This window comes from Chelonoidis abingdonii, chromosome 5 (assembly GCF_003597395.2).
Source record: "Chelonoidis abingdonii isolate Lonesome George chromosome 5, CheloAbing_2.0, whole genome shotgun sequence".
NCBI lineage: Eukaryota > Metazoa > Chordata > Testudines > Testudinidae > Chelonoidis > Chelonoidis abingdonii.
In genome coordinates, this window is record NC_133773.1 from 123,847,980 (window position 1) to 123,992,158 (window position 144,179).

The 144,179-nt window shown below is 42.1% G+C and overlaps 2 protein-coding genes across 2 annotated transcripts; both read left to right on the forward strand.

The window, feature by feature from the left end:
- The first annotated feature begins 11,513 nt into the window (after nucleotides 1-11,513).
- On the forward strand, nucleotides 11,514-20,480 carry GPR78 (G protein-coupled receptor 78). Its single transcript, XM_032767240.2, has 3 exons — nucleotides 11,514-12,615; nucleotides 13,123-13,236; nucleotides 17,977-20,480. The coding sequence occupies exons 1-3, from the start codon at nucleotides 11,948-11,950 to the stop codon at nucleotides 18,212-18,214; spliced, it is 1,020 nt and encodes a 339-aa protein (XP_032623131.1). The 5' UTR covers nucleotides 11,514-11,947; the 3' UTR covers nucleotides 18,215-20,480.
- Nucleotides 20,481-43,803: 23,323 nt separating this feature from the next.
- CPZ (carboxypeptidase Z) lies at nucleotides 43,804-104,868 on the forward strand. Its single transcript, XM_032767229.2, has 11 exons — nucleotides 43,804-44,167; nucleotides 72,754-72,777; nucleotides 73,834-74,208; nucleotides 74,821-75,036; nucleotides 76,469-76,665; nucleotides 77,328-77,489; nucleotides 86,710-86,868; nucleotides 94,757-94,892; nucleotides 96,483-96,622; nucleotides 100,864-100,963; nucleotides 103,797-104,868. Exons 1-11 carry the CDS (start codon nucleotides 44,080-44,082, stop codon nucleotides 104,159-104,161), a joined length of 1,962 nt encoding a protein of 653 aa, XP_032623120.1. The 5' UTR covers nucleotides 43,804-44,079; the 3' UTR covers nucleotides 104,162-104,868.
- Nucleotides 104,869-144,179: the final 39,311 nt, after the last annotated feature.

Here is a 144,179-nt window from a genome sequence, read left to right on the forward strand (position 1 = left end):
TCATGTACAATATCTTATACAAAATAGCTTACAGAACTGGCTGTTATATTCTCTACTAGGCTTAGCTAAGCGTATGCAAAGAGAATATTTCCTGTAAATTTTCTGGTTTAAGGGCCTAAAGATGTGACAGGTCGATATATTACCAGTATATTATCAATATATTACCAGTATATTATCAATATATTATCCAAAAAATGTAAGTTTTTGGGGGCAGGGACTATAAACTCTTCTGTGTTGGTTCAGTACCAATCATATTTTGGAGCTACTGGAATAATAATAGCAACGGCAATAATAATTCATTATCTATACCACAGCAGTGCCTGCACTTCAATCCGAATCAGGGCCTCATTGTAGTAGGTGTAGGTTCGGATAGATTTAGATTGAAAGATAGTCTCTGCCCAAAGATTTTACAATTTAAATATAAGACAAGACACGAGTTACTTAAACTAACAAAAGGAGGGACGGGGAACCGTTTGAGATTAACAGTGACAAAATAATGCAGCACCAGAGAGTAGACAGGTCAGGCTGATTGTTTCTGAAAAGAGCTGGCTGGCAAACAATTTCATTTTTCAAAGCATGTTGAGGTTTTGAAATGTGTTTTTGTTCCCACTGGAATGAAAATGAGACCTTTCAAAAATTTTGTGAAAATCTGGCAGGGGGAAAGATGAGCCGGTTGAAGTCCCTATAGTCTGGTGGTTAGGGCCCTAGCCTAGAAAGTGCAAGACCATGGTCAAATCCCTGCTCTGACTGAGTCAGAGCAGAGTTTATATGCAAGATCACTCTGAAGCAGGCCCTCAAACCTCTCTCCTCTCATATCTGAACCCAAGTACCTTAACCACTGGACTCAAAAGAATCTCACTCTCCAGCTACAGATACCTTCCCAACATTTTTTTTATTTGTTTTGTTTTACACAGTGTCATAAACAGAAAGCTAAGGGTTATTGTTTCTTTTACCTGTAATGGGTTAACAAAGGGAACCAAACACCTGACAAGAGGACCAATCAGGAAACCGGATTTTTTCAAAGCGTAAGGGAGGGAATTTGTGGGTTTTTTCTGGTCTTGGTCTTTGTCTGTTCTGTGCTCTCTCAGTAATGAGAGGGTCTATTTCCAGTCCTTCTAATCTTCTGTTCCCAGTGTAAGTACAAGGTAGCAAAGTATAGTCTTTTAATTGTTTGTGTATTTGCATCTGTGTATCTGGCTGGTGGAGTCTTATGTGTATTTGGCAATAAGTCCTGAATTGGATATCTTTTGAATAAGCTTTTTATTCATATTTTTCTTTAAGCAATAGCCCTGTATTGTCACTTTAATACAGAGATTATATTTTTGTCTTTTCTTTCTTTTATATAAGCTTGCTTTTTAAAAATCTGTGACTTTTCTTTTCTAGTTATGGCAAGTGGATAGGAATCCTCTGTGCCACGGATACTGTCTCTCTCAGGGAAGACTGAGAGGGGGAAAAAGAGGGGGGAAAGGTAAATTGTCCTCTCGGTTTTGTGTGTTCAAGGGATTGAAGCAAGGGAAATTCTCCAGTAACCAGGGCGGAAACTGGGAGGAAGTAAAGAGCAGGAAGGGAATGGTTTATTTCTCTGTGTTTAAGAATCCAAGGGATTTGGGTTCTTGGGGTCCCCAGGGAAGGTTTTGGGGGGACCAGAGTGTACCAGGCACTGGAATTTCTGGTTGGTGGCAGGCTATCAGATCTAAGCTGGTAATTAAGCTTAGAGGAGTTTATGCTAGCTTCTCAGGTTATGAACGCTAAGGTTCAAATCGGAGTAAGAAGCTATGACACACAGGATGAATTCTGCAAAGCATTTCAGTTTTAAGGATACTTTTTTCCACCAAAAACTTTTTGAAGAGCTCTATTTCTGAATCAGTTACATTTTCTCTTTCTTTTTGATAGCCATAGGAACAAAAATCTAGCTGAAGTTTCAATATTCTTCTGAATACAGACGGTAGAGCTAAACAGTCCTAGAAGACCTTTTTCTGGTGTTGTCTCACATAAGAAAATGGGAACAGTGATTTTTCACTTTCCTGTCTTGCCACATAGAATTTCCATTACCCTTTTTGATAAGATAAACGTGTGCACTGGCTGCTGCTGCTAGATATGTGGTTACAGAAATCCAGATCCAGAGCTGGTGCTGTGTTAATGAAAATGACTGTGCAGTCCAGACACAGGGGCTAAATGTGACCTGCAAAGGGGCAAAAATGAATTTCACGATTCATAATCAGTCAATAATTTACCAGTTTGTTTCAATATAAATTACAAAAGTTGCTCAATGAGACAGCTCAGACAAAAGACCTCTTCATGAGTCAGATCAGTATAAAGTTAGGTAAGTGAAGAAACTCCTTGCTGAAAATAAACTAAATCATATTGAGTTTCTCAACAAAGTAAGGTCAAATAAGCCACACAGTATTTTTTCTGGGGCTGTGATTGGTTAGTGGAAGCCATTTTGACTCAGTAGCTCAGAGGAAGTGACTCTATTTTATGTGATCTCCCTAAGCTGGTTCAAACAAAATGTTGGTGATTGCAGGAGAGAAGATCCATGTGGTGGTTCTTCTTTTAGTGTGTATGAGAGGGTCATTATTGACCCCGATGACCAAGAATTGAAGAGGTGATCCCACATACACATCAAATGGGAAAGAAGCTGGTGGGGGACACAAGGTTAACTGTTCACCTAGTCCTTCCCCTCAATAAAACAGTATTAGCTATGTGTGGAGGGGCTCAAAGGGGTGAGAGATCTGTTCCAGGAGCTTATATCTGGATAGATTGTTATAAGTAAACTTGTTGAATAGGAACTGTATGAGAACAGAGGATCATGTGACCTCCATGAGGGGCTCTGCACAAAAGCTTACAAGCAGCATTACCTTTTGGGTGATTCATGGCACAGCTGGTGCAGGAGTCCACCCACTCTCCACAAATAGAGCCCTAGACCAAAGCTGGGACGTTAGCAGAATCCGAGGGAAGGAACAATGCTGCTGTGAAAGACATGCTCCCTGCTTCCATGCTTCCTGGCAAGGGTTTCAGTTTCTCCTTCTGCAGTAATGGAGGGGATGACTTGGGACTGTATTGTTGTTAGCACTATTATTGTTCCTAGGCAACATCACACAATGTGTTGGAACCCCTGCTATACCGAGGCACAGTAGCTTGTTACAGAATGTCAGCCTTAACCTGGCACTTCCTCGCTTTTCTTTCTTTACTGTAATGGATGGAGTTTTTGTAAAAAAAAAACTGTCTCAGTGAAACATACTGGGAAAGGTGCATGAAAATAGTGATTGCTGAAACAGCTGTGTGTACACAATAGCCGCTATTTAAATTTAAATGCCTCGGCCACTTAGAGCATTTTTATGAGAGTAGCAAATTATAGACTGATTTATTGCTTGCCAATCACTTTTTTTTAAACTGACGCCATTTCTGAGTTAGAATCTTCCCATGAGAATGTGTTCGTGTATGTGTGAGAGCGAGTCAGTGGGTGGGGCTGGAGGAGGATGATGGGAGGAATATACTTAGGTATCACAAGAAAGATTTAGGTTGAAAATAGCTCACTATTTCTCGCATGAAGCAGATAATGCCTGTTGCTTACCTTCACCAACAGAGGCTGCACCCTTTAGCGGGTATGTGAAAAAACCAGTCTACAGTGATTAGTGAGAGAAAGGCAAGCCAGGGGCAATAGATTTTCCTGATAGGAGGAAGGAGGGGATGATGCCCCACACCACCCCTCCTCTTGCCCTCATGGCCCCGCCCCCTGGTCAAGCTTGAATCTGGAGTCATGCCAGGGATCCCAGGCTCCTCCACCTACTGGGGCGGGGGGGCTATGAGCATCTCCAGCCCATGTCCTTACCCCTGGGGCCCCTGCCCAGGGAAAGTAGAGGGTCTGCAGTTCCCCACAGCAGCCAGCGTGGGCTGGGTCTTACCCAAACCCAGCTCCAGCTTCCTGCCTGGCCTGGGGGACGGGCCTCAGGGGCCTTGGGAGCTGAATAGCTGCAGTCAAGCCGTGGTAAGAGAGCCATCTGTGCAGGGCCACCCAGAGAGGGGGGGCAAGTGGGACAATTTGCCCCAGGCCCTGAGCCCCACAGGGGCCCCCACAAGAATATAGTATTCTATAATATTGCAACATTTTTTATGGAAGGGGCCCCCAAAATTGCTTTGCCCCAGGCCCCCTGAATCCTCTGGGTGGCCCTGCACCTGTGCAGCTGTGGGGAACCACAGACTTTTCACCTGCCCTGGGCAAGGGGACCCAGGGGCAGGGACACGGGCCAGGGGCTGCTTTTGGGCACTCCCACATCCAGCAGGTGGAGGGTCTGCAGCTCCCCACAGCTTCCTGGACTCCTTGGGCTGCTCTTACTTGGGCCGGGCTCCAGCTTCCAGCCTGGCCAGGGGGCAGGGCCTCAGGGGAGAAGAGGAGTGGCAGGGGGCTGAGTTGTTCACTTTCAAAAGTGGGAGGCCCATGGCCTCCTGGCCCCCACATTCCAGCACCTCTGAGGCAAACTGTAGCTTAGAAGGCTCAAGCAAATGCTTTCCTGGACATACCTCTGCAAGACTAAAACATGAGGGTTAAAGGAGGGGGAAAAAGCAACTGGTTAATTCTGTGTATTGAGGGATAGTGATTTCATTGGCCTGAATATGCTCTAGGAATTATTTGGGGGAATTTCTGTGGCCTGTATTATACAAGGAGGCCAAACTTGATGATCACAGAGGTCCCTTCTGGCCTTGGAATCTATGAAATCTATGACTTAATAGGGCTAGATGACAACACTTATGTCACTGCCCAGCATAGGGGGTTGTACAGAGCTGCCCTGGCCCGGGATGGCAAAAGAGAAATTGTGCCATCAGCTCTACCCAAGAGGCCTATGTCCCTGGTGTGCTGGCCTCAGTCTAATACCCAGGGCCGCTCCAGGCACAGCTCAGCAAGCAGGTGCTTGGGGCAGCCAATGGAAAGGGGTGGCACGTCCAGGTCTTCGGCAGCAATTGGTGGCAGGTCCCTCAGTCCCTCTGAAAAGGAAGGACCTGCCACTGAAGTGCCGCCAATCATGTCTTTTTTTTCCCCCACCACTTGGGGCAGCAAAAACACTGGAGCTGGCCCTGCTAATACCTCTTCTTCTTCCCACCCCAATTTGCTCCTGTTCAGAAATACTAATATTATGAACAGCCCTTGAATGGTTGTGCAGCGAGGGATGGTGCAAAGGCCTCTGCCAACATGCCCCTTAGAACTGAAAATCCAGGGGGTGGATCTTTCTCTGTGCTTTGTCCAGTGCATGCTCCGAACTGTTTACAGGTGCGTTCTTTACAACACAGCCTTATACTACGAGTCTGTTTCTACTTTCATTTACACTGGTTTGGTTTTCTACAGTGTAATCCCATTGACTTGAATGCAGTTACTCCTGATTTACACTAGCACTATGAAAGCAGAATGGTGTGGTTTATGCTGAGAATTTAGGGGTTCTGTAATAAGAGAAGATCAGAAATGTGGATATTTGAAGTCAAACTCAGACACTGACTCCATTAGTAACAGTTCTGTTTTAGTGATTTTCTTAGCATGGACATGTTATAAAAATGGAAGACCAACAAATTCCAAAGTGCGTGTACCAAGGAATGCAGCTAGACAGCTATCAATTATGTGGTTGTCAAAAGCTTTGGTTGCATGATAAGACTACCAGTGATAGAATAAACTGAATATACAATCAGACCACCTTAAGCACCTGACCAGAGATTATTGTGTGAGGCAGCCCATTTACAAGGAAGCCATGTCCCTTTCAGATTTGCCATGATGATGATGTAGTCAGATAGGAGTCTTCATATTCCAGCTCCTGGAACACTCTACAGTAAATAAATTGTCTCAGCAGTTTCAGAAAATGCACTTAATGTTTGCTGGCTCCTGGGAGTGCTAACCATTGTCACATTCACTGAAAAATACAAATAAGTAAATAAATAAATAAATAGACCCCCGGGAATTTCATCAGCATGCCTGCAGTCACAATAGTTTTATTACAAGCTGGGACAATACAAAGCTGTTAGCATGAACTATTGTATTTCTGGGATGCAATGGCAGAAAAATGGTATGAAAGAGGGATATTAATATATTCCTATCTGATTTAAACAAAACAATATGAGGCACCTAGGAACTACAGAATTGACACAATTGAGAGCCAGAAAAAGGGAAGGAAAGCTACATACTCTTTACTTTCTGTTTATAATACCTATTGAATCTCAGGGAAATTCCTTGATCATTCTAGTTTTTTTTCACTGTTACAGTATCACTTAACTTTGTAAAGTAATGACCTCAAGTTAAAGAACTAATTCTGCTGCCTTGGACGCTATTGTAAACCAGGGGTAAGGACAGCATAAAGCTGGCATGAGATAAAATTCAGGCCCTCTATATCAAATAGTACACATTTTACTTGGATTTTTCTTTATTTTAGCTTTTCTGCCAATTCAACGAAATGGACACTCTTTCGCAAATAGCAAGATGTTGTTGAATGATTTAAGCACCAAAATTAGTTCAGTTTGTCTATGTTAAAAAATCTAGTAATTCATTATTTTTATATTTTGTCTCCGTAGAGCACATTAGTATAATATCTAAGCGTTTCCCAGGTAAATTCAGTCTGCATGGCAAGTTGCTTAGTGGACTTCATGAATTTTCTGTTCTTCTCCTTTCCCTATTAGAGAAGACTGTTTCTTAGAATATATGTATATGTTCTTCTGCTTCTCTTCTTCCTGTGGTGGGGTTTGGAAGAGGGACAGTACAGAAGTCATATACTGTTTACACAACATGAGGAATAGCTTTACACTGAGGCTATTCCCCAGATACTAAATCTGCTGTTTGTGGGGTGGAGTGCAAGGTAAAGGAATTGCATTAGACTGATGATAAGGCTTATGGATTTTCTATGCAGTTGCTGGTGTGTTAATTAGCATACCATTATCATTATGTATTGTATTGCTATTTATTTTATTATTTCATATTTCTATATAGCATTATAGGTATGCATATTGCTTTACCTAGCAAATAAGGACACATTGCTCGCCCCAAACAGCCTACAATCCAAATCAGTCACGATGAAACAGGACACTGGAATAGAGAAAGTAGTATACAGAACAAGGCCTTGCTGCTGCTTGGGTGGGATTGTGCAAATTAAGCTAGCAATACTAATGCTGTAGCACTAATTAAAGCCAGTGATTCAATGCCAACATGCCTTGTTATAATGGCAGTGATGAGGATTACATGATATTCACATCTGTCTATGGTAAGTGCACTGAGACCAGTACATCATTCTATATTTGAAAACCAGTCACATGGTTACTTTTGCTCACTCCTGATCTGGGCCATATTTAAACCAGTGACCTATAGGTTAAAGATACTGTTTTCACTAACAGTCTCCTGAGTCGTTCCATTCCATGATACAGTTCATTTAATTTAACTTTGCCAATGAAGGAAAGAAAGAAAAAGAATTTGTAAGGAAGTGAAAAGTTTCCTCTCCGTCCTCGTCCCTGCCTTTATGTGCACATAATTTGATGCAATTTGTCTGAGGTCTTCTGCCTGTTTCACTCTCCTTCATTAAAAATAGAAGCAAATTGAATGCATTCCTAGCTATTGCAAACGCACGGATTACAGCTACATTATGTTCAGCTGTGATCTATATTGGAATTCTGCATGACACATCTCTCCTGGTGTGAAACTCAAAGGGAATTTCAATCATCCCTTATTCCTTTCCAATTAATGCAGTCCATTAATACTAAATCGAATAAAATGTAGTCAATATTTAGAATGGACTAGTGTGAAGATTTAAGAATGTATGCATCCATTAAAAGAAAAAGAACAAAGTAATTATCTGATTTGTGTCTACTGGATGGTTTCTACTTTTAAGGAATACTTAATTATAAACAACTTGTTCTTATTTATGATTTGCATTACAGTATTCTCCACAGACCCCAGTGAAGACTGGGGCTCATTGTGCTCAGTGCTGAACAAACATACAGTAAGGGCCTGATCCTGCTAACACTTGTTTTACTTAACTCACATGAGTAGTTCTGTCAATTTTAAATGCGACTGTTTACATGGATAAATTGAAGCATGTGCTTAAGTCTTTGCAGTCTTAGGGCCTAATGACTTGTCTACACTTACCAGGGGACTGACACTGTGGCAATAGATGGACCTGGGGTCGATTTAGTGGGTCTAGTAAAGAACCACTAAATCAACCTCAGATCACTCTCCCGTCAACTCCAGTACTCCACCGGAACTAGAAGAGTAAGGGAAGTAGATGGGAGAGCATCTCCCATTGATGCAGCGTGGTGTAGACACTGCAGAAAGTCGACCTAAGCTATGTCAACTCCAGCTACTTTATTCACGTAGCTGGAGTTGTGTAAATTCAGTCGACTTACTCCCCATAGATAAGGCCTAAGAGACCATCCTTATCCCAAACAGCCTCCAGTCTCTTTCCAGTTATATTCATGTGAGTTAACAATTGGCATTGATAAAAATTGTTTAAGTATAATCTTCTGGGTTTAGTTTTGTGTTTGTGTCTGAGTATCTGTATGTAAGGAAGCTGTAACAAAACTAGGAAGCCCATTATAAAACTGCAATAAATACCTTTAGGAAATTATGTGAACAGATGTTTTCAGAGTAGGGGAAATTTTTGTAAAGTAGGGAAAATGAGCAACAGCCTCAGGCCTTTCAGAGGGGGTCACACAGAGAGGTGTGGGTTCAAAGAAGACAAACGCTGAAATATTGCAGGCTGGGTCAGGGAAAAGACATTCTGAATAGTGTATGGGTTAGTTTAGTGTGACCCTTGTATTACGTTACATGTGTGCATGAATCAGAAGTGAAGTGGAATGAATATTTTAGTGACTGGTGTGAATGGATTAATATAGATAGTCCAATATAAGGCGCTGATCCTGCAGAAATGTAGACACTTGCTTAACTTTACACACTGTGAGTAATCCCACAAAAGTCAAAGAGTGAAATCCTAGCTCACTGACAAAACTTGCATTGATCTCTATGGGGCCAGAATTTCACCCAAAGGGACTACTTGGGGTTCATAAAGTTAAGTACATGAATAAGTCTTTGCAAGGTGGAGACATATGTATTTAACAAGAACTTGGATTTCTTTGTTTTACTTCCTGCTACTGTTTCCATTTTTTCCAGCTTGTTTTAATTTATTCATCTCATCATCAGTAAATAGAAACAATCCATTCTTCCTCTGAAAAGCTTGTTTTAGAGCAGTGATATTCAGACTGAGGCTCAGGAACCACCAGGGGCTCTTTGCAGCACATGATATTAAACCACTGTGTGATTTAATTATTAACCAATCTAAGTCATTAACCAAAAAGGAAGCTTTTACTATGTTATTAACCAACTGTAGTTGATAAAGTAATAATACTTGGTTCAGTCCTTTTGCTGTGAGAATATTTTCCTGACATACTGTTTAAATATGAGAATATAGTACCATATTAAATGCAACAATGAATTCACACTACTGTGGTTCTTTTGGGTAATGTTGATCATTAATTTGGGTCCTGAACCACTGAGGTCTGAGTATCACTGCTTTAGACAAAAGGTTTTAGGGGGAAAGCTTCAAAAACTGTATAGACACATGATTATATATCTATAGCTGTCCTTCCAGCTTCTCAACTTCTCCATTTGGAACTGACAGAAAAGGGCTGCTCTTGAAGATGTTGTAGGAGAGTGTTATACATATAAATAGTTGACCTTGTCATAATTAAAAGCTAGAGCTGCTTCACTTCACACTACTAAACAGGAGGTCACTAACATCAGGTGTTAGACATTTACAAGCACTCTACCCTTCCAATATTATTAGATGGGATGTGGGTCATGGCTAACCCCAGTTAGATGGGAGTGGAGTCCTGGAGAGATGTTGGTGTGGAAAAAGGGATCATGATATGTAATAAATTGAGAATCACTGCTCTTTGTGGATACACAAGGCTCTTTAAATGATGGTTCTTTCCCTGCAGGCCCTCTACTAGCTATGGCTTTGAGTGGCTCCCTGAAGCTACAGATTTAGCAGCCCAATTCACAGCAGCAAAGGTGTTCATATTATCTCTCTTTCATAGAATTTTTTGAAACATTGATATGATTTTACAATTATATTGATAGATTTATTCACCATTTTGTGACTTGGGAAGTGACGCCTTACTAATGAGAGAAAACATTCATCCTACTTCAGTGTTGTTGTCCTCAGGTATAACACAGCACACATTTCCAGATAACACACTTCATGCTACCCTGCTCTGTGTTTTCATTAAAACATAAAACCTTACCATGGCAACCCTTTCAATTAGGACCTGTTCCAAACAAACCCCACAGAAATCAATGGAAAGATTCCTGTTGACTTCCATGGGCTTTAGATCAGGCCCTTAAAGAGCATTTTAAAAATAACATTATTCCTACTGTGGGAACATGTACTTTACAAGTCTACATTGTCTAATTGCATATGTATTGCACCATCTTAGGATCATAATGCTCATTTTTGGTGGCAAGCAAGCTCTCTCTCTTCTTTCTTCCTTTCAGCACTGGAGAGCAACTGAAAAATGTGACAGTGGTTAGACCTGGCAATTGTGACAGTGGTTAGACTTGGCAATTTATTTCTGTGCCACTGTTTTGATGAAACAAAATACATGCATTTCTTTCTTATGTAAGGACAAGGCTTGTGGTGTCTCTGTGTAATCAACCTTCTGTGAGGCATGTAGGGACAGTTTCTGTCCACATGTCACTTCTGCCAATAACCTCCAAACTTTCCCTAAAGTACTGTGGCTCCTCCTTAAGTGTGCCTTTTAAAATCTTGTTTGGCTCTCCCCTGTGACTATTAAATGAAAGAAAAAGAACGGAGTCGTCTAGCTATGGAAATATTTCCCCTATCGACTAACAGGTTGATTTGAAAGTGGTTTCAGAGAGACCTTAGGTGTCTCCTGAAAGTGCTATCACAGCCTTGGGCCTGTCACTTCTTTGGCCAACAGGGTCTACAGGTTTAACAGAAGGGTTAGTCCAGGAATAGCAGGGCTCAGGCTGTGCGGTACGTTAACACTCCCCGCTGCTGGATTTCTTTGCTCTGGTGATGATCCCTGGGAGATGTTCCCCGTCCCTGAATGCTGACTGCATCTGTGGGCTCTTTGAGGAGGTAGTAGGGGAAATGGTGCCAGAGAAGACATCACTCAAAACGAGCAAGGGAAACCTGCTATGGGACGTGAGGGCCAAGCTGCCTGCAGCCACATCCCCCCTCCCAAATAATAATAAATGAAATAACCCCCTCCCCCACACAGTCATCATAACTGCTATGGTACTGGCGCGCCTTGCCAAACAGCAGGCACCTTGCCGGTGATGAATGAGCATTATTAATCGCTAAAGGATTAATAACTAATTGGCAGCTGGCTGCACGGCTCCCCCCTCTGCCGCGCGCTAGCGGGAAGTTTGTCCTGCCCTCGCCTGCCTGCGGCTCTCCCAGCTGATCGGTGCCCAGCGAAGAGGGGAGGCAAAGCTGCTCCGCGCACCCTGGGTGAGGCTGTGGCTCGCCGCTCCCCGTCTGCGCATGAGTCACCCCGGGAGGCTGGGGAGGTTTGGCTATTTCAGGGGCTGAGCAGCGGAGTTGCCGAGCGGCCGAAGAGAAGCCGGAGGGACTCGCTAGGAGAGGAGCAGGTGCCTCCCCCCGGTGCCCGGGTCGGTCGGTCGGGCATTGGGAAGGGAGGAACTTCTGCGGGCGGTTTGAAGCGGGGAAGTCGGGCGCGACCTGGGGAAAAGGTGGGATCGTGTCAGGACCCTGGACAGCGCCGGCTGGCCGGTCGCCTGCGCTTTCCGGCAGCCTGAGCTTCAGATCCACCCAGAGCCTCCACCAACATGCCTGGGAATCCCTGGAAGTCCCCCCGAGAGGCACCTGCCATGTCCCCTTGCCGCTCCATCTCTGAAGTCTACCCTCTGCTCACCAAGGGGCGCATGGCTACCTGGTAAGAAATGGACTTGGCAGGAGTTCTCTTGGCTTTTATCCTGGTGCTGGTGCTCGTTATTTCTCTGTTGTCCAACCTGCTGGTGCTGCTATGCTTCATCTACAGTACCGAGCTCCGCAAGCAAGTCCCCGGGGTCTTCCTGGTCAACTTGTCCTTCTGCAACCTGCTCCTGACAGTCTTAAACATGCCCTTCACTTTGCTGGGGATCCTGAGAAACCAGCCGCCCGTCGGTGACTGCATCTGCAAAGCAGTGGGCTTCCTAGAAACTTTCCTGACCTCCAACACCATGCTGAGCATGGCAGCCCTCAGCATAGACAAGTGGATTGCCGTGGTGTTCCCCCTGAGTTACACCAGCAAGATGCGGTACAAAGACGCCCTGCTTCTGATGAGCTATTCCTGGATTCATTCCTTGACCTTCCCTTTGGTCTCCTTGTTTTTCTCTTGGGTAGATTATAGCAACGTGTATGCCTCTTGCACCTTGCACCTGGTAGAAGAGACAGAGAGGAGGAGGTTTACTGTGTTCACCATCGTGTTTCACGCCACCAGTTTCATGCTGTCCCTGGTGATACTGTGTTTCACTTACTTAAAGGTGTTCAAAGTGGCCAGGTTCCACTGTAAAAGGATAGACATTATTACAATGCAAACGCTGGTTTTGCTGGTAGATATCCATCCCAGGTAATGTGTGTGTGCGTGTGTGTGTGTTAATTCCGATATGTTCACAGTGTTTGAAATCACCCTCTCCCTTAAGGACCCAAAAGCCATGTCTTGCTTTCCTTTTGGCGTCTTCATTCATGTCCTACGGACATAATGGCCCCTTCTCGTGCAGCTTTTCTTTTCTAACTTCAAAGGCTGTTTAATTAATTCATCTGTTCATTTAGTGTTATAGGAAAGCTATGACAGGAGCCTGTGGCGATATATGCATAGGCAGCTTTGTTTTAAACGGAAAGCGAAGGTTCCCGGAAAAGCCAGGACACTGGATGGCTGAGTCCCTCATGGGTGTTTCTATCGCTAACAGTATCCAGAGGGTTGGTGGGTTCGGGGCTTTTGTTCGGCACGTTTGCATATCCTTCATTTGACAAGTTCCCGCACCTGGAACCGAGTCTCGGTGGCAGACTTTACTGTTGTCTCAAGAGTCTCCTCGCGTCTTGTCTTAACGCAGTGATTGTTATTTTCCCTTTTCAGCGTCAAACAGCGTTGTCTTAATGAGCAGAAAAGGAGGCGGCAGCGGGCTACTAAGAAAATCAGTATTTTTATAGGGTCTTTCGTGATCTGCTTTGCTCCTTACATTATCACCAGGTTAGTACTCCCTGCCTCTTCCGAAAGCCTTTGGGAGCAATATGCCATCAAGAATAAGCTACCCCAAGATTCCTGGGACAGCAAAAAGACATTGAGATGATAACAATAAACAAACAAACCTTAAAAGTCATTGGGGATACTGGATTGGAGGAAGGGTGATAGATTTGGGGAAATATAAACATAGGGAGCCAAATCATGCTAAACCAGATTAATTGGTAAACTGATAAAGTAATATGAGACCGTGCAGTTTTATAAGATCTTTTGGTTTGTTTTTTTACAACAAGGTATAGATGCCTCTTTCAGAAAGAGTGGGCTTTTAGGACTGAAACCAGGAGTTCATCACATCCCACTGGGGGTTTTTAGCAATCTGGCTTATCAGCAGCACCTCCATTACTTAGTCCAAAGATGGACTCAGGCACTGAAGGATAAAATAAACAGTAAAGCAGTGACAGTTTTTCCAGTCTATATATGTGTGTGTGTGTGTGTATGCTTTTTAGAGGCATATGACTAGATTCTCAACTGGTTGAAGCTCATTGACTTAAGTGGAGCCACAAAGATTTGCACCAGCTGATGATCTGGCCCATAGTTGCTGTGCCGGGAAATAGTATCGATGAAATAATCTAGGATTTAATCCTGTGCTCATGGAAGTCAGTGGCAAAACCCCCACTAACTTCAGTGGTGCAGGATAGTTTTCCAGGAAGTGTCAGCTCCTAAATACTAAAAAATATCCAGTTTAAATCAGAGGTTAGTTAAAATGTCAGCAGACTAGAACTTCAGCTGGTGTAAATCAGCAGAGTAGAAACCAATGGAGCTACAGTGATTTACACTACTGAGAATCCAGCCCATTATTTTTAACGTGGATTAAACTTAGTCATGATTTTCAAAAGTGACTTGTTTTTTGTGGGAGCCTGAATTTTTTGAGTGACCAATTTATGATACCTTGAAGGGACCTGATTTTCAGAAAGTGTTGAGCATCTGTCTTCTTAAAATCAGGCTCTTTGAAGACACATCAGGCTGGAGACCCAAACACTGAGGCACCGAAAACACTACTAACTTTTGAAAATCTTGAGTTTAGTACGCTGATTTTGCATAATTAGGGCCATATTCTATCATCTTCACTCATCCTGTTCCTACCACACTTGGCTTCAATGGGACAGCTGGACCAAAGAAAGCTTTGAAGGACGGACCATATAAATTGTTCTCAATTTTTCTAGCCTTAGCTTATGTATGTTTTAACTTTTGAGATGACATTTTTTATTATTTCACTTTTTTATTAGTTGAAAGGTTCTTGCTTGATTGGCTAGGCAGCTGCATTTCCCCTCTTCTGGAAGAATTGTCACAAATATTAACTTGACACCAGAAAGTTAAAAGGTTAATTGATTAATGTTCAGTACCTTATGAGTCATTTTCTGTTCGTTATTGTGACCATCAAGCTAAAACTCTATACCAGGCAAAGGATGGATTCTGCCGTCTTCATTCAGGCTGTATTATACCCTGTTCAGCAAATTCCGGCCTCCAGACACTTTTTAATTATGAAATATTTCCCATAAACAATTGAAACAGAAAGCCACTCCATTCCCCAGACAAGGTGTTATGTAAATGTCAGCTAATAATGCATTTTCTTAATGCACTAAGTGACACTGCATATGTCAGTAGCAAGAAAATTAAAATGCACTTATCGAGGGGTGAATTCTGTCCCTGCTCCCACGGCCTCAGAGGGTAGCAGAATGGAAAGGATTTGAGGAGGGCTACATAGGCATCTATGAGGGCTTCCTTGCAGGGTTAGACCAGGGAGAAGGTTGGGGTAGGGCTGGAATATTTGTTGCCATGTAGACCTTCCGTTCTTTCCCCGCTTGATGGGCTGTGTCGGGTCCACAGAGACCACACCAGCCTTTGAGTTAGAATAGTCTTCATGGATGCTCTGGATAGAGGATTCCCCAGCACATTGCCTGGCTACTCAGGCTATGCTCTGAGATCAGGATTTGCCCCTAACTTCAGAAATGTTAATGAGATTTTGGAAATCAACAATAAATTTTGTCTGTTGGGACTAAACCCAGTGGATGAAGTTCATCCTTGCTATAACAGCATTGCTATCATCACTTCCCTTTAGCTCACTGAGGTCAATGGGAGTTTTTCCATTTACTTTAGATTAGGATTGGGACCATAATCTATTATATAGTACACAGACATACTCAAGTATATCTATATATATATTTCTTCTGTTTGACATATTCATTTTGTACAGATCAAGCATAAATACCATATGTGGAGGTGATATCCAATACAGGATAAACTGAGGAACCACGTACCACGTGATAAATTGCAGATCCACATGATACACTTATTTATAATGCACTTTTTGACCTCCTTGCCTGCTTTATGTCGTTAATCCATCTCCCTGAGACTTGTTCTAACATTCCAAGCCCTGGAGAAGCTACAGATATCAGCTACTTTCTTTAAATGCACTTGGCAGAGAAGTGTTCTCCTCTCCCTACCCTATGCACACACACACAGCTGTGGAATTTGCTGCAGTATTTCACCTATCTGAGGCCCAGGATGGGCAAGATTCAGTCCTGAATGTGTGCCAGGTTTTATAGGCATATAACTTTAAAATCCAATATTCTCCAGCCCTGAAAAATGAGAGCTTTGTACTACAAGAAAAAGGAAATTCCAAGCTTCCTAAAGAGACCAAGACTTCATTCCTCGCTCTGGGAATGCCTGGGAGATGATACTTCAAAATCATTACATTTTAATGTATAGAAAAGCTAGATTAGGTCAATCTGAAAGGTATTTATGGTGTCTTCTGAGCTCTGTGCAGCCTGCCCCATGGTAATTAAGGCTTTGTGGGTGAATAGATATGAAAAATTATACAAATAATTTTGTAAAGAAACTTCTCCACTTTATTAAAAGAGTTTTTCAGTAGCAGATGTGACATAGGCAGAATACATGATGTTATAGTATGGTGTTCTGTATGCTGTTTATTGTCACTCATTTGAGATGACCTGCTTAACTCAGTTACAGTTTCACCACTCATGATTAAGGCTACATTTTAGTCACAGGTATTTTTAGTAAAAGTCATGGGCAGGTCATGGCCCTAAACAAAAATTCACCACCTGTGACCTATCCATGAATTGTACTATATACCACTGACTAAAACTTGGGAGGCCCAGAGGTACTGCGGGTGCTCTTGGGGGTGGCCTGGGGGCACTGTGGGTGCTCTGGGGGACAGGCCTGGGACCCCCGCTGCTGCTGAGGGGGAGGTGAGGGCCGGCAGCGTGGCCAAAGGTAGCTGCAGGGGGAAGTGCTGCAGGTGGAGGCAGTGCACAGAGCCATCAGGCCACACCTCCACCTAGGAGCCAAGGGAGGGACATGTTGCTGCTTCTGGGGAGCCCCTCACCCCTGAACCCTCTCTCCCTCCCGCACCCAAAGCCCAACCCTCTGCCTCAGCCCTGAGCCCCATCACACATCAAAACTCCTGCTGATGCTGTGTGTGTGTGTGTGGGGGGGGGTGCTGTGGCCTGAGACTGCCCCAGCAGCAGTCAGTGCAGTTGGCCCAGGGGCAGGCCGAGTTGCTCAGGTGGCCCCTGGGTCAGCCGCACCGGCTACTGCAGAAGTCACAGAGATCCCAGAAAATCACAGAATACGTGACTTCCATGACCTCCATGACCGACTCACTGCCTTACTCGTGATTAATGCACCCATCCCAAAGTCATGCTGACAAAGTCTTTATGCCTAAGATTCTAAACCTGTGGTTCAGTGACTAATGGTGATTCACAGAGCACATGGTGGTGGCGTAAAGACAGGTAGCTAGTCACATAGCAATGCCATCTCTTCCCTGTTTCCATCTGCTAAATAATATTAACAGACAGTTAAAAATGCATAGATACTTTCCTAATTTCACTTTTCCAAGTAAGCAATTGCTTGTTTTCACATGGATATCTTGTGATTGCAAAAGAGAGGGGAAGTAGTCTGAATGATCGAAAATGAGAGCAAATGTCCATGAGACAATGTGTATTATCTTGAGGTTCTTTATATCACACCAGTGCATCATGTATTCTCTTTTCATACACCTCTACCCCGATATAACGCTGTCCTCAGGATCAAAAAATCTTCCCACGTTATAGGTGAAACTGCGTTATATTGAACTTGCTTTGATCCACCAGAGTGAGCAGCCCTGCCCCCTCCCCGGGAATGCTGCTTTACCGCGTTATATCCGAATTCGTGTTATATCGGGTCGCGTTATATCAGGGTAGAGGTGTACATAACATTTCACAATATCATTACATAAGGATATATTAATATATAACTCCATATTCTATAGTATATCTTACACGTCTTGCTACAGCTTGCCTAGGGAGAGGGAAGCAGTCAGGAAGGCAAAACTTTGTCAGACAGCACAGAGATCTTGAATATATTGCCAGTTGCTAGGACAGCTCACCAAGTAGAATTAGGCAGAAGGTTTTGCAATAAGTTGCTACACTTCTTTGTATACAAGACATGGGAGTATGTGACCTCAGTGTTTAAATATATCATTAATACACTTTTTCCTCCTCATGGCTGTCTTTACTCAGGAAAATCTCCCATAAATTTACCTGTGTAATGACTGCAGGATCATCCCCTCGGGTGCTGCATAGTATAAAAATTAATTCTTAAGATGATATTATGCCTGAAAATGTGAGTTGAATGGTTTGCTAGTGTGGATGTAACATTCAGCTTTTCCTCTTTGTTAATGTTTAACAGGTTGATAGAACTTCTTCCTTTTGTTACCATAAACTACTACTGGGGGATTGTAAGCAAGTGCCTCACCTACAGTAAGGCTGCATCAGATCCATTTGTTTATTCTCTTTTACGTCAACAGTATAAGAAAGTCATGATCAACATTGTCAATAGGATACTTAAAAGGGACCTGTATCCTTCATCTGGCTACAACAGCTCTCTAGACACTGAAAATGATTATTGCTTACACAGAACATGCTAACATCCTGACAGTCATTACTCTTCAAGTTAGATCTGACTTTTGCCACCAGAATGATATAACCTGATCTATCACGTTGACTGGACAATGGTGAAGCATACCTTTTGGATACGAAAGCTGGATTCCTGCAGTGCATTTCATTGTGGGCTTTCAAAACAGGCTCTTCCATTGTCTGCATTTAGTACAGAATGTAGCTGCAGAGAGACTGTCAAGGATGGGCAGAGGTGATTCTGCCTAGCCACTGCTTTGCCTTCTGCACTGACTGCTTCTTGGCAAGTGGAGTAAGTTCAAGGTTTGGGTTTAACTTTTAAACCCTATAACATTCCAGATGTCTGGAATTTTACTGAGGATCTAGCATCCTACTCTCTTAAAGCAAAGATTATGGGACCATTGGAGCCTAGGGCATGAACAGATAGTTGGAGCACCATTTGTACAATATATTTGCATCTGCAATCCTGGATTTGTCTTAGTTTTAGAACATTTTAAAAGAGTATTTTAACTGATGGCTTGTTGTACTGATGCCTAGAATGGGTATTATGGATGAGCACTTTGAAAATGAGATTATTATTATTTATTATAAGGCAACATGTTTGTAACATAAACTTTAAAAGTGGTATGTGTATTCAGTATGCCAGTATTTTATCAAGCATAACCAAAGTTATCTTGTTACCATGTATCTGATTTACTAATATTTAGCACTTTTATGATACCACATAATTACAATAATCGCAGTGACAGCAACAAAGACATAATCAGAGTTTAGTTAACTAGCATCCTCCCTGATTGAACTAACCTCATTATCTCTAGCCTGCTTCTTGCTTGCATATATATACCTGCCCCTGGAAATTTCCACTACGTGCATCCGACAAAGTGGGTATTCACCCACGAAAGCTCATGCTCCAAAATGTCTGTTTGTCTATAAGGTGCCACATGACTCTTTGCTGCTCTTACAGATCCAGACTAACACGGCTACCCCTTTGATATTTAACTAGCATTGTAAATTATGTCACTGAGCCAGGTCCACTCAACACACCTTTTATTAGGAGGAAATCAGGTCAATTAGTTTGTAGAAGTGACACTATATTTAAGATATTTTTTGTTCAAGAGCTATTTGATAACATATACCAGGATAAAATAGAGTAATTATTTTTAAAGAAAATATAATGGGAAAAAATCTTTCATACATCAGGTAAATTTGGTGAAAAGCAGCAATATGGTATGAACTTTTGCCTATGATATACCTATTTAATTACTTTATTATTTATTACTTATTATTAATTATTATTATTATTATTCATCTAAAAAGTCTTTTGGAAAATACTGGAACAAATTATGAACAGTAGTCCATCCATTATATGCTATAATGGATACAAATGAGCAGTGTTCTGTGGAGCTCAATAAACTGATGCTTTGTAACCAAACAAAATCAATTTTAAAATGTATTTTTAAGAAGAAGAATACCTATAAGATAAAGTACAGAGGGTTTTTTGTTTTTTTTTTAGGCTAAAGTAGCATTAAAATTAGGGACAGACTATTGGCCTTGATCCTGCAAAAAGCTGAGAATTCTGATCTTGATTCAGCAAAGTACTTAAGCATGTGATTTACTTTAAGCACTTAGGTAAGTCATATTGAAGTCAATGAGACGATGCACATGATTAAAGTTAAGTATATGTTTAAGCACTTTGCAGGACCAGGGTCAAGCGTTCAGCAGTTTAAGGACTGAGCCCATTATCTTCAATCTGAGAGGATTAGAGGGCCTTATTAAAATCTTACTGAAGTCAGTGAAAAGACTCATACTGCATAACAAATACAGTTTCATCATGTTATCTTCTGCTTTCAAAAGCTGAGGTCTTTCTAATGCTCTGTTGCCACGCAAGTAAATTAGGCCTCCATGTTCTGCACCTATAGCTGGCTAGTGTTAAAGCTGAATGTGCTCTATCATGATTTTGCCTACTAAGTAAAATATTTGTACTCTCTCCAATTTTGTGTAAATACAATATTTCAGAAAAAATCTTTTATAGCAACTGCATCAGCAGTGTAACAATTAGACATCTCTCCTGGAGGAATGCTAATTTGTTTTAGAGTCAAGCATTTTTGTGCCAAAAAGTTTTGATGTGCTCTGACATCTGTCACTATGACATTGATCTGTAAACTTCAGTGAGTTTAATGATAACTGCAATGTTTAGCTGAGCTATAGTTTTTTAAAGAAAATGCTGCTCCCTTTGAGTATTACATTTCATACTTAGCTGAATGTACTGCAAAATGTGACCTCCAAAACAATATGGAAATGAATAAAAATATTATTTGTGTTTACATTTTCTAGTGTTAAATAAATATGAGAGGAGAAACATAAGATATTATGACAATATCTGAAGTCAGGACAGCACTCTTTTAAAAATCAAGAGCCAGAACCCGGTGAAGCCTGGTGCACCTCTTTTGAAGTCAAATGAACCATGCTGATTCATACCAGCTGAGGATAGAGTGTCAGGCATATATTCTGTAATATAAATTCAATGCGGCAAGAGGCTTAGTGCCCTCAGTTCCCGTGATCTTCAATTCCAGAAGTTACTAAGCACCTTTCAGGATGGAGCCTTAAGAGCAGATAATTCCGATGTATAAATTAGCACTTGATGTACCTTTGTGAATAATCATCATCACAGAATGATTACTGAATATGGAATTATCCCACCCTAGTCTGACTAACACAGAGAGATTTTTAACTTCACTTTGACAGACGTATGGAGCATTCTTCTGTTTCAGGCTGTCTATATGAAAACTATAGTGGAATCAGAATTCTTTCAGCATCATTTTAACCCACGTGTTACAGTGCATTTAGAAAGTGATCTTAAGTTCAGTGAGTGGAGGTTAAACTTAAGGTTGCTTGGAAAAAATAGCAGCTTTGAATCTTAATGTGTTAAAATTCTCCTTAGAAACGCAGTTCATCATTTTGTGAGATACTTAATACTCAAATAGACAAAGCCCTTGAAAAGATACTGTAGAGAAAAAAGCCTGTACTAGCAGGGAGTTGGGGATTAGATGACACAATGAGCATGATTTTTTTTCCCAAAAAAGTTACATATGCAGTTGTGCATACAGAAATGCCTGTACAGTTATGTGTACAATTTCATGGGCACAGCATGATTCAGGTATTTGTATCTGCGAGTGTCCTGGTGTGTTTGTAATTAATGTGTATAGCCAGTGTGTGTATCTTATCATGGTAACTACACGAGCAGGTTAGGTGCACAGTTGTGCATCTGATTTTTTGAAAGGCAGGTCTAAGTAAATCTCTCCACTCTATGGGTCGGATTCTGTTCTGTACATTGACAAAGCACAGGAGGCTGAGGCAAGGATTTAAACCACCTTTGTGGCTTCCCAATGTTGGCAAAATGGCAACGGACATAATTTATGCAGCCGAGGGGATGCTCTAAGTTACAGCAGCCTCTCCCCACTACCTACGGCAGCAACACAATCCAGAATAGCAATAGTGGAGAGCACTACGATTTGTCCCACTCCCATCTTTCCCAGTCCTCCTCCCACCATTGGTATTCCCCTTTTCTCCAGACATGCAGGGAGGTCAGCATGATAGCAGGTTCAGAGTGGGGGCTGAATAATTTCTGGTGACTTTTATGAGTATGCAATCAACTTCAATGGCTCTTAACCAGAAACGTGTTCATTCATTGTAAATAAAGTAGTTAGGATTTTTGGTGTGTATAAATGCGAACAAAAACACATTTGAACAGAGAGAACCATCAATCATTTTAGTACACTTCTGCCTTCTCCCTTTTAAGCAGGTGTAAAATGTTAGAAATGTAATTGATTACTGAAAAAGTCCTCATCCTAGATTTCAGTCCATTACCACTAATGGCCCCTGTTAGGTTGCTAGGAGTCCTATTGTGTATGTTAAAAACCCTCTGGGCGAAAATGTCATTTCTGCTATCCAGCCTAAACTTTTCTTTCTGCATCCTGTGTCCATTCCCCTTGTTGCCTGTTTTTTTGGGGTTAACATGGGCTACACTCTGAATCTTGCCCTTTTCACATCATGTGAACAGATTCTTATTCGAGCCTTTGTAGCATCATGTCAGGTGTTTGTAAACCTTAATTAGCTATGCAACTAAGCTTCCTTTCTCTTTCTAGGATAAATGTGTTCGATTCATGAAATCTTTACTAAGAAGACATTCCCCCCATACCCTAAATTAGCTTTGCTTCACTTATCTAGACACATTTTTCTAACATTCAAATGCCTTTTTTTTTAAGTATTAAGCTCAAGCTTTAACACTCCCACAATATTCCAAATGAGACCTGATGAGGCCTTATACATCAGCCTCATTAGTACCTGCACTTCACTTTATAATTCCCCTCTTTATACACCCAAACACCCTGTTTTCTTTCTTGCAGCAGGCACATGCTGCAGCTCATTTTCAGACTGTTTTGTTCAAACACAGTAAATAACTGTCCTGTGAATTACGCTGAGAATGCAGCAGCATGCTCGCTGATTGGCCAGGTATTTCAACAATAATACTGATTTTTTTTTACACCATTGACTTCACACATTAGACTTCTACTTAACCAGTAGAAAATGTTAATTGGCGCTACATGACCTTTGTGCAATGGAACTAGCCTACAACCCACCTTGCATTTGCACAGCTCAGATTGGAATTCAGCTTTGAATCTGTCCTGCAGGCTAAACAAACACTGCCTCTTTATTCAGACTGTTCCAAGCAAGTGAGGGGAAAAACAACTGATCAGAGAGATCACAAGGGCAAGATGAGCCCTAAATTTGGCCAAGGGATTGCTGAAGCACTGAAGGTATCCAGTGTGTTAACGCTGCTGTACAACTGGAAAAGGGAAAACTTAAAGGGGACCAGTAAAGCCATTTTTTTTTCTTGGCAATAACAGACATTCCAATCTATTTTCAATACATTTTGTTTGGGAGATAAGTCTTGACTGCTATATCTGATTATTCGAAGCACCAGGCTCTGATATAAAGCACTGAGCTGACCTCAGTCCAATGATACATGCTGGTCCCCTGCCTTCAGAGCTATGTAACAAGCTTGATGCAGGAGTCAGGGCTTGTCTAATTGATGCTTGTAAAACGTGTTAGAGTGGTGTGATTTGTAAAGCATGCTAATGTGTTAACTGCCCATGTAGATCAGGCTGGTACACTTTGAAAGGTACCTAGTTTGCATTAACATGTTCCTGTAAATGCAGGTAAATAGGATCTTGAATTGTGTTTATAGTTTGATTGTGATTTTTGTGATCTGCAAGGGAAAGTATAATCTATGATTTTGGATTATACTGCATTTCATTTTAAAATATAAAAACCATTACAGGAATACGTTTGATGCTCTGAAGAGGGCATTGGATTGGGCATTATGATACCTGGGCCTTATTTCTGGCTCCGTCACTGACACTGTATTTCCTTGACTTAGCTGCACTGTGCCTCAGTTTCCTCACCTATAAAATGGGCACAATATTGTTTACTCACCTTTATAAAGCATCTTGAGAGCCAGAGATGAAGATCACTTGAGTACATGGTATTATTAAATATAGCCAGAAAGCCTCTTCTTGCAACTTTTACACCCTGTGGAGCATCTGTCTAGCTGCACTGATAAAGATCCTTCCCCACACCCTGTTCACAAATAACTAAAAAGTAAGGGTCAAAATCTTGACCTGGCTTAAAAACTGGTAAAGCAATAGGAACCTGAGTTGGAGGGACTCATCCTATGTCATTCAAGTCAATAGGAGTTTTGTCACTGACTTAAAGAGGAGCAGGAGCAGATCCAAAGTGACTGGGGCCCAGATCCACAAAAGATGTGGCACCTAACTCTCATTTTAGGTGCCTAATTCCAAAACTTAAGTGCCACTGAGATTGTCAATGCCTGATCAGCTACTGCCTAACTATGGAAGTACTAAAGCCCTTTGCACCTAAGTTTCTGACATTAAAGTCCTTGAGATACCTACATTTCTGCCTCTGGGCACACACACTATTACCTCAGTCCTGAGGCTGGTGCTTATCTCACAGCTAAGCCCCAGAAGGATCCTCAAACTGGGTGGAATAGGCATTGCCTATCCTATCTATCCTGCAGGGGCCAATCTGGTAAGTGTACTCAGAGTACTCCTAACTCCACACAAAATGACACTGGCAAGGGAGGAGAAGTCTCTTGTAACCTTTAGTCCAGTGGTTTGGGAACTCACCTAGGATACAGGAGACCTGTGATCAACTCTCCCTTCTGCCTGATGCAGAGCAGGGATTTGTACTTGGGTTCCCCTATTCTCAGCTAAGTGCCCTGTGGAGGGGGTGTTGGAAATTACATTGGGGTGGAGGGACAACCTTTTGACATGCAGATATTTTGACTGTCCCCAGGAGGGAACAATTTGACCCTGACGGCTGGGCTGACACCACCCCTTGAGAGGTAGCATATGAGTCCGACACTGAGAGAGGGAGTTATTCAGCCAGGAGACTGCTCTCCGCAAAGGGACACTGGAGGGATCACTACTCCCTTGTGACCCAGCAGCAATATATAGCAGCATGGCCACTGCAGTCTTGGACATCACCTCGAGGCTCAGCCTCAGAGCAGCTCTGCAGCTATTCCCTGGGAGGCAATGAGGTGTCCTCCCCTCTCAGGATGTGAACCGTGCTCCAGAGGTATGCTGGGAAGCAGTGCTTTGGCTCCCCCGGTAGGACCTGACTGAAATCATCAGAAATCTGAAGGGCACAATGAAGCATTTAGATGAGTAAGTCTTCCTCTTTCTTCCCCTTTCCCTATGGAAAGAACAACAATGGATAACCCATGGAAACTAATGGCTGGGAAATTTAGAATAAGCAATGTGTATGGTCATCCTGTAGAAATTGTTGGCATGGTAGGTCATGGAGTTAAACAGTATGGCTAGATATTAAAAAGGGATGGATCATACTAAGATTACTAATGACAGTTATAGCTGTGCCCATGGTGGGCCTTTTCCTCAATCTTTAATTAGGAAAAGCTACTATCAAACTGAGTTGTATAGGGGGATTATTTGGAATATCTCATCTTTTTCCAAACACCATCAGTGAGGGCCAGATCCTCAAATGGTACAAACCGGTGTAGCTCCATTGATATAAATGACTTACATCTGCTGAGGATCAGACCCAAAATACTGGCCACTGCCAGAATCAGGAGGATTGACTTGACTGACCAGTGGGAGATGTACACATGTAACTAAGATGAAACTTTAGCCAAAGGTCAGTGCTGATACTGCAGATCCTATTTTCCTATGAAAAATATCCTGCTATTCAGTTTCATTTTCTTTTCACTCATTTTAATCCCCACTTGGGCCAGCCTTAACAATTCTTTACTTCCACGGTTTTGTACATACATCCAATACTTGTAAATGGTTCTTACATCTGCCCTTTATCATCATTTGGCCAAGGAAAACATATATTCTGAAGTTCATATACTACTTTCTGATGAGTGAGTCCTTCAAGCCCTTTCATAATTTTTGTTGCTCCTCTACAAATTCCTTTCAATTTGTTGACATTTCTGGTACTGAAATAAGGGAGTGATTCACAGTGGTGCTAATAAGTCTGAACTTTGTTTTCTAGGCTGAACCACATAACAGGAGCCATTGAGTCCACTGGATACCATTACAGCCAATATATTTTTTCTCTTTTCAGGTGCAGGACCTAATGAGCTTCCTGCTAATGCTCAGACCAGAATCACTGCATCTGGAGGTCATTGTACACATGATTTCTTTGGAGGGAAGAGGTGTTATATACAGGTTTGGCCCAATGCCTACTGAAGCCAATCAAAAAGCTCTCATTGATTAGGATAGGGAAGCCTACCTTTGTGATAGATGGCCCCCTACACCAATCATCAGAGAAGTATTCAGTATCCAGTCCCAAAGGACAGGTCATTTACCCCAGATCAATTGCACATTAGATCTCACACCAAAGACAATGCTTGTAGCTAATCCTATAATAAACGATCTAAAGATTTATTAACTAGGAGAAAGAAATGAGAATTATTTACAAGGTTAAAGCAGGTAAACATATACACACAAATGAGTTGCAGTTTTAAGTTTCAAAAGGTAATAGAAGCTTCTATAATAAGCAAGCTGTATGTATCCTTTACTGAGGCTAAGTACTGGGGAACTTTTACATGCTTAGTAATCTTTTCCCCTCAGAGTTCAAGAAGCATAAAAGATACAGTTTCTTTTTGTTATGGCCCTTTATTTCTTCCCCATTATGCTTCAAATTGCAAGTTCAGCTTTTGGGAGGAATTCAGTTGCATATGCCCTCTTCACAGGGGTGGAGCGGAGGGAGAAACAATCAACAAAGTCGTTTTGTCCTCTGATATTCCATAATGCTTTGTCTGGTGTTGATGGGCCTTCTTTTGTTAGACAGGATATAACACCTCCTGTGGCAAACTATCATTTCACACTTGTTAATGCTTCTTTCCTGATTGGTGCTTTGCAATTATAGAGCAAACACTTAAATATTACCTTATAACAGGGTTTCTCAAGCAGAGGTTGCCGCTTCTATAGGGAAAGCCCCTGGCGGGCTGGGCTGGTATGTTTACCTGCTGCATCCACAGGTCTGGCCGATCTCGGCTCCCACTGGCTGCGGATCACTGCTCCGGGCCAATGGGAGCTGCTGGAAGTGGCGTGGCCCAAGGGATGTACTGGCCGCCGCTTCCAGCAGCTCCCATTGGCCAGGAGCAGCAATCTGCGGCCAGTGGGAACCGTGATCGGCCGGATCTGAGGACAGAGCAGGTGAACACACCAGCCCAGCCCACCAGGAGCTTTCCCTACAAAAGCGGTGACCCTGTTTGAGAAACCCTGCCTTATAACATGGAATACAGATATTATAAGTGAGATTAATGCATGCAGCAACTTACAAGCATTCCATAAAGTCTAAGCACTAAGCTCTTTTTTAAATAATTCTAATCCTATTTTAACAGTACTAACACACAGGTGAGCCCGACTGGTTCCAGTTAGGTATTGATCAGTGTTCAGCTGAGAACTAAGGGCCTTGGCATAAGCTGGCACCAGGTTTGCCAATGTCACAGCACTATCCCCAGCTAGCCCTGGAGAATATTCTTGCATCTTTTGACTATAAAGCTTTCTGATCTGAGAAAGAGAGAGTAATTGAACTCAACTTCAAAATAGGACTGTTAAGTTCTTTCCTGGTACAGCTTATATTAATTTTTAATATTCCATCTATGATCAGGAGAAGAGAAAGACCTTTGTTTCTCAGCACAAATCTTTCAACATACTTATTTCCCCTTGTTTAGTTCTGTGGTACTCAGATGTATTCAAATTTTCAGTCACATTGTAAGGGAGATAGAGATTCGTCACTCATGGATCTCATCTCTCCTAACAACCCAGACTGGGTGCCCACAACTTCCCTTAACAATGTTCATGCAAGCCCTCAGGCATCTAAAAAGCAATGTAGTAACATTAAGGGGAGCACTCAGAAGTTCTGGGTTGAATTTCCAGCTCTGCCACTAGGGTGACCAGATGCCCTGATTTCATAGGGACAGTCCCGATTTTTGGGTCTTTTTTATATAGTCTCCTATTACTTCCCACCCTGTTCCATTTTTTCACATTTGCTGTCTGGTCACCTTATCTACCACAGACTTTTTATGTGACCTTGTGCAAATCACTCTCTCTCCCGCTGGACCTCAGTTCCCCATCAGTAAATAGCATTGATTCCTTTCCCCCATCCTTCAACTGTTTTTTTTTTTTCAATTAAATTGTAAGTTGCCCAGGGGAGGGACTGTTTCATGCTGTGGATACAATGCCTGGCAGAATAGGGCCCTGCCTTGAGCTGCAGCCTCTAAGAATTACTATAATGCACATAACGCATGTTGCTCAGCTGCCTGAAACCCAAACCAGTAAGGGGTTGTATCACTGCCTGCCATGCAACTATGGATCCCTTAAATGCTACGCTACTGTGTCTCACAGCCTGCACACCAACAGACAGTGAACACGCATGAAGCTCACACCCTGGCTTCCACCACCCAGTAACTTTTTGCAGCATGACTCCAACATCCTCCCAAACCCAGATTTTTCCAAAACTGTCCATGGTGTAGTGTCCAGCCTTTTCCTGCAACACTCACAGAAGTTACTAAGTTTGCTGCTCCTGGAAGGAGACAGCAAACTGCATCTCATTAATTTAAGTGAGGTTTGACTAACATCTCTTCTTTCAATCATAGAACTGTGTTGATTTACGTTAAAAGTAAAGCAAATGTATTAATCAAAAAAGGCATAGATTTAAGTGATACCACACATAAGGAATTAAGATCGAAAGTTACATATAGTAATAATAGTAAAAATACATTTCTAAGACTAAAGCTTAATTTAACCTGACAAGATTTCTCATGTAAACTCAGTTCCCAGAGACTTCAGCTTCCTTGGTTGGAGGCACCAATGTTCTGTGATTTCCAGGGCTCTGGCCTCTTTACTCTGTCAAGTGATGGATGCAAAAACATCTTTTTCTCTCTCCTTATATCCTCCCAAAGTCCACTGACCCTGCTCCAAGAGGCAGGAATAACTACTGGGGCAGTGCAGTCTCCACCCCCCATACAGATTGTTAAGTAGTCATCCTTCCTAATTGCTTTCCTGATCGCTTTGCTTACCTGGCATGTAAATGTGCTTTCTTTTGTCTTTGGTCACACTTTGCCTAATTTACATTGGAGACACATTCACGAAAATGGAACCACATTCCTTGGTCTGCAACAGGCATGGCTTAAGCACTGCTTGCCAAATATATTTTAAGAACATGTTTCCAGCACATCTATCAATTCCTCTGTGGGGTTACTGTACAGACATCATGCAAGAATATGAATGATCAGTGAGTTATTAGTTTTCCAGTGCCACCTGTCAGGGTTCCTTCTCCACTCTGAACTCTGGGGTACAGATGTGGTGACCTGCATGGAAGACCCCCCTAAGCTTATTTTTACCAACTTCGGTTAAAAACTTCCCCAAGGCACAAATTCTTTTCGAGTCGTAATATCGCTGCCACCACCAAGTGATTTAAACAAACATTTAGGGAGAGCTACTTGGAGCTCTACCTTCCCCCAAATATCCCCTCCAAGCCCCTACACCCCCATTCCTGGGGAGGCTTGATAATAATATCCTCACCAAGTGAAACAGGTGAAACCCTTGGATCTTAAGAACAATGGAAAATCAATCAGGTTTTCAAAAGAAGAATTTTAATAAAAGAAAAGGTAAAAGAATCACCTCTGTAAAATCAGGATGGTAAGTACTTTACAGAGTAACAAAAGACTCAAGAACACAGAGGATTTCCCCTCTAGGCAAAACCTTAAAGTTACAAAAACAGGGATAAACCTCCCTCTTAGCACAGGGAAAATTCATAAGCTAAAACAAAAGGTAATCTAATGCATTTCTTTTCTGCTATTACTTACTATTTCTGCAAGACTAGATGCTTAGTTCAGATATACTTAAGAAGACGTAATTTCCCTGCCTGGTTTCTTGGCTGGCTCCGAGGGACATAGAGCAACACCTTCCCCCAAGGATTTGAAAGTATCTTCTCCCCTTATTGGTCCTTTTGGTCAGGTGTCACCCAGGTTATCTGAGCTTTTTAACCCTTTACAGGTAAAAGAGGAATTAACCCTTTACAGGGTAAAGAGGGATTTTATGCTACCCTTAGCTGTATGTTTCTGACCCATCTTTTTGGTATATATTATGACACCAACGTGCCAACTGGCGTTGGGCTGCTTTTAAGGTCACACTGATGTCCTTCCATTTTGTATCTCTGCTGCTTATTTCATCTCTCTGGGCATAAGACTTTGTATGTATTAATACTTAATGTTTCTTCACTGTCATTTAAAGCCCATCCTGCATCACTTTGCAGCATGGTTCTATCCTCATGTGTTTGTTCCTCTTCCAGTCTTGGTGTCATCCATAAATTTGATTGCAGCTGAATTTTCACCATAGAGAATTTTTATCTGACAAAGAAAAGGACCTTTTAAGAGACTTCATTTCTTAGGCATCAGCCCAAAAAAGCAGACGAGTACAAGGGAACTGTGGCTGGCACCCACGGGGCTCTACAGTCGACTGACATATGCACCATTGAATCTTTCTAAGATGATAAGACAGTTTTCTGTTTTAATAGCATGTTTCAGCAGTATAGAGGAATCAGCTCTGTGGACCACCAGGAAGTGGGTTTGAGGACCTTATTTTGAGGGTCATTTATTTTATTAATCTGTGACCAGCTGGGCAGAGAATGCAAAATAAAATATAATTATCATGGTAGGTGTTTTTATTGAATTCAGATGAGATGGAGTACTTTTAAAGGTTTATTTTATTTTATTTTTTTTGGTAAATTCATTTTTTGCTATTACATTTATCCAGAAAGAGCCATTTTTTTGTGATCCTAGCATTAAATGTGCCTATCATTACTATTATTTTATTTTGGTTTCCTTTCTAATATATGAGAAAATTCAGGGGAAGAGAAATAGGGGAAAAAACTGTAAAAGAATTAAATGGTTAAAGTTATATTTTAAACTCACTGCAGAAAATCTAATTTTTAAATTGCTCTGAGGATTTCTGACAGAACAGTTATCCTTTTGCTATTAGTGAACTGATTCAAATATGGGCTCAGGTCGATAATGATAAAAATAATTACTAGTTGACAGAGATTCAGAGTCATAACTGAGATGAGTAGATGATTTTAGCCCATGATCCATTAGAGGTAAAAACTCTAAGGTGCAATTTAGGGAAAGCAAATTCTTCCACTCCTCTTTTTCTAATACCCTCCTATTTTAATCCATAAATTAAATTTCAGTTTCTTCCTCTGCTACAGATACTTGTATGCAGTAACTTCTAAGAATGAGACAGTGGCATGGTTCACAAAGGAGGATAAACAGAATGTTGAGATAAACGTTGCTCAAAGCCACATTTGCAGAAAAATTCCAACCTTGCTAAATATTGTGAAAATTATCATAAAAGGCAGAGATGTTTGGGGCGGAGGGGAACTGACCAAAACACCCACTGCCTCTCTCTTGGCAAGTGCAGGATTTTGCTCTAGTCATTTGGCTGGTCTAAATTCTAATATTTCCTGCATTTTTTTGGTGCCATAGAATAAAGAGGTCCAGATTCTGGTGTCCTTAATCATGTTAAATAATAAATAGAAATGGTAATTAAATGAGCAAGTCGTTCATGGGTTGTTAGCTACTTTTAACACAATTTAGCAACTGGAAGCAGAGAGGAGAGTCAGAGCCATGTGACTAGCCAGTCCTGCTCAGACCACCTGTAGTCCATAAACCACGATCAAGGAAACACTAGTCTAGACTGCTTGGCTTTGGCAGATTCTCCTCCCCTAATGTGCACAAGTGTGATTTTTTGAGCACAAGTGGCCTATACAGGTTTTGCAGACAGTCATAGAGGGGAAAATATTCTGGGCCTAATTCTTATAGAATCACAGAAATGGAGGGCTGGAAGAGACCTTAAGAGGTCATTGAATCCAGTCTCATATGCCGAGGCAGAATCAAGAAAATCTAAACCATCCCTGACAGGTGTTTCTTCAACTTGTTCTTAAAAACTTCCAGTCATGGGGATTCCACAACTTCCCTTGGAAGCCTATTCTAGTGCTTAACTACCCTTCTAGTTAGAAAGTGTTTCCGATATCTAACCTAAATCTCCCTTGCTGAGATTAAGCCCATTACTTCTTGTCCTACCCTCACTACGACATGGAGAACAATTGATCACAATTGTCTTTATAACCGTCCTTAACGTATTTGAAGATTGATATCAAGTTACTCTTCAGTCTTCTTTCCTCAAGACTAAATCTGCCCAGTCTTTTTAACCTGTCCTCATAGGTCAGGTTTTCTAAACCTTTTATCATTTTTGTTGCTCTCCTCTGGACTCTCTCCAGTTGCTCCACATCTTTCATAAAGTGTGGTGCCCAGAATGGGACACAGTACTCCAGCTGAATATTTATATTATGTCTTTCTGGCCATCTAAAGGGGCCTTAAAGTGGGAATAAATTAGAATTGAGGCCCCCTTGCACAGCCAGAGGAGTGTAAATAAGCCCCCCTTGCACAGCCAGAGGAGTGTGTTCGGGTAAATAAGAATCAAGCCCTTTCTGTGGCAGCAGTGTTGTGAAATATGGAGCAGCAAAGGAATCCTAATGTGATTTTCAGGTGGCCTTTAATGATGGTCACAGCCCATTGGCTCTGGTCAGAGGGAAAGGAATGGATTTGGCATAGGTGACATAGATCAGTAATAAGCATTAGTAACACTGTCTCCTGGCATGTTTACAATAACCTGCAAGTGGCTCTGCTCAAGTCAGCCCTTGCTGCGAGTTATTCTGCTGCATCCAACCAGAACCAATCCTTTATTTAATATTCTCTTGGTTACTGCTGAGAAATGCATTGGTAATGCAATTAACCTGAATCCAGAGCCAGATATCAATGAATTCCCCTGCATGGAAGGTTTAGCAGTAGCCAGAGGGGCGAATGGACACCATTGCTTTTAGTGCAAACACTTTTAGGTCTCAAACGTGCAAACACTTGTATGCATGTGCAATCCTTCTTCCAGGTGCAATTGGCAGCAACATGGCTGAGTTCAGTCGCCGGGTTTCCTCTTAACAATACAAAACAGAACTGGCTTGAGCTATCAGCTAATGATTGGGGAACAATTAACACCACCTCTGGGTGCGTCCACAAGGCAATACTTCCCCTCTCTCAAGCACTGAGTTTGTGTATAACAAAAGAACTTTTATTAGGAGGGAAAGGGAACTTGGCATTAATTTGGGAAAACACCACAACCACTTGCAAAAGCATGTTACTGTAAGCAAACTCAACACCAGCGGGTACTGGGCATTGTCCTTTGCCTCAGTCCAAAGAATAAATGCCCCTTTAAGACATCACTCCCCTCTCTCTTGCAACACCCCACTCACAGTTGGTGGTCCTTGGTTAGTGAAGACCCAGAGGTCAGGAGGAGAGCTCATGGGGGTTCACCTCTGTCTCCTGGAGCAGGGGTTGAGCAGGGGAATCAAGCCATGCCTCTGCTGCCTCTCTTTGCTGCCACTATTGGCTGCTGTCCCTCTGCAGCTGCTGGCTATTGCTGCCATTGCTTCTCTGACACTGCTTGCCACTGTCTCTCTGCTGCTACTAGCCACTGCTGCTTGGTCCTCCCACAATGATTATGTTAAATGTTAGAACCCTGCACTCAGTGATTTCAGCAATTAGTGGGGAACTTCACGGCTAGTACAGTCTCTATGCTGTCTTTCACTGTCCTCACACAAGGCCTTGACGTTACCTCTGGGAATCACCAGCCTGAAACATGGACTTTCAGTTGAGTCCAATCAGCTCTATCATTGAATTCTGGAAAGGAGTCTTTGGGCAAAGTCTATGCTACCAGATAAGAACACCTGTCTCCCCCACCAACTCTCTCCTTCACTGGGATTTGGCATCCTTACCCCCTGGTTAGCAAGTGAGGTTCAGTTTAGGGTCACCCCCTAAATCAGGGCTTGCTTCTTTGTCCATATCAGCTATATTTTGCTTTTCCTGCAATTGAAGATCTGCCACTTTTTGTTCATGTTCAAACCACAGCTTGTTTTTCACTAATACCATTCTCACTGCTTCTGCTTCAGCAGCTGCGTCTGGGCAGGTGAGGGCAGATCCCCAGCTGTAATTTTTCAATCATACAATGTCACATCTGGATAACAAAGAGTGGCTTATTAGATTAGGATAAATACTGGATGATTGGAGGAGTAAGTGACTAGGCTGGTAATGGTTCCGGGTCACCCATCTCAGATGATGAGGATAACAATTTCTATTTCTGTAGCACATAGGAGCCCTAGATATGAAGCAGGACCCAACAAGAATGGTAGGGGAATGAAAAAAAACAATCCTATAGAAAAAGCAGCAAACAACCGTGTGGCACCTTATAGACTAACAGACATTTTGGAGCATGCGTGCATCTGACGAAGTGGGTATTCACCCACGAAAGCTCATGCTCCAAAACGTCTGTTAGTCTATAAGATGCCACAGGATTCTTTGCTGCTTTTACAGATCCAGACTAACATGGCTACCCCTCTGATACTTAATCCTATAGAAAGATATTGGGATTGGGGTATAAAGATTAGGATTGGTTACCTTAGAAAGGAGACAAATAAGAGGAATTCTGATAAAAGTACATAAAATAGTGAATGGCCTAGAGAAGGGACATTGGGAGCTTGTGCTCTCCCAGGCTCCCAAAAAAAGAATAAGGTGAAGGTGGCAAATTAAAAATTGATATAAGGAAATACTTCTACACAATGCATAGACTGTGGAATTCATTGCCACAGGTGGTTGTTGAGGGCAAGAATTTAGAAAGATTCACAGAGAGATTGGTCATTTGTACAGTAACAAGAATAATCCAAGTTATAATGGTTAATGCTAAGAAAAATTTGGAAGCAATATTAAATCTCATGCATTAGGGCTTAAGACAGTCTCGGTATTCTGGGTTAAGATGAGACCTCCATGGGAGCAGATTATCCCATTTCTGCCTATTGTGGGGTTTCTTGCATCTTCCTCTGAAGCATCCAGTACTAGCCACTGTTTGAGAAAGGATATGGACTAGATGAGCCTTTGGTCTGATCCAGTGTGACAATTCCTGTGTACCTATGACTATGTGGGTAAGAATGAATGGGGTAAATCAGAATGAGTCAAATCAGTGAGTGAAAGATGAGGCGGTGTCACGTGGGGGGTGGAGGTGTGTGAGAAACATATGGGAAGTGTGTTTTTGTGATGTGGGGAGTGTGCATGTTTGTGTGTAATAGTCGAGGTGCGAGCATGCGTCCACACACAAGAAAGTCGAGAATGTGTATGTGGGTGTGTAATGCATGAGAGTGACATAAGAGGTGTGAGCGAGTGAGAGACATAGAGAGTCTGTTCAGAGGTGTGCAGGAGTTGGGGGTGCCTGACCCTGAAGAAGGGAGACACCTGTATTTATGGTGGAGGTGGTGGGTAACAGATTTTTGCCTGGGCTAATTTGTTTTGTTGCCAACTTTTAAAGCTAATGAAATAGCAATAAAACTGTAGGAGCTTCCTGCAAACTGACAAAATCCACCAGACATGAGTATAACTGTTCCTGGGACTATCAGCAATTGATTCTCTCAGTCTTAAATGTACATTCCTACAATCCAGTCTCTTTGAGGGAAAGTGGGTATTTATTTATTTATGTTTTTTAGAGTTTAATTCTGACAACTGATTCCCCTCCTTACGCCTTAGGTCCCACCCACGCTGTGGGAAGTGCAATGCCTGGGTTACACTGTTTTCTACTTACCTTGAATGTGTTTTGAGCCATCCTGCACTGTGCCTTCAAGGGCAGACCAGGCCAGAGGGATGAATGTATATAAATGAGGGCAGAATTTGATCCACTGAGCTTAATTCCCCTAAATAAAAGGAAAGTGAACAAACTGTCTCACATTACATATTTAGTATAGTGCTTAGTATAATGGTGACATGGTCTCTGTTGGGGTCTCTAAGTGCTGCTGTAATACAGAATGCTGGCCCTTTAACTTTCTGAGTGTCAGATGCTCACAAGGCAAAGACAGTCAAACCAGGTACAGAATTTCTGTTAAAACACTGGGGCCCAGATTCTCAGCTAGTGTAAATGGGCAGAGGTCTGTTGAAGTCAGCTGAGGAGTTGGCCCTTTATTGTCTTCTGTTTGATACTGCTATATAGATCTCTTTCACTGCACATGACAGCTTGTCTGTTGGGACAGGCAAATGAACTACATACAACATTGTCATAAACAGATAGCTAAGGGTTAATGTTTCTTTTACCTGTAAAGGGTTAACAAAGGGACCCACACACCTGACCAGAGGACCAATCAGAAAACCAGATTTTTCAAAGTCAGGGAGGAATGTTTGTCTCTGTGTCTTTGTCTGGCTCTCAGCTATGAGAAGGGATCTTTTCTATCTGTAAGCTTCTAATCTTCAGTTTCAAAGTTGTAAGTACAAAGTGAAAAAACATAGGCTTTATTTTCTTTTTTGTATTTACGTGTGTAGTTGCTGGAATGTTTAAATGGATCTCTTTTGAATAAGGCTGTTTAATTCATATTTTTTCTTTTAAGCAATAGCCTGTGTATTTGTCAGCTTGTGAGAGATTCATATTTTAGTTTTCTTTCTTTTATATATAAAGTTTTCTTTTAAACTTGTTTGAGTTTTTCCTCTCCTGTGGTAGGCTAGGAACGAAGGGAGGGAAATTCTCTTGTGTGATTAGATCTACGGAGGGTGAAGCTCTGCAGAACCTAGGGCCATTGGGTGAGAGGGGAGAGAAGTAGAATCATTATTCTGTTTCCTTTGGTATTTGGTTGTCTCTTGTGAAGGAGAGAGCAGGCTTCTTGGGATTATATTGTAAAGAGGGTACAGTAATTCTCAGGTTACCCCAGAGAGGAAAATGTCTGGGGGGAGAGAGAGGGGAAGGAGTGGGTTATTTCCCTTTTTGGTAAGACTCAGGCTTCTGGCAGTCGTTGGGGTTCCCCAGGGAAGGGTTTGGGGAGACCAGAGGGAGCCAAAACCCCGGAATTTTTGGCTGGTGGCAGCAAGATCAAATCTGAGCTGGTAATTAAGCTTAGAGGGGTTCATGCAGGCACCCAGATTTCTGGACGCTAAGGTCCAGATTTGGGAATGCTTATGATAAACATACAATACCATTTTAAATGCATAAAATCTTTTTCAGAAAGAAAGTTGATCTAATGTAGTGGCTCCCCAGAATACTTCCTTTAGAGAAATAATTGATAGCTGTGGTTATTTCCAAAATAATCGGAATAAGTATTCCCAGAATGACAGGCAATCATTACTTTATTTTATTAGTATTTGACAATAGGGTCAAGTTGTTATAAAAACAAAAGCAGAGTTAATGCAGCTGCTGAAAGCTGGATACAGTGGTTTACAGAATGATTTGGGAGAACCCAATAAACTGGGCTTCTGTTTGCTGATCTGCTTAGCTGCTGAAAATGTATGTTACAGAATCTGTGGTATGTAAATATGTGCAGGGAACCTGAAAAATTGTATTACGGAGAGGAAAAAATAATCCAGGGAAGAAATTTGGTCCAGGCATAGTAATGGGAGACAATGGGAAGGACATCAGAAGGCACTATAGAAAAAGCAGTGGGACATAGGAAAGCTTTTAGGAGCCACACATTTAGGGATCAGTTCTGCAACCCTTACTCACCTTGAATAGTATTGAAATGAACACTTCTAATCATGTGATCAGGGGCCACTCGAGGTGAGTAAGGGTTGTAGATTTTGCCCTTTTAACTGGTGGAAACTAAGAGATTTAATGGGGAAAAAATCAACAGTTCTAGAGGCAATTTGGGCCAAATTCAACCATCAAATAAAATCTGAGCAACCCCATCAGTTTCAGGGAGCTTACCAGGGCTAAAGTGGAACTCTTTTAGAATGGAGCATACCCAGAGATGATCGGAAAAGAGCCATACGAATGGAATGCCTCTCCCTAGAATTTTTTTTTGATTAATTGCTTATGACCTTTGTTGTAGTTATCACACATGTCTATGGTGCACTTCACTATAGTGTTTTGGTACCCAGCATGGATCTTGCATTCCTCAGATCTAGAAGGAAGTATTGGAGCAGCAAGGAAGCAGGAGATGTTCATGTAAATGTCTCCTGCCTCTGCACATCTAGGGAGCAACAGGAATTCCTATTCTGCTGATCCCCAGAACCTACCTGGTTGCCTCACCCATTCCAAATTCCATGAGGAATCATGTGCTTCAGCAGAAGCTAGTGGTATTTTCTTGTCCTGTTGGACCCTCCTGTGGGCTTATCTGTGGGAGGAGGTAGTTACCCTTTGATTACATTACCATACTGTGCCGTATTTTACTTACAATTATATTTGATAGTCATCAGTGTGAGTCAGTCTACTATGATTAGAGGGCTTGATTCTCTGTTAGGCCAAGATCCACTCAGCACTACAGGGATGTTCTACACCCTGCAAGCAGGTTATTGTCCCCAAAGGACCATATGCTAGCTGGTGCGCAGCATGCTCTGGCCACACCCCTTCCATGCCCCTTTTGTGATCATTACTATAATCAAAATTCAAGATTCAAAAGTGTTAAAGTGACCCTGTCGCTATACAACACTAAACAGTTAAACATGGCTCAGGGTTTCAAATACAGAGACCTCAGCCTGCTTAGTGCCAAGGCAAACACATAATTAAACATCATTTAAACCTTTTTATTAAAGATACAAAAAAGAAGGAAAAACAGTTAAAGTATGTGAAATATGAAGTATTAGATAAAGGCTTTTGTTTTAACAATACTCCTTATTCCCTTTGCCTTTAGCGGTAAAGAGTTTCTATAAAGAAAACATCATTGTTTTGGGGGGAAAGAGGAAAAGTAGGCTGAGATGGGCTGGAGCTGTTGTCATTGCTACTGTTATTGTTGTTAAAGTCCAGCCCACTTGTAAGAAGACCAAACAAGACAAACACACACAAAAGGGAAAAGAGAACAGTGAAGAGAGAAACACAGATTCCATCTCCGGTGCTGACTCTCACTTGCAACCTCGCTGCTGGAAAAACATTGACACAGCATATGGTCTTAGCCACTTTGAAACCTGGCAAAGTCATACTTGCATTGGGCTGTTTAGGGCATTGCTTTTAATTGCCTTACTTGTCACAGGCTCACAGGAGTGTAGCAAAATATACAGACCTGGCTGGCTAGGACAGGATCTTATTAGACAGAAGGCAAAAGGAAAGGGAAAGGAGAGAGAAGAAATAAAGTGTGGAAAGAAAAGGCCCTATGCAGGGGTGTGTGACAGCCACGTGGCATTTGGGATTTAGCAGAAGCTGATGGAGGTGACAATGACATCTGGGTTCTTTTCACTGGCCCAGTCTGATGAGGACATCATTCAGGATCAGGTCAACAAAGGCCCAATGATTCCATGTGGATCTCCAGGACCCAGAAGATGATAGGAATGGCAGCCATTATGGTAATGATTGCTCCTTCCCAGACCACTGTCTCCACCAACCAACCAGTTAATTTGCTTGTTCTCCTCCAAAGTTTTTTTTAGGATCTCAAAAGGCAGTGATGGTTGGAATAGCCCTTGGGCTCATTATTCTGCTGAACAATTAGGTTTAATTTTTGACACACCAATTATTGTCCATTGATTTAAGAATAAAAAAATGGTTATACTGGGTCAGACCAATGGTCCGTCTAGCTCAGTATCCTGTCGTCCAACCATGGCCAATGCCAGCTGCCCCAGAGGGAATGAACAGAACAGGTAATCATCAAGTGATCCATCCTCTGTCGCCCATTCCCAACTTCCAGCAAGCAGAGGCTAGGGACACTCAGAGCATGGGGTTGAGTCCCACGCCCCTCTTGTTTACCAGACATGACCTGAGTACAGTCCTTAAGTTATATCACTAGACTTTTTGCTTGGACTAACAAAACCTTTTGTTCCCTTTTCCCATCAACTTTTGTTATAGATGACTGGAACATTTTATAAACTTTTCTCCACTTTCCAACAGTTGGGGTAGCCCTAAGAGGCCCCAATTATTACAGCATTCCTCCCTCCCCCACCATCTCCTACACAGGGCAAGGAGAGGAAAGTAGCTTTACATCACCAGAGATCTCCCACAGAGCTGGGGAATTCTCACCTGGCTAGATATGGCCTATTCAAGGCTCTTGCATCACCATCATGGCACAGAAGGGCCAGAGCAGGAAAGAGAATCTGCCCCATAATGTTTATCCATTAACCTCTCTGCAGTCACAGGACAAAGGCGGATCAAGTGGGCTACGGATTGTTGTAATAAGCAATAAATCCAGTATCTCTGTTCAGTCTATTCTTTTTAGTGTCTAGCTGAGCAATACATTTAAGTGCCCAGGCTCATCTTTTTGAAAGTGTTGTGCTGTTCCCTTTGAGGATGAGGACTGCTAGGTCAGATATCACTTCATCCACCTTTTCTCTCTGCGTACAACTACACTGCATATTAGCCACTGTAGAGACATTTATGAAGTTACAGTCCTTGCCATATAGGCTTTACAAGCTGAAAGACAAAAAGGGAGGGAGTATGATGCCACATGTGAACAATGTGATCAGGGTACTCACAAAATCATTAGTCCCACATTGTTTTTGCTTCTTTTTTTCAAATTTTGGATGTATGTTCTAACTGTAACTACCTACTCGTAATTAATTAGTCAGTCATAAAACTGACTGTAACTATCCATATCATATAGCTGACTGTAACTAACTATGTTATACTGCCTCAAATGTCCAAGGGTTCACTCAGAAAGATACAGATAAATGCATCATTTAATTTTGAACAGATGATTAGCTTGTCTTCCTTTTATCACAGCATCAGGGAAGTTATTTTAGAACAGTGGCTCTCAACCTTTCCAGGCTACTGGACCCGCTTTCAGGAGGCTGATTTGTCTTGCCAACCCCCAAGTTACACCTCATTTAAAATCCACTTGCTTACAAAGTCAGACATAAAAATACAAAAACGTCACAGCACCATCTTACTGAAAAATGCTTCCTTTCTCATTTTTACCATGTAATTATAAAATAAATCAATTGGAATATAAACATTGTACTTATATTTCAATGTATTATATAGAGAGCAGTATAAACAAGTCATTGTATGAAATTTTAGTTTGCACTGACTTTGCTAGTGCTTTTTATGTAGCCCGTTGTAAAACTAGGCAAATATTTAGATGAGTTGATGTACCTCCTGGAAGACCTGTGTATACCCTCAGGGGTATGCATACTCCTGGTTGAGAATCACTGTTTTAGAAGTTATAGTTTATTAGCTGCTAAGGCCAGAAGGGACCATGATGATCAGCGAGGCTGATCTCCTGCAGAAAACAGGCCATAGAACTGATTGATGATTGGGCTGACAAATTAACCCTAACTGTAAGATCAACTGTAAAAAGTATGTGAAAGTTCATAAAATGTCACAATGACGCATAATAATAATAAATGTTCATGGGAAAAGGTACGTAAAGGAGACAGAAAATGTGAATTAGTCTAAACAAAAGAGGCCTGCTCAAATAACTGTATTAAAATCATGCTTAGTAAAAACAGAAGACGTGGAACTGGAAATTAAAGAACCAAAATTGGTGTGTTGACTATTAGACCTAAATGGTGGGCTAAATAACCAGGAAATGGGCTATTCCCCACCCACCACTCCCCTTGTGGGTCCTTAAAGAAAGAGACTTTGAGAACAATTGGAAGAACAGACCAATGCTATTGGAATGAGCTTCACCATCATGGCTGCCGCACCCACTGGCTCCTGGGACTCTGGACCTTCTTTGTCCTAATCCTCAGGGATGTCCTGACCAGACTGGGCCAGAGAGAGGGACCCAGACAACATCGCCACTCCTACTGGCTCCGGCTAAATCTCAAACACATCTGGGATGAAACAGGGTCAGACTTTAATAACAACTCCAGCCCATCTCAACTCATTTCTTCTCTTTTACCCAAAAGGACAGTTATTATCATTTTTAAAACCATCTCTGAGACTGGATTGTTCCTGCTAAAACTCTCTCCAGCTAAGGGAAAGGGAACAGGGGATGTTGTTAAAATGAAAGCCTTACTGAATACTTTCTATTTCAAATGCTTTCATTGTTTTTTCTTTCTTTTTTGCATCTTTAATAAAAGGTGAAAGGGATTTTTAATGGTGTGTTTGCCAAGGAATTAAGCAGCTGAGGTCTCTCTATACCAGGCCCAGGACTTTGTTTAACACTGTTTAATGTTGAAAAGTGACTGGGTTATGTTAACCCTTTAGCCCACATAACCTATCTAACTGAACTGAACAGACCTTCATCCAATACTTTCTCCATTAAACCCATAACTTCCATTTGAGCTATTGGCTGTTATAAATTGGAGGTGGTCCATTCCACTTTAATGACACTAACCTGCTTTTCACTAGCCAAGAATATAGCCCTACAAATTTTTCTAATGTAAACTTTTTAAGATGGGAACATAGGGACATAGGCCAGGAAAGAGTCTTTCAGTCTAGTCCCCTGCAACCCCATCATATAGTCCTGTTCATAAATTTATCAAAATCCATTTCAGGTTGTTTGCCTCACTCTTGCTATGGGAAGGCTGTGCCATAACCTCACTCCACTGATGGTTAGAAACCTTCTTCTAGTTCCCAGGTTACACTTACTTATGATCAGTGTAAAATATGTAAGGTATATTCTCAAGTTTAAAATAAAATTGGACTCAAAATAATTTAAAAGGGAAATTAATACAGATCTACACAGCAATTAAAACATTTTTTCTAGATTTTTTTCCAGTTTCTGGAAAAAGCAAATATGAAATATTCCTATAAAACACCTATCGACTTTTTAAAAAAATGTAAAGTAGCTTTTTTATTAAGCAAAACTGTATATGCATGAGGGATGTGCACAGAAGGAAGCTGGTCACTATTTTATAGCTTTGCATTCTAGCTGCATGGAAGAAATGGCATGGAGAAAGTGAATAAGAAAGTGTGTTTTACCCCTTCGTATAACACAAGAACCAGGGGGCACTCGATGAAATTAATAAGGAGCAGGTTTAAAACAAATACAAAGATGCACTTGTTCAGACAACACACGGTCAACATGTGGAGCTCATTGTCAGCGGATGTTGTGAAGGCCAAAATTATAAGTGGGCTCAAAAAAGAATTAGATAAATTCATTGAGGATAGGTCTATCAATTTAGGCAAGATAGCCACAGACACAACTGCCTGCTCTGGGTATCCCTAAACTTCTGATTTCCAGCACCTAGGACTAAGCCAGAGGGGTTGGATCACTTTATAATTGCCCTGTTCTGTTCATTCTCTCTGAAGCATCTGGCACTAACTGCTGTTGGAAGACAGGATATGAGTAGGGTGACCATATGTCTTGTTTTGGCCAGGACAGTCCCTTTTCAACGCCCTTTCCTGGCTGTCTCAACTGCTTTGGCAAAACTGGGCATTTGTCCCATTTGCTCTTGCTAATTGATCATCAGCATTTGGCAAGAACAAATGGGACAAATGCCCAGTTTTGCCAAAAAAGCCCCCCTGGCAGGAACTTGTGGGGTTGGCGGAGGATGACACCAGCCCCATGTGTGTCTGGGGACCGGCCCTGGATGAGGGTGAGGTCAGGGTAGGGACTGACATCAGCCCCCTGTGGGGTGTGATGCAGGGCTCAGGCTAACCCTGCGCTGTGGGGGGTGGGGGGGGGGAGGGAAGAGGGAAGGAAGGAAGCCCTTGGGGGCTAGCCCCAGGTAGTGTTCCATTTTCCTTTTTGGGAAATATGTTCTCCCTAGATACTGGGCTAGATGGACCATTGGTCTGATCTATTACCGCTGTTCTTATAGGTAACCACATCAAGGCTCTGCATTGTTTAATGTGCATTCTGTTTTAAATATGTAATTAGTCTAGCACATGAAATATCATTTGTGGGAAGATAGTTACAGGACGGGAGTCCACTGTGTTTCCTCTCTCTTTTAATCGGTGCCTTCCCAGGCAGTTACTTTCAGCAAGCTCTTGTGTCACACACTGGAGGGAAGTTCTCAGGTCCCTTGGGAGCTCTGCTGTACAAAGAGCAAACGCTGGAGGGACCCTCACTCAAGGAGCAGGCGCCTGGATTCTTGTGGGACCCCCCTGAAGCTTTTAACAAAATCAAACGCGAGCCTGCCAAGGGGGAGGGGCCTCTCCCTCCTGTCTTAAAACCCTTTGCTTTCAAAACACTAAGGCCAACTGTAATATGATTCCTGGACCGTATATCCTGTAAGACGTGGGCATGCACTTGCATTGCACTGATTTCCTTTCCAGCTTGGAAAGAGAGAGCGAACGAGCGCGCGGCGTGGAAGCTCAAAGTGGAGAAACTCCTCCAGCAGCTAGTGCCACATCACTATCCTGACTGCACATAAAGGAGCTCCAGCATGCTTCTGAAGCTCCTGCTGCTGCTAAGTGCCCTGGTTAGGGTCACTGAGCCTGTCCCACGCTGTGAACCTGGCCAGGAAACTTTAGGTAAGGCTAAAAACTAACAAGCCCCCCTTCATTCCTTTCCCTCAGCCCTGCTTCTGGAGGTAAACAGACAGGGAGCAAACTTCAGGCTGAGGGAGGGGGAGAAATGAACAACTCCTTCTCCCCCCCGATGTGGGGATCGGATTGCTCTTTGGAAGGACACACAAACTGCCAATGCTAGGAACGTGTTTATGTTCTAAGCACGAGTGAGAAGGAAGCCAACTGTGTTGCTTTGTAATAGAGAACCAAGTATCTGATGATGGTGGATGTAAAATGTTTTCCCCTCAGCATTTCATAGAGCATGTGTGGCTGTGTCTCTTTGTTGAAGTACTTACAAAGTTACAATTGATAGGACTACAGTGACCAGATAACAAATGTGAAAAATTGGGACACGTTTTTTCCGGGAGGGGGGTATAGTTGCTTATATAAGACAAAGCCCCCAATATTGGGATAGTCCTGATAATAGGACCCTCTAATTCCTGCTTTGGGGAACACAGAAGATTCTCTCTCGCTATGGCCTTTCTTTCTAGGAAAGTGAGCCTCAGATTGTTGGAAGATGAACTTTCGATCTGGTGTGTGTTTTTGTGCTTATGAAAATCTTCTCACATTTACTTTTTGGTTGCTTATTAAGTCCAAAGGAACTTTTATCTAGTCCAAATGAATTGTATGAAGAGCTAAGTGTGCTGGATAGCTGTAGATTTTAGCATGTTATAACTTATACAAAGTTTGGATAGATTGATTTGATAGACACTTTTATACACACTGAAATAAAAGCTAGATTTATATAGGAGCACTTGGTTAAAATGAAATGAAACCTTTTATTTCAGAAACTAAAGTTACACTTAAAACTGACCAGTGCTGAAAAACTTCAGTAGCATTTAAAAAATGTATGCGGTGTTTTATTCATTTATTTTAAAATTAGCTTAATTCTGATTTCATGTACATGGGCATAAATACAGAGTCATTCTAGTGGAACCAATAGTTACACCAAAGAAAACCCAAAGGTAAGGGAGTGGAAATTACATCCGATGGATTTCAATTTAAAATGGTTCATAAAAGACATTATATTTTGTTTTATAACTGGGAATTTGTCAGAGGAGGAAGGAAGTTAACCTGAAATTGACCTAAATGTTACCCACAGAAGTTCAGCTACAATTTGAGTTTTTAAATATAACCCATAGATTCTATTCTGAGGCTGAAATGGCAGACACTACAATTAATGGGCGATGCTGCATACAATCTGTCAGTGCAGCTTTCACAAACCTCAAAGTGAGGTCTACCATAGACTGAAGGGGGTTATTTTTGTATCATGTTGCCCAAAGATAAGTATCACAGAATATTCAGAGCTAGTTATGGGAAGAGACTATATAGGGTACAGTATACAATTTCTTTGTAGGATCTGATTATGCTCCAATTAAAGTCACTTGGAGTTTTGCCATTGACTTCAGTGTGGGCAAGCATGATACAAAAAATTCAACTGGCAGCACGGGCCTGCAAAACGCCTTCACTGCAGCAGAACTGCCACCTTTCTGAGTAGAAGGGGAAGGTAGTTGTGGTCAGGCTCACAGATTATGCACAACCTGCATGTGGTGATCTAGGCTATGCACCAGCCCTGATTAGGGCAATGCAGATGGGTGGTAGAGACGGAAAAGGAACTGGCCAATGGGTCCAAAGTAAGATGGTTTTAGTTCCCTATGGAGGGGCATATGAGGGAGTTGCATCTGCCACTGGCAAAGGAGTAGAGCATTAGCCTGGAATTCTAGAGACCTGGATACCATCACTGGCTCTGCCTCTGATCTTTTTTTGTGACCTTGGACAAGTTTCTGTGCCTCCATTTGCCCATCTGTAAATTGGGAATAAGCTAGACCAAGAACAAGACAGGGAGTTGAGAGGAACAGATTCCGTTCTGGCACACAGCCTGTTTCCCGGAGGGTCGTGGATAATGCCCTAGCTAAATGGTATATTTCACTTGTAACTGGAATACATCACTTTATCATTAGTGTCTGCAAAAATAAAAACAAAACAGAGGCAGTCTGCAATCCACATAGCTTAAAATACTAAAAAGTGGATGATTTCCTTGGAGATTGAGCCAGCTCTGCTATTGAGACACTATAGGCAATAAAGCTTTAGGGGGCAAATTAATGAAGATAATATGTTTACTAAGAATGAGGTATTCAAAAGTTCTCAGCATTGTCCTAACTCTGCTCCCAGTGAAGTAAATGGGAGCTTTAACAGCTTCAGTGGGAACAGAGTTAGGGCAATGCTGAACATTTCTGAAAAGCCCATCCTAAATGGTTATTTATGAGTGCAGCTGAGCTGTGAGAGGCATACATTTTGCAATTTGGCTCTAGCAAAAACTTTGCTCATCCAAATACCTAGTGCTACTGCTGAGAATATATAAAATATTTAGGTGGATAGGAAGGAGTCTTCGTGTATTTGAAGAAAATGGAACTGCTATCTTCGCAGCTGTCTCTGGTGCCACCTAGCGGTTAAAGGGCAGAATTGTGTTAGATATTGTTATCACAATTTGTGATAAAAAATATCTAAAGTTGTTACGCACCTAAGCAGGAGATTTCCAAAGGAGATTTAGGGATCCAGATCCCACTGACTTTCAGAGAAAACTTCCCCCACAAATCTATATTCAGGTATCTCACTATTAACAATATGCCAGACATATCCTACAGATAACCTTGTCCAGCTGTGCCAGAACATTCACATTCACACTTCAGAAAGCTTAGTTAAATAATAAACTTGGACAGCCAGGGCCAATTTAACTTTGCTCCTGATATCAAAAACAGTTGTCCCCCCCCAATGACCCTTTCCAGCGCAGAGAAGGCAGGTAAAACCAAATATTTTTGGAACTATATTTTATCTCTACAAAATGTTTTCAAAACATATATTTCTCTATGGACCTAATTCAAAGTCCATAGGGTTTGGAAAAGGCCCTATCTCTGTGTGTGAATGAATGTACATATAGTACACATGAATAATGATTTATCTGCCTTAGGTATTTCTAAAACTACTTTTCCCTTGATAGCTGTATCTACACACATACAGATGAAAACATGCAAAAACAAACGCTAATGCTAAAGTTATGAACTCAAACATACTTAAGTTAATGGGCCAAATTCTGGTCTTGGTTACACATGTTCAAATTTGGAGTATTTCATTGATTCATTTGAGTTATGCTGGATTTATACCACTATAACTCAGAGGAGAATTTGGCCCAATAATTCTACATCAATATTAACCCAGCCACAGTGGACATCCCATGCAATATATGGTATAGATCAGTGGTCCCCAACCTTTTTGTGGCCAGTAGCACATTCATGTTTTCAGAAGAGTGTGGCGGGCGCCAACAATTTTTCAAGGCTTATTTTGTATTTTTACATTAAATAATATGAAAAACATCGTATTTAATATTACATAATATATTAATCCAGAGAGATGAGAGAAGCCACGAGGACAGAGAACACAAGTGCCCGCAGCCCCAGAGTACTCTGTCCTCAGCAGGTGTAGGACCCCAGCTTCTCTCCTCTGCTGGGCACTAGGCGGGCCCCGTGCCTGCCAGGGACAGAGAACACTGGCGCCCGCAGCCTGCAACCCCAGAGTTCTCCATCCCCGGCAGGCACAGGACCGCAGCTTCTCTCCAGCTTAAACCACAGCCCTGCGCCTGCCGGGGACCGAGAACACCAGCTCCCACAGTCTGCAGCCCCAGAGTTCTCTGTCTCCGGCCGGCGCGGAGCCACAGCTTCTCTCCCCTGCTGGGCACAAGGCAGGCCCCATGCCTGCCGGGATCAGAGAACACTGTGCCCGCAGCCTGAGTTCTCTGTCCCCGGCAGACGTGGGTCTGCAGCTTCTCTACCCTGCTGGGCACTAGATGGGCACACATAAATGCCCCAGCAGGTGCCATGGCACCTGCGGGCACCGCGTTGGGGACCACTAGTATAGATTAAATAAAATAAATAGTAATATATTATGGTTTACATTTAACAAGGAAAGCAGGAATAGAAACTACTACTATATGGGTAAGTTGCCTGATAGGGAAATCTTAATTTCCAAACAGATCCTTTTCTGCTGAATTTTTTATATGATTTCAGCCCAGTGACGACGTTTTCCTCTGAATGTTTATACAAAGTTGGGTCATGGATTTTTGAATTACACCTTGTGACCGTGTACAAGGTCACTCCTTAGCCCAGGGTTCAGGCAGCAGCCAGTTAACCCTGACCTATTAGGTGAAGCAGATTAAAGGGCTGCCTGGGAGAACGCAATGGGGGAAAATAGCTGAGTATGAGCTGCACCGGTGCCCTCAGGTTTGTAGAGCTGTGGGAAATGCCCAATGGTGAATGTGGCTGTTGCCTTGGTTTGCTACTATTGTGCTAATTTGAACTTTGTATAAGTTCCCATAAATGGGTCGCTGAGGGGAAGGGACCCAGACTGGCTGATTGGCCATCTGACTGTTTATTTGGGCTGGGAAAATGACACCAGATCTCATATGGTAGAGAACATGGGCAGCTCACGACACACCTGTTAATGCATCCCAGAATCACGTTTGCTTTTTTTGCAACAGCGTTACACTGTTGACTCATATGTAGCTTGTGGTCCACTATAACTCCTAGATCCCTTTCTGCTGTACTCCTTCCTAGACAGTCTGTTCCCATTCTGTATGTGTGAAACTGATTTTTCCTTTGTAAGTGGAGCACTTTGCATTTGTCTTTATTAAACTTCATCCTGTTTACCTCAGACCATTGCTCCAATTTGTCCAGATTATTTTGAATTTTGACCCTATCCTCCAAAGCAGTTGCAATCCCTCCTAGTTTGGTATCATCTGCAAACTTAATAAGAGTACTTTCTATGCCAATAGCTAAGTTGTTGATGAAGATATTGAACAGAGCCGGTCCCAAAACAGACCCCTGCAGAACCCCACTCGTTATATCTTTCCAGCAGGATTGAGAACCATTAGTAACTACTCTCTGAGTACGGTTATCCATCCAGTTATGCACCCACCTTATAGTAGCTCCATCTAAGTTGTATTTGCCGAGTTTATCGATAAGAATATCATGCAAGACCATATCAAATGCCTTACTAAGGTCTAGGTATACCACATCCACCGCTTCTCCCTTATCCACAAGACTCATTATCCTATCAAAGAAAGCTATCAGATTAGTTTGACACGATTTGTTTTTTACAAATCCTCCTCTGTCTTGTGAACCGGGGACCCCCTGGAGTCCAAGGAGCAGGGGTGGATATATTGTCCCTATAGACCTGAGCGCGGAAGGGGCCCTGACTAAGATGGGACCGGAAGATGATCAGGAAGAGTACTTGGAGATATTTTACACCAGTGGCCCCAGGGTCAATGGTCCCTCCAGCTGGCCCCTGTCTGACAGGAGGCTCAGGCAGCATATAGGGCCTAAGACTGCACAATGGTCAGGGATTATAGAGCCCTTAAGATGCTATTTTGAACCAGCTGGGTCTCACTGTAGAGGGTTACCACCAACAGTACCAGGCTGAAGCCTTCACCCTGGGCTACAGTGCAATGCCTCCTAGACTTTTGCTGCTGGTGGCTAATGCCAGAATCTGAGTTCCCCAGGGAAATCATCGAGCACATGGTTCTCAAACCATTCTGTCATATCATGCCACTGGGACCCTGGGAGTGAATTTACTGGAATGGAGCAGACAAACTGGAGACCGCGTGTGTTTGGTTGAGAACTTTTCGAAGGCTGAACTAGATTGTGGGTCACCTGCCTGACCTGAATCAGGAGAAGTGGGTCCACTGGCTTCCCCGTGCAAGGTGTTGGTGTCATGAAAGAGGAGACAATGCAAGGATTTGAGAGGCTCATGGGAAGGCTGTTCCATAGGCTGGGACAGCCCCCCACTAGAGCTCCTCCTCCTTTGGGACAATGATTCCCAACGGGTACGTTGGGTGAGGATTAAAGGGGCCCATGAGAGAAGGGGAGCAGAGAGGAGCTGCAGAAGCTGCTTCCTGGCTGACAGCCAATACCGACCAGAGGGGTACTGGTACAACCCTAGAGACAGGAAGGAGCCCAGATCTGCTTCAGCTGTGGGTGGGAGGGCCATGGCTACAACTCCTGCACTGTTATGGAATGTGATGATGTCATATCCTGCTTCTCCAAGACCTCAGCACTCCTCAGGGAGCTCAGTGCTCTAGTTATCCCCATTACAGTCAATGGGGTTGGTTGACTCCAGATCTGGCCAGACATTTTTCCATGAACAGCTATTGAGACCCAACTTCCCAAGGATTGGGTGTTGAGGGTGTTGCTGATAGGTTGTGTTTATGGGAATTTCCAGCTGAACGCCACTATCCAACTTAAATTATCCATAAACAGGAGAGCGGTGAAGTTAGTGGCTGGGGCAAAAGAACTGTCATATCCAGTGGTTCTGGGTCAGGCCTGGGGGCCGGTAATGGGCCTGCTACAGGAGGCAAACCAATCCTGCCTGATTCCATCCCACAGGAGGAGGCTGATGTACTGCTTGGGAAGAGCTTCCTCTTTGTTGATCCTGACCTAATACCCTAATGTAGAAAACCCATAAGGAGAATCTTGCCCAGAAGTGAATTCTGCTACCACATAAGATCTGAGGAGGTGGGCCCATAAATCCACTGCCACCCACTGTGGTTCGAATCCCCTGTGGGTAACCCTGCAGAGGTCAGACTCCTAGATACCACAGGCTAGGGCAACTCAAGGTCCCAGGGGCCCTACAGACCCTGATCCAGTGCAACAAATATAGAAGGACACAGTGACCCAGAGTAATTTGGACACCCCTGATAGATCCACACAAGGGTTATTACCTTTGGTGACCCTGTTGATGGATAATTAGTCTCTCACCAACTCCAGTGATTTTGTGCAAGAACAAATGCTGGAATGTAGCTGTTTGTGTGGGCATCTAGCCAGGGTGAACAGGACCCTAGTGGATGAGGTATAGGATGCACAGTACCCTCACTTTGAACTAGAGGGAGATGTTCTGATTCAGGTGATCAAAGAGTCCAAACGGGGATATGCCAGTCACAACTGCTGGTTCCCAGCTCCTCAGGCTGGCCCACAAAATACCTTGGTTTGGTCACTTAGGTGCGAAAAAACAAACCAAACCAGAAATGAGTATTGGCTAATTTATTTTGGCTAGAGATATGTCAAAAGATTAAGAACTATTGCACTTTTTGTGCCAGCTGGTGAGTCCCCAATCTATTCAAAGGGGCCCCTTTGTTCCTCTTTCCCTGGTAGATATATCATTTGTCTGCACTGAGGTAGATTTCGTCTGGCCCCTGGAGCCTATGGCCAGGGGGTGCCACTATATTTTATTTACCTTGAACTACACCACCTAGTACCCTAATGCCATTCCCATGCAGTCAATGTCAGCTCAGATGGTTGCAGATGAGTTGCTAAAGGTGTTTTCTCAGGTAGGCATCCCCAGGGTGATGCTGACTGATTAAGACACCATCTTCATGTTAAGGCTATTGAATGAAGTTTGCTCCCAGCTTAAAGTCCATAAGAACCTCGATCTGCCAGCCCCAAACAGGTGGGTTGGTGGAGTGTTGTAACCAGCCCTACAGGGAATGCTGTGCAAGTTCATCACAGCCAAATTCCACAACGAGGACAAACTGCTGCTACTGCTCCTGTTTGTTGTCAGAGAGGTGCCCCAGTTTTCCATGGAGTTCTTTTCTTTTGAGTTGCTATATGAAAGGTGACACCATGGAATTCTGTTCCTTGTGCAGGGAGCCTGGCAAGATCAAGGGGACCAAGGCTGAGAATGCAGTCTAATGTCTCCTGAATCTTCTGAGATTGTAGTTAATGAGGGCCTTTGCCAAGCAGAAATGTACAGGCTGTGAAGCACACACAGGAGCAGTATTACAATAGCATTGCAAGGCAGAGGGTTTATCAGTCTAGGGACAAAGCTCTGGTATTGCTACGTAGTGCTGAGAGTATATTGCTGGCTAAATGTCAGGGGCCCTTTGAGATGTGCTAGGTGGGGAAAGATTATGAGATTTGGTTAGCTGGAAAGAGACAAGGCATCCAGGTGGACCATGTGAACTTACTGAAGTCCTGGAATGGCTGAAAGGCAATGTTTATCCACCCAGTCCACAGGAACTAGACTAAGGCCCTCAAATACTAGAGGTGGAGGTCTGTCCTGCTGTAACTCTGGGAGACAACCTCACCATACTGCAGAGAGAGCAAGCCCGCAAGCTAGTCCATAGCTTTTATGATATCCTCACTGTCAACCTTGGGCGGACACACCTCACTGAGCACCATTCACAAATTATCCCAGATGTTAGGTACAGAAAGGAAAATTCTGGATCTGAGTGTGAGAGATGGTGAAGAGGGAGCTAGAAAATATATTAGAGCTAGGGGTAGTCAAGGAGTCACCAAGTGAATGGGGTGGCCCCATTGATTTAGTAGCCAAACCTGACAAGTGTGTTCACTTTTGTATTGATCTTAGAGAGGGTAATGTCGTGTCGAGGTTCAGAACATATACCATGCCCAGAATATATGAGATGCTGGAAAGGCTGGGTAGGGCCTGCTTAATAACCATGCTAGACTTTATGAAAGGCTACTGGCACCAGAGTCTAAAGATGATACAGCCTTTGCCACCCTTTTTAGCCTCTCTCAGTTTTGAACGCTCCCATTTGGACTCTATGGGGGCTCCCGCCACTTCCAGTGGTTCATGATAGGGTATTGCAGCCCCACTGGCAGTACTCTGAGGCCTATCTCAATTACACTATTGTCTACTGTAGCACCAGGGAACATCATCTCAAGTGGATTGCCACTGTCCTGCTGTCTCAAAGGGAGGCAGGCCTAACAGCTAGCTCTGCAAAGTGTAAAATGGGCTGTGCTGAAACAAAATATTTAGGATGTGCCCTGGGGAATGGACAAATCTGACCTTTAGCCAGCAAGGGAACAGCCCTATTAGAGTGCCCAGTTCTCTACTACCAAAAGGCAGGTGAAGTCGTTCCTGGGGCTAACAAGATACTATATGTGGTCTCTCCCTGGGTTTCCCACTGTATCATGCCCCCCCATGAACCTCCTGAAGGATAAGGCTGCCTCAAAAGGTCCACTTGACTTCAAGCTACTTAGATGCATTTGACACACTCAGGCACATCTTCTGCAGCAAACTGGTGCTGCTGAGCCTGGATTTTACCAAAGAATTCATGCTACAAACTCATGCTCCAAGGTGGGACTTGGGGTGGTTCCATGCAGTTGGTGGAAGATGGAGAACACTGCACTGTGCCAATCACTGTACAGACAGCCCCTGCCCTGAAAACCTTAGAGAGGTTCAGGCTAAAGGCTCAGACAAGGAACACAAGTTGAAGAAATAAGGCACAAAGAGGTTAAGTGATTTGCCCAAGGTCACACAGTAAGACAGTGGCAGAGCCAAGGACTCAGTTCACATCTCCTGAGTCCTAGTCCGATGCCTGAGCCACAAGACTGTCCTTCCTCTTCAGTAACACCATGTTATTTAGATCCCTTTCTAAATTGTTGGGGTTTTGAATGCTCCCTGACCCCGTCTCACCTGTTATTTTAATCTGTTACACCTGCAGCTGAGCTGGTTTAACTTTCCCTTATGAAAGAAGCATTAAAAGAAAGGTTCTGCAGGCCTCTAATTTAGCATTGTTCATGGAAAATGCATGTTAAAAAGCAGCCTGGCCACATGCGTCATTGTCAAAAGCTCCAGCCAATCTGGCAGTTCCTGTTTTTAAACTGGTAGTTGCCCAAGCACAGATTTCAAAAGCACCTTATGTGAGGCCAAAATGCATTTATTTCGCTGTCGTTTTCTGCTTAAAAGATTCAGCTGGAAGAGCTCCTCATAGAGTGACTTTAAGAACAAGTCAGACATGGAGGATACCACCCAAGGACCTGTTTCTGGAGGCATTCAGACTGAAGAGGAGAGAGGCAAATACCTCTGGTGGTTTGAGGGAAAGAGTAACTGCAACACTGTTAAGCAATGGGTGGGTGATTGCTTCGGCCTCAAGGAGAACAGAGACTATGGCCATGTCTCCAACCCACAATATCTTTAGTCTTTGATCTTCTAGGCTTCCGGAGGGTCCTAAAATGAGTGGTAATAAAATAAAGGATAATGTGGGGAAAACTTCCAAATGTGTATGGTTTAGAGGAGAGAGAATTACTTCTTCCTCTCATACTGCTATGAATTATTTTTCAAAGCAAAGGGAGATTAGGCATAATCTATATCTCAGGTTCTCAAACTTCTTCATACTGTGGACCAGGTCTTGAGAGGACATTCTCTCATGGATTTCACGCCTGCCATTCACAATCTTGCCTACCCCTTCTTATTTGCAATCACACCACTTCGCTGTGATACCTGCTCCACTCTGTTCCTCACTCGCCCTATTTTCCAGGAAATATTTATCTGCTTCTTGTGTTTTTCTCCTCCTCTCTCCCTGCACATGCTGTCTTACCGTTTGGTTCCCTTCTGCCCTGGACACACTGCTTGGCCACCTAATCCTTTTGTCGCTGGACATACTGCCCAGCTGCCTCATTCCCTTGTCTCTTGGAAATTCCTCTCCCTTTGACATTTGTCACTTCCATTTTCACTGGTGGCTCTGGTCCCTGAAAGTGGCTCCTGTCTCTTCAGTTCCCTCTATTATTATCAATGGCCATGTAGAGCAGCTAGGCAGCCTTCCATTTATTGTTTCCAGCTGCTGTTCTGTGCTTTCCTTTGCAAAGCAGAATTACCCAACAGTATTTGTTTTGTTGTGTATTATTGCTTAATAGCAGCTTTTGTCTATATAATGTTTCAAGGAAAACATTCATTGTGAAAACTGAGTTGGTTAATGAGATAGTCTGGCAAAAACAAAACCAAACCAAAGCTAATATCCATGGAATTTGAAATGCTTTGTGTATATTCTGAAAAGCAGATGTTTTGTCTAGAAACTCTTCTAGAAAAGGAATGAATATTTCCAACAACAGAAGCCCAGGGTTCAGGGCCGGCTCTACCAATTTCGCCACCCCAAGCACGGCGGCACGCCGCGGGGGGCGCTCTGCCGCTCGCCGGTCCCACAGCTCCGGTGGACTTCCTGCAGTCTTCCCTGCGGGGGGTCTGGTGGTCCCACGGCTCCGGTGGACCTCCCGCAGGCGTGCCTGCGGATGCTCCACCGGAGTCGCGGTACCAGCGGACCTTCCGCAGGCACGCCTTTGGGAGGTCCACCGGAGTCGCCTGCCGCCCTCCCGCCAACCGGCAGAGCGCCCCCCGCCGCGTGCCGCCCCAAGCACGCGCTTGGCGCGCTGTGGCCTGGAGCCAGCTCTGCCAGGGTTTTCCTCTCATACTCACAAAGAAACTCAGTAACCCAAGAAGTGGATGTGTCAGTCATGATAACACAAATGAGCTAATCTGGCTCAGTCTATAAACCATAATGACACCATTACATTATCCCGCTGAGGTTCTTCTGTGGGTCTAGATTCGTTAACAACTCTGGGACTGAACCTGCAACCCTTCTTCACACAAGATCCCCATTGGCTTCACTACTGACTGCATTAAAATCCACTATACACTGAACCATGATACTGGAAATATCTATAGAGTCACATTGGCTGGGTGAGGGTTAATCCTAGCAGCCTGCGTCTTTCACCACTGAAGCATCTGATTTAAGCTTGGTGCTAGAATGTGTATATGCTGCATTCTAGATTTTCAAAATTTGCCTTTGCAAATTAAAAGCAGAAGAATATATCATAGAAAGCACTCCGGCAGCTCCAACCAACTCTTCAAAAGTGAGGTTTTATCCATTTTTTTAAATAGAAGATATACTGTCCCAAATTATAGTGCACCTCCTGGAGAGCAGCCAGGGATAACAATAAACACAACACAGACAGGGTCCACTGGATCTGGAAGACAAACAATTCTTTGTATCCATCCAGTTCTGGTTGAGGAAGGGTCTAAAATTGGGGATCAATGATGTGAAAGGGAGCAATGTCTCTGCAGCATTCACCCTGTGGAAGTCCCTTCTCGACACCTGTAAAAGTTGGGATCACTAGGAACAGGACTCAGGGTTAACCACAGGAGCTGGCAGTTATCAATGCTCTGTGCATCATCTCCAATTTCATGGGCCTCTGAAATGGAGTCTGTGTGGAGGGGCTGATCTGGTATGGTTAGGGGCACTGCTTGTGTGACAGAACACAGCAGGTGGAGCACTGCAATGTAGGTCATCTCTGTGCAGAGCCCCAGGGCCTGTGTTATTTCCTTACAGATCCTTGGCCTCTGTGTGGGGATCAGGGGCCACAGACCCTTCCCTGGGGAGGAGAGTGCACAGCAGCAACTTCAGAGAGGGTTTGGCCCAGGTAAGTGCATCCCTGATTATTTTTAAGCATGGGCCCTGCACAATTATTTTTGTCCCATGCTGAACCATAACTTCTGGATTATGTGCAAGCATTGGAATTTCGGATCATTATAGTTTCCAAAGAACTAATTAATCAGAAACGCACATTTGGGATGGGCCTTGCAACATTTCTGTCCTCTGTTTTTATGTATATGAAATACTAATCTTGTTGTCAGAAACATAGCAAATTAAGTAGCAAATCTCTAGCCATCTCTGTTGTACAGTTATCTATGGAGCCAATTGTATGATGACATAAGTAACTTAAGTTGACTTGGGCATTGCATCCATGTTACTGATAGCAGATTTCTGCTCGTTATCTAAAAATTAGAATATCTTTTGTGGTCAACTTTATTTGTTTATTAATAGATCTATCTAATCACTCTGCTTGGTAACATTAATGCTACTGTTGGTAATTCGAGTGGAGCATGGGGAAAAAATTGGACCAGTTATCCTGGATACCTGGATCTTGGATGACTGCAAATGCTTTGTACAGCTGTGCATTTCTCATGAGCTTGTCGTTAAGAACCCCTGGTTTTATAGGAAGCAAAATCTCTGATTTACTTGGCTGAATGATGGAATGAACAGGGATGATGATTAAATTATAATCTCTTGTTGCAAGAAAACATCCATCAGAAACTGCAGTACTTATTGGTCTGCTGCACTCACTAACACCGACCACAAATTAGTCTTCACCAATTTCAGACAAAAGAGCATAGGTAAAGCAACCATTGGGTTACCAAAATTTAAATTATCTAATCTAGAAATCAATAGCATTCATAACTACTATGGAGTTAAAATCTTGAACACGTTGGAGAGGCTGTCAGAATATATTGATGCTGAATCCACCTGGACAGACTTTAGATCTCAGATAACTGATGCTGACATGACTCTCATTAGTACCTCCCAAAAAGCCAGGAAGCCCTGAATCTCTGTTAATATCTTAATCATCATTGAACAGCATCACATATGAGAGGTGATACGATCGTATGTCGTAAGCTAAATGGCTCTCATAATAAATCAATACACACTAACTAAAAAAGTTTTTATGAAAGCCAAAGCCATCTGTAGACATGCTGACTCACCCTGCGGAGCCTTCTGCTGGTGACTTCTGGGAATTAGCTCATTCCAGCTCCAGAGTGCCCTCTGCAGGCCGGTGATCTGCCTGTCCTCTGGCCCCTGTGTCCCTCCCTGGACCCCAGTGCCCTGTTTACCTTGGGTGCTGCCCCCTGGCAGTAACCCCTGCAATCTGGGTCTCCCTTCCCTGAGGAACCCCCCCCCCCCCGAACCCTCTTCACCACCTCGCCTCGGTATTATGGTACGCCATCATTGTTTCTAGCCCTGCACCCTGGGGCAGACTGCAATATCAGCCTACTCATCACTGGCAAAGTTGGGTTTGGACCTGCTGCCTTTGCCTACCCTGGGCTGCCCTCTGCAACCCCCAGTACCTGTTGGCCTTGTGCTAGGCCACAGCCTGGGGCTTTCCAGGCCAGAGCTCCCAGCTCCTCTGCCTTTCCCCAGCCTTGCTTCACTAAGGTACCCTGTCTCTAGCTCCCTGCAGCCAGGCTATTCTCTCTCTACAGGCAGAGGGAAACTTCCTGGGCTTCTGGCTCACAGCCTCTTATAGGGGCCAGCTGGGCCTGATTGGGGCATGGCCACAGCTGAGCCTACTTTCCCCAATCAGCCCAGGCTTCTTGCCCCAGCCACAGCCCTCCCCTGGGCTGTTTTAAGCCCCGAAGGGCAGGAGCAGGGAACCACCCTGATACACCATCTCACTTGAGGAAGCTTCTGCCAGGAACAATGTGGCTTCCCTTCTATAAACACCTGTGCAACCTCACTCATGAGAAAGGTCATTAACTTGGTGTGGTCTACTCCAGTTTTTGTCAGCTAATCAATTAAAAAGTGGAGTTCATGGCAGGTTGGAGGGAACATTTCCGACAGCTGCTAAATGCACTCCAGTTTCTTTGGACCCTGACATTAAGGCTGTTGCCAAGTTGACCCATTTCGCACAGAACCATGCTGGTGAAATCACTATCACTGAAATCACAGTGCTGTAAAGACGCTGAAGTGAAATAAGGCAGCAGGAATCTGTGAAATTCCTGTGGCATTATTAAAAAGTACAGGACCAACTATTCTTTTATGGCTGCAGACACTATTCATTATCATCTGGAGAAGAGTCAGTCCAGTCTGCCTGGCAAAAAGGTAATATTTTACCACTTTGGAAATGTAAAGGCAGCAAATAAGACTTTTATACCTATTCAGGAATTACTCTTCTATCTGTCCCAGGGAATGTTTTTCCTTCTCTCTTGTTGTTCTGAGCTGATGGTATTTTAAGGAGTTAAGAGAAGACCACAACAAGCTGTCTTCATTCTACGACAAAGCAAATCTTCACAGTGTGCTAGCATATCGAGAAGGCATGAGAATTCAAGGACCCATTCACATGGCATTTGTGGATATCAAGGCCGTGATTGACTCTATCGCTTTGGCTGAGCTTAAAATTTGTATGCCTCCTTGGCAAGCTTTGCGTAATATTCTGTCTTCTATATGATAACTCCTCAAGCTGCATTCTGTAAGTGGGAAAAGAACTGCCATCTTCTGAAGTAGGTCAAGTGTTTGACAAGGTGTTTGACAAGAATGCATTGCTGCCTCAAATCTCTTCAGTGCCAGCATAGATTACATGCTAGACCACACATTAAGTAAATGCAGTTTAGGCATCCTGATGACAGGAACCTCACTGACTCTGATTTTGCTGTCAATACAGTGCTGGTTGCAGCAATTAAAGCCCTGAAAGGTCAGTGGCAAAAGTAAGCCTCAAAAGTAATTGGAATCAAACCAAAATTCTTCCAGATAGGTATTTTCAACAGACTGTAGGTACTAGCCCCCTAGTGGGTGTCTACCCAGTCAAGATTGTTGGTGATATCACCTATCTCCACTCTAGTGTTCATAATGTGGGTGGCACTGAGAAAAAACTTGAAGCCTGCACTGCAAGCGTGTCTCATCAGAAATGTCTTTTGTTAACTGAACACCCTGATAAGTACAGAGATGAAGCTGAGGATATATAATGTTTTGGTAGTCAGTATTCTGACCGATGGGACTGAAAAAAGGTCTCTCACTGTCAAGATTGAAAAGAAGTTGGGTACAGATGAAGCATCAAATGGTATGAATTCCAATAGAATGAAGAGTTCCATTTTCTAACTAATCAGGTCCTGCTCTCTCAAACGGTCACTCAACTCTGTCTAAAACAGTGTGATCATTTGCTCAGAGTTCCTTCCAACTTTCCCGTGAGAATCATCTTTAACTTTGACCCAATGAAAGCAGGATGGAAAAAGACTCCTGGAAGACTTAAAACACGATGGCAAGATGATGTCAACGGATGGCATTCTATCCCCTAACGTGCTCTATCAGGATCAAGACAGAAAATGATGGAGACACATAATGCATTTGCTGTCCTCCATACTGTCCAACCAACAGCATGAGAACTAATTTAATTCATTAACTTAACTGCCTAATTAGCTCATTTTCATGGGAATATGCCCTAGAGTTCATTATAGGAGATCATATTTCTGGACCGTCAAGTCTATGAAACCTCTAGAACAGCGGTCAACATTAGAGCTGGTTGGAAGTTTCATCAAAACGGTTTTCCATCAGAAAATGCTTTTTTATCAAAACCATTCTTTGTGAGAAATTGTATTGATTTGATGAAAGTGTTAGAAGAAAATGGAAAAAGCACTATGAAAATGTTAAAATATTCTTTCTCAAAATTTTCAGAACAAAAAGGTTTAAACTTACTTTATTTTATATTAAACTTTAAAAGGGTTGAAATTGAAATTAAACAGTTCAACTTTATCAAAACAAAAGTTTTTGATTGACTTGAGGAAAAAAATAGAATTTTGTTCCATGAAATATTTAAAATTTTTGGCTTTTCCTCCCAGTGTGTGATGCTTTTCCTCCCAAAAATCTCAACAATGTTGACGGGCAGAACGTTTGTTTTCTGACCAACTCTAGTCTAGACACATGCATCCGATGAAGTGGGTATTCACCCATGAAAGCTCATGCTCTATAACGTCTGTTAGTCTATAAGGTGCCACAGGACTCTTTTCTGCTTTTCTAGTCACTATGTGAAGTTTCATGTGAAGAAAAGAAGTCCAAGACCAATCCATAAGGGATCTAGCAAATATTCAGTGTTGTTTATAATGGGGGAGAGATGTAGATGAACAATTTATGCCCTGAAGCACAAGACTAGTTTACCCCTCTCATAAAATGTATATTTACATATATTACTGCTCCCATAATTATCTGGCCCTTGTGTGAATCCAGCCACTGTATATAACTTGGTGAGTGTTTCCATCTCTTCCATCAATTGCCATCATGGCAACTTTCCTTCTGGCCAGCAAGGCAGGGATTAGGTAGCTGCTAAATTTAGCAAGTCTGCTGCTTCTTGGATGGCCAGGGAGGAAGGAACCAGTAGTATTATAGCAGTTTAAGCTTGCTATGTTTTTCTCTTTGGATTTCTCCTCTCGTCCCCAGCTGCTGCTAAAATACCGTTTACTGCAGTTGAATGGGAAGAATATTGAGTTTCCACTGAGACTGCCACATATCACACTCACTGATGGATGTAACATTCCTGGTCAGCGATGGAATAGACTTTGGCAAAGTGTGCATGCCCAATTGTCTCATTTACTGATTGAGGTCTGTTAGAAAGAAAAACACCAGGGGAGTATGACAGAGACACTCATCTCTCATGAGTGCCCCTTATTGGCTGGGTGTGGTGCTGCAATCTTTTCTCCCCTGTAGGTTGCCAACTCACTATGCGGGTCTTTGGTGACTCGGTCCTCCAGCCAAGTCATACAGTCAAAAAGGAATGAACCCTTATGGCGTAGTAAAGAGTTCAACAAACTGTTAGCCCTCAGCTGGGTCTTAAGCCCAGTCTCTGGGCCCTTTAAATCCCATCCTTCACTTGGGCTTCTAAACAAGCCTTGTCTGTTTATCCATAGAATATCGAATATAGACTCACTATGGGTAGTAATTCCATGCTTGGATGATAAGAATATAGCAGTAGGAATATATTACCGACCACCTGACCAGGATGGTGACAGTGACTCTGAAATGCTCAGGGAGATTAGAGAGGTTATTAAAATAAAAAACTCAATAATAATGGGGCATTTCAACTATCTCCATATTGACTGGGCACATATCACCTCAGACGAAATGCAGAGATAAAATTTCTTGACACCTTAAATGACTGTTTCTTGGAGCAGCTAGTCCTGGAACGCACAAGAAGAGAGGGAAGTCTTGATTTATTCCTAAGTGGAGCACAGGATCAGGTTTGAAAACATCCACTCAATGTTCATTGGCAGTCAAAAAATTGAACATAGTATTGTGAATCATTAAGAAAGGGACAGATAATAAGAGCGAAAATATTGTATTGCCTCTATATAAAGCCATGGTATGCCCACATCTTGAATACTGTGTGCAGATGTGGTCGCCCCATCTCAAAAAAGATACATTGGACCTGGAGAAAGTTCAGAAAAGGGCAATAAAAATGATCTGGGGTATGGAACTGCTGCCATATGAGGAGAGATTGATAAAACTGGGATTTTTCATCTTGGAAAAGAGACAACCAAGGGGGGATATGATAGAGGGCTATAAAATCAAGACTGGTGTGGAGAAAGTAAATAAGGAAATGTTATTTACTCCTTCTCATAACACAAGAACTAGGGGTTACCAAACGAAATTAATAGGCAGGAGGTTTAAAACAAACAAAAGGAAGTATTTTTTTCACATAATGCACAGTCAACCTGTAGAACTCCTTCCCAGAGGATGTTGTGAAGGCCAAGACTATAACAGCGTTCAAAAAAAATTATATAAATTCACGGAGGATAGGTTCATCAATGGCTATTAGCCAGGATGGGCAGGAATGGTGTCCCTAGCCTCTGTTTGCCAGAACCTGGGAATGAGCGACAAGGAATGGATTACTGAAGATTACCTATTCTGTTCATTCCCTTTGGAGCACCTGGTATTGGCCACTGTCGGAAGACAGGATACTGGGCTAGATGGACCATTGGTCTGACGCAGTATGGATGTTTTTATGTTCTCTTTCTTGGGGCATAGGCCACTTTCCCAGTGGCCGGTGGAGAAATCCAGGCCTGGACACTACTCTGGATCCCAACTCAGGGACCCTATGAACAGCAGTCACGTACTGCTTCCTTTGATTAGTTGCTACTGCATTCCCAGGGTCTCTTCCCACCTTGTCCCTTTACCTCTGGTCATTACCTTGAGGTTAGCGTTCTAAAGTCCTCTCTCCCCCAGGAATAGTGAATGTAGCCAGATAAGCTCCTGTGGCAAGAGTAGAGCACCTTTCCTCACCCTTCTGGTCCCACTCAGGAACTGACCTGCTAAGGCCCTTCACAACCTTTTATCTGACCATGAAGCCACTAAGTGACGCTTGCTGGGAGAGCCACATTGACTGCGTAAGGCCTGTGAGGTACCAAGTAACTGAGGTTTACAATGCCCTGATGGAGCTGGTGCAGTCGAGTAAAGCCAAGGCTGGAATCTGAGACAAGGTGCAAAGCCTGGCAAACCATATAGCAGACTTTAAATTTCTGGTCTCAGTTGTGAGTAGGCACAATATCCTGTTCCAAGTAAATGTTCTAAGCAAGGCATTACAAAATCAGTCAGTGGACATCGTGACTGCTACTATTTTGATGAGAAGCTGCCTTAATTTCATTGTGGCCTACAGAAATAACGGATTCAAAGATGTCATCTCTGCTGCCAAAGAAATGGTGGAAAACGTAGGAGTTGAGCCTGTCTTCAAGGAAACTCGTATTCATCAGAAGAAGAGATAGTTTGGTTACAAGAGTAGAGATGGGTTGATGGGAAGCTTGGAAGAAAAATTCAAGAGAGAGTTTTTTGCTTGTGTGTTGACACTGCTTGAGGGTCCATCAAAGACAGGTTTGGACAAAGGAAGCACCACAAAAAGACCAGGGGGGTTTTGGTATGACCTTAGCTGGCTGCTGGCCGACTGGAAAATCCTCTTGAACAATTGTACAGAGTTTCACCGGATGCTGACCCATGGGGAATGCTCAGATGTTAATAATAAAGACCTCTGTGTCGAATTGGACAACATCCATCACACTTTGGCACACAAGAAGCACTTTACACTCCAAGTTCTACAATTCATTCATGATGCAGTGCTGAATGACACTTTTCCTAATGTGTGGAAAGCTTTGAGGAATCTGCTCACCCTGTTGGTCACAATTGTGAGTAGTGAGCACAGCTTTTCGAAGCTCAAGCTTATTAAAGCATATCTTTGATCAGTGATGGCTGATGAGAGACTGACATCACTTGCTATTTTATTGCTTCAAAATGCCATTGGCCAATCTTTGGATCTTTCTGATGCTGTGCTTCAGTTTGTGAGGGCAAGGTGAGAAATGTGACCCTCTGAACTAAACGACTAGGGTTAACGTTTTAACCCTATCATCTACTATAACACTATTAATACTGGTTTACCCAATGTTGGGGCATAATTTAATTTCTTGAAGTTAGTACACTTCCGTTATTCTTAAAATTTAAAAGTTTCTATAAGTGTAGAAGAAACAAATTTTTTATTTGCTTATCTATGGCATGAATAAATACAGATTTACAGATCCTAGTGTGCAAATTTATCTTATGCAAATTGTGCATCCAAGTTATGAAATGGGCTACAGGTGTGATAAAAATAAGGTATTCAAAAATTTAACAAATGGAGGGAGGAGAGTGATGAAGATGCTCCTCACCTGGGGTGCCATTTGGACTAAGGCCAGCCCTGGCCTCCCGCAGGGAGCAACAAAGGACCATATACACCCTGTCACATGGGGATTTGTGATTATGGATCAAGACCAATGAAGACCATGAACTTGGGCAAGTCACAGAAGACTTATTTACAGTCAGCAATGGTTGTCAGTAGCAGTTCCCTCTGCACTGCTGCTGAACCTGATTGACCAGCTAGAGTGGACAGGGAGCAATCATTTTCTGGAAATGATTTGTCTCATCCATCCTAACAGGTAGCCCATGAAACAAAGGGACCTATCGCTAATAATCACTGTGAGTGCAGAGAGGAGGCTCTTAAGGCTTGATTTTGAAAAATGTCCTCTGATTATATAGGCAGAAATAATTGCTGGTGCATTTCCTAGTATGAAATATCTGACCACCTGATTGTTCCTTTTCAGCTTATATGATACAAAATGCACCCACAATTATCTCCAGTCATAACATTGTGGATGCAAGAGGCAGATTTGAGGCTCTCAAAACAAAAACTAGTAAATTGGTCTCTCTGTCACTTAGGGTCTTCATCTGTAACTAGAGTTAATAATACCTACCTCACAGGGAGATTGTGAGGCTGAGTTAATGAAAGCACACTTAAATCCCCTGATGGAAGACACTGTATAGATGCACTAAGTATTGTTTATTGTTATTACCATTATCTACCAAGCCAGGACAAAAAGGCTATAGGAATAGTATATATTCAAAAAGTTGTCACAAGAGTATTGGTTACCACTAATTGCTGGTGTCAAAAATTAAATATTTATAATAGCACAGAGCTGCAGAAATGGTTTACAGAGTAATGTTAATTGATGATAATTCAGGATACATAACCAGACTCATTTCCCATTAAATTACCCATCGTCAAGATCAAATTCCAGCGCTAATTTTGTTTTCATGTTAATGATTTTGCTTTGGTTTCCAGACAGTGATTAACAGAATGAATTCGGATAATGACTCTTAAATATGCTGGGAGTAGTAATTCACACTTTTCTTAGTAGACATAATACATTTGGTTTTATAAGAACAAATACGAGGAGCTAGCTGCCAGCCTCCCATTGACTATAGCTACATGGCTAGATCCCCAATACACGCCAGTGGAAACATACCCTTTGATGTTTACGAGGCTTGCCCATAATTGTTACTTCCAATGGGGCACTGAAAAAAACAAACAGTTGGAGTCTTATTTTAGTAGCATCATTTTGCCTTAGTTGCCAAAATTAGAAAAAATAAGAAGTAGAAGAGGTGATGGAAGATTTAAAATAAAAATTGTCTAATTGCTTTCGAGAGAAAGGGACATAGATCATGTGTGGGCCTGTATATTGTGGTGTTGATAGATTTGTTAGGAGCTCAGTTACTACAGTGGTGAGCATGATATAAATGCTTTAGATTAGATTAGATTTGATTGCACTGTAACCCCCTTCTGACAACAAAAATTACTATATGATCCCAAGAGGGGGGGACTGAAGCCTGAGCCCACCCGAGTCCCACCACCTGGGAGGCAAAGCCAAAGCCTGAGTCCCACTGGCCCAGGTCGGGAAGGGGTCAAAGCCAAAGCCCAAGGGCTTCAGCCCCAGCCAGGGAGCCTATAACCTGAGCCCCACTGCCTGAATCCCTCAGGCTTTCATTTGGGCCCCAAGCCGCAGCAAGTCTAAGCCAGCCCTGCCGACCCCATTAAAATGGCTTCATGACCCACTTTCAGGTCCCAACCCACAGTTTGAGAACCACTGGATTAGACTGATATATCTGACAATAATGGCCATATTTTTCCTGGCTGGAATGTTAGTGGGACACAGGAGAGCTGAGGTTTTGACATCACATGGAACTTTTCCTTTCCTTCCCTACAAGACACAGTAATATTGCATTGTGTTTCCCTTTGGTATTCGAGGCCACTAATTGATTGCCATGTATCTTTGTTTGCATCTGTAAAAAGTCTCTTAACTAGGCATGTTTTATTCTGAGTTCAAACATTTGAGCAGGGCTGGCCCACAACATTTTGGCACCTGAGGCAGGGAGCTCAAATGATGTCCCCATGTCCCCTTGCATGGGCCAAAACTTTGAAAGGTCTCAATTCTGCTGCCTTCCTGTTCTACTCCTCTCATGGTACCGCTCTGCTACCTACCCCAATAAAGGAGAACAGCTTAAATTGCCTTGTTCAAAAAATGCAAGTAACACTTAACTTTCAAACGCCTGAACAGCAAATGTAACTTTTCTTGTCTGCATAGTAAACACTGGCATTTTTATCTGTCTGAATAATGAAAGTGATGCTTTCTGTGCCTTCTTGGTTGCAAAGATTTGAACTGCTTCCTGCTAAAGGTCCACAGTCTAGGCCAGCTCATGCTCTGCTGAGATAGTTGCAAGGCTGACCAGCCTCTCCTGTGTCATTGTGGAGCGTAGATGTGTTTTTATTAACTTCAACTTGGAGAAGCTGCGTTCTCCACTGGCAACTGTTACAGGAAGTGTTAGAAATATGCACAGAGCAACAAAAGCATTTGGAAAGAGGGGTCGTCTTTATTTGCCACGACCATATATTCCAGAACAGCCTTTGGAGTTGATCCTGCAGAAGTGTATCTTCAAAGGGCTCTTCAGTTCATCACCCGAATAACTCGCATCAATATTGCACGTTATCATGGGTCAAACACTGTCTCTAGTGCCTGCGATTCCTCAGGCTATAGTGAGGAGTTTTTGGAATATCATACAACATCCAATATACTGTTGTGTTCTGTTACCCAGATTCGCCCGTTACTTTGGGGTCATCTCATTTATTCGGGTTACTTTCTTGGGGGGTGAGGGGGGTTCTGTAATCAGTGTACTGCTTGTGTCACTGTATTTTTATATGGAGCTCTACTTCTCACACTGCTCATACCCCAGCCACTGGAGTATCTCGCAGGACCTAGGTCCTAGGGGCTGTGGTTTCTCTAGCCCTAGACGGCTAAAACACAACAACACAATATTAACAAAGCAAGTCTGAGCGGAGGGTCAATCAGCCTTTTAAAGCTGACCAGTATATGTCCCAAGCTCTATGGACTGAGTCAAGCAGCACTTCAAGCGTCCACATTCCCTATCCCACTCTCACATCCAATGTACTGGCAGCTACCTACTTGATGAGCAAACTCCACAGTTATTTTGGGCGCTGCAGGGATCCTTTAGCTTAGGTAAAGACATCTGCTGCAGATATATGGGGGAGCTAAAAACACAGAAGAGTAAAGTTCAGCAAGAGAGAGAGAAGCAACCAGCTTAACCATACAAGTTATTTATGAGAATAATAGTGATAACTACACAGGAGGGCTAACCTAACATAACATAGCTTATTAGGTAGCAAACTAAGGTAGAAGGCAAACAGAGAGAGAGAAAGAAGGTATCTTACACTTCCTGAAGTTTGAATGGTCGGGGTTCCCAGTGAATGGTGGTAGCGAAGGTCCTGGTGCTGGAGACAGGCAGAGCCCCAGCATGATCAGTCAGGAAACATATGGAGTCCCAGTGGAACTGATGCATAGTTGATCTAAAGCATAAAATTCTGACTGAGGATGAATAGAGTTTTGTGTAGAGAAAAACAATGGTTCAATGGAAGAACAAGATTTGTTTATAGTAAACTGATGATCCAAGGTGTTTTCTTAGGTAGACAATAGGAGCTGATCAACTTGTCTTGGATGTGTTTTCTTCCAGGAGCTACAATGCAACTAGACTGCTTCAGTATTTTGGAATCAATCAAGGATTCATTACTAGAATTGGTCTTATAACTGCTGAGCGGTGTTTGGGCAGACGTAGGTTCATTAACATTTGGAGCAAGAGATTCCATGATACGTGCTTCCCTGATTTTTTCTGGTCCCAGGAGTTCAGTGGGTTCTCTGTTCTCCATTCTGTATGCAAATTGAATGTTCCCTGTGCCATCTTTCATGCAGATGAGGTCTAGCGGGAGTTGTTCTGCTCTCACATTTGGTATGCAAATTAGGGTATTCTTAATCTTGTCACTCTGTCAGGAGGAGGTCTAGGTTGTCTCCCAACGCTTCACTGCTCACTGTAAGTCTGTTCTATGATCGGTTTTGGTTTCAGTAGAGGCTGGGGCGGAGGGGTGTCCTTCTCATTAGTCAGACAGGCTAGATACTACGCCTTGTCCCCAAAACACAAGAACTGATGGTATCAGTTCGTGGCCGCAAGAAATGTTCTTAGCTGACTGTATTGCCACATCTAGCACTGGTTAAAGAATTCAACTTTGAATTGTTGTTCTGGGGTCTCTAATGGGATTATCCCGTGCCTCATAATCACCAAATTCTTCTTCTTTCAGTGACTTTTGTGATCTTGTGTATCAGAAGGGTAGCACCTGTTGTTTCTGGATCTGTGTAAAAGCAGCAGAGAATCCTGTGGCACCTTATAGACTAACAGACGTTTTGGAGCATGAGCTTCGTGGGTGAATACCCACCTTCGTCAGACGCATGGTAGTGGAAATTTTAAGGGGCAGGGTATATATATGCTAAAATTCCACCACGATTCAACAACTTCCACCCCACATCACCTCAGCCTGGACAATCTACACGGGAGGCCCACTTTCTAGACACCACGGTGCAAATAAGTGATGGTCACCCACGAAAGCTCATGCTCCAAAACGTCTGTTAGTCCTAAGGTAGGTGCCCAGGATGTCTCTCGTTGTATTCTTGAATGAGTGGGAAAGAGCTTCAGTGTGAAGTTCCTCTGCCAATATTCTGTGCACTCTTCAGAACATTTTGAATACTCATCTAACCGGTAAGACTGTAGGTATAAGACTTTGCTTTGTCCAGTTGTTCCATTGCTTCAAGATATATAAGATCAACACCTTGGAGTCTCTTGCTTTACAACATTTATTTCAAACAGTAGTTCATGCCACAACACTAAGGGTTACGTCTACACTGCACCGATTATTTCGAATTAGCTTTAAACCGATATTACAAAAACAGCATTGCTAAAAATCGGTTTAGCGTGTCCACAGTGGGATCACGAATCGATTGTCTTGCGTCCATGGTCCAAAGCTACCATCGATTTCAGGAGCGGTGCACTGTGGGTAGCTGTTCTTCAGTCTTTCCATAGTTATTCACTTCCGGGTTGAGAACACAGTGCCTGATGGGGCAGAAAACATTGCCCCGGGTGGTGCTGGGTACAGTCTCACCCTCCTTTGTGAAGGCAGCAGACAACCCTTTGGCGCCTTTTCGCCAGAGTGCACTTGAGCAAACGCCATAGTGACCAGCAATCATGGACCCTGAGATCACAAACGGTATCCTGACCATTGTGAACACCTCGCGTACTCTCTGCCAGCAGCATTCAGTACACAGAAGGGTGACTATTACAGTACTCAAGAATATTTATTTTACTTCTCTTCACGTGCTGGGGGGGGAAGAGACTGGACGGAGCTGTGCCGTGAACCACGCGCAAGACACCGTGTATTAAGCTACACACAACACCGCCGCTCAGCCAAAGAATGCAAATTATTTTCAGAGACTGCTGTGGAGACTGCGTGCTGTAGTCCTCATTACCTCCCTCCCTCCCTGCATGAGCATCCGTTTGAAGTCTCTGGCTTCCGTTACGGTTTGTCCGCACTCTGCTGTGTATCCCTGAAGTTTATTTTTGCAAACGCTTTGGCATTTCCTATTCTTGTTTAACGCGGAGCTCTGATAAAACAAGATTTGTCTCACCATACAGCGCTAGATCTAGTAATATCCCGTAAGGTTTCAATGCAGGGCTACTTTTGCATTTGAACTGCATCTCGCCACCCGCGCTGATCAGAGATGGACACGTGAAAGCAGGAAAATTCATTCATAAGGTCTCGGGGCTTTTCCTGTTTACGGCACTCCGCATCCAAGTTCGGATTGCGGACCAGAGCGGTCGTGGTGCACTGTGGGATACCTCTAGGAGGCCAATAATGTTGATTTCCATCCACACGAACCCTACATCCGAGTTATTCACTTTCCGAATTAAGCTCTCCTTCCTCTCTGGTCTGGGAGGAGTTCCAAAATGATTTTAAGGAGCCGTTTAACTCGATAGTGTAATGACGACATCGTGTGAATGGGTACAAGCGTTAGAAATGGAATATCGGCCATTAAACCGATTTAAAAGAGTGCAGGTGTCAGACCTGCTAAGTACAGAAACTTTGAAGTTATGTATGTTTCTGTGATTCCAATTCTCCCTCTGCCACTGTTCTCTCATGGAACAAGTTCCAGTCATCGAGCAATTCGTCCCAACATATATGGCAACTATGGCATCCTCTACTTCCAATTGGTGTTTGATAGGCTATCACCTCACGCACCTTTCCCATACGTGTGGCACTCAGTGGCGTTTAGTGTCAGAGAGGTTTACCGATGTTGCTTCAAAATTTGTCATCGATGAGTTGGATGCAGAGACAAATACATAAATGCTTAGGATATATTAAAAAATTCAGCAGCCTCACTAGAAGCTGATGCTCATCACTTGACCACCAAGTTCAATAATGAGCGATGCATGGAACAAAAAAAGCTCGAGGGTTTAACTCTCGATCCCGTGTCTGCACTCCTTGTTCTTCCCTTCATGTTGGCACCATTATCGTAGTCCTGACCTCTCATGTCAAGCTATCGACATTCCCATATCATCCAGCTTTTCAGACGCACATTGTCATACCAGCTCCTGTAGTATCATCAATGTCAATAAACTTCTAGAAAATGCTCTCTGACAATCACCATTGCAGAGACGTTTTCACTAGGTTCTCTGTTGTTGTATAAAAAGCCTATTCAAAGTCATTTGTTCTGTATGGCTGATGTGAGGGTGCAGTCCAGAATAACAGTAATAGATCTTGCTGACTTCAGATCTGCCACAATCTTCTGTTTGACTTTTGTTGCCAGTAACTGTATGATCTCATTTTGAATTATTTTTCCAAGGTAGTGGTGTGTGTACATTTCTTGGGTGGTGACTCTTCTAAGATGCTCCTGGAGTACAGCACCAATCTCAGCCATCAGCTCCACAATTTTAAGGACATTTCCATTGTTTGGCACTTACAGCTGATCTGAAGTGCCACGCAGTGCTAGATTTTGGGTAGCAAGCATTCTTACAATGGCAATGAGCCTCTTCAGAACATTTTGCCAGTAAAGAGACTCTGATGCAATCTCCTCTTGATGCTGATCATCTATGGTGGCCTTTAACCTTAATCTCATCTCAAGCTCTTTCCGCCTATGGAATGCTCTCTGGTGATTTGCTGCCTTCTCATGGCATGCCAGATTTCTAGAAGGTTTTTCCAGTCCTTTGTTCCTGTAGAATCCAATGTGGCTGGAACATTAGACTGGAAGAATTTGCAACAAAAATAGCATATAGCATTCTGAGTTTTTGAGTACCTAAGCCATGGCCTCTCCACTTTGTCAGCATTGGGGATTTCATACCAGTAATGTGTTGGATGGAAACTTCTATTTTCATTGTCTTTGGGGAACATGAAGTTTTTTACTTGCTGTGGCCCATGCAGTACAAGGAAGTCCCTCAGACTACTGCTTAGGTGGATCCACAGTCCTGTATCTAGGCTTAAGGAACTAAACTCAGCAGCAGCTGTTTCTAGCGCCTCCACCACACTCTTCTCTGATCTACACTTTTCTTCTTCTTCTGCATGGTTACATCCATTTGAGATGGAGATATGGATGCTGCAGTAGCTGCCAGGTCACCTGCACTCTGACTAACTGGCAAGTCAGGCATCTCCTCACCACTCACATCCTTACTGGGACCAGAAGGCTCACCGTGAACATTTGTGTCTATGTATCTCAGGAGAGCGCCTTCCTGTTTAGATAGAAAACCTTCCTTTGCTTGCTTGCTTTTTCTGAATGCTGCCCCAGAGGGACATTTTCTTCTTTCACTCATGACTGCTGTTCTGTGCCAGCTATAGTGGCTCTCAACACTCAATTGAAGGGGACAAATAAGCAAGCTGGTAGCAGGGCCTGAGTGAGGGAAGACATCAACTTAAGGGCCTAACTGGCTTCTAATATTTCAGTTGACTGCCCGTTCTCCTCAGGTGGGTTCAGGGAAGCAGCAGGAAACAGGAAGCTCCCTGAGAAGCAGGTGTTAATCAGTCCAGGCTCCTGGGGGTGCTAGAGAGGTACATGAGAGGCTCCTCCTCCTGCTCTCTCTCCTTGCAGCTCCTGCTGCTTTCTGTTATTCCATCTCAACTTTTCTCCTGCCTGCCTGTTATGTCTCTTATTTCCTCCAGCACAGCACTCCACCATCTCTGTGCCTCTAGAGCAGAGAGAATCATATGCACCATCATCAGACACAATTTTCTACACTCTGGGTCCTAGTGGCGCCCCCTCCCCACACACGCAATCTGGCACCTGAGGCAGCCACCTCAGTTTGCCTCATAGTAAGGCCAGCCCTGCATTTGAGATGTAGCAAGAACTACAGTACTAGACAGGTATTGCAGCAGCCCTTTTCTCCTGTTCATGATGCTAATCCCTATTTATCTTCTCTTTATTTGCAGGACAATGCCAAACAAGAGAAAAAGGTATGGTGTGGTTTCTTGTTCTCTCCTCACTTGCCCCTCCTGGGGCTCTCAGCACCCTGAGTATTTCCTAGTTATTTCGTTGTTATTCTTTCCTTCAGCTGGATGCAGCTGCCCGGGACCCTGGCAATACTACTGCATGCATTAGCCCTAGTCAGGTACTAGAGAGCAATGGGAGATGTTCTCTCTCTCCCAAGGTAAGAGTTTGCTGCCACTACTGTGACATCATCTCATACCAGCCTGGGACCTCAACACAGAGTGTAAGACTCAGACTTGGACATCCAAGTTGCCCAGTGTTGTAATATCCAATAACTCTACTATAGGTGATAAATACCAGTTTATCCTTTTGTTTCTTTAACTGGTTAAATGTTGCAAAAACATTTCTACTTGCTAGAATTTTTAAAATGAATCTGCTTTAGCCCATATCCTCCAGTTCAAATGTATGGTAGAAGACAGATGTCAGCCAACTTTTCAGCTCCACCATGCTGGGGCTGATATGCCCAAGATCTTGTCCCTGGTGCGATATAGAGCAGTCTTGGGGTTACCCAGACTTGGGGTTACCCATACACCAGTTGTCCCTCTCAACTGTTTTCTCTGGCCACACTACCTATTCTGGCCCCATGGGGATTCCATATGACAGGGGAGCCTGCAGGCATTCAGACTTGCACCCACTGTGGTGGTCAGAATCCGTCCATTTAACTATTTCAAATTTTGAATTTGAAATACCAAAAATCTGATTTTAAGAGTTAGACTCAGCCAACCAGAGAAAAGAAATATTACCATGTGTCCAACAAAAATTGAAAATCTAACTGAAATTTTGAATACTGGCTGCTTGCAAAAAACTCACAAAAAACTACTCACAAAAAACCACAGACTAAGAATCATTTGGCAAATAGTTTCAAACAATAATTATATCTGAGAATATTGTGATCTATTGCCAATCTGTGAACAGCAAATAGATTAAATTAATTGAACCTATTATTCAATACAGCTGTATTGGATTCAGTGTGGTTAATGAGCAAGGTATTTTTCACATGTTCATCTTATCGTTTCTTGTAGCAAAATGCGTGGACATCACCTTAGGCTCTTGTAGTGATGTTCCCTACACCAAAACTATATATCCTAATTTGCTGGATCAGAAGTCCAGAGAAGTGATTGAATTCAGCTCCGAATATATTCTCATGAGTGTGCTACACAACTTGCTTCAGGGAGAATGTAATCCTGATCTGAGACTCCTGAGCTGCTCAATACTGGCTCCACAGTGTGAAAAAGACAAAATGATAAAGCCCTGCAGGCACGTCTGTGAAAACCTGAGAAAAAATTGCCTTCCTGCATTTGACACAATAGACATGGCTTGGCCCTACTTCTTAGACTGCGATCGCTTCTTTGCTGGTGAAGAAGAAGGTTGTTTTGATCCACTGGCAAAGCTACGAGGTAAGAACTGAAGCTATGCAGGGACATCATAATAAACTATCCATGATTTCTGTAATGTACCTACAGATTTTGTATTATACCTTAAAGTCTTACCTGAAATTTTAGAACAACAAGAAACACACAATACTAACTAGCTCATGGAAGTTAAATTGCCTTTGTGAATGTTATTTTTTGTTGTTGTTTAGAGGTATATAGTGCAGGTGACCGAAGTCAGTTGAGCTATACGAAGGATGAATTTGATCCAATAGATTTAAAGGACCAGTCTCTATGCTGAAGGCTGAAGTTTACCAGTGTACTACAGGCCAGTTTTTAGTCGGTGAAGCTCACAGCAAATATGGCTGCACATCTTAAAAATATCTGTCATTGTGCAAGTGCAGTAGCTGGTTTTGGAGACTTGGACTAACATACCTCATATGGAAGAACAAATGAAGGAGGTTTTTGTTCTGATCTAAGGTTTTGATTCAGGTTCATTTCTAATTTCCATACCTCTATTATTGGAAATGTATGTCTTATGAACAGAGGGGCACGTGTTTGTTCACTGTAACTTGATAACCCCACTCTGGCACAAGCTTTTTGACCTCACTTAGTTGCAGTTATAATTTTTCTCTGCAGGAGAGCCAGAATTAGCTGAGGAAGATTTACTTGTGGAGGTGCCTACAACTTTAATTCAGTTCACCCATCATTCGTATTCCAAAATGGTGAGCATTTTGAAGAAGACTGCTTCTAGGTGCTCCCACATTGCAAGAACTTACAGTATTGGCCGTAGCTTTGAAGGGAGAGACCTTTTTGTGATTGAGTTTTCAACTAATCCTGGACATCATGACCCGAGTGAGTAATAATGCTCCCAGCTGCAGTGTAGACATAACTCTGACAGCTATCCTCTTAGGGTGAGATATGGTGCACTTCTACCATGTTCCCGATAGTTTCATGGATTTTAAGGCCAAAGTACCATTGTGATCATTTAGTCTGACCTTCTGCATAGGACTTCCTTAGATTAATTCTGGCTTCAAGTCCAATAGCTGTCATTGAACTAGAACACATCTTTTAGAAAAAAATATCCAATGCTGATTTTAAAATTTCCAGTGATTGAGAATACACCACCACTCTTGGTAAGTTGATTCAATGGTTAATTACCCCCACTTCAAAATTTTTACCCTATTTTTAGTTTGAATTTGTCTAGTTCAACTTCCAGCCATTGAATCTTGTTATACCTTTCTCTGATAGACTGAAGAGCCATCTGTTATCAAAGGTCACACAGGAAGTCTGTAGCAGAGTAGGGATCTGAATCTCCTAAGTCCCATGTTAGAAGCCTAACCACTAGGCCATTCTTCGCCTCTAGTTAAAGGAACAGTGGTAGCACTGTCCTTAATAATATAATGTTCCCTCTACCAGCCTACAAACCAGTAAATAAACATGTTTTAAAATAAAACCATAACTCAACATGTTTTATCATAAAAATGATACTTTAGCAAGCAATTACACCACTTTGAACAGCATAACAGGACTTTAAAGAGGGCAAAAATAACTCCCAGCTCAGGATTCAGCTATCTGCCACTCTAAACAAAGAAGAAAAAATCCTTCAGAATGCAAGCGCTTACTTGCTGAGCTTAGAGTAAGGTCCTGGTCTGGGCTCTGGGTTAGCGCTTAGGTGCTCCTCCTGTGTCCCAGTCTCACCCAGCTCTGCCCTCAGGGAAAAGCAGACCAAACTTCCTAACGGGCCTGCTGATTCTTGATTGGTCAATATTTCCTCTTGGCCCTTCTAGGCCTCTGGAGGACTGCCTTGTTGGTTACCCAGTCTAGAAGGTTTTTCCTTGGGCGCGGAGTGTCAGGGTGCTCTTGCCTCCAGCAGAGGATAGAGAAGGCCTGATAGATCCCATCACAGTGTAGTCTAGCTGATATCTTAGACAATGATTCTTTTCCTAGATGTTTTTGTTTGCATTCCTCTGAAAATACTCTTATTTATAGTTAGTTTTAGCTGTTCTCATCATTAACCACAGTGACTGCCTCATAACATTTGTGAATCCTTAACAAATAGTTCACTTTATTGTATAAAAAATATATATTCAATTTGTTAACTGACTTGAAGTTGGTGCAAATGGATCTGGAATTGACATGATGTTTACAGGAATATGCATGTTAAATTACTGTAAATAAAACTCACTGACTCATCTGTCAGCTATCTGCGTTGCACTGGTTTGGGAAGGCATCCAATTGTTCTCAGAATTACAACAAATCATCTCATTACTCCATCTTTCCACAGTGAAGCCAGAATTTAAGTATATTGGAAACATGCATGGAAATGAAGTTGTTGGGAAAGAATTGTTAATATACCTTGCACAATACTTGTGCTCTGAATATCTCCTTGGAAACCCCAGGATCCAGACTTTGATAAACAACACTAGAATTCACCTTCTGCCTTCACTGAACCCAGATGGGTATGAACTTGCCGCAGAAGAGGTAAAAGACCTTTTACAATGAAGTGAATGTTATAAAATTCCTTATAAAAGAGAGGAAAATCTGGGGTTTGGGAAATTTGGGGTTTGACAATAATTGACTAACAGATTTTATTCCCATCTGATTTGCTGGGCAGCTGCTCTGTAGTGCCCAGATTAACAAAACTAACAGGTAATTTGGACCAGATTTTCCATTGTTCCTGCTTGTACACTGGAGGTCTGATACAGATGAAAGTCTTTTTTGTACATTCAGTAGCCTGCCCAATGAGTCGATTTTGATGATTGAAGCCGATCCTTTTATTTTGTACTAACTTGTCGTTTAATATATTTTCTTTCTCAGCTAGAAGATCAGATGTAATTAAATATTAATATTTCTTATGCTTGCTGAACCCTGATTTAAACCCTGTTTAACAGCTGCTGTGTTCCACCTTAGAGTCACATCAGTGGTGCTCAGAAGTGCTTTTGAGGTCCTTTGGGATAAAGGGTGTTCTATAAATAAATATATTATTTCCACTTTCTGGACGCTTTTAACAAATCTCTGGTGCCTTTTTGGCATTTAAAACTTCTACTTGTTCATTAGCAAATAACATTTTTAAAACCCCAAACATTATGAGACAGGCAGGATTGGATCTGTTTAATTAGCTTTCTTTCTTTACTGTAAATTAGGGAGCTGGTTACAATAGTTGGATTAATGGACGTCAAACTGCTCAGAACCTTGATCTTAACAGAAACTTCCCTGACTTGACATCTGAAGTTTACAACAGAGCTGGGCTCCGATGGGCACGCCTAGACCACATCCCCATTCCACAATCCTATTGGGAGGGTAAGGTATGAATTACAGACATTTTATCAAATATATTGTCGAAAGGCTCAGATAATTATGAATATTGAAAAAAATCAATACCAAGTTATCCTTGATGCTTGTTTCAGTTTAATGCTATTCTTATAAGGAGGACTAGTTGGATGTGCATAGGATTTGTATGATAAGTCATGGCTGGTCATGGCAGAAAAGGCAGAGGTCTCAAATGAATAGCAAACAAAAATGTCACAAATCACAGGTTTCAGTATTTCATTAAACTGTATGCTATTGTACAGTAGAAACCATTTGGGAGGGCCTGATTTTTACAAGTGCTGAGCACCCACAACTCATATTGACTTGATTATTAATTAATTATTATTATTAAATTTATTATTTGTATTGCGGTAGCTCCTATCAGCCCCAGTTGTCACTCAGTGCTAGGCAGACAGAACACCAAGCCGATCACTGTCCCATGAAACTCGCAGTGATTTCATTGGGAGTTATGTATCTTCAGCATTTCTTGGAAATGACCAACCTCACATTTTAACAAACAGCTCAGCTAACTGAAGCTGTTATCTCAGTGCCTGTTAGTTCACACTCCCACCTACCAGCAGCAGTACTGGAAGGTGGGTGAGAGAAAGCAGCTGTTACCTCTCCTTCCCGGTACTGGGAGCAGCAGAAGCAGCACTGGGCCTGAAGTTAATCATCAGCAAGTTAAGTAAGGCATGTGCTTGCATAGTAAGAGTGTGATACTCCGGAGAGTTTTAGTTCCTAGCCCCGGTCACAGGACAGGTGTACCAAAGGCTGTACATATGGCAGGGGGCGGTATCCCCCAGCTCCAGTGGCTGCAGTTGCAATTTATCCCCCTACAAACAGAGGAAACACAGAATCCATCACCTACTGTAAGTGTGAGGCAAAACACTAGCCCTGAGTCTGGGAGCTCCTGCTCTCGTGTCAACTCCCCATGCAATCCTTGTTTTCATCTGGGTGGGTTTTCAGTGAAGTTGGTTCCGTTGTTTGCCAGCATGCAATCCCAAATGTTCAAAGTCCCGGAGAGGATGGATGATACAGAAATTAGGATGCTAGCAGGGGACTCTGGAGAGTCCCTGCTTCTCTGCAAACCTTCCTATGTGATCACGGGTAAGTCATTTAGTCTCTCTGTGTCTCAGTTCCCCATCTGTACAATGCAGATAATAGCACTGCCCTACTTCACAGGGGTGTTGTGAGAATTAATACATTACAGAGTGTGTTTTGCTCAGATATTACCGTAATCGGGGCCATACAAACCTACAACTTCCGTGACAGCTGTGATAAATGTGCTGGTTATGCTCTGGTTCTGCAAGCTACCCCATGTAGCTGGAGCTCTGAGTCCAGCTGACTTCTCTCAAGGCTCTGTGTGGAGCAGCTTGTACAGAGGCCCTACACTAGTCAGATTCTCCCCGGACTCCTGTTGTGCCGTTACAGCCCCTGTAGGCCATCGCAGTAGCATACAGAGGCCTGGGTGGGTGACAGAATTTGTCCCTAGTATTTTTGTCCCAAATTTCCCACTGTTGCTACCACAAGTTCTGTTCCCCTAGTAACATGAAAAGGCATAGGCAGCCACTGGCATTTTAACCCCTCTGTTGTCTAAACCTGCCCTGAACAGGAACAAAATGCACAAAATTACTGAGGGGTTTCAACATACCAGAGGCTACAATTGTTCTACTGCATGCCTTTCATTGCATTTTACAGGGGAATTAGCCATGAAGGAAGTGACTATTTAACACACCACAAACGCACACAGAACTTGTTCCCTCCATAACAAGCAGCTCAACACCATACAAAGTATCTTCTGATGTGTGCTGTGTAGAGAGAGAATGAGAGAACCTGTCATCCTGTGACCTTGAAGGCACACGCAAAACTTCTTTGACAACTACAGTTTCATTTAGCTAAGAGGTGAAACTGCATGAATCTTCTCTGAGTCCGGAGTTAACCTACTCTCACAGCAGTGGGCACAGAAGAGCCAGATGAGTTGTTGATGTAACGAACATCAATTTTGCTAGGGATATGAACCATTTACCTTAGTGAGGGGCAGCAGTTATGGAACTCAGCTTTGTGCATTAATATGTCTGCTTCAAAGCCAGCCTTTCAACTGCCATTTACTTAATAGTATTTATTACTTGGCTTATTACAGTAATTATGCAGGTATTCCAAAGCACTACATGGAGACCAGAAAATTGAAAGCAAGCTCTTTAGCTCTTTGCCAGTCACATAAACTCAGAAAAAACCCTTCCCTTCCCATAATCCTTGCCCTTACAACAAGCTTTGTTCTCTGTTATTACCAATTATTGTAATAAATGGTCAGAGTTGAAATTGAGAAACATTATCAGAGATTAAATAAATTAAATTGCCTTGATTCATAGAGGATTTGGAGGCTTGTAGTGGAGGCTGGCAGAAACTGTAGGAAATCTAGTCCAGTTGTTTCTAAAAGAAAAAAAGAAAGCATCTTTACAGACCATGGAGACAGTGGCTAAATACAATATAATTGACAGAAATGGGAATCAGGTTTAAAAAGGGTAATGGCCATTCACTGTATTTATGGCCAAATTATCTAGCTCCTTTCTAATTGTATCTTAAATTGCTCTTGCAAAATGGATAATTTAAGAATGATTGTCTGTGACTGAAAGGCAAAGGACTTCTGGTGAATTAATAAGCCACATAAAAGAAAAAAAAATATGAATAGTCAAAGGGTAGAGTCTGATACCATTGACAGAGCTGAACCAGAAGGATGTAGATTTAAAAGTATAGTTTCTTTAAAGCTAAGTTGCTATATGGGTTGCAAAACCTAATTGTTTTCCACAAAATTTGCAGCGATAAAATAATAATGGTGTCAAGTTGTTCTGCAATAACGCAAAAGCAGGCAATGGGGCACAAACCCCAAATGAGTTGTGCTTTCTATATTTAGATTTCACCAAACCAATTATCAAGTGGAAACTCATCAGGCACTAAACAGCCTAACCATGGAGTCACAGACGGTCCCCTTGGATACTCCAATCTGTCTTGCCACACAGGCGAGCCTACCTTTGTGATAAATGGTCTCTTACACCAAGGATCACAGCAATATTCAGGTTACGGTCTGTCCTAAAGGATCGTTCACTTATCCCAGGTCAGTTGCACTTTAGATCTCACGCTAAAGACAATGCTTGTAGCCAATACTATAATAAACTATCTAAAGATTTATTAACAGTGAAAAGGAAATAGAGTTATTTATAAGATGAAAGCAGGTAAACACACACACGTGAGTCACAATTTTACATTTGAAAAGGTAACAGAAGTTTCTATAATAAACAAGCTGTATATGTCCTAAAGGACTAACTCAGGCTAAGTATCAGGAGAACCCTTGCTTGTGCTTAGAAGCTGTGCCCCCGCAGAGTCCAGGTGTCATAGAGATACAGTTTCTTCTTGTTAGGGTTTTTTATTCCCTTTCCCCCATGTGCTCTAAGCTGTGAACTCATATGATGGGTGGAATCAACTTGCATAACTCCTCTTCATGAGGTGTGGAGGGAGAGAGCAGGGAAACAAAGACTTTTGTTCTCTTCAGTGTCCCACAATAGTCCTTGTGGTGTTGATGGACCTTCCTTGTTAACCAAGATGTAACAGCTTTGGAGGTCAGCACTTCACACTAGTTAATGTCTCTCTCCTGTCTAGTGATTTAGAACGTAACAGAGGCTTATATTACAAATGCTTAAATATTACCTTACAATATAGGATACAGGTGCTGTCAGTGAGATTAATGCACATAGCAACTCACCAGCAGTCAAGAAGATCTTAACACTAAATGCAATCTTGTAATTCTAATACCTATTTTAATAATATTAACACAGAGGTGAGCCAGACTGATTCCAGCTAGGTATTTGTTTGTATTCGGTTGAGACATGGGATTGTGGCATGGGCTGGAAGCTGGTCTGCCAGCATCACAAACGGGCTCACCATCTTGCGGAGTAAGTATCTACCAAGAAAGTAGGCTAGAAAGAAACATGGAGAGAGGTTGAGTTTAGAAGTTTTCTGAATAAGACATTTAATCTGGGCTTGTCCCAGAAAATATTGATATAACAGTTAAATAAAAAACTTTTACTGAAATCTGAGAGTATCTGTTTCCTTAAGAATAGGCCAGGGTCTGTGTTCATGCCTATCCATTGCTTCAGAGAAGAGCAAAGAGCAAACAGGTTTGTGTCCTGAAACCAGAGAAGAGGAATTGAGCCCTCTCTGCAGCAGGCATCCCAGTTACTCAACAGCTTTTGTGTGGGCACTGACAGAGCTGGGAGGCATCAAAATTACCACAGCATGGTCCGTTGGCCATCCAGCTGATCCCAAGAGGAAACCCATGAGGGCATCAGTACTTCTCCAGGCTGTATTAAATTATTTCTGCAGTTTCTGCTTCTTAGAAGGGATGAAGTTAAAGGGAGCCAAGGCTTGGGAAGGAAGCCCAGGAATCAGTACAGAAGGGTCTGACTTTTCTTATTGATTTCATGGGATCCATGGAGTCAGGTCTCAGATTCCTTGTGGAAAGCCCACTCTCACTGCAAACCCAGAAGGGAGCATTCCCCTGAGACTCCCCGAGTTCATTCTCACAAAACTCTGAGCAATTTTCTCTCCCCCACCTTTGGTTTGTGTACCTGTGTGTGCCTGAAATATTTCTCTAGCATCCTTTTCCCGTGGAACTCAACTCTTTTCCAAGGCTTTTCAAATGGTCTCCCTTCTTCTGCACCATGAGTAAAATCCTGTCATGCTCTTGAACATATGGGGGAATTGCCATATTACCAAACTTGACACTGGTTAGGCAACCAGTGTGCCTGACATGCTGACAAATATTGTCTCATTGTTCCTTTGTATTCCCCTGTCTGACTGTCTTCACCTGTTTTCTCTTGTCTTATTGTAGATTTATTGGGGCAGGGATCATCTTTTCAGTCAACAGTACCTAACACAATTTTATCTTGGTCCACTACTAGGGATCCTTTGTGCTACTGCAATGCTACAAATGAATTATGAGAATGATAACTTCCTTCTGAAGGACCTCTCTGTTTCTTTTTTCACAGGAATCAGTGACATTGGGTTCACTTTAAAACCCAGAGTCAATTGTGGGGAAGCAAGGAGATGATAGTTTCCATCCACTCCTTGCATGTCTTTCTCTCTGGGCTCACCTGTAATACTATAGTTTTTAGTGATACTGGCATGCAAATATATTCAAAGGTATTAATGGCTTTTGGGGTATTGGAAACTGGAGCATAGCTAATAATGGGGATGTAGAACTTCAGTTATCTCAAATGATGATAAATGACAGAAGAATTTGACATGCCAAATCCTGAAATGCATGTTCCTAAATGCTAACAGTACTTCACTTCTCTACTCCTTTTCCTGTTTACACAGGGTCGGAGGTGCCCACAATTCTTCACCACTCCTTCTGGTCCTTGGCACAGGATCATAGGTCTTGGAGTTCTAGTCCTTTTCTCTTCAAACTTCTCTTGACAGTGTCTTCCCATCGTATCCTGGGTATTCTATGCCCTTACTTGCTGTCCTCTTCCTCCCATGCTTTCTTTGCTGGTCATTCTTATCACATGTCCATCCAACCTCAAAAGTGTGCTGTCTAGCCTCTCTATCATTAAGAATTCCAAGTTCATTTTCCTCTTAATAGCTTCCATGAGAACTCTGTCTATCCTCTGGTCACCTGCCATTCTCCTCAGTATATTTTTTTCTATTAGCTGTATCTTCTTTTCTTCCATCATTATAACAATGATTTCCATAGATCAGACAGGAACTAACTTAATTTTTTTCTTTTAGCTTTTTACTTAATTGCTAGTTCCACGGTACTTCCACCAGCTAAATGCTAACAACAATGAAGTAAAAATAATTTGTGATTTCTGGAGTGTTGTTATTCTGTCCATCACTATCCCTCCCCCAGTTCTTATCACATAACCACCTGTCCTACAGTGTCCCGGGACTATAAAATGTTCACTAATGAATTTTTATGCAGTGCCGTAGGAAAAATACACCCTCACTGTTTTGAGACATCAAACAATCAGACAGATTTCTCACTGCTGCTGCCTAGAGCCAGCACTGCAGCCTTTGTTACACTTAGACCCAGATTTTTAAAGGTATTTAGGTGTTGTGACACTCAGCATTTAGGAGCTTAAATTTCATTTTCAAAAGGGATTTATGCTGTTAGGAACCAAAATCTCATTGGAAGTTGATGGGATTTAGGCACCTAAGTGCTTAAATCACTCTTAAAACAGCTTCTAAATAACCTTGGTGTTGGAACACTGAGCACTTCAACCCCTAAATATCTTTTCAGATTTCGTTTTTATTGACTTTTCTTAGTGTTTTCAAGCAGCTGACAGCATCCTTGCTGGTTGGTGTATATGCCCAGAATAGGTATTATTAAATCTTACAGCCAAATGTTGGATATGTCTAATTGATGTCAATTCATCCAGTATTTTCTTCTGAGCCTGGCACCCTGACATACAGCAAATGCCACCTGGCAAAATACTGACACAAAATAAATGAAGCCCCACTGTCTACCAATGGCTACATGCTCTGCAGAAGAGCCCTAATCAGCAACTGGCATCAATATACAGGACCATTCATATGGGTCCTGGGAAACAGTTGCTCTGGCTATCACCAGAAAAGGTGTTTTCAGGTTGTTCTGCACTGTTTAGCGTGCTTGTGCATACTGCCCTCTACTAAATGAAATGGCAGCCCCTGCTCAACAAATGTTATAAGCATCCATACCAATGGCTAGTCTACAGTGGATATAAAGCCTAATGCTGCTTCAGCTGCCTTCCTCCGTTACCCAGTACCTACTACACATTAAATGGCATAATAGTATTCCACAGTGGTATCTATGTCACCTGGATAAGAATGCCACTTGCTTTACTGAACTGTCAACACATTTCCTGCAATACTTACGGGGGTGCACTTGGGAAGTCACTCATGCAAGTGACCAGATAACCAAGGGATGGTCATCCTCCAACCTTGATTATTTTCTGGTAGCAGATTGTATTTGAGCATGAAGTGGCAGAGGACTTTAGCAGCCCTGCATAGAGCCATGCACAACTGAGGGTCTGGCTACACTTGGAATTTCGGTCGGAGTGGCAGTGCTGGGAGAGAGTTCTCCCAGCGCTGCACGTAAACCACATTCTCTACGGGTGTAGCGTGCAGCGCTGGGAGCGCCGCCCTGATTACACTGATGCTTTACAGCGCTGTATCTTGCAGCGCTCGGGGGGGGGTGTTTTTTCACACCCCTGAGCGCGAAAGTTGCAGCGCTGTAAAGTGTGAGTGTAGCCATACCCTGAGCCCAAAGTAAGAAAGCCTGACCCTCCTTTGCTTTACACCTTGTGTAGTCTTTGACATTTGTGCAAACACATTGCTATTCTCATTTGGTACCATTTTACAGCCACTTTGCACTCACTTTCTACAGCTGTCAATGATCCCACAAGGTGCAAATGGAGGGAAAATCCCTCCCTAAAACTAACACTCTGACAGCGGTATTTCAAGGATTACCCTAACTGGCCACCAGCTGTCACTGTTGCATTTAAGGAGTAGCTAATTATAATGTAGCCCTGAATGAAATTATTCCTCAGTAACTACTGAGGCCAGACAAGGCCCTCACTGCTTCAACAGGAAACTGTTTACTTCATGGCATGAAACGGCAACATGAAGAATCCTATGGCTTAGATTCAACACACTGAACTCTTTTGCAAGCAACGCATGGCTATACCAGTGCATATCATGGACATGGAGACACTTCTCTGTCTATCTTGTCACAGTTATTTTTAGGAAAAGTCAAGGACAAGTCATGGGCAATAAACAAAAATTCACAGGAACTCGTGACCTATCTGTGACTTTTCCTAAAAATAACCAGGAGGGAAGGCTGATGGGGAAAGAATAACAGTTGGAACCTCATGGAGCGGGGACTGACAGCTTGAGCCTCTCTGCCATGCGGGAAGGGAGGACATTGTCCCAGCCCCAGCCCAAACCACAGGGCACGCGCGAACAGAACCAGCCCCTGCTGACAGGGCCGGGTTTAGGATGTGCAGGGCCCAATTCAAACAGTTTCGACGGGGCCCCAGCAGGGAAGAAAAAAACGTAAAAAAAACCACGTGGGGCTTGTACTCACCGGGCGGTGCTCCGAGTCTTGGGCAGCACTTCGGCTGCAGGTCCTTCACTCGCTGCAGATCTTTGGTGGCACTGAAGGACCCGCCGCCAAAGTGCCGCCGAAGACCCAGAACAAGCGAAGGATCCACCGCCAAAGTGCTGCTGAAGACTGCAGGAGCCGGAGCACTGCCAGGTGAGTAAAAATTAAAAAGGCGCCTCCAGCCAGGGAAGAGATTCTCACTGGGCGCAGGGACCTCTTAGGTGCGGGGCCCGATTTGGGAGAATTGGTGGAATTGGCCTAAAGCTGGCCCTGCCTGCTGAAGCCAAAGGGTGGGGGCACACAGCCCCGGTTCCAGCCCTGGCTCCAGTCCTGGCGACAGCCACGGACAGCTAAAACCAAAGAAGTCACGGAGGTCTGGAAAAGTCATGGAATCTGTGACTTCTGTGACTAAATTGTATCCTTAATTATCTTACAAGAGTCAATGTAAAGTTGTTTTCTACCTTGTCTTTCAACAGGTGGTGAACACGAGGATTTTGCAGTTGAGTCCCAGTGTATCCAGGGAAAATTTTTTAAAGCAACATGTTACATTTTCATTAAAATGTGACCACTGTTATGGCCCTTAATCTTGTTGAAATCTTAATTTTAGTTCAAATCCCATATTATTATTTATTTGTATTACTGTAGCACCTAAGAGCCCCAGTCATGGGCCAGTCCTCCGTTGTGCTACTTGCTGTACAAACACAGAACAAAAAGATAGTCCAGATCAGTCTTTTCTCCAGGTTGTGTTGTTTTTTCCAAAAATGAGTATTGCCTTTGGGGTCTGGATGGCTAGGAATTGTGAGTCTGACTTTCAATTTTGTTATAACAATTTTTTTGGTCTTGGAGAAAGGGAAGATCCCTGGATTTTGGGGTCCAAACTCCATGCTTGTTACATGGGACAAATAACCACCACCCCATCCCCTAACAGGAGAGCTGGGAATCATACACAATTTTCTTCCCCACCACACTGCTATCTGCAGGTGTTTCTATGAGAAGGGTCATGCTGGCCCCAAATTATTTTAAGTGAATCCATTCTAAACAGAATGTTCACTCAAGTGATTTTTCTTTCTGCTCTTCAGGTAGCACCGGAGACAAAAGCAGTTATGAAGTGGATGAGGGCTATACCATTTGTATTGTCTGCAAGTCTCCATGGAGGTGAATTAGTTGTTACCTATCCTTATGACTTCTCAAGGCATCCACTGGAAGAGAAAATGTTCTCCCCTACACCTGATGAGAAGGTAATATTTCTTTCAGATGGCTATATTGACTAGTACAGCTCCAGATATGGAACTACTTGGAAACAATCCTTTTATCGCTGAGTTGATGTGGATTTTGTGAATTCCTGACTTGGAACAATATCTCTAAATATGCCATGAAAGGGTGAATGTAATTCTGCAATCAAACACTCAGTGTTTGTCTAACATCATTCTCAGGCCTGGTTACACTTAAAATTTAGGTAAACCTATTCACATTGCCCGAATGTGAAAAATTCATTCCCCTGAGTGCCAGGGTTAAGCCGACTTAACCCCTGGTCTAGATGTGGTTTATCGATGGAAGAATTCTTCCACTGACCTAGCTACTGCTGCTTGGCAAGGTGAATTACCTACACTGAAGGAAAAACCTCTTCCATCGATATAGGATGTGTCTACATTAGGGCACTACAGAACCAGCTTTAGGCCCCATAGTGTGAACATGGCCCTAGTGAAATCAATGGGAGTTTATGCATTGGCTTCTAAGGGGCTAGAGATGTGCTAGTGCTGAGTGCTGCTATTGTCAGACTCAGGGGGAATAAAGAATAAGACTTGCAGAATTAAACTATTTGCAGATCTACTCATAGGCAAGTTTACTTCCTGTAGCCAAACCAATAAACGTAACATTTCAGTCACAACACATGAGGGCCTAACTGTCCACTGTCTTGCGCCTTCTAGAGTCACTTGCATATCTACAGTTCTGCTTTGGTAGCATATTACACCAACTTTGCATTGGTGTAAATAATTCCACCAAGTGTAGGGGAACAGAGAAACTGCCCCTTAATATTTAAGGAGTTAAAGGCCAATCTAACTCCCACTGGCTTTACAAGAACAGGTCCTGAACATACAGTTCTAATCTTCATTTAAACTAAAGGCAGTAAAGGATGCCAGAAGGGGGCAATATTGTAATAGTTATTCCAGGTTAAGATGAATTAGTGAATATTTGTCCTTCCAGTCCCCGGTTTGGATTATTCTTTATTTTGGGAGCTTTAAATATGCTGCACAATTTTCAGCCCTTTTCTCTACTTCTTTTTGATTTCCTAAAACTAGTCCTTGACACAAGTAATGAGAAGTTTTTGCTTTTATGTCAGAAATGCCTGGCAGTCTTAGCAAGCACCACTTTCTTTAGCAAACCAATGCTGCAAATAAACAAAGAAACCACTTTTCTTTAGTGTGATGCACAGATCCTTGTGTTGAGGAGTGCAGGACTGGGTTGATTCCTTATGCAGGCTGGGCACCAGAGATCTGCAGTTAGGAAACTGGTATTAAGTGTCTTGTTTTGAGCTGCATAAAGTCTGTTCGGATACTCAGCGATATACTTAGCAGGGGAAGCCACACGAAGTAGGGATGCTGAACATAGCATGTCACAAATAGGTTTACTGAATGGTAATGCAAACTACGGGACATTATGAAGAAGAGGGGGAAATCCATTCCTTATCTGGTAAGGAGAAGATGGTTTACAGCCAGTGAATTTAGGGGATTTTATTGGATTTTAATCTATGTTAAATCACTGATCTGTGGTAAAGATTTCTAATTTAGCACCCAGCTGCATGTTCTGCGAATCACTTTCAATCAAAGGTGAGCATAGCTAGCCTCAGAAAAGTCACTGGAGAACAGAAAAGAGCTGAGGTTTTAGTGACTGGAATTGTAAAATCACCATTCACTTGCTTTCTTTATCAGTGAGGCACTGCTTTGTGGAGTAAGGTACCATTACACATGAACAATGTTGTCACAGCCCTTTAAAAACGGTCAGGTGCTGAATGCCTCCTGCATAGGAACTGTTCTTTTTCAACTTCCAGTGATATCATGGGCCTCTAAGGGTATGTATACACAGCAGCTAGACATCCATGGCTGGCCTGTGCCAGCTGACTCAGGCTTGGGCTGTGGGGCTGTTTCACTGCTGTGTAGGTATCTGGGCTTGAGCTGAAACCTAGGCTCCGGACCCTGCGAGATGAGAGGGTTCCAGCGCTTGGACTCCAGCCTGAACCTGGAAGCCTACAGATTAATGAAACAGCCCCGCAGCCTGAGCCCTGTGAGTCAAGTCAGCTGGCACCAGCAGCTATGTTTTCCCTTGCTGTGTAGACATACCCTGAGCCCTTTGGAGGCTCAGGTCTAGGTCAAAATTACCCTCATATCCCTCTTTTGTGACTTGTTTTCAAAGAAGCAGCATCGGGCCTGTATTGACCAATACTTGCTGTAATGAAATATTTAAAACCCCCCTAAAATAAACAGTAACCTGTGACTTGATGTTTGTGAGCTTCCTTCTCCTCATATAACAGCTCTCCAGCTATGGGACTCCACAGACTGCACCAGAGATATTCCTGACTCCTGAATCACACTCAGGTGGTGGAAAGGAGAATCAGGCCCCTTTCTGTGTGAGGGACTCTGCACCTAGAGTCTCGTTTAAATCTAGGGCACCAAAGCAGTGTTCACTAGATCCACCATTGCTACAAGGACTGGAAAAATTAGCAAGTTAAAAGAGATGGCAGGCAGAAAAGTACATGTTTTGAAAGCCAATTTGAGAGCAATGTAAGCAGTATCCCTTTAAATGCCAGAGTTATAAAGCCACACCTGTTAAGTGACCTGCATTTAACTAATCTCCTCTGCAGCTGCTGTTGTCTGAGGACCTGCGTCCTGAAATATCGTTGCTCTGTTTTAGCTGCTGTTCTGTTAGCTGTAACCTCTGTTCTGACTGCTGACCTGGTGGACATCACCTGGGCAAAGAGGAAGAGGGCAAATTTGCATCCTTGGTTGCAGCAAAAAGTAAAGCACCACAGCACTGCTGAAGTTAAACTTGAAGGCTCAGGTTCTCCAGCCTGTTGAGTCATTTCTGGGCTGAACCAATGTGGCAAATGTACTTAAAACAGACTTAAATAGGCAGTGATACTCCCCCCATGTAAATATATTCTCTGGTGGCATTTTGGCCCCTATGTTACCTCTTCCTGATTCCACTGGTGTTGGGGATGTGGGACACTGCTGTACCTGGTTTATCTAGGGAGCTGCCAGATTAGCTTATTTCTCCTGAGGGCATTCTGTGCCAAAAAATTAAAAATTCTGTGCCAAAAAAATATTTTTTTGCACACTATTTTATAATTCTGCAAAATGTATTTGTCAAATAAATGTGGAGGCTCCAGCATGGCGTTGGTCAGTATAGGCTACTGGCTGCACAGAGGTGGGAGATCACTGTGCAGCTCCCACCCCGGGATACAGACTCAGCAGTGAGGCTGCACCCAACCCTGACACAGCACAAGGACCAGGCCTGCCCCAGAAACACCCCAGGGCCCTGCCCGTCCATGCCAGATGCACCAGGTGTGGGCAGGCAGGCTCAGCAAGGCAGGATCCAGGTGTGGAGGGGCTTGGTGTGGATTGAGAGGGTTCTGTGTGGGGCAATCTGAGTGCGGGCAGCTCAGTGGGGGATCCAGGTGTGAGGGGGATCTGGATGCACAGGGGCTTGTTGGGGGGTTCTGGGTGCAATGGTAATGAGACTCTGCAGGGGGGTCCAGGTGAAGGTGGTTGGGACTCAGCAGGAAGGGGTATGGGTGTGGGGGGGATAGAGCTCAGCACACAAGTCTGGGGAGGTTCAGTGGGGAGTCCAGATGCAGGGACAGTGTGGCTCAGTTGGGTGGGGATCCAAGTGCAGTTGATTGGGTCTTGGTGGAGTGGGGAGCCGGGTGTGGGTGGCTTGTTAGGGTGGTCCAGGTGCAGGGGGAGTGGGGCTCATTAGGGGGTTCTGGGTGAGGCTTGGTGAGAGGGTCTGGGTATGAAGGGATCAGGATATACAGGGGTTGGGCAGATGCGGAGCAGCTCTCCATACATAGATTCCTTCCCCTGCAGGTGAGGAGTGCAGGAAGAGGGGCATTGGAGGGGGGGGAAGAGTTTGTAGAGCTTCCTGTAACTGAGGGGAAAATCTGGGGGTGGATCTGACCAGGCCCTGGATGCCGTGCAGGAGAAGAGAAAGTCCCATCCTCCCCAGTCTAGCCGGGACCAGCAGCTGGGCCCAGTGCAGAGTAGAAGCCACCAGCAAGGCAGCCACCAGCCACTAGCAAGGCACTGTAGACAAGTCCTCAGGCACTTCTAAAAAATTTACCTCATATCTCCCATTGACATCAGTAGGAGCAGGACAGAGCCCATAACTCCCTTAGTAGAAGTTAGTAGGATCAGGATTGGATCCCAAACTATCCACAAATATTTTTTGTAAATGTACTTAATTATTAGCTATTTTCTTCCAACTGAGCCTTGAACTATGAAGGAGATTTAACTATCTGGGAAGATGCAAAGAGTGGCAACAAATCACAGTTAAGCTTGAGGGAAACTCAAAAACATTTTGTCTGAGATGTTGAAATGGGGGTAGTTTTTCATGTCCTGTAACTCAGAAACAATGTGATAGACTTTCTTCACATTTTACATGAATACTCATTTGTCTTCATTCAACAATTATCTCACTTGTCCCTTTGCCAACACTGATACGTGGTTAGCAAAAATACTAATAAATAACAAACTCAAACCCTTCACTCATTCAGTCTGGCCCCCAATGAGGTACCCAGGGTGAGTGTAAATGAGTGCAGCTGGGGCTCGACCCTCTCCAGGGGTAGAGGGGAGCCACACCGGCTCACTACACACCGGTGGATCCGGGAAATAGTTCGGCAGTCCTCGCGGCAACTGCCTGCTCCGCGGGGCAAGGAGGCTCAGGCCCTGGGGCAGGGCTGAGCAACAATACCCGTTAGGCCCTGGCCCTAGGTCAGGGCGGGGCAGCAAACACTGAGTCAGGAAGCTCAGGCCCTGGGGCAGGGCTGAGCTACAATAGCAGTTAAGGCCCTGGCCCTTGGTCAGGGCGGGGCAACAAACACTGAGTCAGTAGGCTCAGGCCCTTGGGCAGGGCTGAGCAGTAGTGATAGTCTTTGGCCTCCTTGGGCCAGGGAGAAGGGGGAGTCTGCCACCCAGGAGTTGGGTGGCGGGGGGGCGCAGGCCCTCCCACTCCACTGCGTCCCAGCCCGGGGCCCTAGCAGCGGCTAAGGATCCGTTGCTTAGTCAGTGGGGATCCTGGCCACAACACACTGACATAGGCTCCGGTAAGGCTGCGGCCAGACTGGGGTCAGCTGCCCCCGGGCTACTTCTGAACTCCCCCTCGGAGCTTACCTGGGTCCTGACGTCGGCCTCTGCAGGGTCCAGGAGCATAGGCTTGTCGCTGCCGGGGCTGGGTGGCAGGTCCGGCAACTCCTCTGGGTAGTCGGCCCAGGGTAGCTCCGGCGGTTCCTCCAGGTAGCAGGCGCGGGGAAGCTCCGGCGGTTCCTCCGGGTAGCAGATGCGGGGAAGCTCCGGCTGTTCCTCCGGGTAGCAGGCGCGGAGAAGCTCCGGCGGTTCCTCCGGGTAGCAGGCGCGGGGAAGCTCCGGCCAGTCTGGGCGGCTTCCCTGGGTCACAGGGGGTTCCCAGTCTCGAGCTCCCTGAGGGACGTCTGCTCGTTCCAGCTGCTGGGGCCTGACTGAGCTCTGAGGGCTGGCTTTTATAGTTCCAGGTCGCCGCCTGACCCTTTGAGGGGCGGGTTCAGAGCTCCGTAGCTCCGCCCACTCTGGCCTCCAGCTGGGCTCTTCCTCCTCTGGCCTGGAGGGGAGCCACACCGGCTCACTACAGTGAGATTTTCAGAAATGTTCAGTGTTCGCTTGACTCTGTTTCCATTAAAGGCAGTGGTAAAACTCTCTTTTCAATGGGTGAAGTCAGATCAGTGCTGAGAGCTTTTGAAAAGCCCACTCTGAACCTTGTGGATAACTATGTTACACTGAATACATTAAAAGTCCTTGTCTGGACCTCTGAGGTCCCACATTTTTCCAGAGATGATCTGTCACTTCAGTCCCTGCTTGGCTTTCTGTTTGCCAGTGATTGGAATGTTCTTGTTTTTTTGTCCCAAGCAATGATCTCTGAGCTGATAAACCAGGACAATTATCTTCTTCTGCCCTAGTCACTGTGAAACCCAATTCCTTTTAGTGGTTTAGTGGGCATAAGAAGGGCCATACTGGGTCAGACTAAAGATCCATCTAGCCCAGTATTCTGTTTTCTAACAGTGGCCAATGTCAGGTGCTTCAAAGGGAATGAACAGAACAGGTAATTATCAAGTGTATTCCCATAATACAAGAACTAGGGGCAACCAAATGAAATTAATAGGCAGCAGGTTTAAAACAAATAAAAGAAAATTCTTCTTCACACAGCATACAGTCAACCTGTGAAACTTCTTACCTGAGGAGGTTGTGAAGGCTAGGACTATAACAGCGTTTAAAACGGAACTGGATAAATTCATGGTGGTTAAGTCCATAAATGGCTGTTAGCCAGGATGGGTAAGGAATGGGGTCCCTAGCCTCTGTTTGTCAGAAGTTGAAGATGGATGGCAGCAGAGAGATCACTCCCTCTGGGACACCTGGCATTGGCCACTGTCAGTAGACAGGATACTGGGCTGGATGGACCTTTGGTCTGACCCAGTATGGCCGTTTTTATGTTCTTATGTAAGTCAACCATATCCTGTCGCCCATTTCCTGCCTGTGGCAAACAGAGGCTAGGGACAGGGTTCTGAAGTCTGCATTTCACCTGATTTGCCTGCTGTTCCCATTGTTTATTTCATTAAGGACGAGGATCCCTATATTCACAAAGGGACTTTAAGCATTGTAACGCCTGACTCCAAGGCACTCTGCCACCTAGTGGAATTCTCAGACTCATCTTAGGGGGTCAGAGGACACCTAATGGATTGGTCCCCACAGGCAAGGTAGGCAGAACTACCCCTAGCTTGAGACTCCTAATGAGATTCAGCTTGTGCTAGGGATCCCAGCAGCTCGTTAACTGGGGGGTAACAGCAGGACTTATGTGGCGTTGCACCTGTCTACTGGCAGGAACCGTCAGAGTTAGGTTGCACCTGAGCAGTCATTTTGAAAATGTCAGTGGTGCCTAAATGTTAGACTTGTGGACCTAAAGAGTCAGTTAGACACCTAAGTACCTTTGTGAATCAATCCCCAAGTTCTCACCCACAGGGCCATTTGACTTCCCCTCACTTAGCATGAAAGATCACAGAAAATGTCCCCTGTAAGCTGCAGGCTAACCTCTTCTTTCCTTGCTGCAGCCTGTCCTCTCCTTGCAGTCTCCCTCCAAGCTGCAGACGGGCTCTTGACACAGAAGTCACATGTACTCATAGACTTGCTGTCTCCACTTCTTAATCACTATGGCACATTTGCTCTTTATGGGCCTATAGCATTGGCTGAGTTCCCTCAAGCAGACTCTTCACCATCAGAATCTTCTACCTGGTCACACACACTGCTAAGTGTCTCTGTGTAACACTTTTCAGTCTCTGTTAGCGGCATTCGTGCAACCGAGTATTAATGACACTAAGCTAGAGCTGTTATAAACATTTTAGTTTGTGCCAGGAGAAATAAGGAGGCCTGTAACTTGCATTAGTTACCTCAAGTTACAGGCATTGTGGAAAAACTGTTTAGACCCCAGAGCATTTGGCACCTTTGATAAAGTGAAAACAAGGTACTATTGTTATTATTTATTCCTCAAATCACAGATGAGTAGAGACTAGGGTAAAAGTGGCTCCGTTATTTAGAATCCTTTGTCATTGTATTGCAGATAATAGATTTTTTTTTTGAAGCACCTTGGTGACTTAGGAGCATAGGTCTCAGAATTTGGACTCCTAGGTGACTCAGGAACTTCTGTCAATTTTATCTAAGAAGGATATCCTTCTATAGAGGTTCCCTCTGTGCACATAGGTCTAGAGGACACCATCTGGCGGGCAGGAACAGATTGTGCTGGAGTGGATCTCAGTGATGTGAAGATAAGTGGAAGAAGTGCTTACAGTTCACAGAAGAAGTAAATATTTTTCAAAATCCTTCATTTCAGATGTTCAGACTGCTGTCTAAAGCATATGCAGGTGCACATCCAATCATCTCAGACAAATCGGAAGCCCGTTGTGGTGGAAACTTTGTAAAAAGAGGAGGCATTATAAACGGTGCTCAGTGGTATAGCTTTACTGGAGGTAAATCTCTTTGCCATTATGTCATGTGAAGCAAAACCTGAGTAAGACTCTTAAGAGAGACAAGTAAGAGCCTGATCCAAGGCAAAGTGAACTCAATGGAAAGACTCATTAATTTCAGTGGGCTTTGAATCAGACCCTGCCCCCAGTGCACAAAAATGTCTTTAGAGGATTTAAATGGCAAAGTCTATATTCAAATAGAGCAGGCCAAATTCATCCCTGACATAGCTCCGGTGAAATCAATAGAGTTATGCATGGGATGAATTTGGCATTGTGTATTTATGAAATGCTGTTCTGGTGTTAAAATCTGAAATTTTCTAGCACATAGGAATGAAACATTAATGCCTCGACAGCAGCATGAATTTGGACTTCAGATCCATAATGCAGAATTTTATATATTCTACATTATGGATTTGAAGTGTGCTTAATCTGTATTGACTAAACTATAATTGATTATTAGTAGTAGGCATGATAAACAAAAATGTCACAACTGACATCCAATTCATGGGTGTTCAAGTTTCCAATACAATTTTATCATTAGCATTATTTGGTTTTTCAGGCTTGTTCTATTTTTGATACTTGAGTAAAATGTTCAAAAGCACCTATGTCCTATTTTCAAAAGTGATTTAGATTCCTAAGTGATTAATAACTTTTGAAAATGAGGTGCTTTTGAAAATTGTGCCTGTTATCTGTGATCAACATTTTAGTACATAATAATGTCATGACCTTTCCTATAGAGGCACAGGGTTCTCATGATGTTAGCTTCTCTTAGAGGTTTGCTGCCACCAAAAGGAACTGCTGACAGGGTATGGTACCTTTGCTAGATGGTATGATAATGAAGAAGATACCATAAGACAGCAAAGACATTTTCTTTATTCCCCAGTGCAAGAACAAGTCTCATTCTCTGACCACAGGCCTGGAAGTCAATTCCAGAGTTCTAAACCCAGCTCTGACCTTGATTTCCCTGTGACTGTGGGCAGTACCTTATGGTATAAAGCTGTTCATGCACTGCTCCCATTCCTCTGCCTTAGGCCTTGGCTACACTGGCGCTTTACAGCACTGCAGGTTTCTCTCTCAGGGGTGTGAAAAAACACACCCTTGAGCACAGCAAGTTACAGCTCTCTAAAGCGCCAGTGTAAACAATGCCCCAGCGCTGGGAGCGCGGCTCCCAGCGCTGTAAGCTAATCCCCACAGGGAGGTGGCGTACCTGCAGCGCTGAGAGAGCTCTCTCCCAGCACTGGTGCCACAACCACACTTGCACTTCAAAGCGCTGCCGTGGGAGTGCTTTGAAGTTGCAAGTGTTGCCATACCCTTAGCTTCTACAAATGTAAATGAGTTTTAATAATAATAGTGCTTACCCATCTCAAAGAGGTGTTGTGAGCATGAATTAGTTAACTGATGTTTAAAATAATGCTAGTAAAGCTCCAAAGATACCGAATACTGTGCATATGGTAGATGCAGTCATTCTGCACAACATATACATCCTTGTCCACAGGGCTGCATTTGGTAATCAACTAATTACAGCAACATAGTTCTAATTAAATGTGACATGGATTGTTCATAATCTTCCCTTTTCCCTTTCTATTAATTTAGGTATGGCAGATTTTAATTACCTTCACACAAACTGTTTTGAAATCACCGTGGAGCTGGGATGTGAAAAGTTTCCTTTGGAGGAGGAACTGTATTCAGCCTGGCATGAAAACAAAGAATCCCTTCTGACTTTTATGGAAATGGTAGAGTTCTACTTCTATATATATTCCTTTAGTGCTTGTGGCTTTTCTTCTGCATTCTTTGGTGGGATTCCATTGTTATTTTTTTCCCTGTTGAGGATGCTTATGACAGCATTTGATCTTCAGATATTCCCACACCAGTTTCTGTCCCTCAGTTTAGCTGTCTAAGAAAGTGGATATTATTTCCCTAACTCACATGTGGGTGGGTTGAAGATTGAGAGGTGCTTAAGTACAACACAAAACAGGACTGAAGAAATGTCTATAAATAGTTCGGGTGGGTTTATGAATCAACTCTTCAAAATCCAATACTAGAGACAGACCAACTCATTCAGAAAAATAAGACTCAACCTCTCGCTCAAAGAACTAAACCAAACTTAATTTAAATTTCCATAAAGTTTAGGTAATTTTTCACTTTTACATGCTTCTCCGATTCCATGTTTTTGGTCTGAAGTTCCACTATTCTGTAACAGAGACCTTTTAAGTGTTGTTTATGACCCATCTGGAACTAGGAAATCTTGAACAATTCATTGGAAATCCTGTTCCTATAATTTTTCAGCTCAGTTTCTGAACAAAAGCTGTTGGGATAAATGTCTGGACCCTGAACTTATGAAGGAACAACCAAACCAAATTTATGTAGGCTCACTCAGCAATAACAAATGCCTCACTAATAACAGGTAACTGATCACAGAGACTCAGGCAGACATCTTTCTCTCAGCCATTAGCAGATCAGCTTTCTGTCATGCCTTATATTGATAGACTATGTAGTAATTTAAAGTTGTTAGGAGTGTGTTAGCTTTTTTTATGGCCTTTTTAAGCAACCTCTTGCTACTTGTGGTAAGTATCATCATTCGATAAAGACTACAATCCAGACCACCAACCTCATTTCATTTTACAGTTGTCTGATGAAAATGAGTTTTAGTGGGTCCAAATGGGACTGGGTTAAATCCATATATATTGCACTTGAAGCCTTTAAGATGTAAAGATTTTTATAGTGTGAGATGCTGTAGAAGTCTATGCTGGAAAAGCCTTTTGAGCAAATGCAGGACAGTAAGCGAAAACTCTCTAGATAAGATTGACTGAATTACTCCTGATAAGGATTAAGTCTGCCATAAGCAATTCAAACTTTTCTCATTTTGATATTTACCAGATTATTTGGTGTGCGAATAAATCTACTTGGTTTAACTAGGAAAAGTTAAACATATATTTATATGTGCTAATTACGTGCTAATCCTTCTCATATTGAAAGCAGTTACAAAACTCCCATTGACTGTAATGATACATGATCAGGGCTGTATTCATGGAAACAAAATAAACCCAATAGCAATAAAGTAATTAAGGGCCCAATTCTGTCACTCTTACCTGCACTGCCTAGTAATTATCGAAGTCATGTCAGAAAAAGATGTCAGAAATGGGACTTAAAACAGAATCTGTCCTAAATCCAGCAAAGCAAAGTTGAAATAGAATTGCTGCATTATGGGGCAGATTCTCTTTTTTCCTTGTACCCTGCACAGAGAATGTGCAGCTCCTCAGAAAGTGAAATTCTGTCCTTCTGATTTGAAAGTGTTTTCCATTCACTTTGCATGAGTGTTAATGATGAGGGTGCAAATTAGTGGAGAGAAAGGCTCACTATTTTTAACACTTCATGCTGATTTAAGATTTTTCCATATTTTGATGCTGCAGGATGACTGGAAAGAAAACTGCACCAATCTGCTATAATAATTCTTAAGGGACAGATTCTGGTTCCTTCTGTTCAATAGTACCTCACACTTTGAGCAGTCCCATTCAAATAAATTAAACTATGGAAAGGGTAAGGTAGTGCTCAACATGAGTAGGAACAGCAGAATCTGGTCCTAAATAAATGTTGTAATTAGAACAGGTCAACATTTCTAGATTAAAAAAACTTTTCATCCAAAAAATGGCCTTTTTAAAAAATTGTATATGTTAATGATTTTTTTAAAATTTCCATTTTTTAATTCCACTGGGGGGAATAATCATCTTGTTTTCATTGTTTATTAGTTTTTCATGCTTTTCTAGGTTTTTCTGGGGCAAAATGAGTGGTGGGGGGGGGAAAGAGGAAAGGAGAAACAATGAAGGGGAAAGGAAAAGAGGAGAAAAAGGAGTAGAAAATAGGAAGCCTACAAAACTCAGAAAAATGAAAAAATTCAGAAAAAGAATTTTGAAACTGAATTTTTTCAATAAATGTTTGTGAAAATTTCTAATAAATAAAAAACTGTCCATTTGTGGAACCTGCAGAACAAAAATGACTAAAATGCTAAAAAAAATATTTTTTTCCCCATTTTTTGACCATCTCAGATTGTTATGAACTGGCAATTTTGTATCTGCACCTTTGCTCTCTTGTACATGGAATTAAAACTAGTCTGATGTATGTCACCAGCTTAGTCTTGCTAGGAGATAGGGGTATTTCCTTTTAGCTCAAGCAGTAGGATCCTGCACTTTTAGAGGTGGAGAATCAGGGCAAGTCTACATTATGGGGGAAAGCTGATCTAAGCTACACAATTTGAGTTACGTTAGTAGTGTGACTCAAATTGATGTAGCTTAAATCTATTTACTGCGGGGTCCACACTATGCTATGTCGACACAAGACGCTCTCCCGTTGACTGCCCTTACTATTCTTGTTCCAGTGGAGTATCACAGTTGATGGGAAAGCGATCTGAGGTCGATTTAGCAGGTCTTCACTCGACCCACTAAATTGACCCGCGGTGGATTGATTGCTGCAACGTTAATCCACTGGTAAGTGGAGACAAGCCCTCAGAATCCTATACCCATTATTACCATGACATTCTGAGTGGCCATGTTGTTCAGCACAATGACAACCCTGAAGTCCAAGTTTGCTGCTCTAGTGTCTCTCTCTTTCTCTCTCTCTTTCTCTATATAAAATATAAATATTCATATCAGGTTTTTTTATTGATCTCTGTCATTGTTCTAGTATCTCCATCACTGTTCTCTCTGACAGGGAGATTTTAACATAGTAATAATGCATGTCTGCCTCACAAGATTGCTGAGGGGTTCAGTTAATTAATGCACAGTTTACAGCACTTTGGGATCCTTGAATATGAGGTACTATATAACTGAAAAATATTTGCTTGTTTATTTTTATTGCAACAAGTTTTAATGCCTCTGATTTTCTTATGCAAATATTATTCATAGCAGTGAGCTGAATTAATTGGTTGCACCGTCATGATGGCAGCATGCTGTTTGACTGTTAGTTATTAGTTATATAGTTATTCTATATATCCTTTAATGCTGCATTTTTCCTTGTAGTAAATTCAATTAGTAGATTAGAGGGTCAGATCCTCCCCTTGTGTAAACTGGCCTCATTTACTCAATAGTTTATGAAAGTGTGTTTTTCCTTTACATAGGGAGTATCAGGTCACTTTTAAAAACTTTAACTCTAAATTTCTTTTCTGTGTTGAGTTTAAGTCATAAATTTTAAAATATTAGTTGAATATAATGGTCATAGGATCATGCACCCATGATCTATATACAGGTGGAACCCTCCATGCATAGATCATATTCCACCATCATCAAAAGGGGGTGATTTGCTTCCACATCTCCTTTTGCCCTCAGGCCCCATAGAAAGTTGCTTGTAGGTTGGAGATCCTTGAGTGGGAGAGTGATCTGAGATTGTACACAGGCCTCTAAGTTGTTGCCCTAAAAGGCAAACCACCCTTCTCAATTAGAAGGATGGTGACTCATTTTGAGGAGAATCTCATGAGGATTGCTTCCTATCACAACCAGGACATGGGCAGTCAGATCTAATGGTCAGAGCAGGAGTCAGGCCACATCAGGTACTAGAAGGCCAGAGTCCAAGGCAGGTCAGAGGGCAAACCAAGAGTCAGGCATCTGTGGACATGCAGAATCAGAAGTCAGAATCTGGGGTCTCTTGAACACAGGGTCTGAAGCAGAGACAGGCAGGCAGTCTGTGTTATTGCTCAGACAGCTTCCTGTCATGGCTTCCTGGCTTAAGTACTAGTGACAGCCAATCAGTGGTCTGCAAGGAACTGCCACTCAGCTCCTGCTGGGCAGTACTTCCTGCGGAGCCCAGCCTCACAAGGTCGTCCTGCAAGAGCCTAGCCTATTCTTTTGTGTTGATGTGGAGGTGGCAGCAACTCAGTATCCCTTGCAGATTCTTACACTTCCTCTTCCTGTAGGTTTTCTTGCAGGAAAAGATGAGCAGGCACAAAAATATGACCATTTGGTGTAACTTGTCCTTTCCTTGTTAGGTGCACCGTGGGATAAAGGGTATTGTGTCTGATACATTTGGTAACCCAATAAAAAATGCCCGAATTTCAGTCAAAGGGATCCGACATGATGTTATCACAGGTAATGTTATTTTGGTTGGATCTTTCTCATATGATAATAATGGTATGTACTATGAGCGAAAAACAGTAGTCCTCACTAAGGCAAAAGTTCTATTACATTCAATGGCCATTTTGCCTGAAGAGAATTGCAGGATTTGGCTGTGTGACTTTACCTAGAATTATGAGAAAAAACCATAGGTCAAAATCTACCTCTTCCCCCACACCACTATTATCAGTGCCAATGAAGTTGCATGAGTGTAACTGAGTGCAAAATTTTTCACAGAATTTTTTGCAGAATCTCTCTAATTTCATATTAAATTTCTTGGTAGGCTAAGTAAACTGAAATTTTCTTCAGAAAGAGCAATATTTTGGTCTCTGTGCACAGGTGAATAGTATGTTATAAATAGATCTGAATGATTGATTGTATGTAGGTCAGAGGCAAAAAGAGTGGAATACTGAGTTACACATTATGTTCATTGTATTAACTAATCAATAACATACATAACTGTCAATTTTCACCTGTTGTAAAGCTCTGAGCATTTAGGTCTCAGTCTTGCTCCACTGAAATCAATGGGAATTTTGCTATTGATTTCAATGGGAATAGGATTAGACCCCAGAAGTACATTGTGTCACATGTGGGGTAAAATTTTGCTCTGGTGGTGGCTTTATAGCAGTGCGGAAAGCCAGAGTGGCTTATAATGTAGTGAATACTGCACTACTTTGAGTAAACCTAAAAATTAGACTGGAGATGGTGCAAATTTTTGAAGCTGAAATTGGGGCATGATTTAGGGCAGACATGGGCAAACTACGGCCCGCCAACCGCATCCAGCCTGCGGAACTGTGCTGCCCAGCCCGAGCTCCCAGCTGGGGAGCCTGTCCGGCCTGCCCTGCTGTCTTCCCCCTCCCCCCGCAGCCATGCCGTCGCACGGGCTGCACTCTGGCCTGCCGCTCCCACTGGGCAGCATGGGGAGCACAGCTGGCTCTGGCCGGGTGTCGTGGCTGCAAGCTCCTGCTGCTGGTAAGGGGGCGGGGAGCAGGGGGGTTGGGTAAGGGAACAGGGGTTCCTGGGAGGCAGTCAGGGAGGATGGGGTGAAGGTTCGGGGGGGCAGTCAGGGGATGGGGAACAGGGAGGGTTGGGGGTGGGAGTCCCAGGGGGCCTGTCTGGGGGTGGGAATGTGGATAGGGATTGAGAGGGCAGTCGGGGACAGGTAGCAGGCATTGTTGGATAAGGGGATGGGATCCCGGAGGGGCAGTTAGGGGTGGGGAGTCCCAGGAGGTGGTGGTCAGGGGACGAGGAGCAGAGGGCTGTTGGATAGGGGCTGGGAGTCCCAGGGGGGGCCTATCAGGGAGTGAGGGTGCGGATAGGGGTCGGGGCAGTCAGGGAACAGGGAGCAGGGGGGTTGGATAGTGGTTGGGGGTCCCGGGAGGGGGTGGTTAGGGGACAAGGAGCTGGGGGGGGTTGGATGGGTTGGGGGTTCTGAGGGGGAAAGTCAGGTGGTGGGAAGTGGGAGGGGGCGGATAGGGGGCAGGGGCCAGGCTGTTTGGGGAGGCACAGCCTTCCCTACCAGGCCCTCCATACAATTGCGCAACCCTAACATGGCTGTTGGGCCAACAAGTTTGCCCACCCCTGATTTAGGGCCTTTTCCAAACCTCATTCTAGATAACGACTTCCCATTAACATCAATGGGCTATGAATAAGGCCCTTAAAGAATTAACCAACAAATATTGTGCCCATATGAAGGGAAAAGGAGTGTTAAGTTTCATTTCAGAATGGACAAGAGTTTGTACAGCTGAAATTTCATAGTGACCAGGCTTTAGTTAAGAGAGAATATGCCCAACAGTTGCAAAGCCAAAATATTCAAAATGAAGGCAGGGATGCTGGAACAATTTGTAGAGAGGGGATGCTGGGAGCCATCGAACTAGACTATAAACTCTGTAAATAATGGAAACCACTTCAAGCCAGGAGGTGCCCCAGCACCTCTAGTTCCAGCACCTATGAATGAAGGAAATTATGATTGCCAGGAGCTGAATGCCTCTGATTTTTTCCTCTCTTTCTCCTCCTCTTCCTTTATTTTCATCTTAAAACACCAAAACAGATAGACATTGAAATTCTATGAAAAAATAGCATTAATACAATGTTCACTGAGCTGATAAACATAAAAAAAATCCAGGAACTATAAAGTTATGCATAAATGTTCGTTGTTTGCACTGCCTCCTTCTGCACATGCATTAAAACACAGGCCTGATCCTCAGCTGGAGGAAATTGCTATAGTTCCACTGAAGTCAATGGCCCACCAACTTGCAGGATTTCAAGGTAGTCATCTCATGGGACATTTTCACCTCAGCATCAGAGACAAACTGTTTACACCAGCTGAGGATCTGGCCCCATGTCTCATGTGTATTATATATTACAAATAGGAATTTCTTATGCTCTTGGACATACAATATATCTATGTATTGGGCTTGAGTCTTATTTCACTTACATCATCTACAGACAGGTGTAAATCCATTGACTTCACTGGAGCTATTTCGTATACATACCATTGCAAGCAAAAACAGAATCAGGCACCATTTTTGTTTGCCGTGGTGTACTACTGTGTAATACATACACTGCATCTATCATGATATTAATACAATTCACAAGATCGGAAATATAGTTATTTCTAAGGGCCATATTTTTAATTCTCAACAGCTCCCACTCTGACACTTGCAGCCTGATTTTTAAAAGAGGGGAAGACCCAGTGTGCTGAGCTCTTTTCAAAATCTGCCCTTATATGTCCAATGCTTATCTGTGTATAGATGTGTTTATGCATGTATGCCGCTGGACAAAGGACTGAGATTCCTGTTTTCTTTAGCTGCTGATGGAGACTATTGGAGACTCCTGCCTCCAGGAAGATACATAATCAGTGCTCATGCTATCGGATACAGCAGGGTGATGAAGAGGGTCACTCTGCCTGCCAGGATGAAAAGAGCTGGGAGGGTAAATTTTGTCCTTCGATCTCTAGATACAAAGCCTAAAAATTTTCTCCTAGGACCCATGGAAAACATATATGAGCAGTACGACCCATTGGAACTTTTTGATCCTCATGCCCAACATGCACAGTCTGAACCAAGAGAAGGAAGAAGGCAGCCTACACGGCACAATGAGAAGCCTTGGTGGTGGTCTTACTTCAGCTCTCTAGGCCAACATAAGCCACTGTGGTTGCTTAAACAGCGTTAAGTCAGATCATTGTTTTGCTCGCCTTATTATGACACTGTTTCATCAAAATCCTAATACCCTGATTGCTAATGGCAATATTTAAATCTGTTTAATTTGGAAATACAGTGTTAACTCAATATCAATTTCTGTAATTCTTTTTTTCTCTCTTTTCATAGAATTGACTATATTCAAGTACTTTTATATATTAAAAAAACAGTATGCATTTGTTCAAAGGCCGGGTTCTATTCAGTTTCCTAGTAATGTGCTTTCTTTATGCCCATGCAGTTAATCATCAGATTTATTATTTATTAGATTCTAAAGTACCTGCAGAGGAATCTTCCTGATCTTTTAATGCATTTTCATACATGTCTTATCACATTAATTATTGCAAACTGAAAACAACCTTTAGGAAAATTTGGAAAAGCCTGTTCTTCTTTATACATTATTTCTGCATACTAAGTTTACTACATTAAATCTTCCAATATAAATTAAAATGATTTTAGAGAAAAAAAATCTTCATTTGATCTCTGGATTACTTTTTGGAAAAGACTCACTAGAAATGAGAAATATGGAAAGAAGAAATCTGTGTTTCTGAATTAGGAACATTTACAGTAGGATGAGTTACTTGTGAAAGAGACATTTCTTAATAAAGAAACCTATTGAACAAAGTCACATTTTCCCAAATTCTATTTGAGAAATTCTCATTCAGTTTCCATCTGGTAATGCTTGAAAAGGACCCATACAATTTTATAAAAGTGATAAAGGCCAGATTGTGATATTCTCCCATGTGTTGTCTAGTGCTTTACATCGTGAGTAGATAACTGAAGTAAATGGGAATACTTGGAGAGTATGGTACTATTCATGGGAGTCAGAGTATTTGACCCTATTATAGTTTTAATATTAAAGGTATATTTGTATTTCTGAAAACATTTGTTAGTAAAAAGTACTAGGAGGTGAAAACTAAATGGCCTAATTCATGAGAGAACTAGCTTAAAATGTGACATATGTCATACCAGGGTAATCAATGACTTAATTGTAGAAGTGTGCCTAGATTCAACATATTTGTTAATGGAACTTAGTAAACATCAAAGAAATCCACAAGATCATCAGATAAAACTTCTGTTCAAGAGAGTCACAAGAAAAGCTGGGTGAATACTGGGTTTATAAGACATGCTGATGTAAGTATTTTATTTGGAACCATGAAAAATATCTTTAATTTGGATGAAACGAGGAGGTCCTGACCTTCAGCACGCATGAACTGGTGTCAGGGGAACTACATCAATTCAGACCATGTGCAGATCTGCCCCAATATCATGGTTTCTGAAAAAGCTGATTGTTTGGAGTTGTTATATTTCATGCAGATACTGCTCTATTAACTGGATTCAAGATCACCTTGTCATCTCTAAACCCTGGTTTCCTCATCTCTATCAATGGTGCCTAGGCTGTATCTTTCATGATGGATGGTATGTGCACACACATCTCATGCCTTGGTTACCTGAGACACAGAGAGATGCTTTCATAGCTCCAATCCTGCATACCTTTACTCACCTGAGTAATCCAATTGACATTATTGAGTCATCTGCTCACGTGCGTAAAGTTACTCATGTGCTTAAGTGTTCACAGGATCGGAGTCTAAGATAGAAGGAAAGAACACAACTTTATAGTGTTAACAACAAAGAACATTTTGACTTGTGCACAGGGTGAACTTTGTAGCACACTGCAGTCCATATAAATCACTGTTATTTGCCCATGATTAGCTAAGAGATAGAGATGAATCATTGAAACATAAATTTAACAAAACTAAGCAAACAAAAGATTCTATCTCCAAACTAAAAATGCTCTCTTGTCTCCCTATAGTGGACAAAAAAATTGTCTCCCATTACAACTGAGTATTTACTAAAATAGAGTTTTCAAAGCCACTGTCCTATTGAGTGGTAGAATTGACAAACTCAGAACTTATGCAGAACTACATACTGTTAGCTGCTCACTTTCTCTATGACAGTTTCCCTTATATGCTATTTTAATATTCTCCAAAATCTCACAGAGCTAATTAGACCTTTTGCAAGCTCTCACAGAAAACCTGAAAGCAGTATGACCATGTCACAAAATCCACTTCCTTCCCTAAATCCTCCCCTGAAATGGCAAACAGCAGGAAAAAATGTAACAAGATAAATTGACAGGAAATATTGCAAAGAAGCTTTTCTTGTGAGTGAGATTTCAAAGGTTTCCTAATTTGAATTAGGTGTGAAATAGAGCAAGGATAACCTTCTCTGTGCTATATCTGTCCAGACCACATCAGGAGTTGGACTGAAGTTCTAATGGGTTTCATGACCGGTAGTCCAGATACTGGGGTTGGGTTATGGCACACCAGCGGGAAACAACAGATAGAATCTTGGAAATGAAGCCTGAACCTCCCTGAATTCCTAAGTTATTTCATTCTCCAGAAGATAAACAGTTCACTTTTCAGTTATAACAATTTTCTGGGGAAAACATAATTTTCAATTTTTTTAAAATATTTTTTTAAAATCAAGAAGAATAGACATGCCTTGTTGAGAATGCAATAGCTTCCACATTAAATAAACAAGCACAAAAAGGATTTTCTTTTAGGACCACAAATAAAGAGAATAGTCAATAACCCTAAAATCTGTGAATTTTCCCATTTTTTTCCTAACAATTACAAGTGGACATGTTGTAAGTAGCAGGCTTAAATGTAGTGCTGAGGGGCCATCAAATTCACTTATTGAGCAAGCTGACGAATTGTTTCAGAGCATTACCAGTTAGACGTTAAAAATGATTGTAGTCCCTAGAATTGGGATCTTAATCTCATCTATAAAGTGGGAGTAATGATATTTCCCACCCTGGGTCTATCTTATCTATTTAGTGTGTAAACTCCATGGGGCAGGGATTGTCTCTTATTATGACTGTGTCTACACTGTGGGCTAGGGGTATGATTACTGAGTACATAGCCACCAGTTTTCAGACAGGTTTGTATTTGGCACACCTCAGCCATGCTTCTGCTCCCACAACCTGTGCTACTGCGGCTATGCTGCTATTTATACTCGTGCTAGCTTGATGAGAACTAGCACAAATATGTGTACAGGAGCAGGGGAATCATGTCCCTAGCTTGAGTGTAGACCTAGCCTATGTGTATGTAGTGCTCAGCCTTTGGGGCGTCTCAGGCACTACTATAATAAATGCATGAGAACGGACACTATGAAAAACAACCTCATGCCCTGATTCAGGAAGGCCCTTATATGTGTGTTTAACTTCAAGTGCATGCTAAATTTCCAGTGGAATTGGAATTAAAGTTAAGTACATGCTTATCTGCTTTTCTGAACAGGAATGGATTTACAAAGGTGTTTAAGTGCTTTGATGAATTGGGGGCCTCATGCAGCTCAAAGGTTTAGGAACCCAGAAAAGAAATTCAGAACAATGAGAGTTACCTGACAGCCTTCATTTAGACTTGGCTAATCTCTTTTTCAGAATGTCAGAACTACTTTGGAGTGTGACATGTCCCCCAGAGGGACTATACTATCAGTCTAAACTCCACACCCAAACATAGCTCATCTTATATGTGAATTACAGCACATGCTAGTGAGACGTCTTTTCCTTCTAAGTCAAAGCCTATGGTTTTTTCAATTACCTTCCAACCACATATTGAACATTATTGACCTATGTTTTTGTAGCATCTTCCTTAATAATTAATTTCCCAGTCTCCATTGTTACCTTTGTTCATTTCAAGCAGGATGCCATGCACAAAGCTTGTTTCATTAACAAGCATTTGGAACTGCTAATGGTCTAGGGAACACTCTTCAGAGAGCTTCAGCATTAATATGCCGGTGCAGAAACTCCGCAATGGATGCATGGTATACAGATGTAATTAACAGCCTTTAAAAAGGTGAAGAACAGGGAGAAGTGTTTGCTAATGTTATATTTGAAGTTTCTCTTTAAATTATACTGTAGAGATAATTCAGAATAAGCAAAAATGCCAAAGGAAAAGGAAAATTAATTTCTACTTTACAAGAATTGTGAAAACTCCTATTATTCTAAAGAAACTCTGAGTCAGATTATATTTGTCCCTTGCACCAATGTGATGGGGGAAGGCAGGCACAAATGCTTTCTTTTGTCCTCCCTGTGCAGGAGGTGGCCATAGTTATGGTCCCTGCAGTCTCCCAAAGGATTCTCTTGCTTTTCCAAAGAGCGAAGGAGAAGAAAATGTTTCAAGCTGGGCATCCAAAAATGGAGGCACCCAAAATCATTAGCTACTTTTGATTGACCACTTCTCTTTGAATATAATATATAATGTTTATATTTGCATAGCTCTCCTAATTTTCACATCTATCTACTATGCTTCCATCGCACAGGTGAACTGGGCGGCTTTCAAACGACCTCTCCATTTGCATGCTGATAAAGTCCTATGAAGTAGCTGTTGAAGTGGACAGGTTTTTAGCAGCTCAGCAAGCCAATTCCTTTTCCCAGAAGCAATCATTTGCTAGGATCTTAATTTAATTTTTTTTTTAAATAATTGCTTTAAATGGCAGTGAAGACAACCTTCAAAATATGAGCAGAATGTAAACTGATCCAATGATGGCTGCAAACAGACTGAAATAATATCTCTAAGAGGTGGGCATTGTCCTTATTCATCTCAGTGGGTTAACCCCAGAATCCAGGTGAAGCTACTCTAAATGTCACCATTAACTCTTTCATGTTGCATGGATGAAAGAAGAGGGATGATTGTATTATTAAGATCTGCACAGTATACTGTGAATTGGTGTCACATTTTGGTGTCATGAGTGAGCCAAATTGGTTTGTGTGCAGAGCTTGGGAGAACATAGTAACTGGAGATATACCCATCTCCTAGAACTGGAAGGGACCTTGAAAGGTCATCACATCTAGCCCCCTGCCTTCACTAGCAGGACCAAGTACTGATTTTTGCTCCAGATACCTAAGTGGCCCCCTCAAGGATTGAACTCACAACCCTGCATTTAGCAAGCCAATGCTCAAACCTCTGAGCTATCCCTCCTCCACTCTCATCACTTTCCGCTCCAATTCTGACTTTTTCCTCAAACTTTTAGTAGTACGAAAGACCAGTTATTAGAAATGTATGTGGAACTGTTTGAACAGGGAAACAACATTTTGAAATGAAGAAAATTTGTTACATTATTGATATTACTCTGGGCACTCATCACTGCTCATCACTCATCACTGAAAACATGAATTACTGAAGGGGATGTAACATAACTATAGTATATATTTGAAAGGCAACTGTAATTATATATATGGGCCTTCCCTTCTTTGAAGTTAAGTCTTAATCAGCATGTTTGTATTTGATATATGTATTTAACTCAGAGAGGTTAAGGCCCTGTGCAATGCCACCTGCAGTGACTCAAAAGCTTGAATAGCTGCCTCAAGGCAGACTGTTAGGAACCAGAGCACAAACCCCAAATTGGTTGTGAGTTCTATACCTAGATTTCACCAAATGAATTACCGAGTGAAAATGCCTCATGCACTATAACAGTCTTAACATGGAGTCACAGACAGTCCCCTTTGGTACTCTGCTCTATCTCACTCCAGAGGTGAGTGCACTTTTGTGATAGATGGTCCGTTACACCAAGACACACAGCAATATTCAGGTTACCACCAGTCCCAAAGGACCAGTCATTTACCTCAGGTCAATTTGCATCTTAGATTCTATACCAAAGACAATACTAAAAAAATAAATGAGTTATTTACAAGATGAAAGCAGGTTATACACACACACACAAGATTTACAGTTTTATGTTTCAAAAGGTAACAGAAGCTTCTATAATAAGCACGCTCTATATGTCCTTTAGGGGACTAACCCAGGCTAAGCAGCTGGGGATCTCTCTCTTATGGCTAGAAACACTTTGCCCCCCAGCTCCAAGCAGCAGAGATGAGTTTCTTCTTGTTAGGGGTTTTATTCCCCTCCTGCCACATGCTCTGAGCTGCAAGCTCAGGTGATGGGAAGAGTCCACTTGCATGATTCATCTTCACAGGGAGGAGGGCAGAATAAAAAAAGGCTTTTGTCCTCTTGTTGACAGTAGATAGGACATTCCAGTTGTAACATCCCACAATAGTCCATCTGGTATTGATGGCCATTTCCTTTTGGGAAGGGCATAAAACTTTCTGTTGAAGATCAGCCCTTCACACTAGTTAATACAGTCACAGAGGTTTACAATACAACCGCTCAAATATTATCTTGCAGTATGGGATACAGATGTTATCTAAGTGGGATTAATGCAGGGGTAGGCAACCTATGGCACATGTGCCAAAGGTGGCACATGAGCTGATTTTCAGTGGCACTCACACTGCCCGGGTCCTGGCCAACCATCCGGGTGCCGGGGGGGGCTCTGCATTTTCATTTAATTTTAAATCAAGCTTCTTAAATGTTTCATAACCTTATTTACTTATATACAACAGTAGTTTAGTTATATATTATAGACATAGAAAGAGACCTTCTAAAAACGTTAAAATGTATTACTGACACGCAAAATCTTAAATTAGAGTGAATAAATGAAGACTCGGCACACCACTTCTGAAAGGTTGCCAATCCCTGGATTTATGCATGCAGCAACTCACAAATATTCAATAGAGTTTTAACAGTAAACACATTCTTCTAATTCTAATACCCATTTAACACTATTAACACACAGGTGAGCTAGATTGATTCCAGCTATGTAGTTGTCAGTGTTCATTTCAGACATGGAGACCTAATAATGAGCTGGCAGCTGGCCTGCCAGTGTCACACACTGAAACTACTCCCACTGATTTGTGGGAATCCTTCCAATGAATTGTCCAGTGACAAGGCTAAATGACTTGTTGAAGCCATACATATGAAGTAAGTGTTAGAGCCCAGATTAGAATTTGGGAGCTTCTGGATTCCGTTCCCATGCTCAGTTCACTATATGAAGTCTGAGCTGGGGGCTAACTTAGCTACACTAAATCAGGAAAAAGATCTTGGAGTCATCGTGGATAGTTCTCTGAAGATGTCCATGCAGTGTGCACAGGCAGTCAAAAAAGCAAACAAGATGTTAGGAATCATAAAAAAGGGGATAGAGAATAAGAAGGAGAATATAGTATTGCCCTTTTATAAATTGGTGGTCCGCCCACATCTTGAATACTGAGTACATCTCAAAAAAGATATGCTGGCACTAGAAGAGGTTCAGAGAAGGGCAACTAAAATAATTAGGGGTTTGGAATAGGTCCCATATGAGGAGAGATTAAAGAGGCTAGGACTTTTCAGCTTGGAAAAGAGGAGACTAAGGGGGGATATAGGTATATAAAATCATGAGAGATGTGAAGAAAGTGGATAAGGAAAAATTAATTACTTATTCCCATAATACAAAAACTAGGGATCACCAAATGAAATTGATAAGCAGCAGGTTCAAAACAAATAAAAGGAAGTTCTTCACACAGCGCAGAGTCAACTTGTGGAACTCCTTACCTGAGGAGGTTGTGAAGGCTAGGACTATAACAGTGTTTAAAAGATAACTGGATAAATTCATGGTGGTTAAATCCATTAATGGCTATTAGCCAGGATGGGGTAAGGAATGGTGTCCCTAGCCTCTGTTTGTCAGAGGGTGGAGATGGATGGCAGGAGAGAGATCGCTTGATCATTACCTGTTAGGTTCACTCCCTCTGGGGCATCTGGCATTGGTCACTGTCAGTAGCTGAATACTGGGCTGGATGGACCTTTGGTCTGACCCAGTACGGCCGTTCTTATGTTCTTATGAGTTTCTATTCTAACTTATTGGATGAAATCCTTGCCGCATTGAAGTAAATAGCGAAACACCTGGGATTTCATCCATTACGTATGTCCATCAATGATTTTGTTTAATCAGTGATTGGGGATCCCTCGATTCGAGGATGATCTCTACCACAGATTTACCTATGGGTCCTGAAATGACTCAGGAGCCCAATCCTGGAACTGCAAATCCACCTGCAGTAGGTACAAACATTTTGTGGCAGGCCAGCGGCATGTTGGGAGAAAGTTATTTATTTTTCCTTCCTCCTCTTCCTCTTTTCAGCTTGGAGAGCAAGGCGCTTCTCATCGAAGCAGGCCACTGCCTGATGGAAGCTATGGTGCCATTGGGGTCAGTTGGTGGCTTGCTCTTCCCTGCTTGCAATGTCCAAATCCGTTTTCTTTAGATATACTTTCAGTGTGTCTTTGTAGCGTTTCCTCTGACCACCATGGGATCTCTGACCAGAGGTGAGCTGAGAGTAGAGGACTTGTTTTGGGAGGCAAGAGTCTGGCATCCACACACAATGCCCAGCCCAGCAAAGTTGGTGCAGTAGGATCATTGCTTCAATGTCTAATCAGTAACCAACTGATAACTGATTCGTTAGCTAATACAACCCCATAGTTACCCTTCTGCTTATCTCCATTCTGCTTCATAAAGAAAAGACGTAATTAGCCAGGTGCAACCAATTCTTACTGAGACTGATGCCCAAATGTTCTTAACAATATTAAATTTATGTCCAATAACAGTAATTACATTTAAGGCCACATAAAAATGATGATTTATATTCCAACAAAACATATAACAGTGACTGCAGATGACACCAATAATATATGGTTAATGAGGACATGACTGATAAAATCTACATAAGCTAGAGTAATAAAAAATGACTTCAGTACTCACTGTTTGCTTTATTCATCTTTAACTGGAAATAAAGATAACTTTTGTCAGCAGAAGATAAAACTGCATAGATAAAAATCACAATCAAATTTACACAGTAAATAGCAAACCTCAAAGCTAAAACAAAGACCATGCACTATCACTGATATGCTGATAGAAGGTCGCTGCAATGATATTACAGCAAAATGTATATTTACTTTTAAAGTGTCTGGTATTCAAATGAATGTTCCTAAGTCACATTCTGGTTGGCTCAATCACCTTTTGTCTCACACATTCAAAACCTAGTTGACGAATAAAATCCATAAAATCTGATTGTAAAGGTGAAACCTTCAATCTATTGCAGGAGTAAATTGCTAATAAATAGAATTGAACACACACAAAGAAAGAAACTCAGGGGGCACATATAGTCTATGAATATAATGGAGAAAAAAAAGTCTTTTTAAAATCATGAGCTAATTATTAAAGGACTAGATCATGCAGCCATTACTCACTATGGAGAACACTTACACTCTCAAGTAGCCCAAGGTGAGTAAAGGATACCCAATCTAGCCCTAAATAAATTGTACCATACAGGAGAACTGAAGATACTGTGACTGAGGTCTTGTCTATACTAGAAAATTTTGCCACTTTTAATATACCAGTAAAATTAAAGCATACAAGCCTCCATGTCTGGAGGCAGTTCTATCAGTGCAAAGGCACTTTATATCAGTATAGCTATTCCCATACTGGAAGAGGACTAACATTCCAGTATAAATCATCTTTATACTGAGGGCTCATCTACACTTCCTACTAAATTGGCACTGCTGTGATCGATGCTGAGGTGTCAATTTAGTGGGTCTGGTGAAGACAAACTAAGTAGATGGCAGAGCGCTGTCTGGTTGATGTGTGTACTCCACCTCCCCAAGAGGTGGAAGCGCGGTGTAGACACGGCTGTCAGTTGACCTAAATTATGTCGACTTCTGTTATCTAACTTATGTAACTGAAGTAGTGTAACTTAGGTTGAATTGGCTCATTAGCACTGACTCCCCACTTGGTAAGGCAACTCCCATCTTTTGATGTCCTGTGTATTTATACCTGCCTACTGTATTTTCCACTCCATGCATCTGATGAAGTGGGTTTTAGCCCATGAAAGCTTGTGCCCAAATAAATTTGTTAGTCTCTAAGGTGCCACAAGGACTCGCCATTGTTTTTGCTGATACAGACTAACACGGCTAGCACTCTGAAAGCGTTCAACATATGTACTCAGAGGCAAGGTTATGGAAGGTGTCACAATGTTCATTTCATGGGCCCAGAACCATTGTTCCATCATCCGCAGCTGGTCAGTTTCATTCACGGTCTTTATCATCCACTCCTCAGTAGCCCAGTTGCATGACTGTCTGCTGTAGTAGTTGCTTTGGTTCTGAAAATAAAAATAATTTGGCAGAGCCTTAAAATAGACAAGAGAGCTCCTCTGATCTGGGCAGCATCCATGTCTTTGGCAGAAAACAGAAAAAAAAAGAGTGGATTATGGGAAGGAACTGTGGGAATTTTTTTTAAAACAGTGCAAGCAGAGGGAATTGTGAGAATTTTGACTCCAGTCTACCGCAGTTTCCTGAGAGAAGTGACGCTATCCCACAATACAGTGCACAAATTTCCCAAAAGACAGTGCATCAGATGGTACAGTGTGGACACTGGGATGCCTACCCACAGTGTCAAACATCTTTTGCTGATCCAACCTGATGTTATGAGAAAGTATACACTGCACAGTCAAAGGCAGTCAAATGTGAAATAGCTATGGTGACAGCAGTATGCTGGCAGAACTTTCATGGGTAAAAGATTCTAGTGTAGACAAGCCCTTAGAAACAACATTGCCTTGTCATGACTACAAAAGGAGTAATAGAAGTAGCAGCAGTTACCACTAGCCCACAATGCCTTTAAGCAATACGGTGGCAAGGCATGGGTCTGAGTCACCTGTAGGGATTTCTCTTGTAGTTGTTATTACAACTCTTGCAGTTGTTATTATCCGCTCCTCTAACTTTGCAACAATGAAACACCAGAGCATTCAGGGAAAAATTCCCATAGCAGCACCATCAGAGTGAATCCTGCTGTTGCAGAAAGTTGTGACGCTGTAAAAATTAGTTTGCAATGCAAATAGCTCAGATGCAGAGCATCGGAATGAGCTGTCACCCCTCTGCCATGGGCAGGGCTTATTGCTGGGAGTTAACATGTCTTTTATCTGGAAATTGTGAAGCTATTTGTTTTAAATTGCTTGCCCGTGATAAAAATTTAAGCTGAAATGAGCTCTTTTCCTTTGCTGGCAATGACAAATACAGTAGAAGCCACTTAATTAGTCCATGATAAATGGCACACCCAATTAATTATGATGAGTGCTTAGGGTAAAAACAGATGTGAGGGAAACCAATGACTCTAAACAATGGAAAAGTCTGTTTAAATTTCGTTCCTGGAGTTGTCTGTAGTCTATTCACAGTAGTCAAAGAGCAATGAATTGGTGTTTTCTATCACTAACTTTGTAATTGTTTGGCTCCTTGTTCATTTTATGCTGATAAATGAGTCAAAATTACTGTAGTAAAGTGTGTCCCTTGAAATGATTTTTTTAAAAACGCCATAAAATAAATATGAATTTGAAATGAGCACAATGGTCTTCATTATCCTTTCACTCTTGCAAGTGCAAATCAGAGGTAACTGCAGTACACTAAAGTTAATAGAGCTATACTGATGTTAAACTGCTGTAAATCAGTGAATAATCAGACACAACATATTCTTATAATAGCCTGATAAGCAGGACAATCACTATGCAGAGTCCTAGCTGTTTAAATGAAGGTGCCATTTTAAACTGATTTAGTTAAGCCAGTGACATTGACAAAGCATAGGTGGAGACTGTTTTTTGGTTTAAAGCAGTAAATGATTACATAGAGGAGAATCAGTCCCTAATGTACCATCTGCCAGTTTGTGGTTTATTCACTTTATACATATCAGAGTTTAGACGCAGACACCTTTTGGTTCCATTACATAATGGTGTCAGGTTACCTATGATGACCACCACACAATTCAGGTTTCTGTATTTATCAGCTGATTTGAATGATGGAAGATGAATAAAAAATGCCTAATAATTTAATATATGGCCATTCATTCTTGAAAAGTGCCCAGAACAGATCAAAATTAATTCCAGTACATTTTAAAATATCCTTAAACCTATACATCTATATTTAGTATGATCAATTTACAGCCATAATAAGGTCAATGAATGTCCTCTCCTGGAATTAAGGACTAGAAGAAATGAATGACTTTTGGTTACCTGTTTGTCCATGTGCTCTTGTATGCCAGTTAGTGATTTCTAATAAATTCCCATCACCTTAACTGTTACCACTTAAATAAGGAGTAAGTGTACAGTATATATTATATACTATTATATAATATATATATATATTGTATATTATAAAGGTTTATAGCAATATTTCATTTTATTTAGGGGATGATTGGAAATAGGATGTTTATTAATATTTTGTATTTCTATAGGATTTCTATAGGCATTGCATCACCTACTTTGTTTCTTTTGTAAGTTATATCAGTCTAAATCCAGAGTAGCTCTACTGACTCCAATGTAATTATGCTCAATTCACATCGATGTATTTGAGAACAAAATGTGTCCCTAATTAATTGGCCCTAAATAAGACAACACAGAGCAAAGTAAGTGAGTATTAATTATTATTATTATACTTGTGTTATTATATCCATTGCCTAAGGTCACACCGAGAGTCAGTGCCAGACTAGTAGAACCCAGGCCCTGGCTCCCACTGCCATAGAAGTCTAGCTAGAAGTCCCTGGCTCCCAAGATCATGCTCTAACCACTAGATCACACTTCCTCCAATAAATGGGGAAACAGTAAAAAATACCATTACTTTATTTGTTATTTTAAATACACAGCTGGTTAAAGATGCTTACAGAGTCACTTTTTTTTTAAAGAAGCACTGATGCTCAAAGTAAACTGCACCCAAAAATTCAGTTTTAAGTACCAAAGAGGCGGCTTTGCTATAACTCTCACGTGAGTAGTCCTTACACAGGGGAGAATAGTCACAGTAGATAGTAGAGACGGCCACTGTTATAAAGGAATGGCAGGACTGGGCCTGTATACTGCAAAGAATGGAAAGGAGACCGTGTTTGCATTTTTTCTTTTCTGAAATACATTTTGAAGGCACTGCCCCTTTAATGTTCTCTTCTAATTAGCTAATGTCAGAGAGCACCCTACATGCCATATGTTTTCCTCTACCCCTCCATTTGGTGTTGGTTAGAAGTAAATAGACCCCCACAGCTGATATCAGGAAGTGACCTGGTCATGCAGCCAGGAATGAGTTCACCTCCACCAATTGAAATCTGAGTGGTGGAGCTAAAGACTTCATGCTGGAAACTGGAGTGCCCTGAGAACCCTGCAGTGGTGCTTCTCAACAATCAAAGATAGGTTATAAGGCCAAAATGTTCAGACCCAGGCCCAGAAATGTAGGTACCTAAACCCGTATTTGTGAACCTATATCAGTCAAGGTTAGGTACTATTGTATGTAGCCTGTGGATTGTATTTATACAGAAGGTTGAGTGTGGCCTTTCAAACATTCACCCTCCATGTGGATTCTTCATTTCCAGCTACAGTTTTCTTTGCTTTTACTAAACTTCTACCACACAAAGCTGCAGATTTGGGACTTTACTATATCCAGATTAGTTGTATTGCGTAGTATCTTTATGCCTGGTCAAATATTGTAAAATTAAGCAAGGATAAAAATCTTGAGGATCTCTACCAGAAATGAGAGTCTTGGTTTGTTTGGTTTTTTTTTTAAGACGGGGTTATTTTTTGAGAGATGCAAAGAAAAATCTTCTAAAGCTGGAAGCTCAGAGTCCCTGGAGTGAATGGAGTTCAATGTACCATGGATAATTTGTTTGCTTTGCAATTATTTTCCGTCAGTGGAGACAAATTGATTCCTACAATAAAATTGACGGTCACTGCAAGGCAGCTGGCTTTCTAAACTATGAAAGGATTTGACTAGTTTAAGTGAGCACTAAATTTTTGGAGTCTTGAAGTTTCATATTTACTGGTAAAATCAGGATGATAGCATTTGTGCTAAACTGAAGCAGCATGTGACATAGGAGGATAAAGCCCACCACTAATTGCCTATGTGAAATTCACCATTGTGTAACAACAGCAATGTTTATTAACAACATTGCAAACAGTATTGTTTATTAGTTTATTACTGGCCTGCTTTGAGAGCTATTTATAAAAAGGAAAAAAAAGGAAAAAGTAAATTATGGCAGAGCAGACAAATATCATTTCTCCTTATGGTATGAAGCAAATATAAATAACTACCTTCAAAATGTCTGCTCAATTATTCAAGAAAATTAGTTATTTAACATGAGCCACAGCAGAGGATTCTGTGTAACGAGAGGGGTTGTGCATTAGAAAACCACAGAGCAAAAGCTTATTTTAAATGCAGGTACATGAGCAGAGACTAAATCATATCTACACAGAGTATTCCAACCTAGCACTTACCCACAAGTAAGGGAGGATGTTGGAAAGGAGGAGGAGATGCCAAACTTTCTTGCATCACTTATAGATCTTTTGGATGGGATTTGCAAAAAGACTAAAGGCACCCAGAGCCTTTGGAACTGGATAGGAGTTGAGCACCTAATTTTCCTTGGCTTCTTTCAAAACCTTGGGATAAGTCTACACTACTACTGGGAACCTGCTACCCATTCAAGGGAGACAAATATGAGCTAGCTCTGCTTGAGTTAGCACACTGGCTGCAATGGCGTGGGTGGCAGCTCGGGCTAGTCACTACAGTATAAACCCATCTGAGCCCTGGGTATGTACTTGGGCAGCTAACCTGAGCAGCTTCCACTTCCAGTGCTGCTGTGGCCACACTACTACCTGTCGTGCTAACTGGAGCGGAGCTAGTGCATGTCTGTCTACCTTTGCTGGGAAGCACTCCCAGATGCAGTGTAGATGTACCCTTTGTGTTCTCCTTTCAAATTCCAAGGCCTGCTCCTGCTTTCATTGAAGTCAGTTGCAAAACTTCAGTGGGAGCATGCTTTTATGGTGTGTACTAACGAATACTGGCCAATTAGACTACAATTCTGCTTTCACAGAACTAGTACATGATTGATACATTTGGCCATATTCCATCTAGAAGTTGAATATGCAAAGCAGATCACTGTACCTAATCTGCTTCCCAAATCTGAGCAATCTTTTTTTCACTGGTATCCAAAGTTCAGTGAATCACTTCAGTTAAACTACATTCGGATGCTCCAAGTGTTAAAGTCACAGATGCCAACATCAGGATTATATTAGTGACGCTGTCAGTTTTGCAGATATCTAAGATCAGTGCTAAACAAGATAGAAGTTTACTAAGATTAGGCTAGTTTCTCTTTACACAAACTTAAAGGACTAGGGAAAAACTGATAGTGTACAGTTCAGGCACATTTGACTGGGCTAATATATAAGGTAAACAAAGGACTCCAAGCAGTGATCAAAGTGCAATATCAGGGGCCAGTGGCATGATCTTTAGGTGTGAGAAAGAAAGTTTTGAGGAAGAGGGTCACATGTTTGAAGGTTCAGACAATCAGGCTTCGGCTTGACCTGTCTGCTTAACTGGGAGTAGTTCTCCCCAGCTACTCATGTGAGATGAGGTCAGAGGTTACCAATTACTTAGGGAGGCTGAGAAAGTTGTATGAAGCTGCTCTCAGCTGCCATATCACATTAGTATCAGGCCACTTGCAGGTAGGCCATAGTGGTTAATGCTTCATTTGATTTCATTGATTGTGTTCAGTTTGCTATTTCAGTGGCAGCAATGTACCATTTATCTGCTGCGTCAAGCAGCTTTTTGTGTTTAAGATACAATAGCGTACCATAGAACTTTGTCCAGGAAGCTTGTTTTCCCAATCAGAGCATTCATATGTAAAATATGTCCATTTGCGTAACATAGGTGTTATTTTAATTGCTTAGCTGTTGGCCCTGTAACATTTTTTTTTCCTTTTCACGATTCTAATCACTGCGTTTTATACTGAGTGCATGCTGCAGAATGGACAACTGCAATGTGTTACATGTTGTATATATAACTAGGCACTTCTGCTAACTAAAGGTTAGGATTTTCATCAATTCAAAAGTTACTTAAGCTAAGTATGGAGAGAATAATGTGCAAAGAGAACTATTTTGTGAGAGCCATATTTCTTCTCCTTGATCTGTGTTTTTTTGTGTGCATTCTTTGAAAGTAATAACTAGAGTTATAAGCAGTTTAAAAAAAATGGTTTCACAGAACTTTCCCTGGAAAAGTCATACTTTTTTACCACTTTGTATTGTAAATTATTATTTCCCTAGTGATTATTTCTTAGAGGGAGGGGTGAGAGTGTAAACTGTGCTCACAGGAAGCCACTGGACCTAAGCCTCAGCTACAATCAAGTACCTAGTGACCTGAAAAGCAGTAACAAGGGAGCTTAGCTGAATCTTCTTGCTTGTACCTGCGGCCAGTCTGTGCTCAGTGTCTGCCATTTGATCAGGAGTTGGATTTGGACAGAAGGTGAAAAGTCAACTAGGTGCACAAACAAGTGGATCTCTGTCCGGATGTCAACCCCATTGTGCTAGGTGCTGCACAGACACAGAACAAAAAGACAGTCTCTGTCCCAAGACTGGTGCTAGGGGTTTGAGGTCCCTAGGCGCATGGCAATTTTGCCGCCCCGCGCGCTGGTGCCGCGGCTCCGGTGGAGCTGCTGCTGTCCTGCCTGCGGACGGTCGGCTGCTCGTGCAGCTCCAGTGGAGCTGCCACAGTCGTGCCTGCGGGAGGTCCGCTGGAGCCGCGCGAGCAGCTGACCATCCGCAGGCACCACTGCGGCAGGTCCACCGGAACCACCTGCCGACCCCTCCGGCAAAATGCCACCCACCAATAATTCTGGCACCCTAGGCGATTGCCTAGGCCGCCTAAATGCAAGCGCCGGCCCTGCTCTGCCCCACAGAGCTTACAACACAAGGATAAGACAAGAGATAACAAATGGATGCAGATAGACAGATGAGGAAATACAGGGAAACAATGAGACAACACTGGTCAGCATAATAAGCAATGATCTCTGTTTAAATATTACAAAAATATACATATACATAATGTTTTCCTTTTGTTTCACCTAAATCTAAGTAAAGGTGACCCCATGCTTATATAATAATATCAAAAGGATACAATTTTACATCATTTCATCCATAATTTTGAAGACCCTCCAGAGTTATAATTAATGTTAACAAAAATTGTGGAAGGGATATTCAACCTTTTGTTTCCGGGCTTAAGCCATCTCTCACTATCTGAGACCTATGTGGGATACAGATTGTCCCACAGCTGCCTAGCATGGGTTCTTACATCTTTCTCTGAAGCATCTAGTGCTAGCCACTGTCAGACACAGGACACTTGACAAGGTGGACGTGTGGTCTGATCCATCCTGGCCATTCCTATCTTCCTAAATAGCTTTTTTTTTTTTTTTTGGCCTCAATTTTTTTTCAAAACTAGAAATGTTCAGAGTTTTTTAGAATGATTTTTTCCTCTTGATCTAAAGATGACCAATGTTTACTCAGAAATAGTCATTTTTTTGGCTACACACCATCATATTTTCACTGGAAAGTGAGCTCAGTTTTGCGTGAAATATTCATGTACCTTACAAAATTTTCTTGAAAAAGCAAAGTCCACTTTGAGTTTACAATGAAATGCAAAAATACCTTGAACTTAGATTTTGAGTTCATTATTAATTTGTCACACATCTCTATTATAACTTACATTTACAATCTTCATTCAAAATGTTCCCAGAGACCTTTATAGACGTACATAAATTTGACACAAAACTGAAAGATACATAAGAAATCATTTTTTCCATAAATCAAACTTCTTTGCCTCTTGCCATTTAATGCACCTTGTGGCACCTTAGAGACTAACAAATTTATTTGGGCATAAGCTTTCGTGGGCTAAAATCCACTTCATCAGATGCATGGAGTGGAAAATACAGTAAGCATGTATAACTATACAGCACATGAAAAGATGGGAGTTGCCTTACCAGGTGGGGGGTCAGTGCTAATGAGGCCAATTCAGTTAGGATGGATGTGGCCCATTCTCAACAGTTGGCAAGAAGGGATGAATATCAACACAGGGAAAATTATTTTTTGTAGTGACTCAGCCACTCCCAGTCTTTGCTGAGGCCTAATTTGATGCTGTCAAGTTTTAATGTCTATGGCATCAAGAAGATGCAGTCACAGTATACTGGGCTCACAGCATGTGACACTGCACAGATTTTGACACTGTTTTTCAGGAACAACTGTAACACATTAATTTCCTTCAAAATATTGTCTTCTCTTTTTCTTTAAAATGAACCTTTCATCTCTACCCTGCTCCCCACTTCCTTCTTTCATTGTTAGCTTTCTCCTTTTTCCTTTATCTTCTTATCTTTTCCCTTCTTCTGACATCCTCCCTGACCATTGACTATGGTTTAGTTTAGACCAGTTAGTCATATACTGTCATTTCTGTGACTTGAGAAGTGACACATACAGTTTTAGCTATTATTGAATAGTGTATTATGTGGCTTCTTCACTATCATATATTTTCTGGGTAAGCTCAAGTGGGCTATAAAAATCTAAAATAAATGTAAATAAATGAAGAGTGTAGTGATTGCAGCTGGGACTTCATGACAATCTTCTCTTTCAGTTTATAAACAGGCAAAGACAAAAGCAATCCTAGAGACTGATCCCATTCCCATTTAATTCAATGGGAGGTTTATCCTTGGTTTCTGTGGGAGCAGGATCAGCCCCGTCATTTGCAGTGACTTGTAAAGCAAAAAGAAGCTGGGAACTTTGTACAAGATAGTTTCATGCCACAAAATTAATAACAGGATTTGGATTGTAAACATAGCAAATTTTGGATTTGGTTAGATCCATGGTTTTGGTTCTGACCACTATAAACACAGAGATCGTATGTAAAATCAGATACATTCCAAATGCCAAAGATTTCAAACATCTCATAATATAGGGCAGGGGTTGGCAACCTTTCAGAAGTGGTGTGCCGAGTCTCCATTTATTCACTCTAATTTAAAGTTTCGCTTGCCAATAATATATTTAAACATCTTTAGAAGGTCTCTTTCTATAAGTCTATAATATATAGCTAAACTATTGTTGTGTGTAAAGTAAATAAGGTTTTTAAAATGTTTAAGAAGCTTCTTTTAAAATTAAATTAAAATGTAGAGCCGCCCTCCCTCTCCCAGGTGGTCAGGACCCGGGCAGTGTGAGTGCCACTGAAAATCAGCATGTGTGCCACCTTTGCATGTGTGCCATAGGTTGCCTACCCCTGATATAGGATTTCTTTGGTTCTGCGATTTTTGTGCAGACTCACCTCTAGAGCTTAAATGAGAGCACAGATGCTTTTTATTTAAGTTTTAAAAGAATACCCTGAAGGCTGCTGGGTCTTCTAATGACCTCCTTATTTTTCAATTTTGTCCAGTTTTTTGTTTCAGTGAGAAACATAAAAAAAAATAATTTTGGGTCAATCTGTATTCCCTCTGCTCCCTAATCTTTCAGTTTAACCACCAAACAAAAAATTGAATTATTTGTCCTGCTCTAGTCAAGAATCTAATAAGTTGGATTCCCTCTTTTGTGCCATCACAGAGTATGAGTCCTTTCCCTAAAATTGTCCTCAATTACACCTCTGCTTTCGCTTCCCACATGCCTCCACTATCTTCCTAATCCTCTTCCCTCACTGAATCTTTCATGTCCTTCTCTCTTCCTCAGGTTTGTACCTTCAATTAATCCCCTCCCTGCCTCTGCATGCTTGTAACTAGCTCCCTATTCTTACCTCTAACCAAGAGCAGCTCTCCTAAAAATCCCTCCTTCGAATTCTGTTTTTCCAGGAATCTTTGCAATGCTGCTCCCCTCACTAATATTCTCTATATTATCACTTTCCTGAACAGTTATTCCATGCCTTGTCTTGCCTTTGTTTCTCAGGCCTGACCCTACAAACACTTGTGCATAGAAATAACTTTGCTCACTTAAATCAGGTGGTCTATTAACTTCAGTGGGAACACTCATGTAAATAATGTTACTCACATGATTGCAACAACTTTGGGACAAGATTTTGCTGTGCATTGGGGAGTTCTACAGAACATGGACAAAACAAGGAAGTCCCCTCCCCTCCAAGCTATAGGTCCTAATGAAAATCTCCATTAAAATGTCTTTGGATGGTTCATAAATATTGTGTGCAGCGACATCATAGATCAATTAATATAAGAGCCTCTGTTCAGTATTTATAGATTCCAAGGCCAGAAGAGACCATTGTAATTGTCTAGTATGCACAGGCCATATAATTTCACCAAGTGGTTCCGGCATCAAGCACATACCTTTTGGATGAACTACAACCTATTTTTTAGAAAGACATACAATCTTGATTTAAAGTCTTCAAGTGATGTAGAAGCTACTATATCCCCAGGTTAGTTGTTCCAGTGGTTAATTACCCTCCCAGTTAAAAGAAACATGTGTCTCATTTCTAGTCAGAATTTTCTAGCTTTAGCTTCCAGCCATTGGATCTTGAGTTGGCTTGTCTTGGGTAGGTGCTGAGCTTTAATAAGAGTTGCAGAATCAGACCATACGTAATAAAATAGTCTCCAAAAGTTTCGCACCAACTTCAGCCATTTTCATTGTCTCATGCATTGTGGCTCTGAATGATGTTATTTTGCAGCAAAGACTTCAGGTTGGATAGTAGGAAAATGTTTCTAACTCCAAGGATAGTTAAGCACTGGAAAAGATTACCTAGGGAGGTTGTGGAATCCCCATCCTTGGAGGCTTTTAAGACCAGGTTAGACAAACACCTCTCAGAGATGATCTAGGTATTCTTAATCCTGCCTAAGTGTGGCAGGATGGACTAGAAGACATCTTGAGGTCCCTTCCAGACCTACATTTCTATGATTCTGTGATTAAGCCAGTGCATAAATTTAAATATAGGAGTAGTATTATTGTAGTCAATGGGACTACTCATGTTTACTCAACTGGGACTTGAATAAATAAAATTAATTGTTTTTTTAAATGTGCGTTGATCACATAGTGTAAGGCCTAATTTATGGAGGAGCTAGGAATTACGGCAGCTGGGTTAAACATTTCACATATAACCTATCATATTTTTCAAAAAATGTTAACCAGACATGAAAAGGAACTTTTATCAATAAAATCTCTCTCTATATATATTATATTAATAATATAATATCTATGTATGTATATATAATAAAAACAAAAGCATAACAGCAAAAAGATTGCGCTCACTGCAATGCATTTTTATGGAATGAATCAAGAGCCATGTGGTCAGTAGCACTCAACAAGAAGAGTTTCAAGAAGGAGCTTGCAGGCACTAAAAAAAAAAAAAAAAGAAATTGCGTAAATGTGACATACCAGGCTGTGATCCAGCATCTAGCTCCCAACCTGGATCACTCACAAACATCCACCAGCATGCAGGTGCCCCTGAGTGTCTGAGTGACCCTAAGACACTGCCAGTCCCAGATTTCCCCTAAAAAACCCTCTATTCTATTCTGTCCAGCCCTCTCCTGGACAGTCCAGAGACAGTAGGTCTGTTGTTACTTAAGGAAACAATACAAAATGCCACCTTAAATGGAGTTATCCAGTCAGTTTAACTTAACATGCTCTATTCGTTCCAGTTGAAGAATAAAACACACGTATTTAACTACAAAGAGATATATTTTAAGTGAGTACAAGTAATGAGACATAAAAGTTAGAAATAGTTACAAGAAAAATAAAGATACAATGCTTCCTAGTACCTAACTTAACAAACTATACTTAATTCAAAGTCAAGTCCTTACCACATCCTTCTAACAGCATTACTGACCAAACTTTTCCAGACAGCACCCCTCCCCCAAAGTCTAACAGCTGTATCTTTTATCTTAAGTGCAAAGAGGGAGATGGACAGGGAAAGATATAACTTGAGGGGTTTTTGCTCCTCACTTTTATAATTCAGTCACCCTTTGAAATGAATCTCCCTGAGAGTGACCCCTAGATAAAGTTCTTTCCAACTGAAAGCAAGGTGATACGGAGTCTGGTGTGTGTGTGGGGGGCCGGAGGGGGGGGAAGTTTGCTAAATTGTTTGTTCAGATCTCTTTGTTCCTACCCCCTTTCCTTGCCAAAGAAATGCTATTTGATAGGTCATGGCCCATCCACTTTGAGGGCATTGGCTAGGCATCAACTTGTCCTTTGTCTTTGAGAAACAGGTTACCCACTTCCCAAACTTGCCTGGTAACCACACTTGTCATGATTTCAGCTTATGTTCATAACTTTACATATAGTATTGTTACATACATTTCACCAAGATATTATTGACCAGTGAGTTATTAGTTTTCAAATGATGCCTTACGAGGCATATTTTGTACAAAGATTATTAAAATAGTATGTAGGGTGTGAATACAGAGGTGCATTCTGTCACATAAACCCATAAATTACCCACTGATGTCATTAATACTGTTATCATTGAGACACCAAAGAATAAGTGAGTTTGTTTACTAGTAGACATTGACCCAGTGCAGACTTGGAGTATGTGAAGTTAATTGGCAATTCTCCTGACCATAAAACCTCCAGTGGGTTTGGGTTATGATTTTCAAAGGTGACTACTGATTGGCTAATTAATGTTTTCTTAGTATTATTGTAATAGAAACACTATTGAAACATTTGTTTGGGGAAAGCACATACTGTAGCCATTGGAGAACTGCATACTGTACATAAATTAGATCTGTTTTGCACATAAATTAGGTCTGTTTCCCACAAGTACTGCACAAGCCTGAATCTGGTTGCAATGTATGCCAGTTACTGGCTACTCCAGTGGTTCTCAACCAGGGGTACATCAACTCATCTAGATATTTGCTTAGTTTTACAACAGGCTACATAAAAAGCACTAGTGAAGTCAGTACAAACTAAACTTTCTTACAGAGAATGACTTGTTTATACTGCTCTATCTATGGTACATGGAAATGTAAGTACAATATTTATATTCCAAATGATTTATTGTATAATTATATGGTAAAAATGAGAAACTAAGCAATTTTTCTGTAATAGTGTGCTGCAAGCAAGTAGTTTTTAAGTGATCTGCAAGACAAATCAGGCTCCTGAAAGGGATACAGTAGTCTGAAAAAGTTGAGAGCCACTGGTCTACTCCACACATACCCTGCTGCCGCCCATTTCACTGGATTTCACAGTAGTTCCACCTGTACTTAGCATCCCTGCTTTGCTCCCAGTTTGCCACTGCCCTCCCTATAGATAAAGATTATTTCCTATGTCAACATCTTTTATAGAGTTTTTCCCTATTGTCCAGGGATGTACCTATGTGTTCACTCTGGAGGGCAATAGGTCCGTAATGAAGGTGTTGATGGGAATAATAGTTTCCTGCTTAGCAGATTCCCCACACTTGCATTCTAGCTTTGGTTAACAGAAGTGCTGTTACAGTTAAATGTATTCGCTAGTGGGACAGTTGAACTTTACATGAAATGGCATCCTAGTAGGCCTGTGTTTTCATACCATATGGTGGTAGGAACGACAAGGATTTAAAAAAACATGTAATTTCATTAGGGTAACAAGACTGCCACTTGAGCAGTCTTTTTATGACATGTTTAATGGTCCTGCCATATGGATGACTTGTAAAAAGAAAAAAAATGGAAGGCTAGATGAGGAAAAGAACACATACATCTGGCAGGAGATATCCATTATACTGCAAGTGCTTACAGACTTAATACTGGTTCTGAATAGTGTGTGCTTATGGAGAGAGATAATTTAAGGCTGCATTCATTTTTACCTAGCTTTGCAGCTTTCAGAATGAATTTCATTTTGAATAAAGATGAGGCAGGCCTTGGGATATTGCTTCATTGATTTGTTCCATAGGGGGAATGATAATGCTGTAAACTGGGCAATGTAATTTGGCAATTATTATTATAACTATTATCATTTAACATTTATGCCGCAGCAGTTCCTAGAAGTCCCAGTGAGGCCAGAGAGTGATGAATGCTATATAAATATATTGTAAGAGTCAGTCACTGCACCGAGGATTTACAGTCTATAGCTAAGTGACATACAAAGGATGAGAGAAATACTCAAATCTATGCGTTTTCTATGAAGAGATACATTTGCTTTTTTTGTCATAAATATATAAAGCAAAAGTCAGTTGTCCCCAACCGCTGCTCAACCTAGGCATGATGCCAGAGGTAGGTATTGATGAGGGATCTAAAGCAGGAAAGGGAAGTGGCCTTTCTGATCAGTTTGGTGAGGAATTTCGGCCTTGTCTACGTTGCAGGGTAAGTTGATGTAAGTTACACAAGTTAAGTTATGTAATGAAAGTCAATGTAGTTTACATCGACTTACTGCAATGTGTACAGTGCATTAAGTCAGCGGGAGACGCTCTCCCATTGACATAGCTACCGCAGCTCATTGAGGTGGAGTACTGAAGTCAACAGGAGAGCGCTCTACTACTGACTTACCGCATCTTCACTGACTTTTTGTCTAGCCTGCAGTGAAGACAAGCCCTTCATGTGTAAGAAGCCAAGTGGAAGAAGGTACAAAGATGATGGCATGTGCAGCTGACAAATGGATGGGGTAGGATGGTATCGTTGGCGGATTGGAGGATTTGATTAGAGACAAGTGGCTAATTAGAGGCACAGTTATAAAAGGCCTTGAAGGTGAGGATAAGAAGTTTAAATTTGCTGCCAAGAAAGGGATTCACAGAGATGGATGATGTCAGAGCAATAGGCAAGGGTGATTTATCAGCTGTGTTTTGTATAGACCAGAGATGGTTATGTAGGTTTTGTGTACAAGTGTATGAATAACCAGTTTTACAGTTCAGTGCTTGAACCAAAACAATGGGAGGCAGGGAGGGAAGTTTCAAGTCAACCTGAAATGAAAAAGTAAATAAAATATAATACGTGTTTCAGGTTAGACTGTATGTTTTGGTTTTGGTCAAGCAGAATGCTTTGTTTAATTTTCAAGGATTTTTTTAACCTTAAAAAAAATTGAAGCAAAAGTTTAAATGAAAAGGTTGTTTTGTTCATTTTCCGCCAAAATAATCTGGCAAATCTGCTGTGAATTCACAAACTAATTTTATTGACCTGAATGTTCTTTTTTTGGTGGAAATTTGGTTTGGCCTAATAATTTCACTCAGCTGTAGTCTTGAGAGAATAAGATTACAGTTATCAAGGCAGGACATGCTGAGGGGTTGGATGAGAGTTTTAGCTGCTTGGACAGAAGGCAATGGGTAGATCTTAGAAATCTTCTTATGGAGGAAGCCGTGACAAGATCTGGATACAGCTTCATTTGAAGGAAGTGAACATAGCAGAATAGGAGGAGGAAAGTGTAAACCTGTAGAGGACAAAGGTTGTGGGATTTTCTCCAGAGGTGCACAGTGGCTCAAGGGAAGAGGTGGAAGAGACAGATGTGGAAACACTCAATAGTCCCGGCAGATGAGGTCTGAAGGGACAGAATTTGTAGAGGAAATAAGAGTCAAAAAAGCTTAGGATGCAGGAGAGAGGAATGAAGGGATTCTACCACAGCAAGCATAAAAGAGAGCAGTGAAGATGAATTACTAAGGGCATGTCTACACATACAGTGCGGTGGCAGCACAGCTGTACTGATGCAGCTGTGCTGTTTGAGTTTATCTAAGGAAGATGCTCTATGCAGACAGGAGAGAGCTCTCCCATCAGCATAATAAAACCACCTTCACGAATGGCAGAAGCTCTCCTGCCAACATAGTGCTGTGCACATGAGCGCTTATGTTAGTGTAACTTACGTCACTCAGGGAGTGGTTTATTCACACTCTTGAGTGACATAAATTATGCTGACATAAGCTGTAGTGTAGACATAGCCTTACTTACTTGACTTATGCATCTGTATTCCATGTGGGGGAGTCTTCACCACTGTTTTCCACCTTTGGCAGTATTTTGCTGGAAAGCTGAGCAATAGCATAAGTTTCTGTTATGGCTTTACTTTTTTTTTAAACAGCAGAGGGCTGTTAACCCACTCCCAAGGGAAAATGGGGAGAGCTAAAAGCCATCAAAGAAGTTGCAGGTATTGACAGACAGGAATACTCAGAAGGGCTCAATAGTAGGGGGTCAAGAGGCAATGCTGAGACGAAGTGATCATGAAAAAGAAGGAACTTAAGGTGATTCATTGTTAAGTGGGGAATAATATTTCTGAATTCATTGTGGAATCCAGTTAAGCAATTCTGTTTTCAGTTCCCTTGAGGTATAATTGCTACTCTTTGCACTTTTTTACTAGGTGAATTCATTAAAAAGAAAGACTAATAGCATAGGCTTGAGCTATACAACGCATGAGCAGATGTTCTGCAACCTCTCATCTGTAATTCTGACAATTCACCTGGCTTGTCAATTGTGACCTGGTGTAACAGCTCTGAACTTTCACTGGTGTACTTCTCTTAAACACAGATTTCATGTTGTGCTGGATTGTGTGATGATTTTGCAATGCAGACAAATGAGGAATACGGTTAGCCTCGTGAATTCATTTCTAATAGTTACCAAACATGGGATTTTAGGTCCCTAGAGGTGATCTGCCCCCCAACACAAAAATTGGGCTGCTTTAAAAAAAATTTGACAAAAAGCAATCCAGCATTTAATCACTTTTGACATATCAATAACTATATATTAAGCCTTGACAAATGACTTTGGCATGTAAATTATTCTGCAGAAGGATTTTCATTGTGCATTCCCATTGATTTTGCATGTTCTAAATATACACAAAACCTTTGACATGAAGCTGTCTTCAAATGATGCTTTGTCCCTCTCCATGGATGGAAAACATTCAGCAGGGGTTAGGCTAGTCACAGAAAAGGTTATCAAAGCCATACTATTCCTTTCCAACCCATCACCTATGCAGCTCAGGTTAATAGCTCCAGGTTTAACAAGATTTTGCTTCTAGATATAATGCAGCATTGTCCAAGACCACTGCCCACATGGAAAAAACCTCATCAAATGGAATTATGAACTTATTCATGCATATTCTTAATATCTTTTAAAATGAATTGTTTCTAATGCTGTTCTAACATCCTAAAAGCCATTAATAAAGGTCCTGGCCTCAGAATCTGTTCAAGAAAAGCTTAGACCCCTATCAAACTATATGAATGGATCTCCACTAAGAGGAGTATTCAGTGGGAAACAATTTGCCTCAAAAGACGGTGCCATAATGACAGCCAGTAAAGCAATGGGAAAGCAATACGGAATATGTCAAAAATAAGCATATGCATTTCTGAAGAGAGTTTGGGGAGTAATGAATGGAAGTTTCCTGTGTAACAGGAATAAGGAAAATCTGTCATATGCAACAGCACATAATTCTATCACTTAACACAATTTAATATTTCTGACTTCAAGCAGGGTTTAAACAGCATGCAGTAAATAAGGCATGGGGCCACGCATTGAACAATGAGTAGATAACACATTTTTTCATAGCTTCTAAGGTCGGAAAGGACCATTGTGATCAGATAGCTCTAACTTCCTTTACAACACAGGGCACAGGATTTCCCTGAATTAATTCCTGTTTCAACTAGAATATATCTTTCAGAAAAACATTGAATCTTGATTTTAAAATTGCCAGTGGTGGAGAATTCACTGCATGCCTTGGTAAATTGTTCCAACAATTAATTACCCTCACTGTTAAACATGTGTGCCTTATTTTTAGCCTAGATTCAAATACAGATATTTATAGACAGTGATCAAGTAACCCATTAACCTTGTCTTTGGTAAACTAAATAGATGGAGCTCCTTGAATCTAGCACTATAAGGCACATTTTCCAATCTTTTAATCATTCATGTGGCTCTTTTCTGAACCCTTTCCAATGTATCAACATCCTTCTTGAATCGTGGGCACCAGAAGTGAACACAATATCTCAGTAGCGGTCACAGCAGTGCAAAATAAAGAGAGAGTATAACTTAACTAATCCTTCTTGAGATTCCCGTTTATACATCCAGGGATGATATTTTGGTCTCGTTTGGAGCTTATCTTCAGATGATTATTCATTATGTTCCCTGAATCCTTTTCAGAGTAGCTGCTTTCAAGGATAGAGTTCCCCGTCTTGTAAGCGTGGCCTACATCCTTGATTCCCAGATGTATGACTTTACTTTTGGTCATATTAAAACACATATTGTTTGCTTGTGCCCAGGTTATCAGGTGATTCAGATTTCTCTGTGTCAGTTATCTGTCCTCTTCTTTATTAAGTATTCCCCCAGTCTTTATGTTATGTGTACATTTTATCAGTAATGATTTTATATATTTTCCAAATAATTGATAAAAATGTTACATTTTGAATATCTGCTTTTAATGTAGTTTTTTTGTGTGTGTGATATGAGGTGTTCACTCCACGCAGGATTAGAGAGGGTTAAGGTGGCCAGGTAGGTCAATTAACTGCCCACGCTGCACCTGGAAGAGTAGCCAGGGAGCAGGAAGTAGATTAAAGGAGGCTCAGCTGGGCAGAAGTAGGCAGGGCCTATAAAGGTCCAGGAACTGAGAACAGACAGTGCTGCTGGGGAAAAGGGAAGTTACTCCCTGGGAAGAGCTAAGAGGGAGGAGGGAGTTGGTTTGGAACAGGTGCTCCCAGAAAAGGGAGGAGATCAGAAGAGCAGGAAGCAGTGAGGGCTGAGAGGGTAGACTCAGAATTGCTGAGCTGAGCGTCCCTGGACTGGAACCCAGAATAGAACGCAGGCCTGGGTTCCCCAACTCGCCACTGGGGAAGTGGTACCATCAGGGCAGCACAGGAGAAGACTGCCTGGAATGTTTGCAGAACAACAATTTGGGTAACCCCAAAAGGGGAAAACACAGATGGTGACCCAGCTGGAGGGCTGAGACATGAAGAGGATGCTGAGGTTCCTGGAGTGAGGCAGGTTCACAGGTCAAGAGGATGACGGGAGAGACACCACTGAAGAGGGCAAACCAACTAGCAGAGCTAATCCCAAGGATGGCCAGCAGGAGATGCCACTGCAGTGAGTAGACCCTGTGACGGTGTGTAATACATGTATGGAAGGGAAACTTCCATCCTGGGTGAAGGAAATGGACAAGTCTTGTTCTTTGTTTGAATGACTTGTTCCATTGTGGCTTAGAAGTGGTTAAATGCAAGAAGAGTGAATGTGGAGGAGCCATTTGTGACAGATATTGCAACCACGTGCAATATCTTTGGGGATTATATTGTGTTAAGTTTGTACGTCACTGTGGGCCAGGGATTGTATGCACTTCAGTAGGGAGAGTTATCACAGCTCCTCCAGGAACCAAAAACTGTAGGAGCTGAATTATTTAGGTTGTAAACATCTCCAGAGAGATGCTAAACACCTGGGAAGGCTTCAGCATACTGGTTCAAACCTAGTTTTCTGAGATCAACAGACAAAGAAAGGGCTTTTCATATAAAACGTCTGGGTTTAAACTGCCTCAGGGCCTTCTTTCTGATTCAGCAAACACATAGGACTTCCTATCCAAGGGAAACCCCAATCCTAGCAGAAGGTTTGGAAAGACTTTGGCCTACTAAGGCCCCATAAGACTGATGAGGAACCTCTGGTAAGCTTTTAGCATGTGCATAGAAACTTTTATTGTTTTTATGTTTTATGTTTTCACTGTAATGCTTTTACCTTAAGAGTAAATGTACTTGCTAGAAAGAGCTGTGTGATAACTTATAGCTGTTGGCAATACACAGTTCATAGCCCTCAGAGAGAAAGCAACACACAGATGCTGCCCATTAGGCAAACTAGCTTGCAGGCAATATCGTAGTAAGGTGCAACCTTTAAACCCTTATTCAGAAGGGAATGGGTCAAGCTCCCTGCCCAGAGACAGCTGATGACTGAAGACCTGAGACCTGACTGGGCACTCTTGGAGTGGACCATGGAGGGGAACAGAAGTGCAATCATCCTGACACAGTGACAACCAAAGCTCTTCCACAATTTTTAGAGTAGCTAAGAAGATGGCTGAAGCTGGCGTTCGGTCATGAATCTGAAATGTAATGATGCTGAGGTGTTGAAAAAATTGCCTCCTATGATGGCAAAAATAATTTAGGGTAAAGTTTTCCAAAGGTCCTAAGTGCCAATTTCAAATGTAACTTAGGTCCAGATTTTTAAAGATATTTAGATGCCTAAAGATGCAGATAGGTGCCGAGTGGTAAAAGCACCTGGCACAAGGCACTCATCTGCATCTTTAGGTATCAAACACCTTTAAAATCCCGCCTCTTCGGAGCTTAAACCCCACTGACTTTCAATGAGACTTAAGTGCCTCAGCGCCTAAGTCACTTCTGAAAATAAGACTTGGTTATATCTATACACCAAAAAAACCCATCCGGAAAAAATAAACAAAAACGCCAAAACCCAAACCTGCAGCAGTGAGTCTTGAAATCTGGGTCAACTGACATGGGCTTGTAAGGCTCATGCTATAAGGCTAAAAATAGCAATGTAGACATTTGGGCTGGGGCTGCAGCCTCTGAGACCAAGAGAGGAGGCAGGGTCTCACAGCAGGAAAATCTACTCTGCTATTTTTAGCCCTGTTGTGTGACACTGAGTCAGTTGACCCAGGTTCTGAGACTCTCTACTGCAGAATTTATTTTGCAGTGTAGATATACCTCAAACACTTTTGAAAATTCTACCCATAGTTCACAGTATCTCAAATCCAATAGTTTCCAATTTGCAACATGCTAGGTCAACTGGAAGGTGTAATTTGAAAGGCACTATTAACAGAGATAGCATAAGTTGCCACTCTAAAGTATCTTTCTTGCTGTCTATCAGGCATTCTGCAGAACAAAAGATGGTTATTGCGCTGCCAGGGAATTAAGTAAGTACAAGATATTTATGAATTCTTACAATACATTTGTGTTTGAGATGGGGTTGCTGGTCATTTTACTTTGTGAGTTGTTTCCCAGTGTACTATTGTGTTATGTGCTACTGTTATTGCATCTTTCAGTAAAATATAGCTAATCAGCTGTATGAAGCTTGTAATGAGATTTCCCTGTTTCGCAAGCAAAAAAAGGAAGTAAAGAGTGTTAAGTTTCTTTAATAAATCACATAGAGGGCAAATCATAGAAGCTAGACAAGGATAATAAAAGTGTATGATTGACAGCTGACAGAATGCCAGTGAAATTTTTTCTCTCCCTTAGGATATTGTTTTTGTAAAATTTCCCTATTTTATACTTTACAGAACTAGAGCTTTTTCTTTTGTTCTGTATTATTTTTTGAACTTGTCAATTGCACTTGAAAATAAGGTGGATGGACCCAGTAATGAAATGTAAACAACAGCTCCAGGTTTATTTTTCTCTTTGTGGTGTTTTGGCGATGTTTTTGCTCATGAAGGTTAACAAAGTACAATAGCAGCCTCAATCGCTTCTTAAAGGACATTGAACCAAATTCTGCTCTCTCATATACCAGTGCAACCTCCCAGTTTCAGCTTTATTACCCGGATACGTATGTGATATTCAGTTAAATTTAAAGCACAGCTGTCCTCTGAAAAGTGACCATAAACTGGTAGAATGAGGTTCCCTGATTCTTGTGTCCAATATCAAATTTGCTCAGACATATTTTTTCTAGTTACCAGTCCTACAAACTGATCAATGGGCTCTGAGAGTCAAGCTAGTGTAGTTCAGCCTTATTCAGCATCACTGCCTAGTGAAGTTTCTAGAGGCTCCAATAATATTTGTGTAGCTTGCAACTCAATTGTCATCATAGATCAAAAAGTATGAGGGAGGACAGAATTTGACCGCACAATTGGAATTTAGTCACACTGTGTATGATGAGTGAGCCAGAATAACCTGCTTTCCCATAGCTATGTTGGGCCTGCAATACTGAAAAGAGTCAAAAGAAGTCAAAACAAACATTTTGCCACTAAAGTAAGCAGATATGACTATGTACTCTGACTGGGCAGATCCACTGAATTAGTAGATGCCATTTGTACACAGTCATTTTCTGAAAATAAGTCTGTTTTTAAACCTCACTTTTCCACTTTGTGTCCAATAACTCCATATTAAATTTGCTCAGTTTGGAAACAAAATTTACCACCAGTTCTGCAAACTAAACCAACAATCCATAAGTAAAATGGACATATTCGGTTTTGCATACAGTAGATCCTCACAGTTAAGAACTCCTGGGGGATGGAGATTTATGAACATTTCAGTTACGAACACTCTGAACAAAAGATTATGACTGTTCTTTCAAAGTTTACAAATGAACAGTGACTTAATACAGCTTTGAAACTTTATTATGCAGAAGAAAAATGCTGCTTTTCCTTTTTTTTAATAGTTTACATTTAACACAGTCACAGTACTGTGCTGAATTGTATTTGCAATTATTGGGGTTTCTTTTTTTGGTCTCTGCTGGTGCCTGATTGCTTACTTCTGGTTCCAAAGGAGATGTTTCATTGACTGGCCGGTTTGTAACTCTGGTGTTTGTAACTTTGAGGTTCTACTATATTACCACCATAAACAAAAGTTCTGTAGGCTAAATTCAGCCCACAGTTACACCTGTGCAACCCTACTGACTTCAGATAACCTCAGTGACATTGGTGCAACTCCATTGCCTTCAATGGGTTTGCAGAGGTGTAACTGAGTGGAACTTTGTTCCAATTCTAATGATGATGCATATAAAGAGACAGAATTGAGCTCTAGATCTTCAGCTTCGGCGGAGAAATTCTCTTTACAGCTGGGAAGGATGAAAGTGATTTTAATCCACCTCTACAGCTCCCCAGTTCTGCTGGGGTCTGTCTTGGGTCTCAATTTAACTTAGTGCAGCCTCAGGTTTGGGTCCATCTCTACTTTTCTCTACTTCAGACCGGAGAGGGGCTATGATGATGAAGCCAAATTCTATTCTCAATTATAGCCACTGTGCCTCATTAATATCAGTGGTTGCATGGGTGCAAAGAAAACCTGGATTTGGTAATTTGCTGTTTTCAAACTGTTCATAGCTGTGGGGAATCCATATAAAACAACGTCATTTTAATTAGCTAACTAGTGAAAACTTTTTCATTATTGTGATTGCATTTACATGGACATTCAAATCAAGCGTATTAGTCTCAATGTCTTAATCATTCAATAGCTGAACAACATGTGCTGGGTCATCATCCAAGACTGCTATAACATGAAATATATGGCAGAATGCAGGTAAAACAGAGTAGAGGACATTCAATTCTCCCCCAAGACATTCAGTCACAAATTGAACAGCAAATCCCTGAAGGAACCAGGCACCCCTTGCAAATGGATGTAGCCTGCAAGTACGTGATATACATCTTCTAGGTGGCCACAGCAACAAAAGGGAGACTTACAGATGCCCAACTAATAGTCATTTGCAGCTGATCATTGTATATCTGAAGTGATTGAGCTTTGCCCATGGATGGTGTAGGAAGTTGCTGGACTGTTGGATGTGTTGCGAGGTAGGCATTGGCTATGTTTGAAGTTTGTTCTTGCCACTTAGTACACCATATGAAGATGACACTGAAGTTCTTCAAAGGAATTATCCAAATGGGAGCCTTCAGCTAAAATAGTAGATTGGTGAATTAGGTGCTCTTTAAAGAGGGGTAGATGTGATATGCCTTGCACCTTAGGAAGCAGATTCTGCAAGATGACTTTTTGCCTGATGTCAGAAGGGGCTATGTGGGACAGTACTGGCAGCCAGGCTAGGTGGGTTGGACTCATGCTATCAATTAGTTTATACATAGCTTCATTCAACTGAACATCCACTAGTTCTCTGTGAGAGGAACTAAGTCACAGCGGGGAGCAATGCTCTGCTACAGAATAATGTGAAGCAAGCCCAGAGCTTCTTAGGTTCAGTATATTTGGCTCCTTCAGGTTGAATCAGCTGGTTTGCTGATTGGGTGGTTTTTTGTCTTTATTTTCAGCAAGGACTTGGTAAGGTGTTCCTTGAATGTTACGGTGCCACACCTAAATACACAAGCTTTGGGTCATAGTGCAGCCTGTGGCCATTCAGGAAGATGTTGGGCTGTTTGTTGGCTTTTATTTGGTGGAGATGGAAACTGCACTAACGTATGATGAGAATGAACTTGTGCAGAATAACACAAGGTGTAGTGCCTTTCTTTGGTATGGGAGTCTTTTGCTTTGCCAGGCAAAGAATGGATTTTTGAATATATTCATATCTTTGCACTTGACCTTACTTACACATTTTTGGGGACTAGTACTACAAAGCCAAACCTGAATAACCTTACATATGTAAGCAGCTCCAATGGGACTACTCTGTGCAAGAAGTATCTGACCATTTTATATGACTGTGCCTGGAACATTCAATGATATGTAGCCATTAGCCAATGGTTTTGGTAGAATATTCACTACTATCAATTCCGTGTAATAGCCTGTTCAGCTGAGTATGGAGTTGTCTCATCTCAAATGTATGCTGTGTAAAATTTTGCAGATCGATATGCTATTGGGAATCCTGTGTCCTTATGATGTTAGTCAGAATATTTCGCCTTTCTTTTGTTCATAGCTGTTTGTTTGCTCTGTGTCCTTCTCTTAATGGGTGGGGCCGTTCTTGGGTCTTACCTCTCCCTGTCTCAATGTGAAGGGAAATGATCATACTTGTATGTTTGTTTGTATTCTTCTAGACTGCCTGCTTAATACTCTCTTGCTTGGTAGGATGCTGTTTTTCTGTGCAATTACAGTTCCACTTATGCCCTTGAGGCGGAACATCTGCTATTTCCCAGTCCCCAGTCATGTTTCATCCTCTTGTTTCCCTCAGTAATATCCTAGATCACAGTGATGTGGTATTTTCTGATGTGCTTTGCAGTACTTTTCCTTAGGGTTCTAAATGGAATGGACTCAGCCATCTCTCTAGTACCGCACTTTTTTCTTTTTAACCCAATGTGTCCTTTGTCATCGTCATCTTTGTTTTGTTACATACCGTAGATTACACTCTGGCTTTTCTTATCAAAGTGGGAGGGCAAGAGTAGGGTAGTAGTGGCAGAGTGGAGGGTTCTTAAGACATTCTGCATCTGCAGGGCAGGGTGTTTTAAAGGAGGCTTGAGGACAATATGATTACCAGCATTCTTTAATGCTGCACTAAAAACAAGCAGTGTAGGCTCCCACTCAGTGCTGCCTATTTGGATCATGACCTGTTGCCACACATATTTAATAGGGAAAGGAAGAAGCCTTCTAGATTCTCACTTTACCCTATTGTGTAATTATCTCTGGCCATGTTGGCTGCCTTGGTACTTCCTCTGTAGTAGACTATTGCACACCATCTTAATCTCTTGCTATTGATGTCCTTTTTTTGCTTCTGTGATTTTTTTTTACATTAAAATTAAATACTGTACCCAGATACAAAATTCTACGATAACAGTTTGTATTCTTCACAGACAAATTTAGTCTCCTTTTAGATTTCTTTTAAGGTGGATCTGCTTACTGTAATAATAGTTATGTTATTAACATGAAGGTCGGTATGTTAATGAGATAAAGATGGTCATGCATTAATTCTTGTATGAACAGCCCTTGGAAGTTGTTCTTTTTTGCTTAAAAATTTACTAATTTTCAATTTGCATAGTCATAACTAAATGAATAGAAGAGACAATTTCAATGAATAGCAATTAAAGTAATGTACTCAAATTGAGACAAGAGCTAGAGAAAGGAAGAGACCACTCTTGGCAATAGTGAGAGGGAAAGGAGATCAAGAAGAAAGGTAAATATGATAGACCCATGTGTAGCACATATTCTGATGAGAGATTATTTACTTGCAATATAGAATTAGATGAGGACTTGCCTATTTGAGAGACTGCCCCTCTCTCTATGCAATACTACTAAGTTGTGGTCAATAAAGATACCTGAGTAGGAATCATTTTTATAACTCTAATGCCTATTTCACCTATACTAACACAGGTGAAGCAGACAGATTCCAGCTATGTGTTTATTGGAAGTAAGGCGTAAGCTGGCATGTGGTTTGGCAGCATCACAAGCTCATCAGACTCCATGGTTTCAACTAGTACTTTTAGGCTATTGCCTCTCAAATGTACATCTTGATAGGTACATTTCCCACTCCCTCCAGGCTCATAGCATGACTAGACACATCTATATCTTCTTGTGGGTTTCCCATTTCTCTCTCAAATGAAACATGTCTAAACCTGCATTACCCGTCTTCCCTCCTAAAGCATCTGCTCTCCCTCCTACACCCTCCCCCCCATTACTCTCTATCTCCACAGACACAGCAACCTCCTGGTCACTCAAGCTCACAACTTTGTGTGTCACTTTCTAATTTCTCCTTGTCATTCCCCCCTCAGATCCAGGTCTTCACCAAATCACATTGCTTCACCTTCTACAACATCTTCTGACTCCCTGCATTCCTCCCTGTCCCTCATTGCTGAATTGTTGTTACATAAAGACTACTGACCACTTTCCAGCCTCATCTCTTCCCACTCCAATGTGTTCAACACACTGCAGCTAAAGTAATTTTATTTGATTATCAGTTTGCTCAAGTCCCCTTCACTCCATCCTTCTAGAGTCTATCCTTTAACTTTCTGTTTAGATTTTTTCCCTAAAATATGACTGGGTCAGGAAAAGTTGAACTCTATAACCCCTATAAATGTCTCAACAACCCAACTCCACTAGAAACTCTTAGGAAAAAATGCAAAATTACCAAATAATCACTTTTAAAGTCCTCCTGTTATTACTACACAATTCTTAGAATACTGCAGCATACATTTAGTGAAGCAACATAGTAAGCATTCATTTTAATCCTAGAATAATGCACCATGCATCCAATTGAGGGAGTTATTTGTTTACTGATCAGCCCTTACATGTGAACACCTTACAGTTCAAATTCTTCCGTCATATATTCACATGCAGATCCTCCACAGACTATTCAGAGCTGCAAATACATATTAGCCTGATGAATAAGACATAATATTTTCAATCCTTATTTCAATACCGATGTGCAAGTGACTTCATTATAACAAAAAGTCCTCGGATAAATGGATGAACTAAGTGTTTAGACTCTAGGGAATGTTTGTAAATTGCTGCATGCATTAATCTCACTTAAAATATATGCCATATTATAAGGCAATATTTCAATGTTTGCTTTGTAATCCTCTGTAACTGTGCAAACCACCAAACACGATTTAACTAATGTGAAATGCAGATGTCCAGCAGAAGGTGTTACATTCTGCTCAACAGGGAAGGCCCATCAATGCCAGACAAACTATTGTCAAACTTTAAAGGGAGCAAAAGACTTTGCTGATCGCTCTTCCCTCTCCCTTGGAGATGAGTCTGGCAAGTGATTTTCTCCTATCAGCTGAGAAGCATAAATGGGGAATGGGATAAAAACACCTAACAAGAAGAAACTGTATCTTTGTGCTTTGGACTCTGAAGGGCAAGGTTTTCTAGGCATAAGACAGAGATCCCCAGTGCTCAGCATAGATTAGCCTTAAAGGGTAGATAGAACTTACTTATTATAATAGCATCTATTACTTCTTGAAACTTAAGATTGGAACTCTATTGCATATATGTTTACCTGCTTTAACCTTGTTAATACTCTCATTTCCTTTTCCTAGCTAATAAATCTTTAGATAGCTAATTATAGGACTGGCTACAAGAGTTGTCTTTGGTGTAAGATCTAAGGTACAATTGATCTGGGATGAGTGACTGGTCCTTTTGGACTGGGAGTAACATGAATATTGTGATTTTTTTTTGGCGTAAGGTTCATCTATCAGAAAGGTAAGCTTACCTGGGTGGTGAGATAAATCAGAATACCCAGGAGGATTATCTACGACTCCTTGGTTTGGCTGTTATAGTCAGGGCTGGCTCCAGGTTTTCTGCCACCCCAAGTAGCACCAAAAATAAATAAATAAATAAAAATTTTAAAAAATGCGGCAGTGCAATCGCACCGCTCTACTCTTCGGTGGCTGGTCCTTCGCTCCGAGAGGGAGTGAGGGACTCGCCGCTGAATTGCTGCCGAAGACCCAGAGACGCCGCCCCTATAGCGACTGCCATCTCAAGCACCTGCTTCTTTAGCCAGTGTCTGGAGCCAGCCCTGGCTATAGTGCCTGAAGAGTTTACGCTTAATTGTTTATTGAAAACTAAGTATAGATTCCCAATCTGGTGCCTTGCTCCTTAACAATCTGGCCTGAGGAGGGTACTCATGTTTTTGAGTCACTGCAGGACAGCTTGATGGAGCTCACCCAACAGACAAGCATAGAGGGAGAAAAAGAGTACAACCTGAAGGACATTTAAAGTGTGTGGAGTGGAGGAAATAAGATGATCCACCAAAGGCAAAAGTGAAGTAGGAGATATGAGGTAGTAGGGTCAGGCTTTAATCAGTGTGGAAGCTGAATGTCCCCGAAAGAGGATAGAAGATTGAGGGAAGAGGGGCAGCCAGAAGTCAAAGTTGAAGGAGGGCAATGACACATCTGGAGTGCCGTAGATAAGGGCCTCTAGAAATAGGTGAGAAAGGGACTAGATTTTGAAGATAGGGAAGAAGGGAGAGGGAAGAGGGAGGGAAATGGGTTGGAAGCAGCAAAAAGGAGAGAGAAACATTTCTAGTTTATCACCTCTGATTGACAAGAATGGGAGGAAATGAGTCCATTGAAAGTGAAGTGGCTCTATATACAAGGATGGAGAAGATAGAGGGAGGCTCCTTTGAGCATGAGGAGATACTACTGACTTAAGAAAGAGGGCGTGAATAGTGGTGAGTGTGTTAGTGCTGGAATTTGAGTTCCAAGGTGAGCAAGAGAAAGGATACAGGTAGGGAAGCAATGGATGAGAATGAGGTTTGAGAAAGGAAAACCACAAGGTAGTGGAGGATAGGTGAGGTGGAAGGCAAGAAGGGGAGGAGTGGTTCCTGGGGGGGTGGAGGATGAGTACTAGCAGCAATGAGTAAATGGAACCAAACAAAAAGACAGGTGTGAGAGGGCAGAGAGATGGCACTAATCAGTAAATGGAAGTTAATAAGCAGGGTGCCAGAAGCAAAAGCAGCCAAGACAATAAATTACCAAGCCCACACATTTTCTAAATTATTCCAAAACAGCAACTTTATTATCAAGATGTGTTGCTGTCTAGGCACTGGGATGAAGAATACTAACCGTGTGGTTGGAGAAATCTGGCCAGTGGTTAACCAGCTGATCTTCTGGGCACAATGACCCCATTGCCTCATGTGTTACTAAAGAAGCTGAAGGACCCAGTGGCATGCAGTATATCCCAGTGGGTGCAAGAGTGGGGCAGTTCTGGAATTCTCTCTCTCTCCTCCAAGGCACTGGATGGAGGCAGTTTGGCCCAGGCCCTCAAAAGTATTAAGGCACTTAATTCTGCTAGGAATTAGATGCCTAAATACCTTTCAAGATCTGGGTCTTGGGTTATTCTTCTGGGGGATGCTGAAGTCTTTATTTAGACTATCTAGAAGAAAGGGGATCAGTTGGCTATGCTGAATCACATGATAGTGTGCGTGATAGAGAGAAACGGAGCATCCTGGAGCAGCTCCTCCTATGTTCTAGAGAGGACCTGGGAAGAGATGAGGCTAAATGGATTTGGACTAAGGGATCAAGGAAGAGGTGCTGACATCGGGAGTATGGTAGTAGCTGTGAAGGCCTGAGGGTTGGACTTTTATTGCCGGCCCCAGGGACTAATAGGATAATCTTGACCATATGGAGTGACTGCTGAGACTGGGTGGGGACAGGGAGGAGGAGGAGGTGGCAAGACCCTGTTCTTATTCCCTGGAACTCTGGTAATGTATTTGAAAGAAGAGTGTGTTGTCCATATAAGAAGTTACTTCTCTCTCTCTGAAGTTGCATTAAAAATAACTGTCTTTGGGCCTTAGGCCCTTGTACTATAATGAAGTTAAAGGGATAAATGCTATTAAATGTCTGAATGCTACTAACACAGTTTGTCTTCCTGATCATTTTGTTAAACTACAGTAACACACAATCATTTCACCGTTAATACTTGCTGCATGTACAGGAAAGAAGAATACAAAGACTAAGAAATATCAATTGATTTTAGGATGATGTGTTTTCTATTGAAAACATCTGGACCATTTATTCTCAGATAAGCTTGGCAATGGGTTTTGGAAGCATCACATATGTTATCATTGAAAGACAGCACAAAACTGTTTAGAATGATACCTACATCTGTGCAGTATAATATGGTCTGATATCATGTTATTGACTCAATATCTGTCCAGCAATAATTTTATTGAGTCCCGTAATTCTGCAGCTGCGTAGCCTGAATAGCCTGTTAAACTTGTCAGCCATGACTAGCAACCCAGCTGGGCTGGAGAGTTAGCAGAATGGCCATTTTTTTATTTTAGCTAAGATGTAATAGGAAGCTTGGAGGCCAAAAGCCTAGGGGTCAGTATATCCAACTTCCAGCCCTCTGCCTCTCTGTCAGGTTGTTAGGGGTACCTGT

What these genes read in the sequence shown, in the direction of transcription:
- GPR78 (XM_032767240.2), top strand. Translation starts at nt 11,948, where the DNA reads ATGGACTTGGCAGGAGTTCTCTTGGCTTTTATCCTGGTGCTGGTGCTC. An exon ending in CTGGTAGATATCCATCCCAG is followed by an intron (nt 12,616 to 13,122) that starts GTAATGTGTGTG and finishes TTCCCTTTTCAG; the next exon opens with CGTCAAACAGCGTTGTCTTA. An exon ending in GCTCCTTACATTATCACCAG is followed by an intron (nt 13,237 to 17,976) that starts GTTAGTACTCCC and finishes AATGTTTAACAG; the next exon opens with GTTGATAGAACTTCTTCCTT.
- CPZ (XM_032767229.2), top strand. Translation starts at nt 44,080, where the DNA reads ATGCTTCTGAAGCTCCTGCTGCTGCTAAGTGCCCTGGTTAGGGTCACT. An exon ending in TTCTGACTTTTATGGAAATG is followed by an intron (nt 96,623 to 100,863) that starts GTAGAGTTCTAC and finishes TTTCCTTGTTAG; the next exon opens with GTGCACCGTGGGATAAAGGG. An exon ending in CCGACATGATGTTATCACAG is followed by an intron (nt 100,964 to 103,796) that starts GTAATGTTATTT and finishes TGTTTTCTTTAG; the next exon opens with CTGCTGATGGAGACTATTGG.